The following is a 144,179-nucleotide window of genomic DNA, read 5'->3' as shown; positions in this document are numbered from 1 at the left end:
TGGACCTATCTTTATTTAACCTTTATGAAGGTATGTACTTGTTTTAAAGTCCCGTTTAGGGCAGTGTGTGATCATATTTGAAATTTTGGAATGTTATGTTATAAATTTCATTATTACTATATATATGAAATAAATCAAAACCATTCCTTTTAATTTGATCTGCCTAAATAAAGAATCTTAAGAGTGAAACCTAGCCAGGTGTCTTTTAAGATCCGGCCAAGATGGTAAGACCTAATTAAAAGATTCAGATTCCTTGTTGACCTCGGTGAACATGTTAACACTCTAGGCAGATGTGATTCGTTATAATCGCACACGCCAGTCTTATGCAAGAATCCTTTAAGGATTCCAAAAGCCCAGCTAAACGATTTATAAATCATGGGTTAAATCATCAATAAAGGTGATTAAATTACAAAACATCCATTAGTGATGAAGTGCCTACGGGCCAAATTATTAAACATCCATTAGTGATGAAGTGCCTACGGGCCAAATTATTAAGCATCCATTAGTGATGTAGTGTCTACGGGCCAAATTATTACACATCCATTTGTGATGTCGTGCCCACGGGCCGTAATAAATGTCTTATAAGACAAGGGACAGTGGTAGTCTATGACTCCCTGTCAGAAAGAGATAAAAGAACTACGGTTCAAATCTCCATGCCTTGATTCTCTGAAATCTCGGCTAATATCATAAAAACATCCTCGTGATCAGGCTTTGTGCCGCCAATATTATTGTTATAGCTAAAATAGGATATATTCAAATCCTAAAACTAAGTGAGTAATAAGTTAACCAGATATGGTCCCTGTTACCATGGTTAACGAATTGCCATAAAAGACAATTCTATAATAAACTCCTAAATGAAATCTTTGTTATCTTCTGTGTCAGATACGGGTTACCATGGCAGACCCCAATGGAGAAAACAGCCATACGAATGAAGATGACTATGATAACGCGCAAGTGCATTTAACAGGCGCGCAGTTAAAGGCTCTGATCGACAACGCTGTTCAAGCAGCTTTAGATCGACAATATACCGAGTCTCAAAGCAGAACCATATCAAAACCACCCTCCAAACCAAAGACACACTCCAAACCACTCTCCAAACCCAAGAAAGACGACGATAATCACTCGTCCGATGAGAACACTGTTCGTCGTGAACGAGAATATACTGATGCATCCGGTGCCAGGGGCTGCACCTACAAGTACTTCGTGTCTTGTAAACCCCGGGATTTCACAGGGGAAAAGGGTGCAGTCGATTGTATAACGTGGCTGGATGAGATGGACACGATAGTGGACATCAGTGGGTGTGCGGAAAGGGATGTGGTTAAGTTTGTGTCGCAATCATTTAAGGGCGAGGCCCTAGCTTGGTGGAGAGCGTTGGTTCAAGCATCGGGAAAGTCTGCACTGTACAAGATGACATGGGAGGAATTCATTTCTCTCATTAAAGAGAATTACTGCCCTCAGCATGAGGTGGAGAAGATAGAGTCTGATTTTGTGTCATTGGTAATGACAAACCTGGACTGCCAGGCCTACATGACGAGCTTCAATACGATGTCTCGCTTGGTTCCATACCTTGTAACTCCAGAGTCAAGAAGAATCACTCGTTTCATCGGGGGTTTAGAACCCGCTATAAAGGCAAGTGTAAAGGCCTCTCGGCCAACGACCTTCAGGTCCGTAACTGACCTCTCCTTGTCCCTCACTTTGGACGTGGTCCGACTGAGGACGCTAAGGAACAAGGAGGCAGAAAAGAGGAAGCATGAGGACGACACCTCACGAAGGTCGGGAAAGAAACACCGTGGGAACGGTGATGGCAAGAGAGGGGCGGAATCGAAGAAAGATGGGCAACAATCTGGAGAGAAGCCTAAATGCAAAATCTGCCAGAAATCCCACTTTGGGAAATGTAGGCTTGGGTCAAACTCACAGTCACAGCCGAAGTCGTTTGCCTGTGGACTGTGCAAGTCCAGGGACCACAAGACTGTGGACTGTTAGAAAATAAAGGATGCAACGTGCTATGGTTGCAACGAGAAAGGGCATATCAAGAGCAACTGCCCTAAGAATGCCAGAAAGGCGGAAGAAAACAAGAAGACTAATGCGAGAGTCTTCCGTATGGATGCAAGGGAGGCAGCGCAGGACGACAATGTTATCACAGGTACTTTTCTCGTAAATAATATTTTTGCAAGAGTACTTTTCGATTCTGGCGCTGATAAATCCTTTGTGGACCATAAATTTTGCAAACTATTGAATATGCCTATCAAAACCCTAGACGTGAAATACGAGGTAGAGTTAGCTGACGGCACAATAGAAACCGTCTCCACTATTCTAGAGGGAGGTGAAATATCCATTAAGAACCACTCTTTTCCTCTATCTCTACTTCCCTTCAAACTAGCAGGTTTTGACATTGTTCTGGGCATGGACTGGTTATCCCATAACCAGGCCCAAATCGTTTGCAACAAAAGGCACATAGTGCTAAAGACTCCGAGTGGTGAATCGCTTACCATTCGAGGAGATACGCAGTATGGATGCCCAAGGATGTAACTATGCTCAAGGCTTCTAGATGTTTGAAAAGAGGCTGTGTCATTTACATGGCTCAGGTGATAATTGAAGAACCCAATCCAAAGATAGAGGACCTTCCTGTTATTTCTAAATATCCAGAGGTTTTCCCCGAAGAACTACCTAGTTTACCACCAGATAGACTAGTGGAATTCAGAATAGACATCATTCCTGGAGCAGCTCCCATAGCTAGAGCGCCCTACAGGCTTGCTCCGACTGAAATGAAGGAATTAAGGACCCAGTTGGATGAACTGCTAGCAAAAGGTTTTATCAGACCTAGTTCGTCTCCCTGGGGAGCACCTGTCCTGTTTGTTAAGAAAAAGGACGGATCGATGCGTCTATGCATCGATTATCGCGAGCTGAATAAAGTTACCATCAAGAATAGATATCCTTTGCCAAGGATCGACGATCTGTTCGATCAGCTGCAAGGAGCAAGTTATTTCTCAAAGATCGACTTGAGGTCGGGCAACCATCAATTAAAGTTCAGAGATGAAGACGTGCATAAAACAGCATTTAGGACTCGCTACGGTCACTATGAGTTCCTAGTGATGCCTTTTGGGCTCACAAATGCACCGGCTTCGTTCATGGATCTCATGAATCGCGTCTGCAATCCGTACCTAGACAAATTCGTCATCGTTTTCATCGACGATATCCTTATATATTCGAAGAATCAAGCTGACCACGAGAAACACCTCCGTTGTATTCTCGAGCTGCTACATCGTGAGAAACTGTCACACCCCCAAAATCCCACCTGCGGAGTACTACCGCTTGGAGGCGTGACTGACCAGGATCCAGCCACCAATCATACTGAACAAGCATATAAATAGTTATAAAAGTTTAACCATTCACGATTGGTGTTCCAAAACAAATAAGTTTAAGTTGCAAGCGGAAGCATAAGTTTAAAGTTATAACATAAGTTCCAAAAGTTTCAAGTTTAACATAGTCTTGTAGCAATCCCTGTCCCACAACGATCTTCCTCCATGCAAGCTCCCACTGAGTACCTATGGTCCTGCAAAGCATGTAGTAACGAGTCAACAACTAGTTGAGTGAGTTCACGGGTGGGCGTTCGTTTTAGTTGTTTCGAAAACAGTTTACTTTATCTGGCATCCTGCCGTGGGGGTTACCCCATAGTTTTAAAAACGTGACCAGTTCGTTCCCAGTTACTCCGGCACTCCGGCCGTGGGGGCTACCCCATGTAGTTATCAGGCATTTCGGCCGTGGGGGCTACCCCATGTACATCATCTGGCTCTCCAGCCGTGGGGGCTACCCCATGTGTATACTAGACTCGTTACCGTATCGATTGCTGACTGTAGTCATGTTTATGTGCCCTGAAAACATCAATGTCTATCATCATTGACGTGCCCCAGATCCATTAGTTCACGCCCGTCCTCTGCGGCACGGTGTGAGGCTTGTCAGACCTAAATAGCGCTATCTAACTAATGACCCGCTCGCCATTGGCCCGGCGATTAGTCGATACAAAAAGGAGGGACTTCGTGATAGAGTTTTAGTCTAGTACGTTTATCCGTCCATCCGGACGAGGAATCACATTCCTGAACCACTGACGTCCTACCCAAGGTAGACGAGGAACCACGTTCCTTAACCCCGTTCCCAACCCAGGGAATCCCATGCTTTGTAAAGGGTGTGAACTCACCTTGGTTTGCTCGGCAGTCAAACACAGAAAGTCAATCAAGTCGCAAGTAGTCAATAACGTCCTAACACGGATATCACGTATAATCAGATTCGAACCAAGTAGTGTACAAATGTTCAACACGTTTGGCAAGCACGTTTAGCAGTAACAGTTAACAGTCAATAGAAGCACATACGGTTCACAAGTTCAGCCCAACTACTTAGGCCCAAACACGTAAAAGCAGTTAACACAGAAGCCCATCAGTCTGGCCCATTAACTAAGGCCCAAAAGTGTGGTCTCGAGTCGCAACCGGACTCGCAAGCATGGTCTCGAGTCATGCTGTGTGTTGATCATGGATGGTTGCGAGTCGCAACTGGTGTCGCAACCATGGTTTCGATTCATCATGCTGAGGTCTCGAGTCGCAACGGGACTCGTAACCTGTGGTTTCGGCTTGTCCTGTTATGGTTGCGAGTCGCAACCGCGTGGTCTCGAGTCATCACGCTGTGGTTGCGAGTCGTAACCGGGTGATTGCGAGTCGGTAACAGTCGTTTTCAAGTTCACGTGTTGATGCAGATGGTCAGATTAATGGTACAGTATAATCAGGCCCAAATCCGGAAATAACCAATAGAATTCCACTAACATATTTCCTAATCAGGTTATTAGTCAAAGATGGATCAAAATCACAAGGGTTTTCAATCTTCAACTATCATTCAAAGTGTTCTTCATACATTCAAAGCATATATTCAAGTTCTTCATAACATAAACAACACTTATTCACCCAAAATCATGAACAACTATCAAGATACAATTTACTAGCATGCATCCTACTTGACAACCATATTTATTAGCCGATTTTTCTTAGTATAAATACCCAAACTTTTCGGATCAAACCCAAATGCAACCAATATCATCATTCACCTTTTTGTCATACCATGAACCCATTTTCAACATCAAATATGTATAGTTCCACTCATAACAAGAAACATTCATGAACCGATTTCTTTTCAAAACATTATGTATAACTCATCTTAACATATTGTCACATAATCTCATCTTACAAACATAACATAAACACACTAACATTTAACAAAGCATTAAGAACACTAACCGGTTATGGGTTTCGAGGGTGTGTGAAAGGCTTCCAACCGGGTGTGTGTGTGAGCCGATCCAAGTCCAAAGATCCAAGAATGATGGAGTGTGTTTGTGTTCTAGAGTTTAGGTGAGAGATAGAAGTAGGAGAGTGTGTGGGTGTAATGTTTCAACAAAATGGCAAAGTTAACTAAGGATGGTGTATTTATAGTCAAGTTCCAAATGGTGCACCCTTAGTGGGTTTCGAGTGGGGGTTCACGGCCCAAAGGCCCAACCGGCCAAAGGTTCTCGGCCCAAGGCCCAAAACCGATTACTATACACTCGAGACCTCATGGTCTCGAGTCGGGTTCTCGGTTCACATATAACACACATACACATATATATACAATACACACATAACAAAGCACTTATCACATAAAAAGGTTCACGTTATCATTTTAACTAGTCACATAACGTACAAGCAAGTTACAACGAAAGGTTCTAAATTTCGAGTTGTCACATCATCCCCAAGTTGAAAGAAATTTCGTCCCGAAATTTGATGGCACTCACTGAGGAAGCTAGTCAAGTTGCATGGTTTTCCCGGTTATCCTGGGGTGTCACATCCACCCCCCGTTGATCTGGAATTTCGTCCCGAAATTCCGTAGCTTCAGCCTCAGTAGCGTTTGTACTGTTCTCAAACAGTTGGGGATACTTTTGTTTCATCCGATCTTCGCGCTCCCAGGTAAACTCTGGGCCGCGACGTGAGTTCCAACGAACTCGAACAAGAGGTATTCTAGTGTTCTTGAGGACCTTAACATCCCGGTCCGTGATCTCGACAGGTTCTTCGACGAATTTCAACTGTTCGTCGATCGTGAGTTCCTTCAGAGGAACTACGTGTGTCTCATCTGACAGACACTTCTTCAGATTCGACACATGGAAAACGTTGTGAACTGCACCGAGTTCTGTTGGTAATTTCAGTCGGTAGGCCACCTTGCCTATTTTCTCAAGAATCTCAAAAGGTCCAACGTACCGTGGGTTGAGTTTGCCGCGTTTACCAAAACGAACCACACCCTTCCAGGGTGAAACTTTGAGTAAAACCCGCTCCCCAACCTGGAGCTCGAGTGGTTTCCTGCCCTTATCGGCGTAGGCCTTCTGACGGTCACGAGCGGCCGCCATGCGTTGTCGTATTTGAGCGATCCGCTCAGTAGTGTCTACCACATGTTCTGGACCAGTGATTTGACTATCCCCCACCTCTGCCCAACAGAGGGGTGACCGGCATTTACGTCCGTACAATGCCTCAAACGGAGCAGCTTTAATGCTGGTGTGGTAGCTGTTATTGTACGAGAATTCTACGAGTGGCAGATGCTTTTCCCAGCTGTTGCCAAAGTCGATTACACAAGCGCGAAGCATGTCTTCTAGTGTTTGGATAGTACGCTCGGACTGCCCGTCCGTCTGCGGGTGGTACGCTGTGCTCATATCAAGACGTGAGCCAAAAGACTTGTGCATTGCCTGCCACAGTTCCGAAGTAAAACGTGCATCTCGATCAGAGATAATAGAAGTGGGCACCCCGTGCCTCGAAACAACTTCCTTGAGGTATATTTCTGCTAAAGTGGAGAATTTATCCGTCTCCTTGATTGCCAAAAAGTGTGCGGATTTTGTGAGTCGATCCACGATCACCCATATAGTATCGTTTCCGCGCTGTGATCTAGGTAAGCTAGTAACGAAATCCATGGAAATTTGCTCCCATTTCCATTGTGGTATCTCTGGTTGCTGAAGTAGGCCTGAAGGTTTCTGATATTCCGTCTTGACTCGCGCACAAGTCAAACACTTGCTGACGTAAGTTGCTATGTGGGCCTTCATGCTAGGCCACCAATACGTGGTTTTAATATCGTGGTACATCTTGTCCGAACCAGGGTGTACCGAGTAGCGAGATTTGTGCGCTTCATCCATCACAAGTTCTCGTAATTTGCCATAGAGTGGGACCCAAATGCGTCCTGTTACATAATAAGCACCGTCTTCCTTCTGTTCTAAGCGTTGCCTTGACCCGCGTAGTGCTTCAGCTCTAATGTTTTCTGGCTTCAGTGCTTCTATCTGAGCAGCTCGTATCTGCGAAGGTAGACTAGAATGGATCGTGAGTTGTAAAGCTCTTACACGCTTAGGCGTAGTGTCCTTTCGACTGAGGGCGTCCGCCACTACATTGGCCTTGCCCGGGTGATACCTGATAGAGCACTCGTAATCATTCAGCAGCTCGACCCATCGTCGCTGCCGCATATTCAGTTCCTTCTGCTTGAATATGTGTTCTAAACTTCTGTGGTCGGTGTAGATGGCGCACTTGGTTCCGTACAGGTAATGCCGCCATAGTTTAAGTGCGAAAACAACAGCTCCCAGCTCTAAATCATGTGTCGTGTAGTTCTTCTCGTGAACTTTAAGTTGTCGTGAGGCGTAGGCTATGACTTTATCTCGTTGCATCAATACACAACCAAGACCTTGAATTGATGCATCACAGTAAACCACAAAATCTTCTGTGCCCTCTGGCAATGAAAGGATAGGTGCACTGCAAAGTCTATCCTTTAGATGCTGAAAAGCTAACTCTTGTGCATTTCCCCAACGATAAACAACGCCTTTCTGCGTTAGTAAGGTGAGAGGCTGCGCGATCTTAGAAAAATCCTTAATGAATCTCCTGTAGTAACCTGCCAATCCCAAAAATTGGCGAATTTCCTTTGGTGTGCGAGGCGCAGGCCAGTTCTTAATAGATTCCACTTTGGATGGATCAACGTGAATCCCATCCTTGTTCACCACATGCCCTAGGAAATGGACCTCTCGAAGCCAGAAGTCGCATTTCGAGAACTTTGCGTAAAGCTGTTCCTTCCGGAGGAGTTCCAAAATAAGTCGTAGATGTTGTTCGTGCTCTTCCTTGCTCTTAGAATAGATCAGGATGTCGTCGATGAAGACTATAACAAACTTGTCCAGATACGGTTTGCACACTCGATTCATCAAATCCATAAAAACTGCCGGTGCGTTCGTCAGCCCAAACGGCATGACTAGAAACTCATAGTGCCCATATCGAGTCCTAAAGGCCGTCTTAGAGACATCCTCTTCCCGAACTCTCAGCTGGTGATATCCCGATCTCAGATCGATCTTTGAATAGTAGCTCGACCCCTGCAACTGGTCGAACAAGTCGTCAATACGCGGTAGAGGATAACGATTCTTCACAGTCACCTTGTTGAGTTCGCGATAGTCGATACACATTCTGAAGGTACCATCCTTCTTCTTCACAAATAACACTGGAGCTCCCCAAGGCGATGAGCTAGGACGAATGAAACCCTTATCCAAGAGTTCTTGTAGTTGCGTGGAGAGTTCTTCCAACTCTGATGGCGCTAAACGATAAGGTGCACGGGCTACAGGCGCGGCTCCAGGAGCTAGATCAATCTGAAACTCGACTTGGCGATGGGGCGGAAGACCAGGTAATTCCTCAGGGAATACCTCAGGATAGTCGCGTACAACGGGAAAATCTTCTAACTTCTTCTCCTTTTCTGTGGTATCAGTAACTAGAGCCAAAATCGTTGTGTGGCCCTTTCGTAAGCATTTCTGAGCCTTAAGAAGAGAGATGATGTTCTCAACAGCACTTCTCTTGTCGCCACGTATCATGAGAGGTTCACCACCTAAACCAGGAATACGAACGATCTTTTCGTTGCAAAGAATCTCTGCTCGGTGTTGGGATAACCAATCCATCCCAATGACAACGTCGAAACTACCCAAGACAATAGGAATAAGATCGATGGCGAAGGTCTGGTTAGCGAGAATAAGCTGGCAACCCTTGACTACGTGTGAGGCTTCCAAATTCTTACCATTAGCTAGCTCTACAGTGTGCTTGTCGCTCAGGGGTGTAGGAATACGCTTAAGCATCTTACTGACTTCTAGTGACACATAGCTAGTATCGGCACCCGAATCAAATAAGACTGTAACATAAAAGTCGTCGAGAAGGAACTTACCCGTCACCACGTTGGGATCATTCCTTGCTTCACCTTGGCCAATCACGAACACTCGTCCCCTAGCACCATTGTTGTTGTTGTTCCCATTGTTACCATTCCCCTGATTGTTGTTGTTGTTCTGATTCAGTTGGGGACAATCCTTCTTGAAGTGGCCTTCAGCTCCACACTGAAAGCATCCTTTGTTGTTACCCTGCTGCTGTCGCTGGTTCTGCTGAGGTTGCTGACGATTCTGATTGACGGGGTATGCGCTTCTGCAATCCTTTGCAACATGACCAGGCTTGTTGCATCGATGACAGTTGCCCCTGGTGCATGGCCCACTGTGGTGTAGGCTACAACGATTGCACTTGGGGTGATTCCCCTTGTATCCACCATGACTTTGACCACTAGATGACTGCTGACCGGGGCTCTTGTGATCATCTGTCTTTCTCTGCTGAGACTGAGTTTGCACTGAAGTTGAACCCCTGCTTGAAGTTCCATCCCATTTCCGTTTATCTCCACTAGAAGCACCAGAAGTAGTTGCAGCACCTATACGCTTCGGTAACTTGTTCTGCTCCACCGCTTGATCAGTAAGACGGTGAGCCAACTGTACAACCTGCTGGATAGTAGTCAACCTCGCTGAAGTCACATGACTTTGGATCTCTGGCACCAAGCCCTTGAGATAGAGTTCAATTCGCTTATACGGAGGATCCACCATAGTAGGACACAACAAGGCAAGCTCATGCGATCTCTTAGTGTATGCCTCAATTTCTGATCCTGACATCTTGAGATTGTAAAACTCATCTTCCAGTTTGTGAATGTCGTCACGACTGCAGTATTCCTCCCTGATCATTTCCTTGAAGTTTTCCCATGGGGTGGCGTTGGCAGCAACCAACCCTAACATCTGCACTTGAGCATTCCACCACGTGAGAGCCAAACCCTCGAGAGTACCAGTAGCATACTTCACCCTGCGCGCTTCAGGGCATTCGCACATTTCGAACACAGACTCCAGTTTCTCAAACCAGTGTAGGAGACCTACTGCTCCTTCAGTGCCGCTAAAAGTTGTGGGTCGACAGTCCATAAAGGTCTTAAAAGTGCACACCGGTGCCTGACCTAAGGTAGGTGAAAGAAAAGACAGAGTTTAACACAAAGGTTGGTTCACGAGAGTAGGATCCAAATGATCCTAGAACATTTCGGACTGCAGGATATACTTCCTGCGTGTGCGGCTGCGAGCGCTGCGGCAACTCGCTCGTTGATCAAAGCCGTCAACTGGGCTTGTGTCATGTTAACGCGTCCAGACATGGTTCTTCATAACAAGAGTAATACGTGTGAGAGAGGTTCGCGAAAGCACGATAGTAGGACAGAGTAAGCACGCACGTGTTCAAATAACAGTAGTTATACTAATCAAGCATACCATGAGCAATGTACTACGTAACTAACAAGTAGGCAATATACATACATCATATTACCTAGAACGTCGAGCCTTGCATGAGGAGTGAAGTGTCGTTGTGGACCGTTGAGCACTAATCCGGTTATAGTCTGGTTTTAACGAAAACGTTTCTCCTTTATTAAAACCAAGTTCACTATAACCAATGGCTCTGATACCAATCTGTCACACCCCCAAAATCCCACCTGCGGAGTACTACCGCTTGGAGGCGTGACTGACCAGGATCCAGCCACCAATCATACTGAACAAGCATATAAATAGTTATAAAAGTTTAACCATTCACGATTGGTGTTCCAAAACAAATAAGTTTAAGTTGCAAGCGGAAGCATAAGTTTAAAGTTATAACATAAGTTCCAAAAGTTTCAAGTTTAACATAGTCTTGTAGCAATCCCTGTCCCACAACGATCTTCCTCCATGCAAGCTCCCACTGAGTACCTATGGTCCTGCAAAGCATGTAGTAACGAGTCAACAACTAGTTGAGTGAGTTCACGGGTGGGCGTTCGTTTTAGTTGTTTCGAAAACAGTTTACTTTATCTGGCATCCTGCCGTGGGGGTTACCCCATAGTTTTAAAAACGTGACCAGTTCGTTCCCAGTTACTCCGGCACTCCGGCCGTGGGGGCTACCCCATGTAGTTATCAGGCATTTCGGTCGTGGGGGCTACCCCATGTACATCATCTGGCTCTCCAGCCGTGGGGGCTACCCCATGTGTATACTAGACTCGTTACCGTATCGATTGCTGACTGTAGTCATGTTTATGTGCCCTGAAAACATCAATGTCTATCATCATTGACGTGCCCCAGATCCATTAGTTCACGCCCGTCCTCTGCGGCACGGTGTGAGGCTTGTCAGACCTAAATAGCGCTATCTAACTAATGACCCGCTCGCCATTGGCCCGGCGATTAGTCGATACAAAAAGGAGGGACTTCGTGATAGAGTTTTAGTCTAGTACGTTTATCCGTCCATCCGGACGAGGAATCACATTCCTGAACCACTGACGTCCTACCCAAGGTAGACGAGGAACCACGTTCCTTAACCCCGTTCCCAACCCAGGGAATCCCATGCTTTGTAAAGGGTGTGAACTCACCTTGGTTTGCTCGGCAGTCAAACACAGAAAGTCAATCAAGTCGCAAGTAGTCAATAACGTCCTAACACGGATATCACGTATAATCAGATTCGAACCAAGTAGTGTACAAATGTTCAACACGTTTGGCAAGCACGTTTAGCAGTAACAGTTAACAGTCAATAGAAGCACATACGGTTCACAAGTTCAGCCCAACTACTTAGGCCCAAACACGTAAAAGCAGTTAACACAGAAGCCCATCAGTCTGGCCCATTAACTAAGGCCCAAAAGTGTGGTCTCGAGTCGCAACCGGACTCGCAAGCATGGTCTCGAGTCATGCTGTGTGTTGATCATGGATGGTTGCGAGTCGCAACTGGTGTCGCAACCATGGTTTCGATTCATCATGCTGAGGTCTCGAGTCGCAACGGGACTCGTAACCTGTGGTTTCGGCTTGTCCTGTTATGGTTGCGAGTCGCAACCGCGTGGTCTCGAGTCATCACGCTGTGGTTGCGAGTCGTAACCGGGTGATTGCGAGTCGGTAACAGTCGTTTTCAAGTTCACGTGTTGATGCAGATGGTCAGATTAATGGTACAGTATAATCAGGCCCAAATCCGGAAATAACCAATAGAATTCCACTAACATATTTCCTAATCAGGTTATTAGTCAAAGATGGATCAAAATCACAAGGGTTTTCAATCTTCAACTATCATTCAAAGTGTTCTTCATACATTCAAAGCATATATTCAAGTTCTTCATAACATAAACAACACTTATTCACCCAAAATCATGAACAACTATCAAGATACAATTTACTAGCATGCATCCTACTTGACAACCATATTTATTAGCCGATTTTTCTTAGTATAAATACCCAAACTTTTCGGATCAAACCCAAATGCAACCAATATCATCATTCACCTTTTTGTCATACCATGAACCCATTTTCAACATCAAATATGTATAGTTCCACTCATAACAAGAAACATTCATGAACCGATTTCTTTTCAAAACATTATGTATAACTCATCTTAACATATTGTCACATAATCTCATCTTACAAACATAACATAAACACACTAACATTTAACAAAGCATTAAGAACACTAACCGGTTATGGGTTTCGAGGGTGTGTGAAAGGCTTCCAACCGGGTGTGTGTGTGAGCCGATCCAAGTCCAAAGATCCAAGAATGATGGAGTGTGTTTGTGTTCTAGAGTTTAGGTGAGAGATAGAAGTAGGAGAGTGTGTGGGTGTAATGTTTCAACAAAATGGCAAAGTTAACTAAGGATGGTGTATTTATAGTCAAGTTCCAAATGGTGCACCCTTAGTGGGTTTCGAGTGGGGGTTCACGGCCCAAAGGCCCAACCGGCCAAAGGTTCTCGGCCCAAGGCCCAAAACCGATTACTATACACTCGAGACCTCATGGTCTCGAGTCGGGTTCTCGGTTCACATATAACACACATACACATATATATACAATACACACATAACAAAGCACTTATCACATAAAAAGGTTCACGTTATCATTTTAACTAGTCACATAACGTACAAGCAAGTTACAACGAAAGGTTCTAAATTTCGAGTTGTCACAGAAACTCTATGCCAAATTCTCTAAATGCGAATTCTGGCTACGAGAAGTCCAATTCTTAGGTCACGTTGTAAGCGAGCGTGGTATCCAGGTGGATCCCGCTAAGGTAGAGGCGGTCATGAATTGGCAAGAGCCAAAGACGCCTACCGAAATTCGTAGTTTCCTGGGGTTAGCAGGATACTACAGGAGATTTATTGAAAATTTTTCAAGGATTGCTGCACCCTTAACTTCCTTAACCAAGAAGAAAGAAAAGTTCATTTGGGGCCCGAAGCAGCAAGAGTCCTTCGAAATTCTGAAGCAAAAGCTGAGCAACGCACCTGTGTTGGCACTACCTGAAGGTACAGAAGAATCCGTAGTTTACTGCGATGCATCACATACAGGCATGGGGTGTGTGCTTATGCAGAAAGGCAAGGTTATTGCCTATGCTTCAAGACAGTTAAAGGTGCATGAAAAGAATTACACCACCCATGACTTGGAGTTGGGTGCCGTTGTATTTGCACTAAAATTGTGGAGGCATTACCTATATGGTATCAAGTTCGTGATCTACTCTGATCACTAAAGCCTTCAACATCTGTTTAATCAGAAGGAGTTGAACATGAGGCAACGCCGTTGGATGGAAATCTTGAATGATTATGATTGTGAAATCAGGTACCATCCCGGCAAAGCGAATGTGGTCGCTGACGCCTTAAGCCGGAAGGAAAGGATGAAACCCATCCGAATCAATGCTAAGAGCATTGAAGTCAGGAATAATTTGATTGAAAGAATATTAGCCGCACAACAGGAGGCTGTGTTAGAAGCTAATTATCCTAAGGAGAAGCTAGGAGTAACTGAACAGCAGTTGACTCTTGGCAAGGATGGGATTCTTAGATTGAATGGACGGATATGGGTTCCGATTTATGGGGGACTACGAGATGTTATCCTCCAGGAAGCCCATAGTTCCAAATATTCTGTCCATCCTGGAGCTGATAAGATGTATCAGGACTTAAAGGCAAACTATTGGTGGATAGGCTTGAAAAAGTCTGTAGCCACCCATGTAGCAAAGTGCTTGACTTGTGCTCAAGTCAAGGCCGAGCACCAAAAGCCGTCTGGCTTGCTACAACAGCCTGAACTTTCCGAGTGGAAGTGGGAGTGCGTAACTATGGATTTCATTACCAAGTTACCCAAAACAAGGAAAGGAAACGACACAATATGGGTCATAGTCGATAGGCTGACTAAATCAGCTCATTTCTTACCCATCAAGGAGACTTATAGCTCCGATATGTTAGCCCAGTTGTATGTTGATAAGATTGTAGCCTTACATGGCATACCTGTGTCTATTATCTCCAACAGAGATACTAGATACACGTCACATTTCTGGAAAAGCTTCCAGCAATCTTTGGGCACACGTTTGAACTTCAGTACGGCTTACCATCCACAGACGGACGGGCAAAGTGAGCGTACCATTCAGACGTTAGAAGACATTCTTCGTGCATGTGCGATCGATTTAGGTGGTAACTGGGATAAGAACCTACCCCTAATCGAATTCTCCTACAATAATAGCTACCATACCAGCATAAAGGCTGCGCCTTTCGAGGCATTATACGGTAGGAAGTGTAGATCGCCCGTTTGTTGGGCGGAAGAGGGAGAGGTCCAATTATCAGGACCAGAGATAGTTTTCGAAACAACGGACAAGATTGTCCAGATTCGAGAACGTCTCAAGGCTGCCCGTGATAGGCAGAAAAGTTACGCTGATCCGAAGCGTAAGGATTTTCACTTCGAAGTAGGTGAAAAGGTGTTGCTTAAAGTATCACCCTGGAAGGGGGTGATGCGTTTCGGCAAGAAGGGCAAACTGAGTCCGAGATACATAGGACCTTTTGAGGTCATTGAAAGTGTCGGGTCAGTTGCCTATAAGTTGAACTTGCCAGAAGAGCTCAATGGAATTCACAATGTGTTCCACATCTGCAATCTCAAGAAGTGCTTCGCCGATGAATCATTGGTGATCCCACACACAGATGTGCATATAGATGAGAGCTTGAAGTCTGTAGAGAAGCCTTTGTTGATTGAAGACCGACAGGTGAAAAAGCTTCAAAGAAAGCACGTACCGATTGTAAAGGTCAAATGGGACGCCCGTAGAGGTCCCGAATACACGTGGGAAGTTGAAGCCACGATGAAAGAAAAATACCCTTATTTATTTGAGTAAATATCGGGTCGAGATTTATTTTAAGGGGGTGAGGATGTAACACCTCGAAATTTTGTGTCCAATAATGTGTTAACACGTGACGTTTGTTTACACGTGGCACTTATATTAAATAAAGGACTAAAGTTGACAAACCTTGAAAGTATGTAAATTCGAGGGTTATAAATGTCAAACAAGGGTAAGTATACTGTATAGTAACCCTAAATGTTGCTCGTACCTTCAAACGAATAAATCATGGATTGTACGGAAGCGAAACGCGGAAGAAAGTGAGAGATTACAAGCTGCAGGGGTTAACTGTGTCAACATGTTTAATTATACCTCTGAGTGACCCTTTGACGAACCCAAGGCTTTGTAACAGTATAATACGCTCACTAGAATGCACTATATAAATTTCGTGAAGTTCCGTTTTAAAACGAGAAAGTTATGATCAAATTCGTATGAGAAGGGTTAAAAGCGTCAATAATGTAAATTAAGGTCTTTCGGATAATAAGTAATCTATCCGGGAGCTTAACAATGCGGGTAAATAACGCGAGGTCCTTAATTGTAATTAACCGAGGGCCGAATCGCAAAGTTACCCCTTCAAACCCGAAAGGTCAGGTTATTAATTACCAAGATTTTGGTAATCATTACAAAAAGATTAAAAAAGATTGTTTCTTAACCCCTTACGGACCGTAAAGGTCATGCCTTACGGACCGTAAGGGAGCGCATGATTGATTTTGATCTGCCTCAGGCTTACGGACCGCAAGGCCTAAGCCATACGGTCCGTAAGCGATGCCCAGCGACAGAAAGTTGGCTGTTGGCTGTTCAAAGCGGTAAAAACATTAAGTATGGGTGTCTCAGAGTCATGGCCGCCCCCTACTCGACCCATAGCACCTTAGGACACCTGCCATTGATCCATACTCATTTGTAGAGTGTGTTGTAATGATCTAAAGGCTCCTCTTGCACTATAAATAGACTTCATTGTTCACAACTTAGAACACACCTCAAACACACTTCTCTGATCATTTCTGAAGCTCCTAAGTGTTCTTCTTTTGTTCTAAGTCTTTCATCAAGTCTTTGTAAGTATGCCAAACCTTTTATGGTTTTGTTTTTGCTTAGTTTAGCCTAAAAGTCAATCCGTCGTAACTAACGATTGACTTTGCGATAAATCACAAATGGTCCAGTGAATTGTCGGATCAAAAGTAGTTATGTGTTGGTATTTATGTGGGTAATAAACTCCCAAAAAGGGTTTCCCCTGATCACCACTCTAACTAGTTCAAATGTCGAGTCAAACATATGCTTAAAAAGTCAACAAGAAGTCATTTTGCGATTTCTTGCATAATCTGTAATGTAGATGATATGAAACCTGTTTGAACACTTATAAAACATGATATTAAGTATATAAACTTGTCTAAACTTGTTTGATTCGACCATTTGCTATATTGACCCGGTTCGGAGCCGAATGTCGCAAAAGTTTGACTTTTACTTTGACTTCAGTTCTGACCCGTTAGTGAGGTATAGATATGCCTTAGGACTCTCTTAGGACCAGGTTACATGATGGTATGACCCTCTGTGACCGGTTCCATGTTTGTCCGAGTCTCTTACGCATTTCCGTTAATCGCTTAAAAGTTGACCGTAACGCCCTTTTTAAAATAAAATGAGTATTTCGGACACGTGAACGGACCATAACCTTGCTTACTAAAATCTAAGCATGTCCTTAAAGTTTCACGCCAATCCGAGGTCTAGAAAAGGAGTTATGCCAAAAAGCGCAATTTAAGTAAACTTTTGTAATAAACGAATTAGCATAACGCCTATCTAAACCAAGATTTCGTCACCAAAACTTTTACCCACTGTTATAAAATAATATTTTGGGAATTTTAAAGATTTTTAATTATTTTTAAGCCTGCTCATAACCTGCGGTTATGGCTACGGTTCGGTAAATACCGAATATGCCCTTTTCGGCCAAAACTTGACTTCTACAAGGTCTTTTGACCCGATTCCAGTTGCTACTGATTTTAAATAATAAATAAAATATTTTAGACTTTCTAAACTGTTCGGGAAACTCAGATTTCCTGTAGAACTCGGAAAACTCTTTAAAAATCTTTAAAATGACCGAAAAACCCCTACGGGGCGTAATATTAACTTAAACTCGTTACGGGCATCACGGAAGGTATCCTACTGATACCACAACCTCTTTAAGGCATATTAACTTAGGAAACAAGCGTAGGACTCTCACGGTTACCCGTTGCGCCTATTGCGCGCACGGTTCGGCTTATGTAACTAGTTTACATAAATTAGTCGATACGGGTCAAACTATATTATTTTGACTCCAAAATCTGGAGTGTGAATATTGAACCCATATGAAACAAGTCTCTGATCTTGTTGGGGCAGAATCACATTCCGTTCTCGGTTTTCGCCTTTCACACGATTAAACCATATCTATCTCTTGAAACCAACCGGTCTAGGCTACGGCTAATATAAAGATCCGTTAAGATTCTAATAGGTTATTTAAAACCTTCGTTCCAGAATAGGAGCCCCAGTAAAAGATATCTGTGATTTAATCAATAAAGGACAATACTTGCAAAGGTAAATACTTTTAACTTATTTTCCCTTAAACGGGCTTGGGATACGGTATAATAATTACCGCTTGATTGAGCATCAAATCTTCCATCGCTTAGGTGGTTAATTGAATAATTTGATCGGCTCATTTAAACAGTCTTGTTACTTAAAAGCCTTTGGGGGGTTAATGACCATGTCCCGGATATCCTTGGCATCATTCGAAGAAATGGCCACGACCTCGACATCCCGGTGTAGGCGTACACCCGGAATTATGTCTATATTATTAAAAGACGAAGCCTTTGGTTTACCCACCACGAATTTACGCAATGTGGCGTGTCTATTGATCTTTAACCCGGACAGGATCCGGGCTACTGAACGCAAAGAAGGAACATGTAATTCGTTCACAAGATTATAATTTTAAATAATTTTCCCAAGTTATAAAAGAGTTTGTGCCTTGTGCATTCAAATCAATTTTAATAAACATTTTTCAAAATGTGTCGGTTGAATGTATTAACCAGTGTAAACTGACGTATTTTCCCAAAAAGATTAAGTGCATGTACTACACGTAATCGGCTGGTAATAGCTCCCTAGCATCACGAAAAGTCTCGCAAGCTTGATGCTGTATCTGTTGAACAATACTTTATTATGATTTTGATCCCCTGTGGATACATTCGACTTTTGTAATACACTCGATATTACAATCAAAGGTTGAATTATATTTATCTTTAAGCTTCCGCTGTGCATTCATATAATTGTGTGGTTTGACTATATTGTTGCCAACTACGTCACGGTAATCCCCCACCGGGCCCACCGGTGAGACACGTGGAAATCGGGGTGTGACAGTTTACTAAGGTAACCTATATAAACCGAGTTTTAGCCCTCGACTAAACAATTTTTACGGCGGGGACTCAAATCGAGCCATTTGACTATCGTATTACATCTTTCGACTTCTATACTTGTCCTAAGTAGTTATCTAATCATCAAACTCGTTTCCAAACAAACTTTAAAGGTTGTTTGCTCAGTTTAACTTATAAGGGCGTTTTAGTCCATTTTGGCTCTTCATTAACGATGAGAGATTTTTGTAAGCATGTTTGACCCATAAGCCCTCTTTTCAACTATGATTTTGTTTGAAAAGTCATTAGGCCTTTCAAACGTAATGACCATCGTTGGCAACATTCGGTTTACCTATTAAAGTAACCAAAATCTATTTTAGACTCTGATTAACTCTCATTAGACCTTACGTTTGAATGAGAATTATCCCATTATGCGTACCTGGTTCGGATCATTATATTGACCCACTTAAATACCTTGCCTCAATAGCCGCTAAGTAATAACGATGTAAATATCCACTCGATAATTATTTCTGTAATCATACAACTCAACAAACCATTAGTCGATATTGTCAGAGAGTGATATTTTCACCTTCTGACCCGTTTGGTCTAAATGACCGATTATATTGGCGAGATGAAGCTTATTGTCATCTCGTTGTTGGTGCATATTTGTGACAACAGCTTAGATTTGGTCTTTGGATATCTTGTAATTAGTTAAACGATAAACGGTTAGCGGGTTTAGCTTTGTAATAGTGAGTTTATAGTGTTTGGGCTAAACTAAACCCATTTGGGTCAAGGGGAAACGAATTGGGCTTTGCCCAAATAGTAAACCTTGTGTTATATAAACAAGGTTAGGCTTTAGGGTTTAGGTTGATCAGTTGATCAGTTAATCAGCCAAAACAGTTTGTGAGAGACATAATTTCGTGAGAGCACTAGCTTGGACGAATTTAGGGTTTGTGTTTAGGGTTTGATTGATTGTAATCAATCTTGATAGATAATCAATAAAACCCGGTTTGAAAGTGATTGCTGATTTCTGTTTCTACACTTTTCTGCTAATTCTGATCAAGAGGATTCCGCACTCTTGATTGGAAAGACGATTCTGTGACGATCCATAACATCAAGGGGACCTACAATTGGTATCAGAGCATTAGGCTCTTGATTGCTCGGTTCAGAATTGTTTGCTGCAGAAAAAGAAGGATTTTCGAATTTGGTGAAACCTGAAAATTAGGGTTTTATAATTTTCGAAAATTTTTTTGGTGGTTGATTCTGATTTTCGAAATCTGTTAGTTGTTTTGATATTCTGGTTGTTTGTTTGCTGATTTGCAGGTTTTCGGGATAGTTTCTGGTTGACTGTTTGAAGGATTTTGGCTAAAAAGCCTTGAAGATTCGAAGATTGTTCTTCGTGTTCTTCGCGTTCTTCGTTCGGTTTCTGGTTAAATTTTCGAAAATCACTGATATTTGGCTGTTTTGATTGTGCAGATTTGTGTTGGAGAGGAGATAAGATCTTCAAAATTTCGGAAAGATTGGATTTCCATATTGATTTGGCGAATTTGATTAAATTTGCTGACTGACCAGCGAAATAAATAAACCAGCGAATTTGGGGTTTCATATCTCGATCATCGGCGAAATTAAATCCAAAGGCGACTTTGGTAACCGTGTTAATTTTCCACAGCGAAATTAGCACGGTTTCGGCGACTTTACAAGTCGTCATAATCGCGAACTTGTCAGCAAATTTAACAATATCAGCGAAATTGAACAAAGACTAGTCCAGCAAATTTAAATACTGGCCCAGCGAAATTAAGACATAACCAGCGAAATTAACTGGGTTTTCAGCGAATTTATCAGCAACATTAAAAAGGTGGAATTTACATTAGCAAGCGTCGGAAAGTTTTCGGTGTTTTGCAAATAGAAATTGATCCGTAACTCGTTAGACAGAACCGTTTGCACCGTTGAACTCGTGTGATTTTTAGGACAAAAAAAAAAAAAAAAAAAAAAAACTCTGGAAAATCCCGAATTCGGTTTTTGACATTATATATCATTGGATTCGTCCTTTCGAGACGATTCTAACGGTATAATTTGGTAACCACTGTTTTCGGACGACTTTTGTACGGTTTTATCAGTACGGTTACTGTTAAACGTGTTTAACGATGATTAAAGTGGACAATGTCGAGAAGTGGCCAAAGCTTACAAATGTTAACGAATATGCTGTCTGGAAGGAGGAGTTTGAATTGGTTGTGAAGAGCGAAGATACCAGAATGTGGTATTGTATTATAGATGGATACATGGCTCCTACACGTCGTGTTGAAGGAAGGACAAAAGTGATTTCTTATGACAAGATGGATGAATCTGAGAAACTGATGGTTGATGCTGAGAAGAAAGCTTTAGCAGTGATAAAGATGTCCCTGCCTGAGGGAATTAAACATACCATCAAGCACTATGGGAATTCTTATGATCTGTGGGAAGCTTTACGAAAACGCTATCAGAATTCATCAAGACAGAGTGTAGGAGATCGTGCGTTAGATGAAGAAGCAGTTGTTGTGAAAGAAGAGAAGAAGAAAGCTCTTGAACAGAAGGTTGAGAAGAAGGCTGCAGAAGTTTCAAAGTGCATGGATGGTGTGAATGAACTTACAACAGAGGTGAAGGTAACACCAGAACCTGTAAGTCATACGTGTCATAATTGCACTGAACTACAGGGTGAAGTTGACAGACTATCGGAACAAAACAAAATTTTGTTGGCTGATTTGGAAAACCGAAAAGAGTTAAATGTTCTTTTGATTAAACGAGAGTCAAACTGTTTGGAAAAACTCAAATCAAATGAACAGGAAATTAGCAGTTTAACAAGCAAAGTCAATGAACTGTTACAGGTCATTGATTTGGCTCGTGAAACTGTGAAAGAAACGAATAACGAGCTTTCAGAAAAGTGCACAGAATTGACTGATGCACAAGCCAAAATTGTAGAACTTCAGGGGAAGTTACATAATTTTGGGAATTCTTCGTTAGTCAGAACTCAAATTCAAAAAGGTTTAAAAAGAAGTAATGATAAAACAGGGGTGGGGTTTACAAAAGCTTCATCTTCTGACTACTCATTTTTACCAACTGAAGATGAGCTAACTGATTTTGTAACCACTGCACATGTAGTGGATCCGATAGCTGTGGACTTGCCAAGTAGTCCAGTTTCTTTGAAAGAATCTGTTGGGTCTAACAGTACACCTCATAAAGTGGATGAGGATACTGAAGACAAAAAGACCAACACATTTAAAAAGGGATCAAACAAAGAGAAAATATCATGTTTTAAATGTCACAACAAAGGGCACGTGGCGAGTTGTTGTCCTTTGAAGAAAGGTAAGCAAAAAGTTGACGAAGTTATGGACGGGAACCAGGTTGGGTCAAGCAATAATGTAAAATCAAGTTGTCAGACAAAGAAATCTGAATCCAGTTCAAAGACTTCCAATAAGAAGTTTTCGAAAAAGAGATCGTGCTTCAAATGTCACACCAAAGGACATGTAGCTAGCTGCTGTCCTAACAAAAAGAATGAAGCACAAGTGAATGAGAGGAAGAGAGAGAAGTCACCAGAGAAAAGTGGTGATAAGCTGGAGAGAGAGTCCAACTCTCCAAAGAAATCTGCTCCCAAGCAACCACAGAATGTTGCTGTTGGTGTAGATAAGGCTGGAACAGGAACTCCACAAGTTCCAAGTTTTCAAAGAAATCAACCTAGATTTCAGCCTAGATCTCCACCAGGCAGATATCAGAGACCTAGAAGCAGTTCACCTAAAATGAACAATTTTAATGGAAATACAAATAATTTCAGAAGTCAAGGTCAATATCAAAATCGATACCAGAATAATGGTGGTCGAACTTTCTATAACAATGGCTTTAGAAATTATAACAATCAAGCTTCTTGGAATCAAAATGTAAGGTTTCAAAATCAAAATTTCCAAAGGTCAAATTGTCCAAATGTATAAAGGAACCCTCAGGACCAAAGGCCTAGTGGAAATCAAAATCAAATTCCAACAGGTCTACGATCCAAGACTCCAGTTAGGAGTAATGGATATTGGATGGATGTTCCAGTGGTTGGTGAATTTGGACGACCCAAGACCATTAAGGCTTGGGTCCCCCAATCTAACTAATTTCTTAAGTTAGTGTGTGCAGGAGCTGCTAAGGAGGAGTATCAACTTATGTTGATATTGGCTGCTTCAGGCACATGAAGGGGGGTGTGAGATTGTTTATATATTTTTTTTTAAATGATTTAAATTGAAGTTCAAAGTGCTTAGTCGACACACAAGATAGCCTGGCAGATCTTTATACTAAAGCATTTGACAGGGCTCGCTTTGAACACTTAGTCGAACTCAACGGGATGAGGAATCCTGAATAACTGGTTTTTCATAAGAATTTTTGTAAATAATTTATTGCTTTTCTTAAAAATCAAAAACACAAAAAAATTGAAAAATCAAAAACATAAAAAAAAAATTAGAAAATCAAAAATGAGTTATCACTGTGTGAAAAGGAGAAATGATAGTACATCAGCAAGTTAGACTGTCACACTGAACTTGAAATTAAATTGCTTAAGTGTGATAGCAGCTTCATCATATGATGTACCAGTAGGCAAAAGCATGAAATAATCAACTTACCAATGTGATATAAACTTAAATGAACTGAATATGAGTGGGGAACACATTAGTGGTGTATGGTTTAATGACCTTAATTCTTGCGTTGATAGATTGCCAAAATCTGAAGTTTTGGGTCTTTATACTGTTGTTTCAACTAGGGATATCTTGGCTGTCTGTTTGTTAGAACTAAAATTGTACATGACCCCAGAAAAAATAGTCACTTGGAATTAGCTCATTTCTATTTGAATGTCTGTATATTTCCCGATACACACAATTTTGATCTGATTCTGAAATCTTCTCTGAAAAAAGTCGTGTACCTCCTCTGCTGCATCCAGATATATGCTGACCTGGAGGTGCTAGGCAACGACAGCTTCTGCTGCATCCAGATACATGCTGACCTAGCTGTACGTTGTCGCGTTATAGATCTAATACACCCGAAAGAGGCCCTCTAGTGCCCAGAAGAAACCCAATAAACCTATATCAAACTGAGAAAATCTCATTTGATCTGTATATTATACCATCTCTACTAAGGATCTATTCTGTTCTCTTCTCAACCCATTCCCAGTTAAGATTTCAGAAATCTGGATTGGACTTGTGAAATATGTGGTAGGGAAGATACTTGCATGATAGAGTGTGCTGTTTATATTTCCAGGATTTGATTAGTACTTTATTTGGGTGTTCGTTGTTAAGCAATTAAAACATGATAAAACAGATTTTATGCAGATCTAGACACAGTCATGATATCTTGAAGGATGATATCAGTATACTCACCTACTACGATGAATCTTTGTGCATACCTTGATCGTGGGGGTACATCCTGAAGTGGGACACACTAGTATTTCAGAAAATAAAATTACCTTAACATATCATATGGTAATGGTACTTGAAATGTTCATGCATTTTGTTTAAGTGGACAAACATACTGGTAATCGTCTTGAACTGCTTTTCACGAAAAATTAAATAAAGAATTATATGACTGTGTGAAACAGTTTGATTGTGCTGATATGATCTTCTTACCAGTGATTCTCACAAAAATAGAGTGTTTATTGTTTTTGTTATTTACTTGCTTTCAGAAAATATAAAAATCCAAAAATAGTGTCATTTTCTGTTTAAAATTCTTAACGTACGGAAAACTGTTATTCTTGGAAGAATTGTTACCGATAGGGGGAGACGGTGTTAGAAAGTGAGTTCAAAATTTTCAATCAGACAGGTTGTTCTTGTGTGTTGAACAAAACGTTTTTGCGTGTTGGTGATGAAATTGAAAATACTTAATCTGTAATACAGTTTAACTATCTCTTGAAAAATAATAATTTATTTAACTTTGTTGAAAAATTCTTATGGTTTCTCGAGATGTTTGTTTTATAGTATACAGATTGAAGCAGTTTGTTGCTGAGAAGTTGCAGTGAAGTGTGAAGATGAGAGTTTGATTGGATGCATGGTAGAACCTCCTTTCTATATTGCAGACAAGATTGAAGAGTGTGAAGATTGCTGTGCAAATGCTAAACTGGAGTTTACTCAAATGCTAACGTGTTGAAGATTTGGTGATTGGATGCATCAGCTAAGGAGGAGTCTGTTGATGTCAGAAACTATGTAGCTGACGCTATTCAAAGACCAAAAGAACACAAGATGTTTGAAGACGAAGTTACACTATGAAGCTATTGTCAAGGGGGAGTCTGTTGGTGCATATTCTGTGACAACAGCTTAATAGTAAGGGGACCTACAATTGGTATCAGAGCATTAGGCTCTTGATTGCTCGGTTCAGAATTGTTGCTGCAGAAACAGGGAGTAAAATTTTCGAAATTTTTGAAACCTGATAATTAGGGTTCTTAAAATTTTCGAAAATTTTTGTGTGTTTGATCTTGATTTTCGTATTTTGTTGGCTGATTTGATATTCTGGTTGTTTGTTTGCTGATTTGCAGGTTTTCGGGATAGTTTCTGGTTGACTGTTTGAAGGATTTTGGCTAAAAAGCCTTGAAGATTCGAAGATTGTTCTTCGTGTTCTTCGCGTTCTTCGTTCGGTTTCTGGTTAAATTTTCGAAAATCACTGATATTTGGCTGTTTTGATTGTGCAGATTTGTGTTGGAGAGGAGATAAGATCTTCAAAATTTCGGAAAGATTGGATTTCCATATTGATTTGGCGAATTTGATTAAATTTGCTGACTGACCAGCGAAATAAATAAACCAGCGAATTTGGGGTTTCATATCTCGATCATCGGCGAAATTAAATCCAAAGGCGACTTTGGTAACCGTGTTAATTTTCCACAGCGAAATTAGCACGGTTTCGGCGACTTTACAAGTCGTCATAATCGCGAACTTGTCAGCAAATTTAACAATATCAGCGAAATTGAACAAAGACTAGTCCAGCAAATTTAAATACTGGCCCAGCGAAATTAAGACATAACCAGCGAAATTAACTGGGTTTTCAGCGAATTTATCAGCAACATTAAAAAGGTGGAATTTACATTAGCAAGCGTCGGAAAGTTTTCGGTGTTTTGCAAATAGAAATTGATCCGTAACTCGTTAGACAGAACCGTTTGCACCGTTGAACTCGTGTGATTTTTAGGACAAAAAAAAAAAAAAAAAAAAAAAAAAACTCTGGAAAATCCCGAATTCGGTTTTTGACATTATATATCATTGGATTCGTCCTTTCGAGACGATTCTAACGGTATAATTTGGTAACCACTGTTTTCGGACGACTTTTGTACGGTTTTATCAGTACGGTTACTGTTAAACGTGTTTAACGATGATTAAAGTGGACAATGTCAAGAAGTGGCCAAAGCTTACAAATGTTAACGAATATGCTGTCTGGAAGGAGGAGTTTGAATTGGTTGTGAAGAGCGAAGATACCAGAATGTGGTATTGTATTATAGATGGATACATGGCTCCTACACGTCGTGTTGAAGGAAGGACAAAAGTGATTTCTTATGACAAGATGGATGAATCTGAGAAACTGATGGTTGATGCTGAGAAGAAAGCTTTAGCAGTGATAAAGATGTCCCTGCCTGAGGGAATTAAACATACCATCAAGCACTATGGGAATTCTTATGATCTGTGGGAAGCTTTACGAAAACGCTATCAGAATTCATCAAGACAGAGTGTAGGAGATCGTGCGTTAGATGAAGAAGCAGTTGTTGTGAAAGAAGAGAAGAAGAAAGCTCTTGAACAGAAGGTTGAGAAGAAGGCTGCAGAAGTTTCAAAGTGCATGGATGGTGTGAATGAACTTACAACAGAGGTGAAGGTAACACCAGAACCTGTAAGTCATACGTGTCATAATTGCACTGAACTACAGGGTGAAGTTGACAGACTATCGGAACAAAACAAAATTTTGTTGGCTGATTTGGAAAACCGAAAAGAGTTAAATGTTCTTTTGATTAAACGAGAGTCAAACTGTTTGGAAAAACTCAAATCAAATGAACAGGAAATTAGCAGTTTAACAAGCAAAGTCAATGAACTGTTACAGGTCATTGATTTGGCTCGTGAAACTGTGAAAGAAACGAATAACGAGCTTTCAGAAAAGTGCACAGAATTGACTGATGCACAAGCCAAAATTGTAGAACTTCAGGGGAAGTTACATAATTTTGGGAATTCTTCGTTAGTCAGAACTCAAATTCAAAAAGGTTTAAAAAGAAGTAATGATAAAACAGGGGTGGGGTTTACAAAAGCTTCATCTTCTGACTACTCATTTTTACCAACTGAAGATGAGCTAACTGATTTTGTAACCACTTCACATGTAGTGGATCCGATAGCTGTGGACTTGCCAAGTAGTCCAGTTTCTTTGAAAGAATCTGTTGGGTCTAACAGTACACCTCATAAAGTGGATGAGGATACTGAAGACAAAAAGACCAACACATTTAAAAAGGGATCAAACAAAGAGAAAATATCATGTTTTAAATGTCACAACAAAGGGCACGTGGCGAGTTGTTGTCCTTTGAAGAAAGGTAAGCAAAAAGTTGACGAAGTTATGGACGGGAACCAGGTTGGGTCAAGCAATAATGTAAAATCAAGTTGTCAGACAAAGAAATCTGAATCCAGTTCAAAGACTTCCAATAAGAAGTTTTCGAAAAAGAGATCGTGCTTCAAATGTCACACCAAAGGACATGTAGCTAGCTGCTGTCCTAACAAAAAGAATGAAGCACAAGTGAATGAGAGGAAGAGAGAGAAGTCACCAGAGAAAAGTGGTGATAAGCTGGAGAGAGAGTCCAACTCTCCAAAGAAATCTGCTCCCAAGCAACCACAGAATGTTGCTGTTGGTGTAGATAAGGCTGGAACAGGAACTCCACAAGTTCCAAGTTTTCAAAGAAATCAACCTAGATTTCAGCCTAGATCTCCACCAGGCAGATATCAGAGACCTAGAAGCAGTTCACCTAAAATGAACAATTTTAATGGAAATACAAATAATTTCAGAAGTCAAGGTCAATATCAAAATCGATACCAGAATAATGGTGGTCGAACTTTCTATAACAATGGCTTTAGAAATTATAACAATCAAGCTTCTTGGAATCAAAATGTAAGGTTTCAAAATCAAAATTTCCAAAGGTCAAATTGTCCAAATGTATAAAGGAACCCTCAGGACCAAAGGCCCAGTGGAAATCAAAATCAAATTCCAACAGGTCTACGATCCAAGACTCCAGTTAGGAGTAATGGATATTGGATGGATGTTCCAGTGGTTGGTGAATTTGGACGACCCAAGACCATTAAGGCTTGGGTCCCCCAATCTAACTAATTTCTTAAGTTAGTGTGTGCAGGAGCTGCTAAGGAGGAGTATCAACTTATGTTGATATTGGCTGCTTCAGGCACATGAAGGGGGGTGTGAGATTGTTTATATATTTTTTTTTAAATGATTTAAATTGAAGTTCAAAGTGCTTAGTCGACACACAAGATAGCCTGGCAGATCTTTATACTAAAGCATTTGACAGGGCTCGCTTTGAACACTTAGTCGAACTCAACGGGATGAGGAATCCTGAATAACTGGTTTTTCATAAGAATTTTTGTAAATAATTTATTGCTTTTCTTAAAAATCAAAAACACAAAAAAATTGAAAAATCAAAAACATAAAAAAAAATTAGAAAATCAAAAATGAGTTATCACTGTGTGAAAAGGAGAAATGATAGTACATCAGCAAGTTAGACTGTCACACTGAACTTGAAATTAAATTGCTTAAGTGTGATAGCAGCTTCATCATATGATGTACCAGTAGGCAAAAGCATGAAATAATCAACTTACCAATGTGATATAAACTTAAATGAACTGAATATGAGTGGGGAACACATTAGTGGTGTATGGTTTAATGACCTTAATTCTTGCGTTGATAGATTGCCAAAATCTGAAGTTTTGGGTCTTTATACTGTTGTTTCAACTAGGGATATCTTGGCTGTCTGTTTGTTAGAACTAAAATTGTACATGACCCCAGAAAAAATAGTCACTTGGAATTAGCTCATTTCTATTTGAATGTCTGTATATTTCCCGATACACACAATTTTGATCTGATTCTGAAATCTTCTCTGAAAAAAGTCGTGTACCTCCTCTGCTGCATCCAGATATATGCTGACCTGGAGGTGCTAGGCAACGACAGCTTCTGCTGCATCCAGATACATGCTGACCTAGCTGTACGTTGTCGCGTTATAGATCTAATACACCCGAAAGAGGCCCTCTAGTGCCCAGAAGAAACCCAATAAACCTATATCAAACTGAGAAAATCTCATTTGATCTGTATATTATACCATCTCTACTAAGGATCTATTCTGTTCTCTTCTCAACCCATTCCCAGTTAAGATTTCAGAAATCTGGATTGGACTTGTGAAATATGTGGTAGGGAAGATACTTGCATGATAGAGTGTGCTGTTTATATTTCCAGGATTTGATTAGTACTTTATTTGGGTGTTCGTTGTTAAGCAATTAAAACATGATAAAACAGATTTTATGCAGATCTAGACACAGTCATGATATCTTGAAGGATGATATCAGTATACTCACCTACTACGATGAATCTTTGTGCATACCTTGATCGTGGGGGTACATCCTGAAGTGGGACACACTAGTATTTCAGAAAATAAAATTACCTTAACATATCATATGGTAATGGTACTTGAAATGTTCATGCATTTTGTTTAAGTGGACAAACATACTGGTAATCGTCTTGAACTGCTTTTCACGAAAAATTAAATAAAGAATTATATGACTGTGTGAAACAGTTTGATTGTGCTGATATGATCTTCTTACCAGTGATTCTCACAAAAATAGAGTGTTTATTGTTTTTGTTATTTACTTGCTTTCAGAAAATATAAAAATCCAAAAATAGTGTCATTTTCTGTTTAAAATTCTTAACGTACGGAAAACTGTTATTCTTGGAAGAATTGTTACCGATAGGGGGAGACGGTGTTAGAAAGTGAGTTCAAAATTTTCAATCAGACAGGTTGTTCTTGTGTGTTGAACAAAACGTTTTTGCGTGTTGGTGATGAAATTGAAAATGCTTAATCTGTAATACAGTTTAACTATCTCTTGAAAAATAATAATTTATTTAACTTTGTTGAAAAATTCTTATGGTTTCTCGAGATGTTTGTTTTATAGTATACAGATTGAAGCAGTTTGTTGCTGAGAAGTTGCAGTGAAGTGTGAAGATGAGAGTTTGATTGGATGCATGGTAGAACCTCCTTTCTATATTGCAGACAAGATTGAAGAGTGTGAAGATTGCTGTGCAAATGCTAAACTGGAGTTTACTCAAATGCTAACGTGTTGAAGATTTGGTGATTGGATGCATCAGCTAAGGAGGAGTCTGTTGATGTCAGAAACTATGTAGCTGACGCTATTCAAAGACCAAAAGAACACAAGATGTTTGAAGACGAAGTTACACTATGAAGCTATTGTCAAGGGGGAGTCTGTTGGTGCATATTCTGTGACAACAGCTTAATAGTAAGGGGACCTACAATTGGTATCAGAGCATTAGGCTCTTGATTGCTCGGTTCAGAATTGTTGCTGCAGAAACAGGGAGTAAAATTTTCGAAATTTTTGAAACCTGATAATTAGGGTTCTTAAAATTTTCGAAAATTTTTGTGTGTTTGATCTTGATTTTCGTATTTTGTTGGCTGATTTGATATTCTGGTTGTTTGTTTGCTGATTTGCAGGTTTTCGGGATAGTTTCTGGTTGACTGTTTGAAGGATTTTGGCTAAAAAGCCTTGAAGATTCGAAGATTGTTCTTCGTGTTCTTCGCGTTCTTCGTTCGGTTTCTGGTTAAATTTTCGAAAATCACTGATATTTGGCTGTTTTGATTGTGCAGATTTGTGTTGGAGAGGAGATAAGATCTTCAAAATTTCGGAAAGATTGGATTTCCATATTGATTTGGCGAATTTGATTAAATTTGCTGACTGACCAGCGAAATAAATAAACCAGCGAATTTGGGGTTTCATATCTCGATCATCGGCGAAATTAAATCCAAAGGCGACTTTGGTAACCGTGTTAATTTTCCACAGCGAAATTAGCACGGTTTCGGCGACTTTACAAGTCGTCATAATCGCGAACTTGTCAGCAAATTTAACAATATCAGCGAAATTGAACAAAGACTAGTCCAGCAAATTTAAATACTGGCCCAGCGAAATTAAGACATAACCAGCGAAATTAACTGGGTTTTCAGCGAATTTATCAGCAACATTAAAAAGGTGGAATTTACATTAGCAAGCGTCGGAAAGTTTTCGGTGTTTTGCAAATAGAAATTGATCCGTAACTCGTTAGACAGAACCGTTTGCACCGTTGAACTCGTGTGATTTTTAGGACAAAAAAAAAAAAAAAAAAACTCTGGAAAATCCCGAATTCGGTTTTTGACATTATATATCATTGGATTCGTCCTTTCGAGACGATTCTAACGGTATAATTTGGTAACCACTGTTTTCGGACGACTTTTGTACGGTTTTATCAGTACGGTTACTGTTAAACGTGTTTAACGATGATTAAAGTGGACAATGTCGAGAAGTGGCCAAAGCTTACAAATGTTAACGAATATGCTGTCTGGAAGGAGGAGTTTGAATTGGTTGTGAAGAGCGAAGATACCAGAATGTGGTATTGTATTATAGATGGATACATGGCTCCTACACGTCGTGTTGAAGGAAGGACAAAAGTGATTTCTTATGACAAGATGGATGAATCTGAGAAACTGATGGTTGATGCTGAGAAGAAAGCTTTAGCAGTGATAAAGATGTCCCTGCCTGAGGGAATTAAACATACCATCAAGCACTATGGGAATTCTTATGATCTGTGGGAAGCTTTACGAAAACGCTATCAGAATTCATCAAGACAGAGTGTAGGAGATCGTGCGTTAGATGAAGAAGCAGTTGTTGTGAAAGAAGAGAAGAAGAAAGCTCTTGAACAGAAGGTTGAGAAGAAGGCTGCAGAAGTTTCAAAGTGCATGGATGGTGTGAATGAACTTACAACAGAGGTGAAGGTAACACCAGAACCTGTAAGTCATACGTGTCATAATTGCACTGAACTACAGGGTGAAGTTGACAGACTATCGGAACAAAACAAAATTTTGTTGGCTGATTTGGAAAACCGAAAAGAGTTAAATGTTCTTTTGATTAAACGAGAGTCAAACTGTTTGGAAAAACTCAAATCAAATGAACAGGAAATTAGCAGTTTAACAAGCAAAGTCAATGAACTGTTACAGGTCATTGATTTGGCTCGTGAAACTGTGAAAGAAACGAATAACGAGCTTTCAGAAAAGTGCACAGAATTGACTGATGCACAAGCCAAAATCATAGAACTTCAGGGGAAGTTACATAATTTTGGGAATTCTTCGTTAGTCAGAACTCAAATTCAAAAAGGTTTAAAAAGGAGTAATGATAAAACAGGGGTGGGGTTTACAAAAGCTTCACCTTCTGAAAATGAAGACTACTCATTTTTTCCAACTGAAGATGAGCTAACTGATTTTGTAACCACTGCACATGTAGTGGATCCGATAGCTGTGGACTTGCCAAGTAGTCCAGTTTCTTTGAAAGAATCTGTTGGGTCTAACAGTACACCTCATAAAGTGGATGAGGATACTGAAGACAAAAAGACCAACACATTTAAAAAGGGATCAAACAAAGAGAAAATATCATGTTTTAAATGTCACAACAAAGGGCACGTGGCGAGTTGTTGTCCTTTGAAGAAAGGTAAGCAAAAAGTTGACGAAGTTCTGGACGGGAATCAGGTTGGGTCAAACAATAATGTGAAATCAAGTTGTCAGACAATGAAATCTGAATCTACTTCAAAGACTTCCAATAAGAAGTTTTCGAAAAAGAGATCGTGCTTCAGGTGTCATACCAAGGGACATGTAGCTAGCTGCTGTCCTAACAAAAATAGTGAAGCACAATTGAGTGAAAAACAGAGAGGAAAATTGCCAGAGAAGAGTGGTAATAGTGAGGAGAAAGGGTCAAATTCTCCAAAGCAATCTGCTCCCAAGCAACCACAGAATGTTGCTGTTGGTGTAGATAGGGCTGAAAAAGGAACTCCTCAAGTTCCTCGTTTTCAAAGAAATCAACAAAGATTTCAGCCTAGATCTCCACCAGGCAGATATCAGAGACCTAGAAGCAGTTCACCTAAAATGAACAATTTTAATTCAAATAATTTCAGAGGTCAAAGTCAATATCAAAATCGATACCAGAATAATGGTGGTCGAAATTTTTATAACAATGGCTTTAGAAATTATAACAATAATGCTTCTTGGAATCAAAATCAAAATTTCCAAAGGTCAAATTGTCCAAATGTATATAGAAACCCTCAGGACCAAAGGCCTAGTGGAAATCAAAATCAAATTCCAACAGGTCTACGATCCAAGACTCCAGTTAGAAGTAATGGATATTTGATGGATGTTCCAGTTGTTGGTGAATTTGGACGACCCAAGACCATTAAGGCTTGGGTCCCCCAATCTAACTAATTTCTAAGTTAGTGTGTGCAGGAGCTGCTAAGGAGGATTATCAACTTATGTTGATAGTGGCTGCTCTAGGCACATGGCGGGGGGTGTGAGATTGTTGATATATATTTTTTAAATGATTTAAATTGAAGTTCAAAGTGCTTAGTCGACACAGAGGATAACCTGGTAGATCTTTATACTAAAGCATTTGACAGGGCTCGCTTTGAACATTTAGTCGAACTCAACGGGATGAGGAATCCTGAATAACTGGTTTTTCATAAGAATTTTGTAAATAGTTTACTGCTTTTCTTTAAAAAATCAAAAACACAAAAAAAATTGAAAAATAAAAAACATAAAAAAATAGAAAATCAAAAATGAGATTTCACTGTGTGAAAAAGAAGAAATGATAGTACATCAGCAAGTTAGACTGTCACACTGAAATTGAACATGAATTGCTTAAGTGTGATAGCAGCTTCATTATATGATGTACCAGTAGGCGAAAAGCATGAAATAATCAACTTACCAATGTGATATAAACTTAAATGAACTGAATATGAGTGGGGAACATATCAGTGATGTATGGTTTAATGACCTTAATTCTTGCGTTGATAGATTGCCAAAATCTGAAGTTTTGGGTCTTTATACTGTTATTTCAACTAGGGATATCTTGGCTGTCTGTCTGTTAGAACTAAAATTGTACATGACCCCAGGAAAGATAGTCACTTGGAATTAGCTCATTTCTATTTGAATGTCTGTATATTTCCCGATACACACAATTTTGATCTGATTCTGAAATCTTCTCTGAAAAAAGTCGTGTACCTCCTCTGCCGCATCCAGATATATGCTGACCTGGAGGTGCTAGGCAACGACAGCTTCTGCTGCATCCAGATACATGCTGACCTAGCTGTTCGTTGTCGCGCTATAGATCTAATACACCCGAAAGAGGCCCTCAAGTGCCCAAAAGAAACCCAAGAAACCTATATCAAACTGAGAAAATCTCATTTGATCTGTATATTATACCATCTCTACTAAGATCTATTCTTTTCTCTTCTCAACCTATTCCCAGTTAAGATTTCAGAACTCTGGATTGGACTTGTGAAATATGTGGTAGGGAAGATACTTGCATGATAGAGTGTGCTGTTTATATTTCCAGGATTTGATTAATATTTATTTGGGTGTTCGTTGTTAAGCAATTAAAACATGATAAAACAGATTTTATGCAGATCTAGACACAGTCATGATATCTTGAAGGATGATATCAGTATACTCACCTACTACGATGAATCTTTGTGCATACCTTGATCGTGGGGGTATATCCTGAAGTGGGACACGCTCGTATTTCATAAAATAAAATTACCTTAACGTATCATATGGTAATGGTACTTGAAATGTTCATGCATTTTGTTTAAGTGGACAAACATACTGGTAATCGTCTTGAACTGCTAAAACATTAAATAAAGAATAATCTAATTGTGTGAAACAGTTTGATTGTGCTGATATGATCTTCTTACCAGTGATTCTCACAAAAATAGAGTGTTTGTTGCTTTTGTATTTACTTGCTTTCAGAAAAATATAAAAATCCAAAAATAGTGTCTTTTTCTGTTTGAAATTCTTAACGTACGGAAAACTGTTATTCTTGGAGGAATTGTTACTGATAGGGGGAGACGGTGTTAGTAAGTGAGTTCAAATTTTAACTTCTGCAGGTTCTTGTGTGTTGAGCAAAATGTTTTGCGTGTTGATGACTTTGAAAAAGCTTAATCTGTTACACAGTTTAACTAATCTCTTGAAAGATAATAATTTATTTAACTTATGTTGAAAAATTCTTATGGTTTCTCGAGATGTTGGTTTTATAGTGTTCAGATTGAAGCGGTTTGTTGCTGAGAAGTTGCTGTGAAGTATGAAGATGAGAGTTTGATTGGATGCATGGTAGAACCTCCTTTCTATATTGCAGACAAGATTGAAGAGTTGAAGATTGCTTTGCAAATGCTGAACTGGAGTTTCCTCAAGTGCTAACGTGTTGAAGATTTGGTGATTGGATGCATCAGCTTAGGGGGAGTCATCTGTTGCTGACAGAAGCTGTTGAAGCTGAAGCTATCCAAAGACCAAAGACAGTGCAAGACTACTTGAAGATTGCAAGAAGACTGAAGACAAAGTTTTGACTCAAGACAAAGTTTTTATGAAGCTATTGTCAAGGGGGAGTTTATTGGTGCATATTTGTGACAACAGCTTAGATTTGGTCTTTGGATATCTTGTAATTAGTTAAACGATAAACGGTTAGCGGGTTTAGCTTTGTAATAGTGAGTTTATAGTGTTTGGGCTAAACTAAACCCATTTGGGTCAAGGGGAAACGAATTGGGCTTTGCCCAAATAGTAAACCTTGTGTTATATAAACAAGGTTAGGCTTTAGGGTTTAGGTTGATCAGTTAATCAGTTAATCAGCCAAAACAGTTGTGTGAGAGAGGAATTTCGTGAGAGACATAGTCTTAGACGAATTAGGGTTTGGTTGATTGTAATACGCAAGTTTGATAATCAATAGAAACCCAGTTGAAAGTGAATTCTGTTTCCTACACGTTTTCTGCTGATTCTGATCAAGAGGATTCCGCACTCTTGATTGGAAAGACGATTCTGTGACGATCCATAAGACTCAAGGGGACCTACACTCGTCTACATGACTCGCTCCGGTTTACACCGCACGGTCATTTTAATTATAAATCACCTCTTAACGCTTTTTGGCCTATTAAGGCTTACGAAATAAGTATCTTTCAAAACTAACAATTATTGTCAACGAGTGACCAAATTACAATTTTACCCTTATTGGTTATCATGATTTACCTTATATGGTAACCTTTACAAGTACATGTTTCATTCGTTATAACATGATCGAATTACTGATTTAACTCATTTATAACTATCAATACGGTTTCTTATCCTATTTGGTTATCTCGTTCCGTATGACTACACGCCGGAACACCATATCTCAATTAGGCATTTGTCTTATTCGTAATCAACATGACAAAAGAACATTCTAAAATATATGACTAGTGTAAGCTATACTTACATTGCATCCGAATTATGCTTTTCCTTCATTCTTGATTCGTTTGACCCACTTCCTTCCCCAAGCTTTCACCTAACTTGCCAAGCGTCAAACTATCATTTATAGTTCATAAGATGGTTAGATCAATCATCGTCTAACATGATTATCCCACCTTACGTATTTTCTATCACTTTAACAAATTCAAGTGATTATTAATATCGAGTTAATTTAACTTTCGATTATCAAAGCTAATTATTCGTTCGTTCAGCAAGAACTAAAGGTTTCCATCTATATGTAAACCCGCCTCAACATAACATTAGACATTCATCCGATCACCTAATATAATCAAGTTCTACATATCAACTAGTAGATATGATTTCAAACATCTATTTACTTGAATAAAAATCACCAATTCCATTATAATATACAAAACCCTATTCAAGTCATGTATGAACATATACTCAAACTAATAAATTGTTCAAGTATCTTCCTAATACTACCATTTGTGATGGTTTTAAGCATAATTATATCATATTATCAAAACCCACTTAATAATCTACTTGTAAATCACTTAGATGTAACCTTACATCAAGTACTTCATAATTTCTTCATAACTAACGAAATTAAGCATACATAAACACCTAATTTCATCTTTGGATCATAATCCATCAATTTATTTTCAAGTAACCTACTTGTCTCGAATTTCAACTTCAACCAATCTAGGTTTTGTGACATACCTTGTGATCCCCATGACTTGGTGATCGTTTCTACGCGTCCATGCATCGATTTGAGTCTTGGATTGACCTTCAATTTGGTAGCTTTGATGAAACTAGGGTTTTGCTCCATGGGAGCTCCCTGATGTCGATCAACAGAACACACACGTAGTGTGTGTTTTGTTACAATTTTCTTTTTTTATAATTTAACTTTCATGTTGTCCAACTTTGGCCCCTCATGTTAGGTTAGTTATTAAGTAGGCCACAACCTACTTATTTCTAACAATATTCCCTTTAATTAACTAGTTTAAACATTCCTAGTTAACTTAGTGAGTTCTAGGGATTTATAACCCGTTTATTTTAAGTCCCGTTAACTCGGGCTTTCTATATACTTTGTTTTCCTAAAAAGGATTTTTTCAACTTTCATTTAATATAAGGTTTATTTATTTAGATCCTAATATTTACCGGGATAATTTTTTACTACTAACGGTACTTCACCCGTCTTTTAGTATTAACGGGGTTTAATTACCAAACCCGTTTTCGGGGTGTTACAGGTTGGGTAGATGCGCACATTCAGTTGCAACGGGAGGATTGGCAAAGACTCTAGTAGGAGGGTACATGAAGTTATCCTTGATTTGTTCATACCAATATACCTCACCAGATTCCAAGGGGCGCACACCCATAGCTCCTCCAAAGGTAGTAAAAGCGGCTTGATACAGTTGCTTGACTGCATCAACAAGGAGTGATCAGGCATTACTATCGCAGGATTAAAAAACAAGAAAACACACGACATACCTTTGCCATTAAGCAGTAAAACTGGAACCTCTGTACTGCGCGCAGGCCACCTATCGCTCGTACCAGCAGCGACGAGCATCTGCTCACCAAAGATCCTGTTGGGCGTCGCAGTCAAGCGCACATACCACATCTCCTTCTTAGGCAAGGGGAGATCCTCCTTTGCAATCTCATCAGATTCCCGAAATATCATCGCAATAGGCATGACTTCCTCTCGGATAAAGAAAAACTTCATCTTCCAATCATGGAAACTCTTAGGAGGGTTCAACAAGATTTTCTTCACATTCCGAAGAGCGAAAGAGTAAAAGCCCATGTTTCTGATCAACTGATACATCGATCTAAACTTCTGAATGTCCGGCTCGAGCCCATGGGATCTACAAAGAAAGTCAAAGTGTCGAACCCTAACCATCCCCATGGGACTCATCTGCAAAATGTGGAAACCATAAAAATGCAGAATCGTCGCCAAAAATGGGTGGCCGGCAAACGGAAGTTTCCTTCGAGGAAGAAATCGGCGAAAAGAGTGATATAACTCGAAGGTGCATCGGCGGCCGTCTGCCCTTGTTGAGGGTACTAGGCATCCCACTCTGCCGGAAACTGGAAACCTCTAACAAGTTGTTCAAATAAGCCCTGATCCCACTTAAGGATAGGGACCGGCCCTTTTTCAACATGAGTTTCTTCTTCAGCCATATATACAGAAGTGATAAAAGATGGATGATGTTCTAAACTTCTGGGAAGAACTTGAAGATCAACTCAGAAATCTTGAAGATTAGAGAGAAAATAGACGAAAGTGGAAAGACGGTTGTGTAATCTTCTCTCCTCATCGGATATATATACCCATCGCATTTAATGCGATGGGTAAACGTGCCGAATTCACCACGCGCGGAACCAATCAGCAGCCGCCACGTAAGGCGGGATTCTCGAAGTAACGGTTACCACGCGTACGTGGGCCTTACTCGCCTGACGAAGAGCCGAACCGTCAGTGATAGCATGATGATCGTCGTGTCAGCAGTCAACTCAACCGTCGCGATCAACGAATTTTGCACCAACCTGTCAGAATTTAAATTTCGAGATTTTTCCCGCTCAAAATTACTAAGCTTCATGCAAAAGTTATCAAAGGCCGCACCGCATTCATAAATATTCATAAGGTCGCGCGCCAATACTAAAAAGCAAAGACTAGCAACAAGCAATTCTGGCAGCCGCGCCGTAGTAACTAACAACCACTTACACGCGCGCCGTCCACCAAGAGCTAGCAAGCACTTTTAAAAAGCTAACACACATTCTTTTTTCTAAGTCCAGAGCTCCAACCATTTACTGCGCGCATGTAGCAGCACTGGACTGGTGGGACTTGAAGGGGTATGGTTCCAAAAAGCCGCGCAAACCATTGAGGTCGCGCGCTGGACCATACTCCTTACTCAATAAATTGCTCAATCTACACGACCTCGCACGGGCTGCTAAAGTAAATCATGACCTCGCGCGAGACCGAAGCAAGAGATAACATCAGTTCCACACTTAGTATCCTGAATAAGAGCCTTCAAGTCCTACAACCCTGCGCGGGCTAGTTACTTGCACAACAAGAGTCGTACAGGAGTTACGACGCAAGGCTACTTCAGAAAGTACCAATGGTACAAGTGGCAGAAGAGCGAGCCAATAAGCGTCCACCAGGCTGTGCTCTATCGTGCTCCATGATCGACTGACGTGCAGGGGACAGAGAGTACACAAGGACGCCTACGTGGCACCAATTAGGGGTGGCACCAATTAGGGGCCGGCGACAACTGCCCCATGATCTCAACTCACCTGCTGATTACAGAAGAACAACAACGCCGAAAACTCGGACACATGGCTCCAATCAAGGTGCGCCAGCACCGAAGAGCTTCTAGAAACCACTAATTGTCGATATCGGTGAGACAAGGATATTCCTTGTTGTCGCCTTCCGGCCCAAGGCCCATCATCCCATCTCCTATAACACCTCTCTGGCTATAAATAGAGACCTCCATGCACAGGTTAAACATTCCATTCTCTCTACTCTCACTCTTAACACACTTATTTCCTGAAAACAGTTACTTATTCTGACACCGCAGTCTGGTTAAGCGGGAAACCCCCGTATTCCCCTCTTAATGAGCTAACGGTGTTGCTGTTTTCCAGGAAGATCGGACCACATTGGAGCTCAGGAAAGATTAAGAAGATTAACCCTCATGTTTGAAACATAAACCAAACTAATTAACCATAAAATTAGTTACGTGTTTCTCCAAAATCTGAGTAACTGTATTAAAGGAAGTGTAGAGAGAGAAAGGATAATGAAACTGATGTGTGTAAAATGCAACATATAAATTACATCAAATGAGGCATAAAACTAACCCTATTTTAATACTAATGTTGGAAAAAGTGAGCTTTTGTCTTCCTTTTGTATATTCAGGGTTAAAAGAGCTTAATTGAACAAAAGAAGCAAAAACACAGCAAAATCTAACATAAATACAAGAAAAGAAATAAACGTGGCATGCCCGACCCCTCGACAGCATCTTCCCAAGGAAAAACAAGACATCAGGGGGCTGAACACGCCCCGTGCCCAGCGGACACGGGGGCGTGCCCAAGTGTCTACAAAAAGACAAAAGCATAGAAGCTTCTATCTCCCAACACGGGGGCGTGCCTAGTTGACCACGGCCATGGTCAACGCTAACATTCGCAGAATCCAAGCAAATCTTGATAGTACAGATACGATTCTGCACACGGGGCCGTGCCCAGCGGACACGGGGGCGTGGTCAACTAATGCAGACAAACTGCATTTAATGAAGAAAGAGAAAGCGGGTGGACACGGGGCCGTGCCCAATGGACCCGGGGCCGTGTCCGGGCTTTTGTGCAGGCTATAAATAGGGGTGCTTGGTTCACTTCAAACGCATCCTTTGGCAAACCACCTCTCTCTCACTTCACCCACACTCCACCACTATCACAACACCCTCATCCACCACCATCATCCATCATAGAGTGTGTGTAGTAGTCTAAGGATCCAAGATTATAGTAAGAGTTCTTGACAATCAAAGGCCATGTTTGCCTAAGTCTCTTACATCACTTGGTGAAAACAAGCATTTAGTGTAATACTTTTGTTTTTTAATCTTTTTGCACTTTTTATTTGGTTTTGTATTAATGACTTTAATAACAAGTTTCTTATGTTGAAGGTGAAACTTCCTTATCATTTGTCCGTGGTGTTTTGGCGTTATTTTACTGTCTATATAAAATAAAAGATTTACACCATTCATATCTCCACAGTCTATATGGAGATATGTTGGCTACCTGGTCGGGGGTTAAGGGAATGGTTTGGTAAGGTTCTTGCCTTGTTCAGTGTATAGATCCTGCAAGGACCTATGTCAATCTTACTAGGACCTCCTTCAATACCCACGGGTATTGGATGGCGGGGGTGCGAATGGCTTGATCCCCTCATATGTAAACTACTATTAATATATTAACCCGGCTACTTAGGATTGTATCCCTGCTGACTCAAACCACTTAGTAGAGGGTAACGTCACCTTCAAAAGAGGGGCCTACCACATTACACATTAATAACTTAATTAATTATCTTCCAATATTCCAACCCTTTAGGATTGTATCCTTGATGACTCAAACTACTGGGTTGAGGGTAAATTCACCTTCAAAAGAGGGGCCTATTACTATAACTAAGATAATCTCTTAAAAAGTGTAAAAGTGCGGAAAACATCAAAGGTTACACTAAAGGCGAGTCGGATCCAAGTGATTCATCTTGTCTATCTGTTTTTATTTTCAGCATTTTTAGTTTTTATTTTCATCTTTAAACCTTTTTTCAAAAAATCTTGATTTGATTAGAAGTTGAGGAGAAACCGGTATTAAAATCTCTTGTGTCCTTGGACGACCTCGGTATCTTACCAACGCTATACTATGCTCACGATGGGTGCACTTGCCCATATGTGTGTTTAGTGTTAGTAGAATATCGTGTTTTATAAATTTAAAACTTGACTAAAGTGTTAAAAATGGCTAAAATATAGTTAAAAATCATATAACGCTACACACGCATCAAGTTTTTGGCGCCGTTGCCGGGGACACAGGGATTTTAAGAAAGTTTGGAATCAACGGTCTAATCGTTTTTCTAATTTTTCTATTTTTTAGGATTTTTATAAATTATTCAGCTTCTGCATAGCTCAGCACGGGCTGTGCCCGCTGAACACGCCCCGTGCCCAATCTTTGGTACTAGCAATTCTGTTTTAAGTCAGACAGTAGCTGAACACGGGGCCGTGCCCAACCAACACGCCCCGTGCCCAAGTATCAAATACTGAAAACAGAACCGTAAGATCCCGACGGTTGGTAATTTCTGACACATCCATGAGTGATACCGATTTTTTTACCACCGCTCCTCTTATGGTACGTCAGAAAAATGCTCCGAAAGTCAGAAAAATAATTTAAAGCTCCAAGATTCCTTGTTCCAAAAATCTGCAGAGAAGTCGACACGGGGTCGTGCTCAGTGAGCACGGGGCCGTGTCCGAGTTACTTTTTCATTAAAATGAACTCTTTTCGGTTTATTTTCGTAGAATGTCAAGCCAAAATAGTGGAACCTCTTTAGCACATTCCAGAAACAGTCGAAGGGAACGAAGGCCTTCAATCGAAGCAACTCTTGTACGCTATGCGATGGCATTACGAGAAGCTCTCGACGAAATGACATCTGTAGAAGAGGTCGTGATCGACCGTATAAATTATCTGACGGTGGGGCTGGAAAATAGTTTCCAAGAAATCAACCTCTTGCACCAGAGGTTGAACATTCTTGTAACACCTCCCATGGAACCAATCCTTCCCCAAGAGGATTGGAACCTAGCACTTGGAGTCATTAACCCCACCGGGTGGGATGACATCCCCGCGGAACCTCCTCTTGATAATTTACAAGAAGTTCCGGTGGAAGTTACACCCCCTCAAAAAGATAATGCCAATGAGCCTGCCTTTCTTCTCCCTCGGGAGATAGAAGAATTGCTCAATGACGTGTGAGGGACCATGCCCGGAGGAGAAGTTCTTCAAGCCTCACTCAACCGACGGAATTACCTTTGTCGGAAATTTTGCTCTTAAAATAAATTATAGGCTAGGACTTCTTTGCGGTTTGGGATTTCTTGACTTACTTATCTAAGTTTTAGTTTATGTTTTTTTTATTAGGACCTATTGTAACTCTCTCTATTTAATGAATGATGGTTTTCGAAATTATTTGGTGTTTGGATGATGTTGTAATGGGTAAAACACACTCGGGATGGTGAAGGATACTAAGGGAAGCTTGAACCAATACCCCATGCACAAAAACAGAGCCACCCGACAATTTTTCTTCATTACAGCAAGTTCAGCACGGGTCGTGCCCAGCCAACACGCCCCGTGCTGAAAGATATGCAGAAAATCGCCCAGTTCAGGTAACTGGACACGGGGCGTGCTCACTGAACACGCCCCCATGCCCAGCCTTCTGTTATTTTCTGTTACTCGCAATCTGAACACGGGGCCGTGCCCGGTCACCACGGCCCGTGTCCAGACGACCAATAATATAAATTTTTGTTTTTACACACCTTTTTACACATTCAATCAACCTAAAAACTTATTTTTGGGACACATTGAGGACAATGTGTAATTTAAGTGTGGGGGGATGCTAAAACCTTGAATTTTGCAAGTCCTAATTACAAGTCTTACACAAAACTCTATTGGAACCGCTAAACACCCCAAATTTTTTTCAAAAAACTTTTCGTATTTTTACTTGTCTTGGTTTAAATCGGGAATAACAAGTTCTAAAAGGGTTATATTTTTACGAATTTACAACCGATAGCGTCGTAATAAAAAGAACCAACACAAGAAAATTACAAAACGGCATGACAAATCTAGTTAAAATTTGATTATATATACTTGATCACATTAAAAACCCATTCCTACAAAAAGTGAGTTTTGAGCCTTTAATTGAGCATATAAATACACATCTTTTAAACTAAATGCTCATCTTTCATTTCTTGTGTGAATAGCCGCTTGGTTTCTTACGACTCCAGAACTTACCATGACGATACTGTAGGATCGTGTAGCGACCCGAACGAGTCGTTCAGAGAAGTTTTCATCAATTACAGGTGCGGAAAACAAGTAATCAACGTAGGAACAGCTGTCAAATCACTTTAAACACCTGTTTCTATTGATATTTAACAGTTTACAGTCCAATCTCGATCCGGCAGCACTTCGGTACGAGTTTCAATCAAACGTTACAAATGAATCGCTCATAGGACTATTTATAGTGCATGTAGGTTCGCTCTTAAGAACAAGTCCGTATAAGCGGACCTCTAATGTTCATATAAGCGAACCACATTGTTGACATAAAAGCGGACCTGTTCAAGTCCCTATAAGCGAACCTGAAATAAAACACCTATACAATTTCCTATTTTCTCGTAATTCGTGCCCTGATCTAACATTCTAAGTATATGACTCGATCCAAGACGAAGTCAATAGATGAAATGCACCAACAGACTCCCCCTCAGATGTTGACGGAGTCATCCATCGAGTCTCCACACTGTTGTGTCTTCACATCTTCAGTCTTGATCAGTCACTGGGCTTCTCTCTCTTTATCTTCATCTCTTTCTCTTTTATCATCAACAGACTCCCTCACTTTGATGTTGACATCTTTTGAGTTTATCAAATCCAACATGTGCTCCCCCTCAAATGTTGACTTTCCTGCATAAACACTCTACGACAAACATAAGTTTTATAATAAACGTTTAAGCATAAGATCATCACTTTTCACAAACCAATCAATCAATCAGATACTGATGAACCACTTGGAATTGTGACGTTTTTTTATCAAAACAAAAACAAACACCCAAACCAATTGTTCATCATGTTTAGCACTTCGAATTTTGAAAATCAGCTTTTCAATATCAGTCGTCGAAAATATTTTTGACTTTTCAAAAATTTATGCTGAAACACTCCAAAACTCTTTTTGGATTTTCTGAAAGGAAATACATGTAGAAATGAACTATTTACAAACAATATTTTTGTGAGATTGTGCAAGAGGATCATATCAGTATATGAGACATATCACCAACACCGTTAAGCTTTAAACATTCTTAGTTCTAAACAATTTACCTAGATTGTCAGTATGTCTGTCCACTTAAATTTTCACACAAACTTCAACTGATCTGAGATACGATATTAATGTCTTAGAAACTTAAACTTAATTGTGTATCACTCCACTCGAATATACTCCTGTATCCAGATCCCAAATATTCAGTCTTACAGGTGAGTATACCACAGATGATATTTGTAAAGGGGTAGATGCGACACTGTGAGAGCTCAGGTCGATACTTCTGTATACGCAGAGAGATGACGGCTTCGACTTTAAAGTGTGTCCCCTTTAGAGGATCTTTTGATTACAACAGCATCGACTATCAATTTTATTGTTTCATCAGCTTGCTGAGGGCGATGCTATGTTTCAAGCATTTTGCAGAAAGCATTATCCGGGGACTAGGTCAGAACTTCCATTCAGCAGAAGTCCCGGGATAATACCCCAGATATCACTGAGTATAAAGACCTAGTATCTCAGAATACGGGACCTTTCAAACAAGATTTCGGGGGTTACCCATATATTCAAGAATAATTACCCACGAATCAAGCAAGTTTGATTTAGGTTTATATCTCGTTTCAATTTACTAAATGTGCGAAAATCTACTGACACATCCGCAGTAAGATCGTTTATCACTTTTTAAACTTTCCAATTCTTTAGCATGTTGTGATAGTCCACTGATGTACTATCATTTCCTTTTTTTCACAACAAAACTCATTTTTGATTTTATCATGTTTTTGGCTTTTTCAAATTTTCTAATGTTTTTGGATTTTCTGAAATTTTCTTACTCCCCCTAAAATGCAAACACATTAACGGAAATTGAAAACAAACTGTACAGAAACATGACAACTGATATCAAATTTCCTCAACTCGCCATTCGCTTGGTATAAACAATCAGAACTCCCCTATCAACAAACTATTTTCCCATTTAGATTTCAAAACACTTAAGTTTGTTTTAATCAAAATGGTTTTTCCGAAAAATAAGTTTGATTGATTTTACCACTTGTAGGTTTATCAAACAAATGTTCGGGGTTATGGTTCATCATCTTGTCTTCCAACCATATGTAGGAAAATACAAGTACAAATTAATGTCCTTGATATACCATGTGCAGTTCAGAAACCTCTGTATCACTTGTAAAACATAAACTCGTCAAATACCATTTGTAGGAAATGCACAAACAAACCTCTTTACCATTTGTATGATTGACGTTACCGAATATGAATTCGAGAAAGATGCCGATTCATGCTCCACACTTACCAACCTGGGAGCTCCGGCAAGTCCTGAGACTTATTGTTCATAATATGTACCATCCCAGTAACAAACCAGGGATGGTTCAACCTTTTCTTTCGTTGTTTTCTTCCCATAAAATTCCTTAACCCCTTTAACTTTTCGATCAATCATCTTGCCAAAGATGTGTTTTACCTTGGGGTTAAAGGCCTTCTCAGCATCAAACTCTTGTTCATCATTATAAAATTGGTTAGAAATTTCAATTTTACCAATTTTCTTTTTCTAATTTTCAGCCCGAAGTAATGGAAACTCCTCTTCATTAACAATCGGAACTGAGTTTTCATCTATTATAACAGCTTCACATTTTGAAATGACTTGTGGCTCAACTGACTTTGTGGAATCAGTTTCATCGCCTGAAGATAGCTCCTCTGATTTTGACCCATCAGAATCATCGCTAGAACTTTCACCAACCTTCTTAACAATCCATTTCTGGTTGTCAGATTTTGCTCTTTTCTTGTAAAACTTGTTTGAACTCTCACCAATTTCAAAAATAGAATTTTTAAACAGTTTGGTTCTATCAATTGGTGGTTCAAACTCAACCACTTGTTCTTTAAGTTTACGAGATACTCCCTGTTTTGATTTTATTGCTTTAGAACAATCTTTGGCAATATGTCCAACATTGTTGCACTTGAAACAGGTTCTCGAGACTCTCTTCTGCTCAGCTATCTTCTTCAACTCAACTTGCTTCTTCGTCAGAAACTCACTGTTTGATTCTTTCCAGAAGTTTGTCTTTTCTTCTTCATCAGTTGATGTACCTGAAACAAATGACATTTTGGATTTAAAATCATGAACATATTTTTCATTTTTCTGTTTTTCTGTAGGAGTAAATCCTAAACCTTTCTTTTTGAAATTACCGTTATGGTTTGATTTCTTTTGGAAACCTGAACCAGAACTGTAATTCTTTTTCTTGTTTAATCTCTGTTGAACTCTTGAGGTGTAATATCTTGGTTTTTCATTAAGACATAAGACTTTTATTTCAGAAATATTAATTTCTGTGAGTACGAAAACCTTGTTTATCAATTCAGTTTTGACACCTCTTATTGGAAATTCTTCATCAGAATATAATTTGTCAGAATCTTTCAAAGTGTAAGCAACTTTAAACAATCCATCATCCAAATTAGATTTTGGCAATAGAAAATTTCTATCATAAACTAATTTGTCCTGTTTTTCTGTTTGACACTGTGTACTTGACCCAGACTTTGACTCTTCAACATCATCAGTTTCTAACACATGATCCACGACTTTTTCATCAATTGAGACGGTTGATCAGTGTCAGATGATGTAAACACAATATCAATACTTTCTGGAAGATTTACTGACGACTCTGACTCCCACTGTAAATTCGTTGCCTTTTTTACTCTTTCATCGTTAGGATATCTAGGCAAATATCCATTTTCCAGCGGGGGTGGACACTTGTTATAACTGACACCTTTCTTCTTACCAGATGATGTCTTTTCAGTGTCTTTTTTCTTATCATTCTTCTTTTTGTCAGCAGTCTTTTCATCAGCAACTTTTCCAGATGCTTTCTCTTCAGTTACCTCATCATCTTCCCATACCTTCATACTTTCAACTATCGGATAAATCCTGTCAATAACATAGGAAGTACATGAGTAACTTTTTAATAAACGATTTACTCGTTCAGTTTCAATTCTTTGCAACTCAAGCTTTTGTTCCAAAGCAGCACATTTTTCAATGTAATTGTTTATAACTTTTTGCTTTGTCATAAAAGCTCCCTGAAGTGTCTTCATTGTTGTGGCTTGTTCTTCACTCGTTTGATTGTATTGATTCATCGTTTTGTTCAGCACATCATGTGACAACCCTCACTAAACCAGGTATCCGTACGACTTAATTAACTATTAATTGCTGCTTAATTACTGTGCTTAAACTGAAATTACTGATGAACTGCTACTTGACTGTTGATACTTGTACATATCTGCATCATACTTTGATTTCCGTCACTACATTATTTACTTACTGAACTTTAGTGACAAACATGATGCACAAAAGCACAGTAGCATTTGAACGGATAACCTATTGAACATGCTGATAAAGCCAGCATCAGGCAGACACTGCCTCTAAGGGCCTGTCTGAGCCAGAAATATTTTGCTACACCCATAGTGAGTGTAGGGATACAAGGGTTGTAGAACTGCGTCTCTAGGAATAAGATATAGTGATTGGATGTGCCTAAAACGTACTCTAAGCACAAAACACAACACTTTATTTAACATACCAGCTTCTGGCTAACTAATAAAGTGCCAAAACATGAGGAAATATTCCTGACACTTTGCGGAAGGAGTTGTGTCACTAAAAGTATTATTTACGACACTTAAAAGCTTACTTAAGCACTTTAACGGATTACTATCCAAACGAACAACCGGACTATACCCGGAGCATAAAAATATTGACAGAAATATTAATGGTCTTTTTCTGAGCCAGTTAGGGTCCCTGAATACCCTAACACCCGCGTTAAAGCACAACATGTGACTAAACGAGTTAACCCTAAATCTAACTTGGTTTAAAGTAACTAAACACTAACTACCTACTTGAAATTGAACTAGAACCCCCCCCCCCTTGGGCCGATCGGTCACATTGTGACCAAGTGTAGTACCATTTTGATTATTTTAATTGCTTGTGCTTAAAATCTAGGGGCAAGGGTTATGGAACTTGATTTTTGCCTATAAGTACCTAGCTTAAACCAAACATAACCATCCATCACCACAACTCACACTCACACTCCCTCTCCTCTCTCTTTCACTCTCGGTCGAACCCCCTTGGGTCACCACCACCATTTTCGGCTCTTGATCATTCCATTCCAACATCACACAAGTGTTCAAGGTCACGTATTAGGAGTCTTGGAGCAAACGGAAGTGGAAGGACCTCGTTATCTTGCTTTTATCCACCACCTTTTCGCCTAGAATCTTCCCTAGCCCCGAGCTAGAGGTATAACACTTAAAACTCATACTCGAACATATCTAAGGTGGTTAATAAGATTTGTAACGGTTAAAATGCGGAAACTCATCTTTTGAAGCTTTAAAGTCTACTAAAACATGAAGATTGATGGTTAAAAGCATAATAGTTGTGTAAAAGTTGTAGTATTTGAAAGTGGTGATTATTTAGGCCCGATCTACGTTGTGGTAGCTCGGATCATCGTTTAACCCGACTTTGTTAAGATCATAGATCTTGACATAAGCTTGTTTCTATCGGTACAAGGGTTAAAAGGTGAAACTCTACCACACGAGGAACATGAACTTGTGTAAAAGTATTTTTACTTGTAAAATAGTGTTTAAAACTAGCGGATCTACGTATGTACAAGTGGTATTTCCGTAGAACCAAGTGTTGAGAAAATCATGTTTTCTAAAAGTCGGATGACACACTAACGAGTATGATTTTTACAAACCACAAGTGTATAAACACTTGTGAGATGAAAGGTTTCGACAAAATAACAATCTTTGTGAAAGATGACGGGAAGTTGTAAAGATAGATTTATTCTAAAAACGAGGTTTTTACAAGATTAAGCTACTTTATATAAAGATCCACCAAATATAACGGGACCTACACTATAGTTTTCAGAAAAACTACAAGTTCATGTGAACATGCGATCTACATACTTGTCGACTAGTTTGATGTGTCGGAAATTATTTGATTGAATCAAGAAGTTGTTGAAGTGATTTTTTAAAAGAAAATGATACGCTTGAAAGCGTGGCCACCTCCAGTTACAGGGGAAACTCTGGCGAAATTTTTCTAAAACCTAACACTTAGAATTATTTACAAGTGTTAGAACTATTTTTGATATATTTTCAAAATATATTTCGCCATGACTTTATTTACTAAAATAATCGGAGGTGGGATTTTCACAAAACCAAACGTGATAATATATACTTAGTAAATATATTTTCACCACATTGTTTATGATTATTTTGTGAAAATACATAAATATTATTTTTAGAGTAAAAATAATATTTCGAACGATAACAGATCCAAAATAATACAAACGCTTACACGACAAACATATATGTTACACCGGTAATTATTATTACCACTTAATCGTTAAAACGTAACTTACGCATTATACGGAAACATTCATGAACGCGTATTTTGTCAACGTATTATTTTGGAAGTATTATGTGAAGTGAAAATATAATATTTTTGAGAAAAATATTTATATTTTGGAAGTAGAAGTAAAAATATATTAAGTGGGACTTAATGATATAATACAAATACACATGTATTAAATCCCCCATCCTTGGGAAGGAGATTAAACTACCAAGTACATGCAAGATATAAACACGAAATAGTTGTCTAACTATTCCTCGAAAACCTAAACTATAAAGCTAAGGCACGGCCATCCGTCTAATAGAATTAGCACATGTAGGTCGTTGCACAGCTGCCTGACATTCGGAGTATTTGGTAGAGACGCACTGACTGTGAGTTCATGTCCCCCTTTTCTCTTAACTGTTTTCAGTTTTCTAAACTGCGGGGGTGAAATACATGTTACTTTGATTACGAATACTTTATACATGGTATGGTTAGCGTAAGGAGGTTTACTACTTAGATCATGTGAGTGGGTAGGCGGAAACTTGAGGCCATTAATCCTCAGGGTAGGACCGAGGGACAGGAGCGGTAGATCTATCTGGGTGTAGCGAGCCCAACCCCAGGCCCAGCATAACGGACCTCGGGGTGACTTTGTGCCCAACGCATAAATCCGCTAGGTTTGAGTCTTCCTACTTGCACTTCACACATATCAATGGCCTTGCAAACCATTGGTGATCTCTTCTTTTTCCTTATTTGCTACATACCAGGGTTTTGATAAAGACAAAGGTTTATTTACTCACTTACACATGAACTCGCTCAACATTATTGTTGATTTTTCAACTTACACGTATTTTAGGGAATTAAAAGATCTGGCACGGTATGGCACGTTTTCCCGCTGCACTAGTTTCCAAGGTCATCCGGCGTTTGGGGAATGTGACTCTTTCCTGGACAAGTCACAGTCCTTAAACCATGTTTATGTTATGTTTGAGTTTGTAATGTTTGTTGAACAAGGTTATGGTTGTTAGGGTGTTTTCCCGTTAAAACAATGTTATGGTATTTTGGTTTTAAATGGATGATCTTGCATGTTTTTAATTCATATAGCTTTGTTATGATTAAGCTATGGTATTAAGAAGTCACACCAAATTAACCACGCTTCCGCAAAGCCAGGGTGTGACAGCTTGGTATCAGAGCTCTGATCATAGCGAACTAGGATTCCTAGTCGGGTCTAGACTATGATCACTAGGGCTCTCACGAAAACATTTTTACTACATACCACTTAAGTCCAGATCCGAAACGTTTTTATAAAACAAATGTTGAGCACATTTTATTTATTATTTTTAGGCTCAGTCTGGGAGACTGAGGCTCGGTCTGAGAGGCCGAGGCTCGATCTAATGGATCGAGGTAGTTGTCTAGTGGGACTAGGGAGTCAGTCTGGGAGGCTGGGAAAAGTTTGCTAGTGGGACTAGGGAGTCAGTCTGGGAGGCTGGGAGAATTGACTAGTGGGACTAGGGAGTCAGTCTGGGAGGCTGGGAGAATTGGCTAGTGGGACTAGGAAGAGCAGTCTGGGAGGCTGGGAGGCTAGTGGGACTAGGAGGATTATGTGACTTTTACTTGATAACTTATGTGATTACCTGATTTACTGATTATTTGTGCATATTTGTGATTATGTTACAGACACATGGACTCACCAGGCACAGGTGACTCGGACACCACCGGACCTTTACCTATAGTATCTGACGACCTTATATCCTCAGAGCACGAGGTGCATACTTCCGATTACACCAGCACTGATGACGATGACTTTCAGCCCTTCGCACTACCCGATGGTGCTGATGAGCCTATAGATGGCCCTCCTGCTGAGTACCTCCCTCTGGTAGTGATTCCGGCTCCTATACCGTTAGCCGTCTATCCCGCATATGACTTACTTCTCGACGCCGAGGCTGACGGCGATGTTGATCTATTTGAGGACGAGCCTATTGAGGATGAGATTCCGGACGCAGCCCTTCTTCCCGCTGGCGATCTTCTGATGATCGCTGGTGCTCCTGCTGAGGACTCACCCGCACATTCACCGGTCCCAGACTCCTTTGAGTCTGTGGCATCCGCACCTTCTCACGAGGTGAGCGCACAGCACTTTGCACACGATTCGGATCCTGACCAGGCATCCTCTGCTGCACCTATTCCGAGCTTTGCATTTGAGCATGACGACATAGAGGATTCTGATCCCATCTTTCCTTCGGGATTCGACCGGGATCATGATATTGAGTATATCCCGATGGACCAGCCCATGAAGGATCCCGCTGATCCAGTTGACCCTATTGATCCCGAGTTCGACTTTGATATGGCTTTTGATGACCCGGAGCCTGCCTTGGCCCCTACGCAGGCAGCCGCTCTAGACCCCATGCATGAGCATGACCTCGTACATGCTGACGTCCCTGTTGAGCCCATTATAGCTGACCCACCTGTTGGTGATGTTCCTTTGTTAGTAGGTGATCATGTTATTGCCGATGATCCTGTTGTTGATCCACCTTTTGTTGCTGATATACCTGTTGACCATCCTGTTGAGCACATTGCACCAGTTGATCCTTTTGTTGCTCCCCCATTTGATCACGTTCCACTTGAGCCTGAGCACGTACTGTTTGCAGATCACATGAATCCACCGGATGAGCATGCTCAGCACGGTTGGATACCTGCGGATGAGGATGTTCCACCTTTGCCCCCTTAGATCCCTGTTACACGACATATTGATTTTTCATTTCAGGTTCCCCAGTTTGTACCTCCAGCGAGGCCTGGAGAGGGCTCTTCAGCCCACCCTTTTGGGCACGTACCGATGTCTATTCCTTTCATGCCCCAGATGTCATCTGTTCCACCTTCTATTTCACCATTTCATGTGGCACCATTTGACCCCACTAGTGAGCCTTTGCTTTGGGCGACACGACCAGTCATGCCACCTACTGATCCATACCATCCATTTCATGTGGGACACACTATAGAGGACGTCTTGATGTCCTTCGTTCATCAGCATGAGTCACACACGCAGCGCCTCCAGGAGCTTGAGAGAGCTCAGCTGCCACCGTGTCCATGCCATGGTCAGACACCCTCTCCTCTTCAGCCATGTCGATCATTACCCCCAGATTATGCTGCCCGACTCTTCACACTGGAGCAGCAGATTGCTTCTATTATTCGTACTCAGCGGGCTATGGAGGAGGACTGGCTCCAGCTACGCCGCTTGCTTTACACTCACTTTCCCCCTCCTCCACCGCCATCCGCATAGAGCTCATCAGTGCTGTATAGGTAGACGTTGGTGAGAAGACAGCGATTGTTGACTGCACAGCATTTTGGAGACCACATGATGATACTGACTTTTGTTGACATTTATCTGATATACTTGATGTATTTGACACTGACATGATATAGCTTTTGGACAGGGGTGATGTAGCCCCTATTTGATGGATGATTGTATGACACAGTGATGTACTGATACACTTACTACGTTGTGGTCTCGATATATATGGCAATCGCAGTTTCTCATCATATCTGATTCACTTGATTACTTATTTATATTTTTTTTGTGACATGGGATGTTGTGACATGGGATGTTGTGTGTATAATACTTGTGACATGGGATGTTGTGTGATTAGTATTTGTGATATATTGATAACATGAGATGTTATGTGCTATTACTATTACTATATACGTACACTTTACTATGGCCTGACTGACGTATACATCTTTAGAAGATGCCGCCACGACGTCAACACCAGCCAATGCCTACTACTCAGGACGAGCTACAGCAAGTCATTGCTGCCGCCATTGCTCAATATGCTGCCTCTCAAGGAGGGATGAGTGGAAGCAACTCTGGCAACACCGGCAACAACAACAATCCACCTCATGGGTGCACCTACAAGCAGTTCTTAGACTACAAGCCCGTAAACTTCGATGGCACAGGAGGTGCTGTCTCCTTCGTCCGCTGGGCTGAGAAAATCGAATCCGTACTTCGCTTGAGCAAATGCGCGCTGGATCAACAAGTCACTTATATCTCAGGGCTATTTTTGGATGGAGCCCTATCCTGGTGGAATCTACAAGTCCAGACCCTTGGCGAAGCTGCTGCTTAAGCACTGACCTGGACCGAGCTGAAAGAACTCATGCGCAAAAAGTAGTGTTCTCGCGCTGAGATCCAGAGATTGGAGACCGAGTTCTGGCACCTGAAAATGGAAGGTTCGAAGATAGCTGAGTACGTTCAGAGGTTCCACGACTTGTCGCATGTGGTACCCTACATGGTCACACCTGAGTTCAAGAGAATTGAACGTTTCATTTAGGGATTAGCTCCTCAAATCATAAGCATGGTGACCTCCTCCAAACCTGCGACTATCACTGAAGCCATTGATTTGAGCGTGGCTCTCACAGAGGAGGCAATTCGTTTGAACAAGTTTGATGAAGCGGAGCCAAAGAAGAAGGAGACTCATGTGGAGTCGTCAGGTGGTAACAAGCGAAAGTTTTCGAACTTCAAGCAGGGCATCGGGATGGTGGTTAAGAAAGGGGAATCAAATGCGCCAGCACAAGATACAGCTGGTAGTAGGAAGAAAGGAAAGAGATACATGGGCGCCTAGCCCAAGTGTAATAACTGCCAGCGCCATCATTCTGGCCGATGTGGGTTGAAGGTTTGTGAAACATGTGGGAAGACTGGCCACCTGAAGGAGACTTGTTGGGCCACTGCTGGCCAGGGAGGCCAGAGAGGATTTGGGAACAGAAACACCAACCGGGGCGGAACTGGAAATCGCCCCCAAGGGAACAATGGAGGTGATGAGAACCGTGTCAATCATGCTAACCAAGCGGGCGCCATGAATCGTAATCAGAGAAACAACCAAGCAGGAAACAATGGTGGGAACGGGCAGAGGCCCAGATGTTTCAACTGCGGTGATATTGGGCATTATAAGAGGAATTGCCCGGAATTGAACCAAGCCCGCGGAAGGGTTTTCAACATAGAAGCAAGGGAAGCGCGCCAGGATCCCAATGTTGTCACTGGTACGTTCCCTGTAAACCAACACTATGCATCCGTTTTATTTGATACTGGCGCCGATTATAGCTTCGTATCATTAGAATTTAAGAATATGCTTGGTTTAGCCGCTAGTAAGTTAGATATTCCGTACTCGATCGAATTAGCGAATGGGAAGTTAGTAGAAGCTAATGAGGTGATTCGAGGTTGCGTAATCGAGTTGGGAGAGCGCGAGTTCGCTCTAGATCTACTACCAGTCCAGTTGGGAAGCTTCGACGTGGTAGTAGGGATGGATTGGTTATCAGGCAACAAGGCAGAGATAGTTTGTCATGAAAAGGTCATTCGTATCCCAACCGATGATGGTGAGACCATTGTTGTTCATGGAGAGAAGCGTGAGACGCCGTTGAGGATTATTAGCTGCCTAAAAGCAAGGAAGTGTTTGCAGAAAGGATGTGTTGCTTTTCTGGCACACATTGTGGATAAAAAGGCTGCTGAGCCAAAGATCGAAGACATCCCTGTCGTGAGAGAATATCCAGAAGTCTTTCCAGAAGACTTGCCTGGATTGCCGCCTCCAAGGCAAGTGGAGTTCCGCATTGACTTAGTTCCAGGCGCCGCGCCTGTGGCTAAGGCACCATACAGACTTGCTCCGTCTGAGATGCAGGAACTGTCGACACAACTTCAAGAGTTGTTAGACAAGGGATTTATCCGACCGAGCTTCTCGCCTTGGGGAGCTCCAGTTCTGTTTGTCAAAAAGAAGGACGGTAGTTTCCGTATGTGCATTGACTACAGAGAGTTGAACAAGCTGACGATCAAGAATAGGTATCCTCTGCCAAGGATCGATGATCTATTCGACCAGCTTCAAGGGTCAAGCTTTTACTCCAAGATCGATCTTCGATCTGGATACCATCAGCTGGGGATACAGGAGGAGAGTATCCCAAAGACAGCCTTCAGAACTCGATATGGACACTACGAGTTTCTCGTTATGCCGTTTGGGTTGACAAACGCACCTGCAGTATTCATGGATTTGATGAATCGAGTTTGTAAGCCGTACTTGGATAAGTTCGTGATTGTATTCATCGATGATATTTTGATTTATTCAAAAACGAAGGCTGAGCACGAGCAGCATCTTAGAGCCATCCTGGAGCTGCTGAAGAAGGAACAGTTGTACGCCAAGTTCTCTAAGTGTGAGTTTTGGCTACGAGAGGTGCAATTCCTTGGGCACGTGGTAAACGGAGATGGAATCCACGTGGATCCCACCAAGATCGAGGCGATCAAGGATTGGGAAACGCCAAAAACGCCAACCGAGATTCGGCAATTCCTGGGTTTGGCTGGTTATTATCGAAGGTTCATCGAGAACTTTTCAAAGATCGCTCAACCATTAACGCTCCTCACGCAGAAGGATAAGAAGTTTGATTGGGGAATCAAACAGGAGGAAGTATTTCGGATATTGAAAGATAAGCTTTGTAACGCGCCAATCTTAGCTCTACCAGAAGGTACCGATGATTTTGTGGTATACTGCGACGCATCGCGTCAAGGATTGGGTTGTGTTTTGATGCAACGCCAAAAGGTTATTGCTTACGCATCGCGACAGCTGAAAGTGCACGAAAAGAACTATACCACGCACGATTTGGAGCTTGGCGCAGTGGTTTTCGCTTTGAAGATCTGGAGACACTACCTTTATGGTACGAAGTGTACAATCTTCACAGATCACAAGAGCCTCCAGCACATATTCAACTAGAAGGAGTTGAACATGAGGCAAAGACGATGGGTCGAGTTGTTGAACGACTACGACTGTGAGATAAAGTATCATCCAGGGAAGGCGAATGTGGTCGCCGATGCCCTAAGTCGAAAAAAGAGGATCAAGCCCATAAGGGTTAGGGCTTTGGAAATGATTATTCAAACCGATCTTTCCTCGCGCATTCGTTCAGCGCAGAGAGAAGCTCTCAAGGAAAGAAACATTGAAGAAGAGTATCTCCATGGGATGGAGAAGTTATTGGTGCCAAACAAGGAAGGAACGTTGTGTTTTGAGAAAAGGATTTGGGTTCCTATGTTTGGAGGTTTAAGGAAGGTTATTTTCGATGAAGCTCACAAGTCGCGGTACTCTATCCACCCTGGAGCGGATAAGATGTACCAAGATCTTAAAGATTATTATTGGTGGCCTAGGATGAAAGGCGATGTTGTTGTTTATGTGAGCAAATGTTTAACATGCGCCAAGGTTAAGGCAGAATACCAGAAGCCCTCAGGACTTCTACAACAACCAGAGATTCCCAAGTGGAAGTGGGAACAAATATCCATGGATTTTGTTACAAAATTGCCAAGAACGCCAAGAGGCCATGACACTATCTGGGTGATAGTGGATCGATTAACGAAGTCAGCACACTTCTTACCTATCCGCGAGAAGGATAATACGAGCAAGCTAGCTGAAATCTACATGAGAGAGATTGTTACACGCCATGGAGTACCTCTCTCGATCATCTCCGATAGAGATGGGAGGTTCGTATCAAGGATTTGGCAATCCTTCCAGGAAGCCTTTGGCTCAAGGTTGAATATGAGCACCGCGTTTCACCCGCAGACCGACGGTCAAAGCGAGCGGACGATTCAGACGTTAGAAGACATGCTGAGAGCATGTGTGATGGATTTGGGCGGTAGCTGGGATAAGCATTTACCCCTGGTTGAGTTTTCATACAACAACAGCTACCACACCAGTATCGGTGCCGCGCCATTCGAGGCTTTATATGGGCGCAAGTGCAGATCACCGCTCTGTTGGTCTGACGCCGGTGATAGACAGTTGGTTGGTCCTGAAGTAGTCCAGGAAACCACCGACAAGATCGCACAAATCCGAGACCGCATCAGCGCGGCTCGTGACCGGCAGAAAGCCTACGCAGATCGAAGCAGGAAACCTCAAGAGTTCGAGGTTGGAAATATGGTTTTGTTGAAGGTATCACCCTGGAAGGGGATGGCACGCTTTGGGAAGCGTGGGAAGTTGAATCCGCGCTACATTGGTCCTTTCAGAATTTTGGAAAGAATTGGGACCGTAGCATACAAGTTGGACCTACCTGCCGAACTGAATGGTGTTCACAATACATTTCATGTATCCAATCTAAAGAGAAGTCCAACACAAGATACCGTTGCCATTCCTACCGACGAAATTCATGTTGACGACACGCTCCACTTCGTTGAAGAACCTGTTGAGGTCACGGATTGGAAAGTAAACAAGACCCGTCGGAGCAGTGTCAAGCTCGTCAAAGTTCGTTGGAATGCTAGACATGGTCCTTAATTCACCTGGGAGCGTGAGGACCGAATGAAAGAGAAGTACCCCCACTTATTTCCTAAGAACCCTGCTTCTACAAGCAGAGCTTAAAATTTCGGGACGAAATTTCTTTAACGGGGGGAGAATGTGACAACCCTAACTAAACCAGGTATCCGTACGACTTAATTAACTATTAATTGCTGCTTAATTAATGTGCTTAAACTGAAATTACTGATGAACTGCTACTTGATTGTTGATACTTGTACATATCTGCATCATACTTTGATTTCCGTCACTACATTATTTACTTACTGAACTTTAGTGACAAACATGATGCACAAAAGCACAGTAGCATTTGAACGGATAACCTATTGAACATGCTGATAAAGCCAGCATCAGGCAGACACTGCCTCTAAGGGCCTGTCTGAGCCAGAAATATTTTGCTACACCCATAGTGAGTGTAGGGATACAAGGGTTGTAGAACTGCGTCTCTAGGAATAAGATATAATGATTGGATGTGCCTAAAACGTACTCTAAGCACAAAACACAGCACTTTATTTAACATACTAGCTTCTGGCTAACTAATAAAGTGCCAAAACATGAGGAAATATTCCTGACACTTTGCGAAAGGAGTTGTGTCACTAAAAGTATTATTTACGACACTTAAAAGCTTACTTAAGCACTTTAACGGATTACTATCCAAACGAACAACCGGACTATACCCGGAGCATAAAAATATTGACAGAAATATTAATGGTCTTTTTCTAAGCCAGTTAGGGTCCCTGAATACCCTAACACCCGCGTTAAAGCACAACATGTGACTAACCGAGTTAACCCTAAATCTAACTTGGTTTAAAGTAATTAAACACTAACTACCTACTTGAAATTGAACTAGAACCCCCCCCCTTGGGCCGATCGGTCACATTGTGACCAAGTGTAGTACCATTTTGATTATTTTAATTGCTTGTGCTTAAAATCTAGGGGACATATTAACCAAGGGTTATGGAACTTGATTTTTGCCTATAAGTACCTAGCTTAAACCAAACATAACCATCCATCACCACAACTCACACTCACACTCCCTCTCCTCTCTCTTTCACTCTCGGCCGAACCCCCTTGGGTCACCACCACCATTTTCGGCTCTTGATCATTCCATTCCAACATCACACAAGTGTTCAAGGTCACGTATTAGGAGTCTTGGAGCAAACGGAAGTGGAAGGACCTCGTTATCTTGCTTTTATCCACCACCTTTTCGCCTAGAATCTTCCCTAGCCCCGAGCTAGAGGTATAACACTTAAAACTCATACTCGAACATATCTAAGGTGGTTAATAAGATTTGTAACGGTTAAAATGCGGAAACTCATCTTTTGAAGCTTTAAAGTCTACTAAAACATGAAGATTGATGGTTAAAAGCATAATAGTTGTGTAAAAGTTGTAGTATTTGAAAGTGGTGATTATTTAGGCCCGATCTACGTTGTGGTAGCTCGGATCATCGTTTAACCCGACTTTGTTAAGATCATAGATCTTGACATAAGCTTGTTTCTATCGGTACAAGGGTTAAAAGGTGAAACTCTACCACACGAGGAACATGAACTTGTGTAAAAGTATTTTTACTTGTAAAATAGTGTTTAAAACTAGCGGATCTACGTATGTACAAGTGGTATTTCCGTAGAACCAAGTGTTGAGAAAATCATGTTTTCTAAAAGTCGGATGACACACTAACGAGTATGATTTTTACAAACCACAAGTGTATAAACACTTGTGAGATGAAAGGTTTCGACAAAATAACAATCTTTGTGAAAGATGACGGGAAGTTGTAAAGATAGATTTATTCTAAAAACGAGGTTTTTACAAGATTAAGCTACTTTATATAAAGATCCACCAAATATAACGGGACCTACACTATAGTTTTCAGAAAAACTACAAGTTCATGTGAACATGCGATCTACATACTTGTCGACTAGTTTGATGTGTCGGAAATTATTTGATTGAATCAAGAAGTTGTTGAAGTGATTTTGTAAAAGAAAATGATACGCTTGAAAGCGTGGCCACCTCCAGTTACAGGGGAAACTCTGGCGAAATTTTTCTAAAACCTAACACTTAGAATTATTTACAAGTGTTAGAACTATTTTTGATATATTTTCAAAATATATTTCGCCATGACTTTATTTACTAAAATAATCGGAGGTGGGATTTTCACAAAACCAAACGTGATAATATATACTTAGTAAATATATTTTCACCACATTGTTTATGATTATTTTGTGAAAATACATAAATATTATTTTTAGAGTAAAAATAATATTTCGAACGATAACAGATCCAAAATAATACAAACGCTTACACGACAAACATATATGTTACACCGGTAATTATTATTACCACTTAATCGTTAAAACGTAACTTACGCATTATACGGAAACATTCATGAACGCGTATTTTGTCAACGTATTATTTTGGAAGTATTATGTGAAGTGAAAATATAATATTTTTGAGAAAAATATTTATATTTTGGAAGTAGAAGTAAAAATATATTAAGTGGGACTTAATGATATAATACAAATACACATGTATTAAATCCCCCATCCTTGGGAAGGAGATTAAACTACCAAGTACATGCAAGATATAAACACGAAATAGTTGTCTAACTATTCCTCGAAAACCTAAACTATAAAGCTAAGGCACGGCCATCCGTCTAATAGAATTAGCACATGTAGGTCGTTCCACAGCTGCCTGACATTCGGAGTATTTGGTAGAGACGCACTGACTGTGAGTTCATGTGCCCCTTTTCTCTTAACTGTTTTCAGTTTTCTAAACTGCGGGGGTGAAATACATGTTACTTTGATTACGAATACTTTATACATGGTATGGTTAGCGTAAGGAGGTTTACTACTTAGATCATGTGAGTGGGTAGGCGGAAACTTGAGGCCATTAATCCTCAGGGTAGGACCGAGGGACAGGAGCGGTAGATCTATCTGGGTGTAGCGAGCCCAACCCCAGGCCCAGCATAACGGACCTCGGGGTGACTTTGTGCCCAACGCATAAATCCGCTAGGTTTGAGTCTTCCTACTTGCACTTCACACATATCAATGGCCTTGCAAACCATTGGTGATCTCTTCTTTTTCCTTATTTGCTACATACCAGGGTTTTGATAAAGACAAAGGTTTATTTACTCACTTACACATGAACTCGCTTAACATTATTGTTGATTTTTCAACTTACATGTATTTCAGGGAATTAAAAGATCTGGCACGGTATGGCACGTTTTCCCGCTGCACTAGTTTCCAAGGTCATCCGGTGTTTGGGGAATGTGACTCTTTCCTGGACAAGTCACAGTCCTTAAACCATGTTTATGTTATGTTTGAGTTTGTAATGTTTGTTGAACAAGGTTATGGTTGTTAGGGTGTTTTCCCGTTAAAACAATGTTATGGTATTTTGGTTTTAAATGGATGATCTTGCATGTTTTTAATTCATATAGCTTTGTTATGATTAAGCTATGGTATTAAGAAGTCACACCAAATTAACCACGCTTCCGCAAAGCCAGGGTGTGACACATCATAAGACTCTTTCAGACTATTCTAGTTGTAGTTCAATGTGTTGTTCTGCTTCTTTCCAACTTCATAATTTTCACACTTCACCGGAATCTTTTTCGCATCAACTTCTTCTTCAACCTTGAATTTAGGAACTTCTTTCACCTTTTGTCTTCTTACCACCGGCACCTCTTCATCATCACTGCTCACCGGTGTCTTGATCTTTTTCTTTTTCTTCTTGGCTTTTTCATCTTCACTATCACTTTCAGCAAGCAGCTTCATATCTTCTTTATATTTTCTTGCCCAATATTCCGTATCATCATCACTATCATCTACAACTTTTGCCGTAAAAGCAGTGTAAGCTGTAGTTTGATCAGGAATATAATCATCTCAAGTGAAATTTGCCCAGCTAAAACCCTCTGGTAATCTCTCATCATCTTGATCAATTATCAAAGCACTACCATCCCTCCTTTTTCCACAATCATAACTACTCACACAAGCCCTCTTTCCAGTGTCTTCAATTACATCTCTTCCATGTGCAGTTTGAGCTTGATGTTTTTGTTGTTGAGATGATTGTTGACCAACTTGGTGATATATGGCTTTCCGATAGTAATCATTGTTGTTGTTGAACGGATTTTTAGCTCCACTTGCTTCTCGGTTAGTGCACTCTCTCTTGAAGTGTCCTTTTTCCCTGCATCGAAAACAAGTGACTTTAGATTTGTCAAAACCTAAAGTAGAAACATTCGCATCACGAAGATCATCTCTCCCCGTGATTTGTTTGAATTTCTCAACTCTCCGTAAAACACTAGCCAGACACCATTTTATGTCCATCAGCTCCATCTCTTCAGCATCTATCTGGTCGTAGTCTTCCTTGGTTAACATTGGATTGCCAATACGACCTGCAACAAAACAAGTATAAGATTCCAAAACCATTCCTAATAAAGACATTTGGTTTTTAGCAACTTCCTCAGAATAATCTTGATCATTTTCAAGATTTAACACAATGTTACACTGTAATTTTCTCCCGTTTTTAGTTGCAGAAATGTTTGGATCAAAAGATGAAAATGACGTGAAACTGGTTTTGCTGTTTGACCCAGATGATGGACTTCCAGATGAATTTTTGGCACTATAGGCAGTCTCAACCTTCGGAGATAGATTTGAAGATTTCTTCTCATTTACCCCAGCCTTATAATATAACCCTATGTCCTGTTCACCATCGAAATCTTTCATTCTGATAACTTTCCGTTGTTCCATCTCCTGAGCTTCAATTTTTTCAATGAACTTACTGAGCGTCAGATTGCTAAAACCCTTCTTATTTCTAAGCATCATAAGGTATGTGCCCCAAGTCTCATAGGGCAACGCATCAGCAAGTTTTTCGATCAACTCATCAGTGCTTTTCTCAATACTCAATCTCTTCATGTTAGCAAGCAAGTTACAGTATCGTTCAATAATCTCTCGTGTACTCTCATTCTTTAATCCACGGAAAAGATCAAATTCTTTCTTTAGAAGCGACTTCTTGCTTTTAACCATCTCTTCACTACCCTGAAACTTTGACCGCAAAGCTCTCCAAATTGAATATGATGTTTCATTGTGTTGCAAAAGAACCATGATATCCTCTTTCACTGCTTGTTGAAGTAGACTTAGCATCATTTTCTCATCTTTGTACTTCTTCCTTGCATCAGCAGTTAGACTTTTTATCGGAATGGGTTCTTCATCATCATCCAATGGTCGAACATACTTTGTCTCGACGCATTCCCAAGCGTCAAGATAGTTAGCTTGCACCTAATTCTCAAACCGACCTTCCCAACCCTTAAATTCTTCTATGTTCATTAGCCTCGGTGGTTTTTGCATTGTGCCCGTTTCGTTTTCGAGCATCGTATTTTGTGCGAAAGTGATTGGGGTTACCGGGGTAGCAAACGCGTTGAAAAATTCCTCGTCCATTTTCAAAATTTCCGAAAATTTGTTCACAGCGGCCTTAAAAACGAATTGGATTGTTTGTGGTTATCACAAAAGCGGATCTCTTGTTTAACTAATAAACGAACCAAAAATGTTCACTGGAGCGGATCTAAGAGATGACAAACAAGCGGACCAAATTGTGTATGTAAAAGCGAACCAAACTGCTAAGTAGACACAAGAGCGGACCAGCTGAAACCATTGGAGCGAATCTATATGACAATGTATCTAAAAGCGGATCTTTGTGGTCACACGAGCGCACCAGACCTTCAAGTGTATACAAAAACAAACCAAATTTGAACTTTTGAGCGAATCTCTTTGAAATGTGGAGCGAACCTGTTGAATAATGTAACTACGAGCGGACCTGTAGTGTGCACATGAGCGGATCTATAACCTGACCAGAAAAGTGGATCTTATTCGGACATCCATTTGACCCAATTTTAATTCAAATTTTGCGACCAAATTTTCAAGGGTTTGCCTCTGTACTGTTGCGCACAATCCTTGAAATTTTGAGTTGATTCTGACCGTCGAAAGTGTCTGTAATGAAGAATGAAAGTGTAGATGAAAGAAAACTAGATGAAATTCAGCTATATCCTGCAGAACTCCTCCTCCTGAAGCTCTGATACCACTTGTAGGATCGTGTAGCGACCCGAACGAGTCGTTCAGAGAAGTTTTCGTCAATTACAGGTGTGGAAAACAAGTAATCAACGTAGGAACAGCTGTCAAATCACTTTAAACACCTGTTTCTATTGATATTTAACAGTTTACAGTCCAATCTCGATCCGGCAGCACTTCGGTACGAGTTTCAATCAAACGTTACAAATGAATCGCTCATAGGACTATTTATAGTGCATGTAGGTTCGCTCTTAAGAACAAGTCCGTATAAGCGGACCTCTAATGTTCATATAAGCGAACCACATTGTTGACATAAAAGCGGACCTGTTCAAGTCCCTATAAGCGAACCTGATATAAAACACCTATACAATTTCCTATTTTCTCGTAATTCGTGCCCTGATCTAACATTCTAAGTATATGACTCGATCCAAGACGAAGTCAACAGATGAAATGCACCAACAGATACATTCCCGGTCCTTACCAACTTAAACCCAAGTAAGTAAATGATGGAGGCATTAGGACTAACTTTTTCTTTCAACACCATTATTTTTCTTTTTTTTTTTTACCATCTACCCAAAATCCCCCTAGTTAACCCCTTTGAGCCTAAACCTTTTCATTTCTAAACCCACAAAACAAACACCTTTTACCCACCAAAACCCTTTTTATTTTAAACCCTTTATTTTAGTAAAAAGCTTGGTTTCCATGTGACATTCCTTATCAAAAAAAAAAATCTATGAAGCCTAGCAATAAACAAACAAGTTCATCAAAAAGGAACTTTGTTTGAAAATGCTTCGTTTAAATAAAAAGTCACAAAAACAAAAAGTTTTACGAAAACCGACGCTTTTTTACGCCTTTCGCCCTTTTCTACTAACCACTAACCCAAAACCATCTACCTTTAACTCAAGCCTAACCCTTCCCAAAAAGTCCTCTTCATATTTACAAAGGTTTATAGTTAAAAAGGAGGAGGATTGATTGCTTGGCAAGTATATGGTAGAAGTAAGTTCCATGCCGGTCTCGAGTGTTTCACAAAAATACATCTTCGGCCGAGTGTTGAGTGACCTCCTGTGAGGTATGTGAACTTGTATGTAAATGAAATTTTAAAAAGGCATGTTATGCCCAAATAAGTAATTTCTCTCATTTAATGTTTTAAATAAATCATAACGAATAGCATTGTAAATAACATAAAAATAAAGCCTAATAAAGATCTTGAAATCCCGACACTCAAGACAAGCCCTAAACTTTCTCTTCTACCCATTCCATTTGGGAGTGTAAGCCACATTATAAAGAGTTTTGCTTGAGGACAAGCAAAGATTCAAGCGTGGGGGTGTTTGATGTGTGTAAAATGCAACATATAAATTACATCAAATGAGGCATAAAACTAACCCTTTTTAGTACTAATGTTGGAAAAAGTGTGCTTTTGTCTTCCTTTTGTATTTTCAGGGTTAAAAGAGCTTAATTATTAAAAGAAGAAAAAACACAGCAAAATCTAACATAAATACAAGAAAAGCAATAAATGAGGCATGCCTATAAAGGAAAAAAAAAAGGAATGAAAAAAATATAGATTTGATTTCAAACTCTCTTTATCTTGGTATAAAACGGTTAGGAATTGGTCAAATGATCGTTCTTTTAGCCCTATAAGCTTGAGTTGGGAGTAGGTGGACTGTAGATTCTAGCGTGAGACCCTAGGTAGACTGACCGCACTTAAACTAAATTTACATGATAAGGGATTAGGATTGAATTCGGGTTTAAAGGGATAAGTATATTCGCAATCGTGGCTAACGCAAATCTTGGTTTTAATTAATTATACCTATATTTTTGACCCGAGTAATTGTTTGTTTCTGATTCCGTTGCATAATTCTTTTTCGAGGACGAAAAAAAAGTAAGTGTGGGGATGTTTGATGTACTGAAAAGTACATATGTTTATAGTGTATATTTTGGTCAGTTTTCAGTCGTTTTGAGTCTGTTTTAGGTTAGAACTATGATACTGCTGACGTTAAGCTTTGATTTCAGGTCCCGTAGCTTAAAGTGTTGAAAAACAAGTAAAAACGAGCAGTTCGGAAGAAAAACGGGATTCGTACGCGCGTCGGAGAAGCTGGAAATCGGAAAAGAATAAAAAAAATCAAGAAATTGAGTTTGTAGCCGCCGCGTGACGCCTAGCCACCCTCGCGTCACACGAGGGTCCTTATTTGACTGATTTTGACTTCTGGGTTTAGGGTTTGACTTGAATTACCAAGAAACTGAACTGAAAAACCCTAATTACGAATTTGTGTGACTTTGGAGCTTTCTGGGAGCATTCTTGGGAGACAATTGGAGATCCGAAGGCAAGGGAATCATTGGTACGAGTCGAGATTGAAGAATCGAAGAATCAATCGGGTTTTCTAATCCCTTGTTTTATCGATTACTTTTGTTGAACTTTGTTACAATGAATTCTTGTTTGAACAACTTTGACTTGTTTTCTTTATTTGACATGCTTGGCTAATTTCATAAACCACCTAGACTATGATGAATGGATTAGTATAAAGATTTTACCTTTTTCGTTATTTGCACGATTGTTATGGGTGATTGTGTTTAGTAAGAGGTTTGATTTAATGATTTGATGCGTATGCGTGCTTTGATTTGGTTTATTATTGTTATTTGCTTCATATGATTCTTAGTGACGGTCTATATCACAACATAGAGTCATATTAGAGTTTAGGGTTTCGGTGAGTGTCTATATCACGTTAGAAAACCTTCACTCTTTAGGGAGAATTGGCCAATAAACCCTAGAAGTAACTAATAATAATCTGCTAGGTCTTAGTGCTCTACTAGTCCTAATAACTGGGAAGTGAGGGGCTATTGGTAGGTCTTACCCGGCAAATTGCTTTAGATAGGCCTTGGGAAAGGTTATGTCTTGGTTTACCTGTCGGTCTTATTAGTCTATCAAGTCAAATCTATTATTTCAAACTACCCTAGATCTACAACTTGGGAAAGAATAGGTCAACATTAGGGTACTTACACAATAATTAGACAACCTGGGAAGGAATCTAATAACCGGTAAAATTAACAGCCTAGGTAGCTCCACAGGTTTCTCCTTGAGAAGGGTCGAGGGGCCTCGTTGGTTCTTAATAGGTTTAGTATTTAAAGATCCCGGTTCCATAACTCGTGTATTTAACTTAATTGGTAATCTCTTAAAAACAATCCAGGATTCTTGTCTAGGTGGTCGTGTTCTCATATAAGAAAAGTCCTTAGTCTTTATTCGTTTCTGGTTTAATTCTAGTTAATTTATTAGTTTAAAATAGATTTCATTAGTTTTCAGTAACCCCCCCCCCCTCCCCAAACAATTAAAACAAGTAGAGTCGTGTCTGTCAGCGTCTGTCAGAGTCTAGTTTGCGTGATACATAGAGTCTTGCGGTTCGATACTCGGACTTGCTTAGGTTATACTACATTGACCGGTACACTTGCCGGTTGTGTGGTTTAGGTCTAGAGAGTCTGTTTTATAAATTTAAAGCTTTGTAGTGTCTAGCTTAGAGAGTCTAACTTAGTTAATTTTCATAGTCTGTTTAGCACACATCAATCAACAACAAGAAGCATAAAAATGGTATTCCGGGGCTGAATGTTGGGGGTGTTTGGGTTACCGATCCAAAGAAGGTTAAGAAAGAGTTTTTTGGTTTTTTCAGGAACCATTTCTCAGAAAAAATTCGGGACAAACCTTTTTTGTCTTGCTTGGGGGTTAAAAGGTTGTCGGCTGAGGTTGCTAATAGTGTTTCAGAGCGGTTCTCGGATAAGGAAATAAAAGATGCAGTGTTTGAATGTGGGTCAGATAAAGCTCCAGGTTCTGATGGTTTTAATTTTAAATTTATGAAACATTTTTGGTCGTTATTTCAGGAAGATTTTAAAGATTTGATGGATCATTTTTTTGAATCGGGGTCTATTGTCACACCCCGATTTCCACGTGTCTCACCGGTGGGCCCGGTGGGGGATTACCGTGACGTAGTTGGCAACAATATAGTTAAACCACACAATATATGAATGCACAGCGGAAGCATAAAGATAAATATATTTCAACGTTAAGTGTAATATCAAAGTATCACCATTGTTGAAATAAAAATCCACTGGGGATCAATAATAATAACAAAATATTGTTCAACAGACTTCAGGCATCTTAAGCTTGCGAGACTTCTAATGATGCTAAGGAGAAATCCCAGCCAATTACGCATAGTACCTGCATTTAGTCTTTTGGGGAAATACGTCAGTTTACACTGGTAAATACATTCAACTGACACTTTTGTAAAATGTTTAATAAAATTGGTTTAAATGCTCAAGGCACAAACTCTTTATAACTTGGGATAATTTATAATCAAATCTTGTAAAGAATTACATGTTTACTATGCGTTCGGTCGCCCGGGTCGTGTCGGGTTAAAGTTTAATAGACACACCACATAGTATAAAACCGTGGTGGGTAAACCAACGACTATACCTTTATAGTCATGGACATAATGCCGAGTGTACGCCTACACTCGGATGTCAAGGTCGTGGCCATTTCGTAAAATGTTGCCGAGGATATCCGGGACATGGTCATTAAGCCCCCAAAGGCGTTAAGCCAAACAAAACAAATTTTTAAATGGGTCACATTGATAATACCCAACTACTAATGAGTTGGGGACAACTGCCCGACCAAGCGGTATTTTAAATACCGTAACCCAAGCCCGTATAACGGAAAATAAGTTAAAAGTATTTACCTTTGCAAGTATAAATCCTTAATTGAAATAAATTGCAGATAGCTTTTACTGGTCTCCTATTCTGGAACGGAGGTTTAAAAATAACCTATTAGAATCCTAACGGGTCTTTAATTTAGCCGTAGCTTAGACCGGTCAGTTTCAAAGGATAGATACGGTTTAATCGCGTGAAAGGCGAAAGCCGGGAATGGAATGTGATTTTGACCCAACAAGTTTGAAGACTTGTTTTATATGGGTATAATAATCACACTTTGGATTGTGGGGTCAAAACAATATGGTTTGACCCGTTTCGGCTAATTTATGTAAACTAGTTACATAAGCCGAACCGTGCGTGCAAAAGGCGCAACGGGTGACCGTAAGAGTCCTACATTGTTTTCCTAAGTCAACATGCTTTAAAGAGGTTGTGGTATCAGTAGGATACCTTCCATAATGCCCGTAACGAGTTTAAGTTCATATTATGCCCTGTAGGGGTATTTCGGTCTTTTTAAAGATCACAAAAGAGGTTTATGAGTTCTACATGAAATCTGAGTTTCCCGAACAGTTTATAAAGTCCAAAATACTTTATTTATTATTTAAAATCAGTAGCAACTGGAATCGGGTCAAAAAACCTTGTAGAACCCAAGTTATGGCCAAAAAGGGCATATTCGGTATTTACCGAACCGATGACATAACCGCAGGTTATGAGCAGGTCAAAAATAATTAAAAATCTTTAAAAATCCCAAAATATTATTTTACATTAGTGTGTAAAAGGTTTGGTGGCGAAATCTAGGTTTAGATAGGCGTTATGCTAATTGCGCCGTTAATTACTAAAGTTTTCTTTAATTGCGCTATTTAGCAGAACTCCTATTCTAGACCTCGGATTGACGTGAAACTTTAGGGACATGCTTAGAATTCAGTAACCAAGGTTATGGTCCTTTCACATGTCCAAAGTTCTCGTTTTACTTTAGAAAGGGCGTTACGGTCAACTTTTAAGCGTTTAACGGAAATGTGTAAAAGACTCGGACAAACAACGAACCGGTCACAGAGGGTTATACCATCATGTAACCTGGTCCTAAGAGAGTCCTAAGGCATATCTAAATCAAACTTTAACGGGTCAGAACTGAAGTCAATGCAAAAGTCAAACTTTTGCGACTTTCGGCTCCGAACCGGGTCTAAACAGAAAATGGTCGGATCAAACAAGCTTAGACTAGTTTATATACTTATCGTCATGTTTTATGAGTGTTCAAACAGGTTACATATCATCTACATTACAGATTATGAAAGAAATCGCAAAAATGATATTTCTGTTGACTTTTTCTAAGCACGTTTGACTCGACATTCGAACTAGTTAGAGTGGGAATCAGAGGGTGCCCTTTTAGGGGTTTAATGCCCACATGATTACCATCATAAAACTATCTTTGATTCGACAAACCACTGGACCATTCGTGATTTATCGCAAAGTCAATCGTTAATTACGACGGATTGACTTTTAAACTAAACTAAGCAAAAACTAAGCCATAAAAGGGTTGGCATACTTACAGAAGCTTGGTGCACGACTTAGAATGTTAGAAGAGTGCTTGAGAGCTCCAGAGATGGACTAGAATGCAGATTTGAGGTGTGATTCAATTGTGCACAATGCATTGGCTTTTATAGTGAATTTCCAAGCACAAGATCATTACAACTCAACCTACAAGGGAGCATGGATGATCAGCAGGTGGCCCTGGGTGCTAGGGGGCATGTAGAGGGCGCACATGCTTTAATTAATGCAGCAATGATCGTTCACAAGCTCAAACAATGCATCTGTCCAAAGTTTCTGCATCTGGGTGGTTCACGCGGCCCGCATGAAAGATCATGCAACTTGTACGCGGGCCGCCTGAATCCTTAAGTCAGAACGCGTATCTGAAGGGGGCTCGCGGCCCGCATAAACTTGCTGGCTTCCTTTACGCGGCCCACCTGAGGGCTGATTACCAAGATTTTCAAATCTTTTGTAATCATTAACCTGACCTTTCGGTTTCGAAGGGGTAACTTTGCGATTTGGCCCTCGATTATTTACCATTAAGAGCCTCGGGACTTTTACCTGCGTTGTTAAGCCCCCGGTTAGTTTAATTACTATCCGAAAAGCCTTAACTTTCAAGATTGACGCTTTTAACCCTTCGCATACGAATTTGATCATAACTTTCTCGTTTTAAAACGGAACTTCACGGAATTTATGTCGTATATTCTAGTGAGCGTATTTTACTGTTACAAAGCCTCAGGTTCGTCAAAGGGTCACTCAGAGGTATATATTAAACATGTTGACACAATTAACCCCTGTAGCTTGTAAATTGTAATCTCTCACTTTCTTCCGCGTTTCGCTCCGTACGATCCATGATTTATTCGTTTGAAGGTACGAGCATCTTTTAGGGTTACTATACAGTATATTTACCCTTTGTTGACATTTATAAACCTCGAATTTACATACTTTCAAGGTTTGTCAACTTTAGTCCTTTATTTAATAATTAATGCCACGTGTAAACTCATGACACGTGTTAACACATTATTGGGCACAAAATTTCGAGGTGTTACATCTATCGACAATGGGTGTAGTACGTCATTTATTAACTCTGGTTCCTAAGGTTATCGATCCGATTTGGCTTAAGGATTGCAGACCGATTAACTTAATTGGAGTGATCAATAAAGTTATTTAGAAGATCCTTGCGAATAGGCTGAAAGGGGTTATTGGAAAAGTGATTTCGGAGTCTCAATCAGCCTTGTTAGGGATAGATACATTCTGGATAACCCTATGATTCTGAGTGAGGTTTGGTCTTGGCTTGAGAAAGTGGGTAAGAAAGCGATTATTTTTAAAATTGATTTCGAAAAAGCGTATGACAACGTCAACTGGGGTTTTCTGCTTGAGATGATGTCGCAGATGGGATTCTCTTCTCTTTGGTGCAAATGGGTTAGAGGGGTTCTTATGTCGGCTAGATCTTCGGTCCTGGTCAACGGATCTCCAACGTTCGTTTTTCGGTGTCAAAAGGGTATTCTCCATGGGGATCCCCTTTCTCCCTTTCAGTTCCTTATTGTTATGGAATCTTTCTCTTGTTTGATTGCTAAAGCTTGTAACTCGGGGAGATTTAAGGGGGTAAAGTTACCCAACAGGGGCCCGGTTATTTCTCACCTCCTCTATGCGAATGACGCTCTGATTGTTGGGGAATGGTCGGAGGAAAATATTATAATGGTGGCGAGAATTCTTTGGGTTTTTATGCTTGCTCAGGTTTAAAGATTAACTTTCATAAATCTAACTTATTCGGAGTTGGAGTTGGGGAGTCTGAGGTTTCACATTTAGCTTCGGTTTTGGGTTGCAATAAAGGGACTTCTCCTTTTAATTATTTGTGAATTCCTTTAGGTGCCAACATGAATCATATTATTAATTGGGACCCTATAATGAAGATTTTCTCTAATCACTAGGCTTCTTGGAAGGCAAATTCTCTGTCTATCGGTGGTCGGGTGGTTTTAATCAAAGCGGTTTTAGAAAGTTTACCCGTTTATTTTCTCTCAGTCTTTTAAGTGCCAGCTAAAGTGATTGAGAAGTTGGAGTCTCTTATGAGAAATTTCTTGTGGGGCGGGTCGAATGAGTCTAGAAAGATGCATTGGGTTGCTTGGGACACGGTCACTTGTCCTATTAAAAATGGGGGTTTGGGTATTTATAAGCTCAAGTTGGTGAATGAAGCTCTTCTTGCTAAGTGGGTTTGGAGGTTTAGATTGGAAGAAGAAAGCTTATGGAGAAAAGTTGTATCATCTTGCCATGGTAGGAAGAGAAAATGCTCTTGCCTTCCTTCCAACCCGGCCTTATCAGGTATTTGGAAAAATATAATGTGTATGGAGTCCAAAGTGATGGTTGATGGTAAGAGAATCCACTCCCTAATTGAAGGAGTTTTAGGGGATGGGTGTAGTATAAGATTTTGGGTTGATCACTAGTATGGAGACTCTCCGCTTATGCTAAAATGGCCTAAGTTGTTTGCTCTCGAGAAGTTTAAGTCCTGCTGGGTTTGCGACCGGTTGCCGGGGGAGGGAGAGGAAGACATCAAGAATTGGATCTGGGTTAGGCCGCCGTCAACAGTGGAAGAAATCGTGGAGTTGGAGGCTTGCTCGAGTGATCTAAAGGGTATATTCACAACTCTGGATAAGGATAATTGGATTTGGAAATCAGATGCCTCAGGGGTGTTTTCCACTAGGTCATTTAAAAAGATTGGTTCGGTTTCTTCGAATGAAGTTGAGGTCTTTTCGGCTAAAGCTTGTAGTTGGATGCCTCAGGGGTGTTTTCCACTGGGTCATTACATGGGGCGTTTTTTTGCGATTTTTTTGAAAAAAATTTCCCTTGGCGTGTTTTAAACGACACCCTCAACATATGTGTTTGGCCAATAGCATTTAAGATTCCCTTTTTTAATCCAATAGGTTTTTTTGTTGATTTTTTTACTTTTATTTAATTATTTATACCCTTTAACATAATACCCACATCCCCACTACACCCATTTTAGAAAAACGCCCAATAATGTCCCTTGCTAACTGTACTGCCACATGTCGGAAAACGCCCAAGGGTAGGGGCATTGCTCACCCAAACCACTACACATGGTCTTACAAGATTATACCGTATGTTTTCGCGTTAGTTAGAGTGTAGGGAGTGGTTAGACACTTGAAAGTGGTAAACTTCAAAATCAACCAATGAGAGTGTGTCATGTCATTCAACCTTAATTGTTTAAGCTATGCTCAAAAGTGTTGGTAATGTTTAGACACTTCATGAATTGGTAAACTATTTAAAAAAAACATATAAATAAAAAGCTGCCAATCATTCTCTCACAAACAATTTCCTCGCAGCGGCAAAGCTTCACCGATCATCAACCATCACCGCGCGACAAAGGGGGTTGGTGGCGGTGTGCCCGAGCGGCAAAGCGAGTTTGCCGCACCCTTTGTCGCCCACATCGTACACCCTTACGAGCTTAAAAAAACTACATCCTCTCTTGACTGCCATCTGTCCATTTGACTTTTCTTTGGCATGCCTAGAACCTAAACTTCTTAGGTCATGTGTAGTCATAACGCCCTTTTGGGGGCGTTATGCGACACGTGTCGTGCCACGTCAGCTAGGGGCTTTATGGGGCGTTATGCAATTTGAGGCCGTAGTCATAAAGCCCCTACCCATCATTACCTATTTAATAATTTTAAGTTTTATTAATTAATATAAAAAACTCTTCTATTTTTTTATTGGCCAAATGAATTAACCAAACAAAAATAACGCCGCGAAAAATCTGGCGCCCTCCCCCCATTTTTGAAACATAGCGCCCGAAGTTTTGGTGTGGCCGGCGTTTTGGCGGCGCTATGGGGGGTTATACCGCCCCACTACGTATGCTCTTAAACTATTGCTTTGACATCAACTTGCCACACCAGAGCATGACGTGAGTTGGATTTATACAAAACATAATTAGAACATATCTTGACATTAACACAATAGAAGTCTTACGCTAAGACTTATTTTTAGGCACATTTTATAGCTCTTTAACATTCAATTTTAACCTCATAAGTGCAATAGCTGTTTTTTTGAAGAGGAATCTACTTTGTAGTGTCTTTAACGTTCTGTAGGTGCGGAGCAGTTTTAAAGGGTGACAATGAATTTTCAAGAAAGAATTAAATTATATATTACTGATAAAAATATATCCTTATCTCATTGATATATCCTTTTCTCATTATACTAATATACTCTTATCATATTATTGATAATAACTATAGTAGGATGCGCTCGCGCTTCGCGGCAGGTTTTCAAACAGTATCGGTACGGTTTGTTACCGGTATGGTATTGACAGACACTCGATATAACTTACAATGCTAAGGAATACTTTATTGCGAATACAACTCCATGTTCAACGATTTTTATACCTTCACATCGAAAAAAAGATAAAAAGCGAATAAACTATTGGTACCAATGTTGTTTGGCTGGTATATGTTTGGTTTGTAACGATAAAATATAAATTTACTATATTTGACCCGTTCGAATATAATTTTTATCGATTCGCAATAACTATTTAGTTTAGCCAAAAGATATAAAAAAAATATATGTACAAAAGGGATATAATAAAAGAATTAAAATTCTAACTTAAAGGGAAAACTAAAATATAGTTCGGGTATTTATTTTTTGTCAAATACTTCTTTTTTATTAGATATCGTATAAAGAAAAAATAACTTTACCCATACATCTGTTTTTAATATTTTTTTTAACAAATGTCTTAAATTGTATCTACAAAAATGTGAAGGGTAAAAGTGTAAAGAAAAGAAAGCCTTCGAATTCAAAGTCACAAAGTTTGATGGCAAAACCAAAAAGTCAAAAAAATAATTGGTGCTAACAATTTCATAAATATATGTATAGCAGTATATGCTTATTCCATTCATGTATTAAACGTAAACTAGATATTTTTTTTTTTATTTCAGTGTTCCTAATTTTGTATGTACGTGTAATAGTTTATTAATAATGTCGATAATAATTATTATTAGTTAGTGTACTAATTAGTACTAAAAAGTTATGTTTTAAATAAAAATATGCATAGCACGGTTGAATAAACCTGTATATTATAGTAATATAATAAAATATAATGTAATATTGTAGCATACACAGTCATTAAGATGTGTAATTAGAAAATGAACATTGACGTGATAGTTATAAAAAATTTAAATTAATTTTTAAAACATTATTTTTTTTCAGTTGTGTATTAACTTTGTATTTTTAATGCCACCTATTTTGTTATTATTTAACATATTGTATATTTATTTTTTAACATCGAAACACATTAAATATTTGAATTTTGGTTAGAAAGCAGTAATAAAAAAAATATCTCATTAGTATTCGTTTTTTAATATTTTAACCAACATTAATTTCAACTTGGGGAAACTTTTAAGTAAAAAATATAAGTTTACTTATGAATTATAAAATATTTTCATATTAATTTTAGTTGGTTAATGATATAAAGGCTATAGGGTGTGGTCATGATCCTTATGACCATCATGACCTTCCATGTTAGTGCCATGTAACCCACCTCTAATCCACCATCCAAAACCACTATCCTAAGGGTGTGGTCATGACCCAAACCACTAGCCCCTTATTTATTTTAATTTATCTTTGTTTAAAGAGAAAAAAGGAAATGATTTGTTGAAAAATGGAAAGGAGAACCATGGTTGCCATGGTTTAATCCATGCAAAGGAAAGGGAATCAATCAAGGGGGTGGTGTAGCCTTCTATTCATGTTCTTAGGTGGCAAATCATATTCAAAAATAACTATCCATAATAAAGTAGGAGCGATGAAAAAAAAGATAGATACAGATAATATTAAATCCTAAATATTCCGCCTTTCCCTCTTATTAGATAATATTATTAAATTATAATTTCCTACTTATCTTTTATTTATTTAATGTTTCTTTTATTTTTTTGTTTATTAAATTTCTATTTAATATTTCATTGATTCTATACAGAAGTTTCTAACCTAATACTAAAAAATAAGACAAAATAAAAGAGTGAATTTCAAGGATTGTTCTTTATCTTTATACTATTTTCAGGTGATTTCCTTTATGTTCAAAATTGACAAGTTTTGTCTTGTATGTTTTCATATCATACATGTTTTGTCCTTTAGGCCCAACTCAGTTAGTTTTTTCAGTTAAATTTGGTCATATGCTTTGCACACGAGGGCATTTTTTGTCAATTCAAAGGTAAGTTCAACGGCAGATTTACAGCTCAAAGCTTCTGTAACATTTGAATTGACAAAAATGTCCTCGTGTGCAAAGCACATGACCAAATTTAACTGAGAAAATTAACTGTGTTAGACCTAAAGGACAAAACGTGTATGATATGAAAACATAAAGGACAAAACTCGTCAGTTTTGAACATAAAGGATAGCGCCTGAAATGGGTATAAAGATAGAGGACAATCGTTGAAATTCACTCATAAAATTTTATAACCCATATAATACACAAGTTTTTAAGTTAATAATAAATATAAGCCAAAGTACCCAGTATATCCCACCAATAGCAGAGCTAGTGGTAGGGTCAGGGGAGGGTGAGATGTTGGCAAACGTTACCTCTATCCCTTGGGGGTAGAGAGGCTGTTTCCAGAAAGACAAATATAAGCCAAAGTAAATGCTATAATACGTAAACAATACGTCAAAGATCATTTTGTTTTTCAAAATATGTGTTACCTGGTTACATTATGTTTATTCAACCCGTGTATTACACATGTTTTTTCGACCCGCACTATTAACGAGCTTTTTAGAGATGTGACTTTGTATTACTTAGTATATAAAATAATATTTATTTAACCTGTGTAATACACGATCTTTTAATCTAGCATGCAACTATACTCACTGCATGTTTACGTAAAAGCTAGCTAATAAACATAATTAAGTGAAGAATCTCTTTGATGGTGGTGGTAAAAGCCACTGATTTAGTATCATAAATAATGGCTCTTATGATATTTCTTTTAGCATAAGAAAACTTTCTTCACGGAATCATTATATATTGTGTATTCTTCTAATAAGTGAAAAGCAACTTATTGAATAATACCTTCACCTCATTGGTTAATTGTACTTTCTTATGTTGCATGTCTCCAATTTCATTGTAATTTCACACTTCTTTAAGAATTCTATGTTCTGCAAGTTTGACTTTCAAGTCAAATTAAATATATAATTCTTAAGTAACAGCTCATATGTTTTTGTCTTAAAAAAGATTATAAAATCCATTGACATGAAAATGATTATAAATAGTTATTTAGTTATAAGTCGAGTTCATTAGCTTTTTTTAAGATTGAATATGCACTTTTCTTTCTCTATATTCACATGAAAATTTTGTTGAAAATGGAGTTGTATTTCAAATAATGTATTTTTTTTAGCGCTGATATAATATTGATATCTTGATGAAACTGGTAACATCCTCTTGAAGGACACTTACTTTTGTAGATGTAAACACAAAATTTTGGATCGATTATGAGATAAACAAATACAAACACAATTTTTGAATTGACTAACAAGATCTAATAGCCATATATATTTCTTCATCGATTGTGGGAGTGTTTTCCAAAATCAAACAGATCCAAGACTAAATTTACACATAGGATTGTAGGTTGATTTAGTTGTAGAACATCCTTAGGCTTTGCACGAGAGTTGGTTCTAGTTAATGGATTTTGGTAATGATAAAATGGGGTTGATAAATTTAGCAAGGAGTGTAAGTGTATCACAGATGGTGGAGGTGGTGTTTTCATCCTTACAAATCAATGGTGGCGTGGGAATGGCAAAAGAAAACCCGAGCACGACGGGTATACCTGAAACCCAAAACATTTAGGCCGGGTATATCCAAAACACGACTGGTAATTACCCGGCATATACCTGACGAGCATGGAATACAATTTTACAACCACATACAGGACTACTACCAATACTGACCCATTGCCATCCAAAATGGTGCTTGCAAATAGAATGAAGAGAGAGGCAAAGAAGGGAGAGCGAATCTTGGGGGTGTGGTTAAATATATAAAAATATGGTTAGAGACAACATTCGTAACTTTTAGACAATAATAGACGCCAAAGAAAAAAAGAACGACAAACTTTCTTGGAGTGTGATGATGAGTCTACTATTCATGTTGCTCCCATGCGGCGGGGAAGTGCTTCCCACGTCTAAGTACCTATACCAATAAATCGCGATTAGATTTGGGTTGTAGAAGGAGAGAAAGTACACACATATATATTGTTTTCTTATGTACATATAAAATGTTACTAATATGGTTTTGTATTCATTGCTTTCATTTTGTGGATTTAGTAATCAAGGGACTGGTACCTGTGTTATTTTATCAAATTTAGTAAGTTTGTGGTCCCATCCATGGGAGCACTGGAGAGAATGAGCAAATGACACGGTTGTTTGAGCAATTTCAGGTGTGTGTACATAGACAATCCTTATTTAACTGGTTGGAACATTTTGTATGTTTATTAAAAGTTTTTTTTCTTCGTAGATGTATTTTAAGTGGGAGGATAAAAACAATGCACAAATTCAAGGTGCTGGGAGAAGTGCATTGCTGTTAAATTCCCCAATTTGTTGATGGCGGTACAAAATGATGCTAAAGCTACACCGACAGAAAAAGGTAAAATGTGGGAGACGATATGACCGATCTTATTGACTTTAAACCACCTTGGATAAGATCTGAGATATGGAAACAAATGCTTGACCACTGGAACACACCTAAGTGGAAAGCAAAGTCTTTATGAAACAAAGAAATTAGAAGTAAGGCAATCAGAGGCAAACAGACACTAGGATCTCAATCCTATGTGACCATGAAAAGAAAATAGGAAAAACTGTAAAATTCCCTGTTTTAGTATATATATATATATATATATATATGTATATATATATATATATCATGTCAGTGTTATCATTTTAATTAACTTCTAAATTCCACATGTATAGGTTAAGATACTTGTGCGTGAACTGTCAGCTCATGAAGCGTGGAAGCAATCACACTGCAGGAATGGAAGTCGGCCATTGGATAAAGATCTAAGTTGTAGCAGTTCACTACTTTTGGACGTTCATTCGGAAGGGGACGCTCAAAAAGAAAATCTTGTATGGATTCATGATAGGGCAGAGGACACTAGGGTAAGTTGATTGAGTAGTAAATCTAAACAACATATTTCATAATAAAAAAACATAAGTTTATTACAATGACATTTGAATAATATAATTATGTGTTTGTCCCATTAGGTTAAATATGATGGTTTTCTTGTGGAGAAGTACGGGAAAGAACGCCGTAAACATTCAAAATTTGACAAAGACTTGTGGTCACGAGCTGGGGGCAAGAGTAAAAGGAAAGTGTATGGGTTAGGCAAAGTCAATGACCCGTGTGTACATAGCAGAGAAGACCCTGAGGTATGTTTAATCTTTTTAGACTAATATTTTTTTAAAATATAAATAAAATTGTTTACTCTTTGGCATAAGTGGAATCACATACATTAGTAATTTTTTTGTGCATTTGTATTGTTTCCCAAAGTTATTCTATTTGTTTGGTTTGTGATGTTTGTTTTTTATTGTTAGGTTTGATGCTCTTTATTTAGTGAGAATGTTAAGGAAGATCATATTGATTTGATTACACCTTCTCTACGGGTTGTTTCATACAATAATTTGTTTTTGAAATTAGGTATAATTTCCTTCTTAATATGTAAAAATACTGGAACATGCTATTTAGCTTCTAGAACTTGAATTGTAGCTCACAATTGTATTTTGTTTGCTGTGCAACCAACTTAACCCGTTATTAGTTTTCGTTAATTCTGACTTCTTAATTCTACTCATTGGTTGTTCTGTAGGTTGAAAAGTTGAACTTAGTTATCAAGGAGCTTGTTAAGGAAAATGAAGAAGAAAAAGAAATGTTAAATGGAATTATCGTGGGATTGTTAGCTGAAAAAAAGATAAAGCGGATAAAGATGTTATGCTCGATAGGATGTTATTAATTTAAGCAATGTTAATAGCTATAGTTCGATGACAAGATATAAACACTTGGTTTTGAATTTTTTGATGTTCATCATATTAGGATAATTTTATTTATCTTATGTTTTAATTGGTATTTTTGTTAGAATGTTTATATGCTTTAGAAGCATAGGTATTTTATATAATTTTGGAATTTTGTAATTTTATTAAACTTTTTTATATAATTTTGTAGTTTTATTGATATGCAATATTGATGAAAATAGCAGGGAGAAATCTGAATCAAAAACCAATATTCCAAAGCGGACCAACATACAAAATAAAAGGTTGTCACAACTTGGTAGCACATTTAGCAGATTTTCAATGAAAGTGGTGGATAACTTGTATTAAATTGTATCTAAACGGTGGCTAAATGGTATTAAACGGTGTCAAAAACGGTGGCTAGATGGTGGCTGTGACTAAATGGTATCAAAACGTGAAAAAACGTTCGGCTAAATGGTGGCAATATCGGTGGCTAAATGGTATCAAAATTGTGGCAAAAACTTATCATACCTCGGTAGCAAACAAGGCAGAACGTAGCAACCATGAAGCAGGATGTCATGATTTTTCCGTGTCGTCTGAACAATGTCTGCGGGATGTCATGATTTTTTGTTGGATCATTTGAACTTCATTTGGATCGCCTTGAAATTCGCTCTGATACCACTTTCTTGGATATTGGAATAGAAACTACACAATCTCAATCTTTAGTATACATAATCGAATAAGGATACCGACTATGTATAATAATTGTCGATACCTTGGTAAATAGAACAAGACCCGACAGGAGGTTCATATACATATGCTTATGACATTAAATTTACCGTTTTTTTTTTTTTTTTTTTTTTTTTTTACTTTTCAAAAAAAACGGTAAATTTAATGAGTGTGTGAGATTCCTAAATCTAGTGGTGTGATGCTGGTAGGCGGGTTCTTTTGAGCTTTGAGTAAGAAACCCTAAGGGCAATTTCGTAATTTGGGTTTGACATTAAATAAAAGTTCCATAAAAATTGATAAGGACAAGAGTCGAAATCAAGACCTTATGTTTAGAAACAGCGCAAGAAACCAGTAAACTAACTGCCTGAGGTTCTTTGTTATGGGTTCCTTCAAATTTTTATTTATGGGTTCACTTTATATTTATATATAGATTTTCTACTAATTATTCGAAACCGAATGGTTCCTGAGAAGCCGTACTATTCAACGTAAGTCCGCCCCTGCTACCATACCCATCTTTCACAACTAATCCTAGGTACTAAACAAATACATAATACATGTTACAAATACAAACATATGATATGTATGAATATAAATACAAATAAATATAGAATTAAATTTATATCTCCAACATTAACATTTTAATAACTAACACTTTCATCTTATTTTTTTTATTACCTTACTTAAATTTTATCAGTGTAGTTAAATTGTCCACTCCGCCGTATTATACGGGTTCCGTCTAGAAATATAAAATGAATTAGCTTTATACAATACTTCCACTTTTACTTTGACTAGTTGATCTTTGTGTGAGTGATGTTCATACAAAATCTTCTATTTTTCATATATATATATATATATATATATATATATAGGGAGCCGCTGGAATGAAAACCACCCCGAGTTGTAAAACCACGAGAACTACACCCCATGGGTCGCCGTTCGCCATGATTTTTTTTACAACTAGATGTGTGTATTATAAACACAGCCGTAAAAAAAATTTAAATGGCGCGCCCGAGGGGGTAGTTTTTTACACCACAAGTTTGGTGAAAAAAAAAAGAAAAAAGAAAAAAATTAAAAACACCAAACTTGTGGTGTAAAAAACTACCCCCTCGGGCGCGCCGTTTAAAATTTTTTTTTACGGCTGTGTTTATAATACACATATCTAGTTGTAAAAAAAAATCATGGCGAACGGCGACCCGTGGGGTGTAGTTCTCGCGGTTCTTACAACTCGGGGTGGTTTTCATTCTAGCAGCCCCCTATGTATATATATATATATATATATATATATATATATATATATATATATATATATATATATATATATATATATATGTGTGTGTGTGTGTTATGGAACTGGTTACATTTTGTAAGTTATAATATCAAATGAATTAGCTTTATCACTCCACCACCAAATGTCCCTAGTCCTTTCCACTGAGTAATATTAGGGGTTCCGTCTAGTAATATAAATGAATTAGCTTTATACAATGTACTTTTACTTTTACTTTGACTAGTTGATCTTTGTGCGAGTGATGTTCATACAAAATCTTCTATTTTTCAATAATATATATATGTTATGGGACTGCTTACATTTTGTGAGTTATAATATCAAATGAATTAGCTTTATCACCTCCACCACCAAATGATTCCCTAGTCCTTTCCACTAGCTGAGTAATATTTACTAATTTTGTTTGGATATTTTATGTAAAAGATTGCTCTTGGAGTCGACAGAGATTAGTGAAATACACCTGTCTTGTAGTCTACATATCTATTAGTTTATGTTGCGCAGTGCACACAGACTTCATCCAATTAGCTGACCTTTAGCAGTTGAAAAGATGGATTTCATTTTCATTGATCTAGCTTGAATTGTGTACTCACATACTAGTCAAAGGTTCATGCAAGGCTCGGTTAGTCAGTTTTATCTTAACTGATATAACTTTTATGTTACGTAAAGACATAATTATTATGTTAGACTTAATATACCAGTTGGAAGGTTTTTTTTTATTTTAACGGCAAATTTGAAAGTTATAATCCCTACACATTCTTAAGTTTGAGGGTTGTTCGGTAAATAGTTAATAGATAGTTTATATTGTAATTAGAATAGTATACAAGTGCGAGGACTGAAAGTGAAGAAAGCAAAGATTATTATAACCTACATACCTAATGGATCGACACATCCATTACAGACGCGGCCATTCATGTAGGCGGCAACACCATGAGATCATCAGACTTGATGTTTCAAGAGGAGATACGTCTTTTCGCTCGCATCTATTCAATTAGTATAAATAGGCTTGTAGTTTTCAGTTGTATTACATCTCTGTACACATTTAGAATCACATGTAAAGATATTTTGTATTGAAGTTCGATTCATGTCTAGAGATCAAAGATCCATTGGGGCCAACAATTGGTATCAGATGCGCCAGGCTCTAGGCACGGGAATCGCAAGGCATCGAATCGCAGAGTTATTCGCGATCAGGTTTCATCATTCTATTTTTCAATTCGCAAGCTTTTAGTTTTATGGGTTCAAGGTTATCGAACCAGGGTTAGGAATCTAGGGTTTTGATTCCAGGGTTTAGTACGAATTAGTTTTTTCGGTTATTACGCGTTGTGGTTATACGCGGGTTAAAGATTTGAGGGTTTGTTGAATTCAAGGGAATTGAATTTACCGGTACAGTTGGTTAGTACAGTTGGTTAGTATTGGTGGTCAGGAAATTTTAGAAACAAGAAAGTAAGGGTTGTGAGAATTCGAAGTTAGCAATGAGACTAAAGGTTCGCGAGTGTATCGAACCAAGTATAGGAGCAAAGAATAGGGTTGTTTTTGTTTCGTTTAGAGTGCCAGGAAGAATCAAAATTTAATTCGGTGGTTATACACGATCAATTCTATTCGCGGGTGAAGGTGTGAAGGGCAAAAGTTCAGAAAAAAATCGAGCGAGTCGATCCGGAAAAAGAAGCCGGTGAAAAAGGAATCGTTCGAGTAATTCAAAGTGTGTTGTTAAGATCAAGTGATTCGACGAAAAGCAATGATCGCTATTTAGAAAGAAACGTGTGATTTTGTCCGTGATGAACCGAAAGAGCCTAGGGTTCAAATCCAATTTGTTCTTCAACTCGTGATCAATCAGAAACCAAATCGATTCAGAAGAAAATTGATTCAGATGATTCAATTCAGTCAACATCAAATCAGTATTGATGGAGAAGGAAAATCGATTCGGTATAACATCGATTTAGAACCATAGCCACGAAGAAAGAACGCATTAAAGAATCCAAAAAAAAATTGATTCAGGTTAAATCAATTCAGAGCAAGAAGAAAATCAAATCGATTCAGTCTCGGTGCAAGATACTCAAAAAATCGATTCAGAATCAGAAGTCATGAGCCACAAATCGATTTCAGAAACAAAAATCAAGTGAAGCGATAGAAGGGTTGTGAAGAAACAAAGTGCTATGGAAAGGAAGTAATGCAGTGAATGCCGGAAACAATAAAATAATTTGCAGTGAGTGCAGAATAAAAGTGCAGTGAATGCAGAGAAAAATGAAGCAGTGAATTTTGGGAAATACATGCAGTGAATGCAGAATTTGATATAGTAAGTGCAATAAAACAATCCAGTTAGTGGATCAGGTAAAAAATGAAGAATATGTAAGAAAAGCAATAAATGATGAAGAACCGTTGTGACAGACAACCATGAAGAAGATAATTCAAGAAGTATACAAATATCCTGTGACTAGGTCACAAAAAAATTGTTGTGGGATACAACCGCGAGAGAAATATGAGTGAGTCTGTTTATCAAAAATCTATGCGAGATGGATTCCGAGGTGATTGTTGGCATAATGAGATCGAAATTAAAAAGAAAAGAATGGAGCCAAGGGAAAAATCAAGATAAAATTATTTGAGTTTGAAGTTATTTAGTATTTATTAGTTTATTATTTAAATTGTTTAAGTTTATTAGTTTGTTAAATTTAATTACAATAATAATAATAGGATGTGATTTAGTATAGTTAGTATAAACAGATAATTAGGGTGATCATATATTATGTATGAATTAAAAGCCACTTTATATAAATTGTAACTTACTGAAGACAACACAATGCTTCCTTTTAACACTGTCAATGCTGAAAGTGCATCTTTTCATTTAACAAAATATTTAATCTTTTTTTTTTTTGTAATCTTTTTGTTACTTATTTAAGGGTCTTTTTCTTATTCAGTATCTATGGTATTGTGGTAAAAGGCTTAGGTTTTTTTGATGGAGATCCAAGTTCGATCTTTACTTGTGTCACTTTAGGTGGATTAAGACAATAAAGGATTTGAGCTAAATCTGGTGTGAGGTTGTCAGTTCGAATCCCGAGCCCACCTGAGTTTTCGTCCTACCGTATGTTACACTAAAATAAAACTTATTTAACAGTCATTTAGTAGTGACTTTCTGTAACAACTGTCACTAAAACTCGTAATTAGGATAATAATTATCCAATAAGAAAACCCTAATTAAGACACCCAAGTGATTTGGCATAAACCCTGAAATTTCCGGAACAATCGGAATCAGGATCAGGGCCCCTAAAACTCGAAGGGGGCAAACCCTAATTGATAATTATCTAAATTTAAACGTTGCTATGACCTGATTGGTTAATTTGTTGAATCATCAAGGCTAGAACCGAACTCAGCTAGGCTAGGAAATAGGCTGCACCCTTTACGGACCGTAAGGGTTGGTCCTTACGGACCGTAAGCATACCGGTCAGCCTTACGGACCGTAAGGGTTAAGGGATACGGTCCGTAAGGGAAACAAAATTCTGGCTATAAATAGCCGACCTTGGCACTTAAACTGGGATGTTAAAACGTTACACAAATCGGCTGTGTACGTCGAGATATCACTGTTATACTACAATAAACACACACACGATCACGAAGTGCTGCCGCAATCAGGGTAATAACTCGTTCGCTATTACGATTCAACGTCCGATCGATTATAACTATCCAACGATAGTCCGGGTGCTGCTCAATTGAGCTTGTACTTTGATTATTCGTCGTGATTTCGACTTGAATATTAGAGTGCTGTTCGAATTCGGACTATGCTCTGTTATTCGTTGTGAATCCGATTGAATTATCGAGTATTGCACTGATTAATCGTTGTGAGGGTTTAATCACGTGAATTGACGTAACTGCTGTATTAGTTACTAACCTGACTGTGTGTGCATTGTGTTAAACTAGGTTTAATCAAGGCTAATCAGTAGGCTTATCTATTGCTCGTTAATCTGTAATGTGAGTCATTCTTCTTTTTAAACTGTTTTCTCACAGTTTGTGAGTAAGTATTACAAAACTAAACTCCAAGTTATTTTCAAAGTTATAATTACATGGATTAAGTCTTTGTAATCACCATATTACAGCCGGTATGTGGGGTTTTGTATACATTACTTATTTCCCGTCACACTTGGACAAAAGGGTGGCCAAGGGGTGATCTGACCACAGTCACAGACACCATTGGACAAATGGGCTAGCCAATGGATGGTCGAGTGACAAATACTGTGGGTAGTTGGTTTGATATCAGAAACATTGTAATCGCTCTTAATACTGTGAATTATAACAAATCTGTTTTTATAAAACCTGAATGAACTCACTCAGTATTTCCCGCTGACAAAACCTTTTTCAAACATGTTTCATGTGATCTGTGTGATCCAGGAAAAGTGCAGTAAAGCACTACAAGCTCAGGGAAGTGGCTCATTGCGAATAAATAAATAAAACATGTTTTGGAAAATAATGATTTCTGTGTGAAATCAACTGATTGTAAATTATGGGATTTTATCCCTAAAAAACTTTGTGTGATATATTAAACGAGCATTTTACGGTGAAAAGATCCTGTAATAAAAGACTTCCGCTGTCACATAAATCAGACACCACGGGATTTCTGTCCCGCGGCCCCAGGAACGGGTCAAACCGGGCCGGGGGCCGTGACACTTTCCATAACCAGTAACAGATGACAACAAAGTGCTTCCTAACAGGACAGTGGCGGAACTAGAACATTAACTCAGGGGTATCCAGAAAAAAAATTCACCGTGCAATCGTACAATGTCAAAAAAGGCAATAAATAAATACAGTAAAACAAATACTTAATAGATTTGTCTTTTTTTTTCATAGTTTGAAATTGTTCCATCACATCGTCGTCTTTTACTTCACGTAAAAAATCCTTTTCGACCACACAAACTATAGCATTGTTCAAAAATTTCGGGCCCATTCGATTACGTAAATCCGTCTTGACAAGCTTCAATTTCGAAAAACATCTTTCAACGGTTGCAATTGCAATCGGTAAAAGCAAAGCTAGCTTCACTATCTGATAAACTGAATGACAAGAACTATGCATTCCGGTTTCAACCATAACATGCGCAAGTCACTTATTTCATTCAAGTTTGCAAATATATCATCATCGCTTATAGTGTGACGAAATGGGCAATTGAGATTTGGGCTTATTATTTCAATTGATTGGTATCCTCGTAGTTATGTCGTGCCGTGCATTAAAACTTCAGGGCCATTGAGCAATTATTTACAATTTTTTATTATTTTGAGCTAACATATTGGGCAATTGGGGCTTATCATTTATAATCTTCAATTGATTTGGGCTAACATATTAGGCAACTGGGATTTGGGCTTACACACTTTTTTAGGGGTGTACTCGTAGTTATTCAGGGGTATCCTTAATATAAAAACCAAAAAAAAGTTTTTTACACTACTTATAAAAAGTTAAGCCGTAGCCCGTTATACGGCTCGGTATTCATAACAACGATCCAGAAAATGCATCTTTTGAATTAATGAAATATCAATCTTTTTTTTTCATCTTGTTGCTACATTATTCTCTTTTTTAACAGTTTTTCATCAACAGTATATATGATTTTTTTCCCATTATTATATAGAGAAAAATGCCCGGATAGTCCTTGTGGTTTGCCATTTTTTCACCTATAGTCCCCAACTTTCTAAAATTACATGAATAGTCCCCAAGTTTCGCAATTTCGTTCCCGGATAGTCCCTGACGCAAATGAGGGTTAGTCTTTAGTGTTAAATAGATGTGAAATTACTAAAATGCCCTTGCTATTAAACATAAAAATTTAAACAATAAAAAGAAATTTACTTATATTGTGGGGTCCACCTATATTATAAAAACAATATAACAAAAAACAACAATCCCTTGATCTTCTTCTCCGACATACGACCGGCGACCAACCCTAACCTCACCGTCCCTTCCTTCTTCACCATTCACCAACCCAACCCAAACCTCCCTTCCTTTCTACTCCTGAAATATCGAGGAAAACCACCGCCATATCCACATTCAATCACCACCACCATCAACCCCCACACCCCCACTTCACCGTAACCACCACTGCCACAACCATCCCCACCACCACCATCATCACCGCTGAAGATCGAGTAAAACACGGTCTTATCGAAACGATAAGCTAAACAATTCTGCTTAAAGAAACCAGATTAACAAGAGTTTTATCATCATGATCTGGCAACTGAATGTTGAATACAAATAATTTGAGTCTGCGTTCACCAAACACAGCCTCTCTGAAAGTACTTTCAGTATCCGGTGACGTCATACAACATATCCCGTGAACCTTATTTCCATGAAACACTTGATATGAAGCAATCATATTGGAAATAGCTTGGTCATAGAACAGAAGCTGCGAACCAGTTCCTGATCGACAATAATAAGCAAGTGTTACTATTAATTTTCTGATAATAATGACAATTTGAAGATGAAGTAAAGTGAAGATAACCTGCAAGGAGATATGGAAGTGAAGGAGACGGTGGAGAAAACAGGGAGCTGAGATTTCACCGAGGTACTGTTCGGATTCCATTTTTATTTGAACGGCGAGAGGTTGCTGAAAGCAGCGACAGCGGCGACGGAGATGATGATGGACAAAGCGGCGCGACGACGGAGATGATGATGGACAATGGCGGCGACCGACGGTTTGTGCAACGGTGAGATGGTTGTTCACACTAGGTTTAAATTGATGCTTTTGTCACTAATTAGGTTTAAATTTCTTCGTATGAATATTCTAATGCCTGTAGTTTGTATTGATGATATAGATCAACATCTTCATACACAACATGGTGGGTTGGGAAGAAACAGAGAGGGATAGGGGTGGGGGTGGGGTAGAATGGTGGGTGAGTTTTTATATTTTAATAAAATGGTGGGCCCTATTTAATTTTAGATGGAATATAGTGGTGGGACCCACTTATATTTATAAATGACCTATTAATGCTTTACTTTTTTAATAAAGGGTTTGTCATTTCACACCCACTTAACTGAGAAAACTAACTGATGTTAGGCCTAGGGACTATCCGAGAACAAAAATTGAAAACTTGGGGACTATTCAGGTAAATTTAGAAAGTTGGGGACTATAGGTGAGAAAAGGCAAAACCACAGGGACTATCCGGGCATTTTAATTCATTTTCCTTTATTTTTCTTTTAAATTGTTATATTATTGTTTTATATTGTAATCCCATTTTTATCCTTGAAATAACTTACGTTCGTTTACTTTATAAAGTTCTGGTATTGCATAGGTAAGGAATGAACCGTGTCGATACCGACCGAACAACGTCGATACCGGTATTCGGTTTTTATTGTTTTCAATGATATAAAATACGTGTCAATATCCTTTTGGTCATATCACAAGTTCGGTACCGTTATCGGTATTCAGTTTTATTGTTTTCGATTAATGTAAAACACGTATCGATATCCATTTCGTCAAATAATGACTTTATTTTTTATCTCTCTTTTGGTTGTTATAGTGAGTCTTAGTACCGTAACAAACCGAACAAATACCGACTGGATTCACACCATTCACGTTATCATTGCGTCTACGTTTTCAATTAAATTTTGTTAAAAGTCGCGTCTCCCCGCGGAGCACGGGTGCGACCAAGTAGTTAGTATCAATTATAACATGATAAATTTATACCATGTAATTAATTAATTATAGCACATTAATAAGTAATATCAATATGATAAACTATGAATATAAATCACTCGACTAATGTGCTTTAATAAATAATAAGGTTTTAAGTGGGCTTCTTTGTATTTTGAATCAGCAAGTTTTTTTTAACAGCAAACAAACTTACAAATACACACTCCCTATATAATTCACATCGGTGTCTACGATGAGATTGGAACACTCAACTCATAGAGAGCACTACTATGTACACACACCTTACACTACTAGAAAATCTGAAACTTTTTACACCCGTTTTCCTAGGAAATGCGTAATAAAACTGGTTTTTCTACGAATTTATGACAAACACATGATGTAGGAAAACAGCTCGTAGGAAACCCGTTTTCAACGCATTTCCTACGCAACTTTCTACACATTTTCTACGAAACTACTACGTCACAAGTTGCTACGAATCTCCTACAATATATTTAATTATTATCTTTTAGGATTTATTTTTTTGGCTACACATTTCTGACAAAAAAAAAAAAAACAAAAAAATTAACAAATCTTAATAAAACATTATTTGTGACCCATTTCCTACAAATAAATTAGAAGTGTTGTTACAAATTTTCTAGGAAACTGAGTATTTTTTGTTACCCACTTCCTACAAATAAATTAGAAGTGTTGTTACAAATTTATGAGGAAACTGAGTATTTTTTGTGACCCACTTCCTACAAATAAATTAGAAGTGTTGTTACAAATTTCCGAGGAAACTAAGTATTTTTTGTGACCCATTTTCTACAAATAAATTAGAAGTGTTGTTACAAATTTCCTACGAAAACTGAGTATGTTTTGTGACAAATTTCTGACAAAAATAAGAAAAAAGGTCTACTATTTTTGACCATTTTCCGACAAAAGCAATTTATGTTGTGACACATTTCTAACCACCTAATTTATTAAATAAAAAAAACTGCAAAAAATAAATAATATTTCTGCATTTTTATGGCGAAAAATTCCAGAAATAATCTGCAATACCAAAAACCTGTTTTACAAAATTCACCAAAGTTACAATGACATAAATTCAAAAATCAGCTAATACAATTCAACGTAAATCCAAAAAAATATAAAAAACTAGAACTAATTAGAGGGAGGATGCCAATTCTTCATAAACTCTTGAAGTTGTTTTTGAAGTTCTTCCCTTGCTTTCCTTTCTTCGTCAAGACGAGTTGCAAGTAGATCCCTTTCTTCTTCAAGACGAGATACAAGTAAGAACCAGTGGTTCACCCACTCAACCAACTCAGAGAAAACGCCACCCAATACACCGTCGTCTGGACCCACCATGCTTTGCTTGCCTGAGATAATATTAATGCAAAGAAATAATTAAACTTAAAACAAACATGAAACTATAATAATTAAATATTAACGGCAACCATGAAGCATATGAAGCAACTACTACAATTTTCCCTTTGTTCCTTCTCAAATGTGGAACTAAAAGATATGTCATATACACATAGCCCTAGAAGTTTATGTCCTACAAAGATATGATGCAGCACATGAAGTTTATTTAAATCTTTTAAACTTTTTTACTTATACAAGGTCAACAACTACATTGACATTTTAATTCTAGTAAACAATATATAGTTCTTTTCTGCCTCTAAAGTATGTTGTTATGTTATTACTTCAAAATTTCATTATCAACTTCAAAGTTCTCTAGTGCTTACCATGCCTGATGTGATGCTAGTAATATCAGTGATTTCTTCTAGCATGCTCATTGGAGTCACCCCAGCACAATTCACCAAATGATTCACTATAATTAGCATAAAACAATTATATGATTTTGATGCACAATTAGCAACTGAATATCAATTATCAATCTCACATATTATCAGTCGCTTATAGTCATTAATATTGGAAACTTCAGCCGCAACGGCGATCGCTTGCGGTGCACCGAGTAATCGAGCGGTTTCGGAAACTTCACGGAGACTCTTCTCTCTTCGAGCTGCCAGAACTAAAGATGCACCTCTTGTGGCGTAGGAAACTGTATTGATACAAGGATTTAATCATTTTGTCATAAATGCGTAGGAATTGTATTGATACAAGGATTTAATCATGTGTCACAATTTGCAATGGATTTAAGCATTTTGTCATAAATCCGTAAGCAATTGTATTGATACATGGATAGTTTCCTACGCCTTTGTGACAATTTGCAATGGATTTAATCATTTTGTCATAAATGCGTAGGAAACTGTATTGATACAAGGATATTTATCGGAAATGTGTCACAAGTTGTGACGCAATCCTGACGGATGGTTTATGAATCTATATTTTGTCATAAATTCGTAGGAAATTGTATTGATACTTGGATTGTTTCCTACGCCTTTATGACAATTTGCAATGGATTTAAGCATTTTGTCATAAATGCGTAGGAAATTGTATTGATACAAAGATATTTATCGGAAATGTGTCACAAGTTGTGACGCAATCCTGACGGATGGTTTATGAATCTATATTTTGTCATAAATTCATAGGAAATTGTATTGATACATGGATTGTTTCATACGCCTTTATGAAAATTTGCAATGGATTTAAGCATTTTGTCACAAAACCATAGATAAATGTTTTGATACAAGGATATTTGTCAGAAATGTGTCACAAGTTGTGACGCAATCCCGATGGATGGTTTATTTTAATTAATAAATAAATATCACTACTAGAAAAGAGGGTTTTTGTCATGAAACATTTGGTCACAAAACAGTAGCAATTTCCCTATTGTCACCATTTTGCCACCAAAATGCGGTGACAAAAACACCCGTGTCAATTGCCCTAATGTCACCAAATAGCCACCGTTTTTATATTTGGCCACCTTATTTTTGCCACCACAAAATTGGTCAAAATTATTTGCCACCGCTTCTTGTTTACTACGGTCCACCTTGTTTGCGACCGATTTGCCACCATTTTTTGCTACCGATTTGCCACCATTTTTTGCTACCGATTTGCCACCATTTTCTGCTACCGATTTGCCACCATTTTCATGAAAAACGCATTTAGCGAGCTTGTGAATTATTTGCTACCATTTTGTGATTGCTTGAATATTGGTTTTTTATTCAGCTTGATTTTTCATTTTTCCCTGCTTTTTTCATAAAAATTACATATAAATAAAATTATAAAATTTTAAAAAAGTCTAATAAGATCACGAAAACCCAAAATTATATAAAATGTGTATCAAAAGCATATAAAACATTCTAATAGAAATACCAGCTAAAACATCAAATAACTAAAAATAACTAAAAAAATACTAATACGATAAACATCGAAACATTCAAAATCAAATGTTTGTAGCCTATCTTCAAATTGTACTTGTTAACATAGCTTCAATATGTAACATCGTATCGAGCATAGCATCTTTATCCACCTTATCTTTTTCTTTTTCAGCCAACAACCCTGCAATAATTCCATTTAGCCTTTCTTTTTCTTCATCCTTTTCCTTAGTGAGCTCCTTGATAACTAAGTTCAACTTTTCAATCTACAAAACAAACAATGAATTTAATCAAGAATTCAGAATTAACGAAAACTAATAACGGGTCAAGTTGGTTGCAATGATAACAAAATATTCAACTAGTTTAATACCCGTCCAGTTGACGGGTAGCGTAATGTTATGATATGACATGACAACAATACCACTTAAAAAACTGAACATAGCCGATAAAAAATAAATTTACAAGGTCAAAGCCTCAAGGAAACGATTCATAGAGAAGTTCGTGTATACCGTAGTCCGTATACGTTAGTAACTACATGAATCTAGAATGATAATGTTGTTGGCATAGTCACAATGTGGGAACCATGACCCACCCAAAGAACACCACGCATTTCCTCTTGTAAAGAACCTGCATGACAAGAGATGTTAATATGCATTACAAATTACAAAGGATTATAAATAAGGTAGTGTTTCAAACCTCCTAAATGGCTTATCTTTTTGAAAAAAAAAATCATTTGTGGATATATATTACGCTTAGGGGTGTTAAATTGGTCGTGTTCCTGCATAGGGGTGCTAAACGGGTCGGGTTCGCGGGTTCAACCCGACCCGAACCCGAAAATTTTAGACGAACCCGAACCCGATCCGAACCCGAAAATCTTGTCATACATATGAACCCAAACACGATCCGAATATTAGCGGGTTGACCCGAACCTGACCCGTTCAACCCGAATTTTGAATTTTTAAACTTTTTCTTGGCAAATTATTATGTTAGAATTAAAATTTTACTACAAAAAAACACAAATATAGATAAATACACATTTAATTATAAAACATTATGTCAATCTCTCTTTTTAAGTTATAATGTATATATATTAATAAATGAGATGATTTGGGCTATGTGTCCTTGAATGGTGGAGCTATTTTGATGATGTGGCATCCATTGGTTGTGTAGAAGGTGATTTTGGGAGGGAAACAATTCTAAATACTCCTTTTTTTCTTTTGCACGTGGGATCCGTTTCTTTTTCGGGTCAGAATCTGGATTTGAGTCACCCGAATATATAGTCTCTTTTCCTTTGCGAATCCTAACTCTAATTTCCTCCTCCAACAATTGATGCCACTGCTCTGCCGACATCATCTCCTATTTCATATTCTTCATCAAGAAATTTGAGGATTCTTCTTCGTGACACCATCTCTATTGAAACCCTAACTTCACCTTCTTCATCAAGAAATTTTTGGTTCATTGTTTTGCATGTTGCTTGCTATGTTATAGAATTGATGAGTAGATCAATCACTATTTGTAATTGAAACCCTAACTATCAAAAAGCGATTATGATTCCATCAATCTTGCCTAAGATCTGGTGTGTTCTTCGATCTAAACAGGTATCTACTTAATTGTTCTCTCTTGGTTTCTTAAACGTTGGTTGTTCTTTCTCATTAGTTTCTTCATATATGCAGAGGTTAGGTTTGCTACATGTTGATAATTATCAGATCAATGTTGTTTCTATAATTTCTAGTAAAACCCTATCAGTTGTTTGTTGTACGAAATTCATCTCATACACCTTATTCCATTCAATTTATTTGAATCTCAGTATATAAATGATCTTAAATTTTTAGATGATCGAAAAGTAATATCCAATTCTTATGTGATGAGATTTAAGCTAAACCCTAATTAAAACATTAATTGCGGTTTTTTGATTTCTTAGTTTGATGTGTAATAAGAGGTTAAACGACATTTGTTTGAATTGTAAATAACTAAACAAAAAGGGTGATTTTGCTTGCATCATCAACTATTATGTGGTTAATTACATTCTTATAAAAAATCACAGATATATCTTTAAAGGCTGATGAAAGAGATGTTTATGAGTTCTTCTCAAAGGCTGGCAAGGTTGGTTCTATATACCTATTTTCTTATTTGTAATGCATTTTAAACTTGATTTCATAGAGTAGTTAGTTGATTTGTCAAAAACATTTGAAACTGAAATGTGATTTTCTTCATTTTGTTGATTTATGTAAAAAAGGATTCATGATGTCATGTCACCGGTTCATGTTTTTGTATGAATGTTACTGATAGGTTTGAGTATAGTTTCAGGTTTGAGATGTATGTCTTATTGTGGATCGTAACTCAAGATGATGTATGTTTTTCTACTATAGAAAAAATGATTAATATCTAAAATTTGGACCTTGCAGAGTATTTAAAGTTGCACAGAGTTTGAACGAACAACTGGAGATTGCAGGTCGAATGATGAAGGTACAATTCTAATAGTTCATTAAGTCAAATGATGAGCTCTTATTTTGGCATGAGATTGTTTTACTATTGGTATAATAGTTGCATATACCCCTTGGATGTATGTTTTGGAATCCATATAATATGTTCTTTTCGCTACATCATTTGTTTTGAGATATTGAGACATGGTTCTAACTTTAAAGGTAGCTGGAGTATCGCAATGCACTTTTTTTTATCTAGGTGTAGTTTTGTTTTGATATCCTGAAATTGATTTTCTATTAATAATTTAATATAACTATTACGCAGGTGTGCCATTTACGATCAACCTGGAATGCAAGAAGTAGGTGTTAATCCTGGTGATTTTGATGATGATGGTGGTGGCGGCTGCTTGGTTAGTAACTAACTAACTAACCTAAATAGTGGATTTTTTTATATATATGATTAGAAAACAACACCGAACAGCTGCAATATTGCAACCTATATTTCGATTTTATTTGATGATAGATTAAACATGTGATATTTTATCATGCAAGATCTCAAAGATAAGTTGCCTTATTTCAGTTTCTTTATGTGAACATCATAGGCTTAAAATGTGTCCAAAAACATTTTTTTACTCTAATTTTTTAAAATTCCCGATAGCCTGGTACCTAGGATTCAGCTGGTTTCAAAACCTCATTTTAGTTTTTTTTAATTCTTCGCTTTTTTTATTCGCTTTTTATTCACAACCTCAGTTTTAGAAATCCTAAATTCCGATGCTTTCATCCTCTTCCCTCTGAACAATCAAAGCTTTCTAAACCATTGTTATTCTCAGAGATTGAGGAGTATTAGCAACAATCATGTATCTATTCTCTTTATTAAAACCCTAATTGCTTTCGGTTGTTTTTCTTTCTAATTACTTCGGTCGTTTTTTCTCTGTAGGAAGAGAGATGTGATCTTCAACATCGTAGAGAGATGTAATCTTCATCATTTGTCATGGTTGGAGGACGCCGCTACCAACGATGGGATCATCATCATCATCAATGATGTTATAGATTCAGCGACCTAAAATCAGAGTTTCCACGATTGCGATTTAGATTCAAATCGACTCTATCTAACATCGATTTTTATGATGGTTTGATGTTATAACTCTTCTTGGTACTTTTTGTTGAAGGCTTCTCATATCTTAAGCATCGTACTTCAGGTCAAATGCATTGCTTACAGTTCATCAATGTTTCATATGCGTTTGTTTTGATGTTCATTTCTAATTTGGCTATTGTTTTTATTGATTTTATTTGATGTTGTTGTCGTTCATTTCTAATTTGGTTAATAATTTTATTAAATGTCACTAAATGCTTTTGTTTATATGCCTTTGATTAATTGGATTGATTTGTAGGTATAGAAATGGGGCAAATGAATCCAATAAGGGAAATTAAGGTTCAAAAATTGGTTCTTAACATCCTTGACGATGAAAGTGGTGACCGTCTCACTCCTGATGCTAAGGTCAATCCTCTATATTTATCTCTCTGTGTAATATTGTATTCATATTCAATTAGGAGTGAACTTTTACTGATTTAATTTTTATTGTTTTTAGATTAGGTTTTGGAACAACTTAGTGGTCAATCTCGTGTGTCATCTAAGGGTAAGTTATATATACTTTTACACATGATTTTTTGTGTTTTCGATATCCACTTTGAGTACATCAATGGAAACTGGAGTGAAATTTTTAATTGTATGGTTTTTGTTCATAGTTACTAAATTCGAAGTATATTTATGCGATAAGAGGATTAAAGGGTTTTGTTTAATTGAGGTATTTGTTTCTTTTATATTGTTATATTATTGTTATAGTCCACCTGACCTGCAACTCTTTGTTCTTTTTGAATGTTTAATCATCCCATGCAATATTCATGCATTGGCTTGATCATATATTTTACCGGACTTTGTGGTTTAAGTAGCACGAAACTTGCTCAAATGTTTTTTATTGCTCCGCCTCTACATAATTTTAAGAGTTCGTCCCTGTGGTTTGTCAAAAATTGTTGATTCTGCAGATTTTGGATGCTGATTCTGCTTAAATTAGCTGATAAATGCAGATTCTGGATGTTGATTCTGCATAAATGTGCTAAAAAATGCATATTATGAATGCTGATTCTGCATAAATGTGCTGAAAATGCAGATTTGGATGTTGATTCTGCATAAAACTGTTGATAAATACAGATTCTGCATAAATGTGCTGAAAAATGCAAATTTACGATGCTAATTATGCAAATCTTGCATAAATTTCCTGATAAATGCAGAGTATGGATGTTGATTCTGCATAAATGCGTTGTTTCTGCATATTTTGGATGCTAATCTATATCTATATCTATATAATATAATAAATGAGATGGATTTGGGCCACATGGCATGTTGTGGTGGAGGTAGAGGGTGATTTTGGGAGGGAAGCAATATTACATAACCTACATGTATTTATATTATTTATACACTTTGTGATAGTGTAGATTAAATTTTCCGACCCGCGAAGTTCGCGGGTGATAACCTAGTTGTGCATAAAATATACACCCAAATTGATTTATGACATAAAACATATTATAAAAATATAATATAATATAAACTAGCCAACGCTGCCACCGCATCATTCTCAACAAAAAATTCAACATCGCTCGCGAATATATCACTGATTATGGAAACAAAAAAAAAAAAGAAAAAAACATAAGACAGTGTCTACGTATTCACTTTAAGATTATGGATCACATGTAGGGATCAAGTGGCAAAAATGATATCAACACAAAAAAGCATCTATTGCCAGAACCACCTACAGGTGGTAATTTCGACTCATTGACTTATTTATTGGAGCGTGTATCATGGTCAAAGAAATATAAAGTTAGTTCAAAGGGGAAGGTGTATCAAGCAAGTTAAACCGTAGAAATCTGACCTCAACCAATCCAAAATCCGTTGCTGGTCGGTTGGATGGTTGACTCCCGACACAGCTAAGCAAATTGCACGAACAACAGACCAACTACAACCTGATTTTGAAAGAGCTTCTGCCATAACTTGTTCTAGTGTCTCCCTTGCAGCAGTTTCTGTGTACCGAACAAAAGTACACTAATTACTATTATATTATTTGACCTATTAACTGCAGATAAGATAAAATAGACAATATACATAAAAAAAGATTGTCTGCCACCCATTCGAGCATCCACAAGCAGGGAAGTTGGAAAACAAGTCTGCGTGGAAGCTGCTCAATCTCCTCCCTGCACTCATAGTAGCCCGTTTGAGGGCATCATTCCCACCTCTCAGCTCTCCTTAAAAACACCCAAGAACCACAATTGATGCTCTTATATTTGCACCTTTAGGAAACGCCATTTATATAAATATAAAAAATAACTAAATTATATGTATAATAATAATTATAAGTAATATAAACTAATTAATAAATACTAAACAAGCCGAGCTCGAGCTTGAAAAATTACCTTCGAGCCGAGCTCGAGCTTTAGAAATAAAGCTCGAATCGAGCCGAGCTTGAGCTCGAGCTTTCATATGTTAAACGAGCTCGAGCTCGGGCTCGGCTCGTTTGCACCCCCACTAGTAAGTAACTAACAAACTAACCGACTAACTTGACTGTTTTATGTTAATGCAAAGCTGGGAAAGGAATGATATGGGGATGGCACATCACTTTACAGTTTTTGCAAGTAACAGGATACATTTTTTTAAAAACTTTTAAGTTTTATTTTTAGTTAAGAATTTTTTAATCAATAGTTGCAAACCATTTGCATTGTTTATTATTATCTTCGTATCTTGTTAGACATGTTGCAAACCAGTTGCAAACCATTGAATCTGAATTATCACTTTATCAGACTTTTGGAGGTATTTGCAAAAACAGCCCCAAACTATATAAACATGTTTTGCAACTATAGTCAAGACATAAAACATATAGACATAAGTACATGAAGAAAATCACCTACAAAGCCCGTACATTACACTATCTGCTAGGCAAAGATGAAGAACACTTTAGATATTTAACTAATGGTCGAACTCGCAATCAATACATTACACTATGTGCTAATCAACATTAATTATGTGACAATGAGATTAGCATTTGTACTTATAAAACCTTAGTAAGGGATTGTGATCTTATCATCCTCAAATGGCACTCTATATACATGATCTCACTCAATATAACACACACATATACATAAACACACACACGCACACAAAACCTGAAGATACCTTTTCTACCAGAGGAGGTGTAGTCTGTACTATTTCAGCTTCCTCTACTTTAAGTGGCTCATCAATCTTATTAGAATCAGTTGAAAAATACCTTCTTCTTCCAGTTGATCCCAATGTATTCCTTCAATATCACATACATATCCAAATATACAAAACAAAATCATCATAACAGTAACTAAACCCTAATTCTCCAAATTAAAGCATCCTATAAACAACAATAACCATAAATCCCCCAATAATAACTTATTTTCCTCTAATTACAAACAAACACACATCTGATTCGATTAAATTAGGGTTTTGAATTAATTTTTGAACCATTTTGGGCGATTTAGGTTCATTTTTTGACAGATTTTAGTGGAAAACGGGGGGATTGAGAGTGAGAAACTTACGATAATCTGGATGGTGATAATCTGGAGTGGATTAAGCGAGACATGATGTGTGATTGGTTATTGAATGAGGGAAACGAAGAGAACAGAGTCAGTTATTCGAAGAGGCAAAATGAAAAAAATGAAGTGAGCTTTGATGAAGGTTCTGTGTGGTGGTAAAAGTAAAAAAGGATTAACAATATCATTGGTTGGAACCCTAATTGAATTTTGAAGCACGCAATCCACTAAAAAATAACCCGTCTATTTGAATTTTCATGTTGGCACCGATAACATGGTCACAATTAACAAATACCTTTTTATTTTTTATGTTTTTGCGTATTTTTCTCACAAATTGCTACCGAAAATAAAAAGGTGGCAAAAATTGCAACCACTTTGCTACCATATCATGATAAATACACTTATTTTTATTTCCGTGGCAAATCGGTGGCTAAATTTGTTATCATTTTTTTCGGTAGCAAATTTTGGTCACAATTGCCCAATTTTCTAGTAGTGTATTTTTCTCACATTTGTGTAGGAAATGCTATCATTTTCCCTTATTTGTTTTGCATATATTAATATTTATTCGGTAGACAATTATAATTAACCTTTTGTAGATTATTTGTGAGAGATTTGTGACGCAACTGTCAATTAAATAGGGTTTTTTTTGGAAACTTGTCACAAGTTGTGACGGAATTCCGACGGATGGTTTAAGTTAATTAAAAAAATAAATATTTCGTCATAAATTTAGGAAACGATATTATTTCTGACAGATTTGTGACGCAACTGTCAATTAATTAGCGTTTTCGTATTTTTCATCACAAATGTGTAGGAAACGAAATTATTTTCCCTTTTTTATTTGGCTTATATAAATATTTATTCGGTAAAGAATAATAATTAACCTTTGTAGGTTATTTCTGACAGATTTATGACGCAACTGTCAATTAATTAGGGTTTTCTTGTTTTTCGTCGTGGATGCATCACATTTTTGTAACAAAATCATGAAATTTTTTTTTGTAGGAAATTCATCATAAAGGTGTTGTAATCTGTGACGAAAAAAATTGTGTAGGAAATTTCTGTAGGAAATTGTCCCCTTTTCTAGTAGTGTTATCTATCTTATTACTGAGAAAAATTTTTGAAAACGTAAAACTGATAATGATTCTATTTAAACTATATATGGAAGAATGATCAAATTGCTTAAAATCAAATAGTAGTTTATCACACGGGTTGAATAAATGTAATTTTATATATCAAATAATAAAAATTACATATAACCAAAAGTAAGAGTCAATTACAAAGATAGTCGTTGTGGTTTACCAAAACTAACACCTTTGGGTACTAACATTTTTTTTAACATGTTCGGGGCTTATGGTTAGAAAGATTTTTTAACAATAGATAAACCCGTGTAATACATAAGGTTTTTAAAGACATAAAGTTTTTTTATTATCTACACTATATAAAATTAAATTTATTCAACCCGTACAATACAGAAAGCTTTTTTAATATAACCTTTTTATTATTTAGTATATAAAATTACATTTCTTCCACCCGTGAATACACAAGGTTTTTTTTTTTAAATATAACTTTTTTATTGTTTGTTATGTAAAATTACTTTTATTCAACCCGCACAATATATGAGATTCTTAAAGATATATTTTTTTATTATTTAATATATAAAATTATATTTAGTGTCAACTTCCGTTAAATTTTCTATTAAGTTTTGCTTAAATAACCAAAATGCCATAACATTTGATTTTAGGAATAATTTTGTAATTTATATAAACTGAACTGGAATTATATATTAAAAACTGCATTTTGTGAATTTCCAATTCTTTCATCATTACCGGAGTTCGATCCATAACCATAGAAATTATATATTAAAAAATGTATTTTGTAAATTCCCAATTCCTTCAACTTCGTTGTCATTATCTATAATTTTAATTTTATAATCATCTTATAATTGATATTAATTATCTATAAAAAATAGATGACTCCTTTTATTGGTTTCTTTTATTATATAGTATAGATATAATTAAAGAGTAAATTACTGTTTTGGCACCTGTGGTTTAGCCAATTTAACTCATTTAGCATAAAAAGTATTTTTTTTAACATATCAGACCCCGAGTTTGCATTTTATAACGGTTATCGCCTCTAACAATTGTTACTTTTTTACAGTTAAGTGTAAGGGCTATTTTTTATAATTACAAAGTTTTGTTAATATTTAAAAGATTATTAATGCAATTACTCAAGTTTTTTATTATTTCGTTATTTTCAAGATTATTATCTAAAAATATGTTTTATATATACACATAAATATCTATTTTCATTAAACACTTTTTTATAAACGTCGTTTTTAAAATCATTTGTTTTTAACCTTTTTTTAAGTCGTCCATTGTTTTTTTGTAAAATTAGTCATTTTTAAACTGTTTGTTTATTAAAATCATTCTTTTAAAGTTGTTTGTCTTTTCAAGATTTTTTAAACGATTCATTTCATACCATTCTTTTAAAATCATTTTTCTTACTTTTTTAAATGTAGATTAAAAGAAAGACTTTTATAAAAAAACAAAACCTTAAAAAATAAGTTAACAATTGTAAGGTACTAAAAAACGCACAAATTTAATAAACAAAAGATTAAACAATAACAAATTCTGAATAAACAAACGGTCCAAAGAAATGAAAGATTTGAAAAAGAAACAAACCATTTTTTTAAAAAGTTTAAAAAATGAACGATCTTTTGCAAAAAAAATTATTAGAATGTTTTTTTTTAAAACTTACATTTCTTTTATTTTTTATACACGTCGTTATGTAAAATTTAAAAAATGAACGACTTACAAAAGTGAGTTGTTTAGAAATATTTAAAAAATAAATGATTTAAAAAAATGCTATCAAACAAAGTGTTTAAAAAAATTTAAAAGACAAACAACTTTTGAAAATATCGATTTTAACCAACAAATGTTTGAAAAAGGAACAATTTTAAAAACGATAGATGGTTCAAACAAAATGTAAAAAATCAAATTATTTTTTAAAACAAATTTTATAAAAACAAACGGTTAATGAAAATACATATTTATTTATATATTAAACATATTTTGTTAACTAATAACCGTGAAAATAACGAAATAATAAAAAAACATGAGTGATTGCATTAATAATCTCTTAAATATCAAAAGAAATTTGTAATTATCGAAAACAACCACTAAAGTATATAATGACCTAATTACCCTTACAATTAACTGCAAAAAAGTTAGTGTTAGAGACCAAAACCGTTATATAATGCAACCTCGGGGTCTAATATATTAAAAGATTGCTTTTTAAGCTGAAATAGCTAAACTGGCTAAATCACAGGGGCCAAAACAGTAATTTATAATTAAATGTTGGTATTACATAAATTCAAAAGCATGATTTTATGGGATCGCTTTTGAAACTCATAAATTCCATTTGGAAATTACACCACTCTTTCCCGGTAGTTTCCTCCATTAGTAATGTCTATAAAAGCTTCCTTGAATCTCTCAGATTCCATATATCAAACCTTCTCCCAGTCCCAGAAGAAAAAAAGGATGACTGATACAGAAGTTGATATTCCTGTTGCCGAACAAGTTATCACTGTCAACCCACAGCCCGCAAAAACCAAACTTCGCGCATTCTTCGAATGGGCAGTAGGCATACTTCCAATTATACATGGTGGTCTAATGGCGCCTTTCTGCCGCATCTGGGCTAACTATTACCGACAAGTCCCCGCTAGGGAAGGTGTCATCATGCCACATTCTGCACTTAGCTTTATCGTTCATGCTCTCCTTGCTTTTGTACAAATCAAGTCTCAGGGCGTAACTGGATTCCCTTTCAAAACTCACCCTCAGCCCATCATGTGCTCAGTTACCAGTCTCATGATGTACGGCTTGGCATCTGCAGCGGAACTTGTCATTTCAGCTGCATTTGATCATACTTCCATTTACGCTATTATTGCTCACTTGGGAAAAGTGGCTTCCTTGTGCATTATGGTGGTATCTTTAGCATCTTTGTTCTATTTGTAAATTGTGATGCTTTTTGTATGTATTATCAAGTGATTTATCACATAACTACTGCATGCATGTAATATGCAAGATGTAAACCTCTTCTGTAGTTCTGTATTCCTATAAACAAAAAGTGTTTTCTTTTCCCTTCGCGTGTTGATTTAGTGATTTAGACATGAAACTAGTGTATATGCCCTATGATGATGTCTCAGATTTTGTTTGTTGTCCCAGAATAGTAGTTTTTAAAGTGCATAGCATAGCACATGTATATATTGTTGTTCCTTGTACAGTCAATTGAGGGATTTATCACTTATGGATTATGTGTGTGATGTTTATTTTTGTCACTAAGGTATAAGAACTTTGATTGGGGGACTTGTATAATCCCCATTCAGTCATTCACCTTGATAGTTTTTGTAAACCATGAATCCCCTTATATATGATCTTGGCATTAGACGTACGGATGTGGGCTCGGGAAAGGACTCGGGAAGCTGACGTGGTGGGGGACCCCATCGGGTAACAATCCCCCCCCCCCCACCCCGTCCATGCTTCAGTGCAATCAGGGAAAGTTCCCCGTCCAATTTTTTTGACCGTTTGAATTATGATCGTTAAAAATAGTCGGAATTTAAAATAAATAATCTTTTATTATAATCCTATTTACACTCTATTTTCATCTTTAAAAGTCACAATACATTTTTAATATCTTTCAAATCAATCTCAAATCCATTTTCAACATAAAAAAATCATGGATCCGAGCCAAACACACTGCTAATCCCTCGACCCAACCCCCACTCGTATACAACGCGACACCGATGGATCCATTTTCGTTTGGTTGTTTTAGTCAATCTCAAAACCCTTGGCAACGCAATACCAACAACACCAATATGCTATGCAAATGCTATCACAAGGTGTACAAATGCCGTCGTTCCAACCGTTGACTCAAACCGCACCCGAGCACGATTTCGTTTCTTTAGTCGCATATGACGATGTTATACACGAAACATAACCACAAACCACGACGACTAAGAAAGGGGAAAACGAGCTTTAAGAGATCAAGAAAAGGGAAGCGGGAAGGCGGAAAGCATTCCTTGGACCCCGGACGAGTTGGAAGCGCTTGCACGAGCTTAGGTTAAAGCTTCTACCGATCCAATTTGTGAAGGCTTTTATAACCAAGTTGTAAAGAATTTTTCAAATTGATGCAATGCGCACCATATCGATTTGTCCATCCCGTTAGTTCAAAATTTAGAGAGATGAACTGAAAAATTGTTTTGTTTGCGGGTATATATCAACATGCTCGGAACAATCGAAAAAGTGGTGAAGATGATGCAAGTGATTTGACATTGGCTGTTGAGAGATGCAACAAAAAACATGGGCCGTGGAATTACTTGGGGCCGTATGAAATATTGAGAAAATGTGAGAAATGGAAGGTCGTGCCTAATGAGGTTTCAGAAGCGAAAAGATCTAAAAGAAGTGTGTCGGGGAGTTATTGTGCGGGTGGTTCGGATGCACATTGTGTTATCAATATAAACGATAACCCCGAGCTCGAAGATGAAGCTCCAACTCCTGAACCAGAGCAGCCGGCTGGAAGGGATCATGCTAAAAGTGATGCATCTAAACTTGATACAATTCTTCAAAAGTTCAACTATTTTATGGGAGTGCAAGAGGAGAGGTACAAAAAGAAAGAGAAGGAAAAAGAAGAAGCGACGGCGAGGGAAATGGAAAGGCTTGAGTTTGATAAGAGGCGACTCAAATTTGATCTATAATATTAAGAAGCCTAAGAGTTCCGACTCATGAAAACCGACATTGAAAGCGTACCCGAAAGAGATCGTGCGGTGCTCTCAAGAATGAAGGACAAAATCACGAAGAAATGGCTAGAGGAAGTGAAAGTGAGCTTTGGTTTTTTTAAATACTTCTTATTAAAATTATGTTTTTTTTAATTGTGTCTTTTTCTTCTAGGCTTTGTAATTTTATTTTTAGTTAAAGAAAACTTTTTATATTTTTAAGAATTTTGGTATTAAAAAATAAAAATAAAAAAAATGGAAAGGGGAAAGGGGAAAGGGGAAGAAGGGGAAACCACACCCCACTCTTCTTCGGGAAAATGGTAAGGTGAAAGGAAGGATGATTTAGCGTCTATATAGACTTGAGGGAAGGCGGAACCACACTCCATAGTCTTAAGCCACCAGGCCAATCACCATGAATTCAGTTGTTTGGACGGACCTATCTACCATCTTAAGAACGTATAAGGTTGCGTAATTGCGTTCGATTTTGTGGATCGCCTTACTGCTTGACTTGTTGGTTATTGAGATGATGGTTCTTGTTTGTGTATCATGGACATTAAATTAGGAACGTGAGTGATTTGGTTATGCTATTGAACTATATATGTTATAACTCCTGGTAGTGTACTATAATAATTAATAACAACTTACCACCACTAATTTACAATTATTTTATGCTTGTTTAGAAGTCAAACCTGGGGAATTAATTATGTTGTATATTCTCTTTATCATGTGCACGTATGCACACTTTAGACTTGTTCAACTTACCACCACTATAAACACTTTATCTGGGCTATGTGGGGTGTTTGTAGGTTTGCTTTTTCACTACTTTAGATTTTCTTGAAGGACTTTGTTATAACATGATCCCCACATTCCAATTGGTTGTAATTGTAAACAGTGGCCCTTGGAAGTACTTCAGTTCCTGCCATAGTTTTTGTTGTTCTGAGGTTATACTTATTGCATACCAAATATTTCATGCCTTGATGTGAACATGTAGTACCAGGTTACATGCATGAGATTATGTACATTGCCTTAAGGCTCGATTTGTGGGCTATACATGGGGTCTGTGTTCTATATTTAATTCCCATTGTGATATTCATGCAACATTTTTTAGAACAGATAGCTCACACACCTTCTAAACCTACTACTTTTAATTCTACACCATTCGTCCATCACATGACTTCACCCTCGTCATTTGTGGAGGGACACATTTTTTCCAACACCTTGGTACGACTACCACTACAAGAACGGGGCACCTTTAGCGGCGACATCTGTCGCCGGTATTGATGACATTTGTCGCCGCTATTGACTTTTAGCGACGACATGTCGCCGGTATTGAGTCGCCAGTATTGCTCGGACGCTATTGCCTTGTTGTCGCCGCTATTGACGTTTGGCCAGTCGCCGCTAATGGTGTCGCCGCTAAAAGTATATTATTCTTGTAGTGTACGCCAAAGGCTCTTTGGTACTTAAGCAACAAATTAAAAGCAAGAAGATTTGCAACTTATAGAAACATTTTGCAAAACTCTCACCATAGTGAGTTAGATGGCTATAGTGTTTGCAGATAAGTAGTTGTCCTTTAATGTAGGGATGATTTGCACCTAGCTAGAATGGAGGTGTAGCTAAAAAACGGTGGTCAAGATGAACTCTATGAAGAACAATCTTCTTCACTAGATGAATGATGATTTATATATGCAAGTAATATTCAAGAACACCTAAAAAAAGACTTTTCAAAGATCCTTATATATCAATTAGGGTTTTAACAAGCTTTTAACAAGTCTGTGTTCTTATTCTTCTACCCACTCCAGTTGTATGTATGTATGCATATATGCATATTTTGGTTTTCTAAACTCACCAAGAATAAGGTTGGTATGCCATGTGGATGCTAAGTCGTAATGTAATCCATAAAGCACTGTACAAGGATGAAGATTTAACCCTAATTCAAGATTTAACCCTAATTCAACCTTATCATTTGACCAAACAATTTGAAGTCTTCTAGTCTTGACTCGGTTTATTGTGTAATCACATTAAATGTATATTCGATAAAGTTTCTTAATTAGTATCATTATATGTTAATAGCCACATTATTATATGTTGTGTTTTGGACACATAAATCGGACATATTCATGCTAGATGAATTTAGAGGAGCGATGTTAGATACTATGGGCATTTTGGTTCATAAAGAAAGAAAAAGTATCTTGAGCACTTTGGTTCATAAAGAAAGAAAAAGTACCTTGACGCACATGCTAAGTGTCCATGCGCAGGGTAAAAGGTTAAAAGCTTTTAGATGATCATGTTCATACTACATGGATTTGATGTTAGATCCTGTGTCCAAAAAGAAATAAAAAGTATCTAGAGCCCTGTGCGAAGACTCGGTAGGCCCTGTGCGAACAGAAAAAAATGAACCTTTAAATTTAAATTTATGTATAAAAAACCCAAAAAGTGAACCTTGTATATCTTATCTATACAACCTAATAAAAGCCTTAATTAGGGGACACATGTCCACCTACTAGGGCCTCCATACCTCTTTTTCCCGCCAAAATACACATCTCCTCATATTCTTGCAATGACCCGACACGGGATCCACCTACCCATTCGGGTCCTTAATATTCGTTCCATATTTAACACACTAAACCGTCCATCATTCCCATTTTTGTTTCTTCTCTTATACTATTTGTGAATTTAGGGTTTTTTAACCTTCCTATCTATCGATCGACTGTCGATTATTCATCAGATCTAACCACGATTCTTGAAACATCGACGGTATGTACAGCTTCTCATCAGATCTAATTTTTTTATCTGTAATTTGTTATCATTTCTGATTTTAGGGTTTTTTTTTTCCTTTTTGTACTTTGAATGTTCATAAGGTGTTATATCGATTCTTCGGACATACAAGGTATATATGTTCTTCCTGTAATACGTAATCTTTTAATCTGTTATCTTTTTTATCTATTGACTAGTCATAGTCTTTTGTTATTGCCTTCCTTTTTTTCGATTCTTCATCAGGTGTTATAGATCTTCTTCAAACAAACAGGTTACTGCTTCAGAAATTTTTTGATTTTATGAATTTGTTTTTGATTATAGTCTTTTTAATTTTAAAATTTTTGAATATGTAATCATGAGATTTTTTTTTTTTTTTGTAACTGTTGTGTGTAGGTTTTGAATATGTCAGGAAGTTCATCAAGGTAATATTTATATATTCTACAATACAATATGTTTTGTACTACTCTTTATAATTATTGTGTTATATATGTAACTGTATGTATACAAATTTTTTAAATTGGAAATTATATATATTTATTTGATTGTTATGATTTGATAAGTATTTTATATGTCTAACAGGTGTATTAGTAATTATTAATGTACATTTTTTAATTAGGTTATCCTACATATCATCTCTATGAATTAATTTTATAGTTTTTTTTACATGGTTGTTGATTTTTAAAATTTTTTAGGTTTATTGAAAGATTTAACTTTGTGTTTATAATCTGTATAATATGTATGTGTATCTTGTTTTGTTAGATATGTTTATGTTTATCTGAATGTTTATGTTTATCTGAACGTAATATAATTTTTATAATTCAAATCAGTAGCAGGGAGCCATCTTTCTGTAGGCAATTGAGTAGAGCCGATGAATTTATTATGGTAATTCATAATTTCTAACATATTTCATATTTATATATATTTTTCCTTTTCATTATATTCCTTTGTTTATTATATTTTTTAATTAAAATTTATTTTCAATTGTTTTATTTATAAGGCTCTTCCCTCTCACGCGACGACTAAATTATGGGGTGTCTGTATGGCTCCTACTAATGTTCATATAGAAACAGACGACGGCCGTAAATTTACTGTTTACATAAGTGAAGCAAAAGGAATCTTTTTCCTTTTTCATGGTTGGGTGATGTCATTACACATTTAGGAATTAAAGCTGGCACTTTTGTAATCTTCACTCCTTTGGATTCTACAACATTCAAGATAACATACTGTGTAAATGGTTTGAGTTCTATTTGCTTCTGGTCATCCATTGTAGCTACGCCTTCTCAATTTACTGGAAGAATATTTTATAATATATCTATATTTTGCTTATTTTTTCGTTATATTTACATTTTTTCATAATTGCTTACAAGTCTTATGTTTATTTAAAATTTGTGTTTTCATTTATACAGGTGATACCTGATTCTGTCCTTTCAAAGTCTCATGATTATACGGTTGCTGATATAATTTCAACTATGTATTTAGGCAATAAAGAGTTTCATGTTAAGGTTCAAAGTTGTAATGGTAAAGTCTGCTTTACAGCGGGTATTGATGTGATAGTTACTCAATATCAATTGGAGGTCGGTTCTTATTTTTTATTTACAAAATGGTTTGGTCATTCTTTCCATTTAAGAGTATTTGATAAAAATGGTATTGAAATGAACTTTGATCATGTACATGTCGATGATGTAAGTATTTTTTTTTGTTTATTATTTATATTTAAAATATAAATATAATAATAGAATATTTGAATGATTAAATCTAACAAATTTTATATGTAAGTTTCAGGTTGATATTGCACCTATTGATTCTCTTCAAGATCTGCCTCCCACTGCTGTTGCTGAACAAGCCACTGGACATATTATTCGTTTTGTTCGAATGGCTGCTGACTATTTTGTAAGTTGTAATATCTTTTTAGTTACTACTAAATATTAAATATATACTTTTTTTTTTTACATAATACATAACTTATATAAGATATAAGATTGATGTTCTTATTAATTTAAATTTTTAAATAAAATACAGCGGCTTCCTGATGATGTTTCCATAAAGGCTAAACTTGATTTGGGTGTTAAAAGTATCACAATCAGACTTTTGCATCTTAATCCTCAGAAGGAATTTCCTAATGGTACTATACGTCAAGCGAGACTCGAAGGTTATTGTTATGCATTAAGTAGTTGGTCGAGATTAATGAACATTGCTGGCATTAAGGTGGGTGACACGGTTTATTTTTGTTTTGACGAAACTGAACAAGTTTTGAGTGTAGAAAGGGTTGTTTCTCCTTTGAACCATATTTAGTACTCCTTTGACATTATGGGTTTGTTTTTTTTTTTTTGGTTTTTATATGATACGTATATTAATTACTTATGTCTATACAATTTTATCACAAACTTTATAGTTTTAAACTTTTAGTTATTACAATTTATATTATCTGACCTATGTTTGGACTATTAGTTTGTGTTCCCATTATTGAATTGCCCGTTATCCTAATATCAAGTTATATTAAATTTTTACTGGGTATGATTAGAATAGAAAAACAATGTTTAAAAAGATTGATCCAAATAAACCATAAAGAAATAAATTTTACAATATTAATCCATATTACATATAGAAAACATTTGTTAATAACTGATGTTAACATCATAGTTATCATAGTTAGTAAATATAAATAAACATATTAAGATATTTTACCATGTCTGTTTATTACTCTTTATTATAAACCTAAATATTTTTAGTTAGATTATACATTAATTAATAAAAATGTAAATCGGAAAAGTGATTCATATATCTGTCTTCTTCATACTGTTTGCTTTTATCTATATAAGCTTAATATAAAATATAAAATGTTTACCTCATTTTACAATTTCAACGTTAAAAAATTAATAATTTTGACTGAATTTGTATTGTATGCACCATAAATTATTTGAACATATTCTTTTTAATACAAGATTTGTTTGAGTTGTTGTTTTTTTTTGATATTTTTAATTTTAATTTTAGCCTGTATCTGTTTTTCATTGAAGATCTGTTGCATGGTTGATAATTAACATTACTGTTGATTTTCAGTATAGAATCTGATGTCTAATTCGCATTCAAACATGTTTTTGTAGGTTTATATATTCCTGTGCCGTCTACATTGATGTATACATTAAGGTATATGCTTTTTTACTAACGTATTGTATTATAATATCCCTGTGACTTATTCAGTAAGGTATATTTCCAATTCAAACCTGTTTTGTTAAGAAGAAACGTTCAGTTGAATAAAAACTCAGTCAATGTGATTTGCTTGGAACATAGAGGCGTCGTTGATATTGCCAAGGAGTCTCAGGAAATGTTAAGTTATATAATTTTCTTAGGTGCTGTTTGTTTTTTCAGAGGTAAAACGTCTGCAGTCTGCGGACCACATCTGCAGACATCTGTAGCAGAAGAGGTGGACCAAACCTCTGCAGTCTGCAAGAAGAAGACTGTTTGTTTTTTAACTTCTGCAAGTTGCTGAACATAATAGGCACAAATAATCAAAAAAAAAATCTTGTAATGAACATCAAGCAATCCTCATAATCATTATATTAAAACATCTGGTAAACAAATTCACATCCCTAATGATGCAACACTCCTCATAATCAATCCAACTGATTAACATAACCACAGTAAACTAACGAAAATCACAAGTAATCTCATAATCCTTCTATGTTCAGTTTCTGTAACTCATTCAACCACAGCTAATTAACTACTTCCTGGTCCAATTTAAAACTCATAATTATATCAAACCTCCACCACATCTTATGCTTCCAATCATATAATCAATCCAAATAACAACTAAAAATAACCACAACAACTACACAACTAATCAAAACAACATAACTAAAGTAACAACTCACCCTTCCATTGGACGAAGCATTACACCGAACAACAAAGGATCGAGAACGAATTGAAGAAAACAGATGGTTGAGCGAACGATGAAGATGAAGTTATTGTTCGATCGGTGCAGATGGATGAGATGCGGACGCCGGAGAAGGTCGCCGGAGTTGCCATGGATGCCGGAAAAATGTAATTGTAACTTAGTTTGTTGTAAAGAGAGAGGATTGAAGTAGAGAGAGATGGAGTGAGACTATGGAAAAGTTGGGGTTCTAGAAATTGTTCTAGTAGCTTCTGAAAAGAAAATGTTTTGAGTGAAGATGGAGAAAAGTGAAAACAGAGGTTAGTTATATAACAAGGGGGTGAAGGAAGAGGATGGTTCAAGAGAACACGAGGGTTGTCTAGTGTGTACGGCGGTGACAGTGGAAGGAGGAGGAGAGGGGTGGAGGAGAGGTGCTAGGGTTTTGGTATGTCTGTGTTTTGTGAGAAGAGGAGAAGAGGTTTGAAGTGTTTAGAAGTGGAAGGTCCACATCTGCTTGGGGAAGAGGACGCGCAGACCTTTTTAAGTGAAATCTCTTCTGAAAAACAAACACTCTGTAAAACAAAAGGTCTGCGCGTGGTCTGCGCCGCGCAGACAAAAGAGGCCAGGAAGCTCTTTTTGGAAAAAACAAACAGCACCTTACACTCCTTAGCAATGTCAACGACTCCTAAAAAAAGTTCCTTCGAATCTCTCAGACTGATAGCTTCATCGACAGATTGTTTCTTTTTCTCATCACAGATTTCGTATATATTCCTTTCAATACTTAACCGCCCTGTTTTCATTATATATGGAAAATTGTTTATAATTTAATGTTTCAAACGTTAACTTGAGAAGCGTTCTCTTTTTTTTTGTTCATCATCAGACATCCAAATACAAGCATCGGTAAGTATATTGCACCTCTCTTTCACATTTGTATATTTTATTATATATAACCACAATTATAGTTTTTGCTTTTTATGTTCTATTTAAATGATTCGATTATACATTAATAACAAAAACTTTAAATCGGAAAAGTGATTCATATAAATGTCTAATTCATACTGTTCACTCATATCTATATATATCTATATATCTATATCTATATATCTATATATCTATATATATCTATATATACTGAATACAATAAGTAAAATAGGTTTATTTATTTTTAGAAGCAATATGTAATTTTTAGGAATGGTGATTACTATATTATTTACTTATATAACAACCGTAAATTTTGTTTTTGTTACTAATGATACACGTAAAATACTCATTTATTTTTGGAAAGAAGTTTCAAATTGATTTTATCAATAATAATTCGTTATTGTATTATTTTAAAGAATATTCAAAGTCATACTATTCATATTCAGTTTTTTAGTATTTTTTTGGTATTGATTTAGAAGATGTTGTTGATTGGATCTTGATTGCTGTTTGCTGATGCTGATTTTGATTCTTGATGCTTGATTATTCAAAATTTATCATTTTTATTATAATAATTGATTGTTTCCTTATATACCTTTTCATTTTGGTACTATAAATATTATTTCAAAACTTCATCCATTTCCGCATTGTGTCATTCATATTACTGCATTATTTGGTTACGTTCTAATTTTTCATCATACAATTTTTATAGAACCATATTATAAACTTCTTTGACTTCTTTGATTTAAAAGATTTCTTATAAACTATTTCTGTTTTTCCAAAATTGTTATGCATTTTGTTTATTTTACTTAGATTCATATTCTTTAGTTATCTTGATTCGTATATTGAAATACGTTTTATTTCGTCTGATAGATATAATGGAGAACCATAACATTACTATGTTCAGAGCTGTTGATGCCTTTCAAGAGCGGTTTTCTGTCAAGGTTAGGGTGATCAGGGTTTGGGAACACCCTGAAAGGAGGAATCCCAGTCAGTTATACTCATTTGACATGATTCTAATGGACGAAGAGGTATATTTATTTTATTTTTATCAAATTTTAAATATATATATGATTTTTTTTTAAATTTATACTTTATTAAGTTTACTTTTCATACGTTATACAGGGGACAAAGATGGAGGCAACATGCTTGAATAGAGTTTTACCACAATTTCGCCCGTCATTAGTTGAAAAGAAATGTTTGATTATCAGGAATCCAACTATAGGTTTTAATAACTCTACGTACAGGTATGTTGACAATCAAGGCTATGTTTCCAGGGGACAACCGAAGTTATTCCATGTGAGGATATTGGTGGATCACCGTATGGTTTTGATTTCTTGAGTTTTGCGGACCTCTTGAACAGTAATGGTATTTCAAACTCTACAGTTGGTATGTATGTTATAGTATTTTTTAAAAAGATGTTACTATTTTTTTAATTAATATTTTTTATTTTCATTGTGTGGCATCTTCTTATTGATCTATTTTTTATTGTTGTAGATGTTATTGGTTATTTGGTTCGATCATTTCCTAAAGAGACTGTAACTAACAAATTAACTGGAAAGCAGGCTGTTAAGGTTACTATAGAGATATCTGATCTGGAGTAAGCAATTAACCATTATCTTAAAATCCAGTATACATATTATTGTTACAATTAATATGTTTGTATATTTTTACCATACTTATATAATGAAACTTATCCAACTTTATTTATACCATTTTTTATGAATTTGATTAATTACTTAGGGGTCGGACGGTATTTCTTACTCTGTGGGATCAATACTGTGATAAAGTTTTGTCGTTTTTTGAGAGTATCAAGGGAAAAAATATTCATGCAATCATTATATTGCAGTTTGGCAAGGTCAAGTGGTGGAATGGTTTGTTTTCTTTCTTTAATAACTTTTTTTTTATTAAAATCTTTCTTATTTTATATATTTATTATTTCTAACATTCAACTGTTTATTTATAGGGGTTGCGTATGTTAACAATTCATACACCGTTAGTCGTCTTTTTTGCAATCATGATTGTCCTGAAGTCGATGAGTTCAGAAACCGGTATGAAAAAAAAAATTGTACACATTATTTCTTATCTATCTTATATATTTAATTATTATCCATATTATGATGAATGTATAACTTATAAAAATATACATTTTTATTTTTTCTATTCAACAGTTTGTTTGAAAATTCTATTGAAGTCAGTGAATCCACGAGCCTTGGTTCCATGGCCAAATCTGTTGAAGAGGAAATCTTGCAAAGCAAAGACTTTATGAATATTTGTGATGTCTTTTCGCTTAAGACGGTATCATTTTTTGATAATTTAAAACTTTCCAGTAAAACTTTACTTTATATTTTTTTATGTTGTCATATACATATGCAGGTTTGCAAGGTCATTATTCTGGGTAATATACTGGGTGTTTACAAAGATGAATGATGGTTATATGAGGGTTGTAATAGATGTAACAAGAAGATCAACAAAGTTGTTAATCTGAGTGAGGACACCCAGGAATCAGGTTCAGCTGTTACAAAGGAGGTTCTTACCTGTGTATCTGATCGTTGTGCTTTTAAAACTATAACTTCTTCACTCAAGTAAGACAATAGACCTTTTGAACCCTCAAATTTTTTAAGTATAACATTTGTTTTGGTTTTAAAATATGTACTTATGCTATCAATAGGTTTAAGATTCAACTTAGAGTTCAAGACCCATCAGCTTCTGTTACACTTACTTTGTTTGATCGTGAAGCACGGAAGTTGTTAGGAAAGTCTGTTGATGATATTCTTACTGCTAACCCTGAATTTGTAAGTTTTATTTTTTGTATTAAAATTGGTTATGTTTTGTATGTACAAAAAATTTCATCATAAATGATAAAATATTTTACTATTTTTCAGCGTTCTGATTCCATGAAGATTCCTGCTGAAGTTGACACATTGGTTGGCCAGACTGCTGCTTTTAAAATTGATGTTACTGGCTACGTCTTGAAGTATAACATCCATAAGTACGGTATACTGAAGCTGACTGTGGATCCTAACATTATATCTGTTCTTCAAGAGAAGCAATCCTCTTCACAGATAACTGTATGTTATATAAATTTTTTTACCTTATTGATTTACGTTTAAAATATTTTACTTTCCTGTAGTTTATATTTTTTTATATGAACAAAATATGCAGTCTTCTCAAAATATGTCTCTCAATGTTGATGCTTCAGAATTTGAATCTCAGACATCTGATGGTTTCAAGGTATTCGTGTCAAATTTTGTTTTCTTCCTCTTTGTTTTATTATATATATGTTCAAATATGATATGCAATTGTAACCTGTTACATTTGTCTTTTGTTAGAACTCTGCTTCCAAAAGAATCGAAAACACTACTCCTGTGTCTAACATGGCGAGCACCGTTTCACCTGTTTCATTGGATCTCACTGATACTCCTGATTCCATGTTAGCTAAGGATGAAGTGAAGCGAAACTTGGTTCAAGTCTACGATGTTGAAGAAGATTCTCACACATCTGCAACGAAGATCCAAAAGACTGGAGAGGTTCAGGATTTCAACAGTGCGGAGAAGAGGAAACTCTTAATTCCTAAAGTTGAGAAATAGTTTTCAAGTTTTCATAACATTAAGATATTTGGTGACTTTTGAGAATTTGGTTTTTGTTGATGTCGTCTAAAACAATTGATTGTTTGAATTCGTGGTTTGGATTTATGGTTTTTATTTGATGGTACGGACAATACATGTTTTGAATTTCCAAAGTTGTGATATTTGGTTTCGAGTAATAATTTTTATTTTAATGTACCTGTTTTTTTTATTTCCTTAACACTATTTCTTCCGGACAATACATGTTTTGAATTTCGAAAGTTGTGATATTTGGTATCGAGTAATAATTGTCATTTTAATGTACCTGTTTTTTTTCTAATAATTATTGTTTATGTCTTTTTTTTTTACATTTCAGTTAACACTAATTAATAGTATATGCGTATTTTGTATGTGGTTTTTATTATAACAAATCATTTGTCTTTGAACATTTATTATGATAACAACTATCGAAATTTTACAATCTGTAGAAAAAACAAATAAGATTTTTTTAAGTATTTTTTTTACATGACTTTATGGTGTCCGCTATTAGTTACTAAAAAATATTTTGTTTAAATATGGTCATGTGTGCTAATTATAGAAAGCATACCTATCGGATATGTGATTTTGCTACATTCCATATGTATTTATGATCCAACTAATAAGTTATTTAAAAAACGGCTAATTACCTATAATGTAGATTTCTTAAATTTAGGGTACACCATAATGCATTATTTCTTAATTACTATCAATTAAATTTATATCCATATTTAAGGTTATTTCCTTTTCACTACTTGAATACACTCTCATGTATTCTTATTTATATGTACCTCATTTCTTCTCACAACAAAGAACATCATCATCGAATTTGACAAAGTATGAAATAGTGTTCTATTATGCTTACCGGTTTCATGTGATATAAGGTACGTGTTCTATCCTCATTATACATTTTCTTTATCTATCTATACTACTTTAATAAACATATGTGAAGGACAAGATGGTAATTGAACAAGGTGTTGAAAAAACACTTAATGCACAATGTACAACTGTTAAGGCACAAGAAAACACAAACCCTTTTACCCTTTACAAGGGTATACATCTGCCGTCCAATTGTTAAACTTTCTCACACGGATCAAGATCGGGACCGTCCATTTGACTTCACACGGATCACCATATGCTTTCTCTCTCAATGCTCACACATCTCACAAAACAACATCAGATCTTCTCTCTCTCTTCTCTCTCTCTTCTCTCTCTTCTCGGCGATCTAGGGTTTCATGAGATCTATCACCAGATCCGTTTGAATCTATCACCAGATCCGTTTGATGAGCAGATCAAGGGTTTCATGAGATGTTCTGGCAAGGGATCCACAGATTTGAACAAGGGATCCGTTTTATCTGGCAAGGGATCCACAGATTTGAACAAGGGATCCGTTTGATGTTCTGATAAGTTGCTTTATCTTTAATCTTGATGTAGATTTGTTAGTAGATATCTTACCATGTTCTTTTGTGATTCTTACTTTTCAGGTGAAGCGGTTGACGGATGTTCGAAGGACGAAATCTGAGGTTTACGAAGGATTTTCTCATGTGTTTTGTGATGAATCGACTCAGGTTAGGTTCTAAATGTTGATTTATCTTTAATCTTGATGTAGATTTGTTAGTAGATGCGGTTATTTCAAATTAGGTTGAAAGTTTTGTGATATTTGAATTTGTATTTTTGGTGATGATAGTTAGCTTAATTTCAGATATGACATAGTGAAAGGATAAATTGTTTTTGTAGTTTTGATTTTACTTTGTTCTGTTATATTTTGATCTTTTCCTTCATTTTTGGGACTGATAAGTGTCATGGTTGTGTGATAATTATGATATTTAGGTCATTTAGATATGGAATAGTGAAAAGATAGATTGTAATGTATTTTTGATTTTAGTTTGTTCTGTGGGATGCTCGATGAGCAGATCTAGGGTTTCATGAGATGTATCACAAGCTTTATCTGGCAAGGGATCCACAGATTTGAACAAGGGATCCGTTTGATGTTCTGATAAGTTGCAATGAGTGTTATATATCTTACCATGTTCTTTTGTGATTCTTATCTTTAATCTTGATGTAGATTTGTTAGTAGATGCGCTTATTTCAAATTAGGTTGAAAGTTTTGTTATATTTGAATTTGTATTTTTGGTGATGATAGTTAGCTTAATTTCAGATATGACATAGTGAAAGGATAAATTGTTTTTGTAGTTTTGATTTTACTTTGTTCTGTTATATTTTGATCTTTTCCTTCATTTTTGGGACTGATAAGTATCATGGTTTTGTGATAATTATGATATTTAGGTCATTTAGATATGGAATAGTGAAAAGATAGATTGTAATGTATTTTTGATTTTAGTTTGTTCTGTGGGATGCTCGATGAGCAGATCTAGGGTTTCATGAGATGTATCACAAGCTTTATCTGGCAAGGGATCCACAGATTTGAACAAGGGATCCGTTTGATGTTCTGATAAGTTGCAATGAGTGTTATATATCTTACCATGTTCTTTTGTGATTCTTACTTTTCAGGTGAAGCGGTTGACGGATGTTCGAAGGACGAAATCTGAGGTTTACGAAGGATTTTCGCATGTGTTTTGTGATGAATCGACTCAGGTATGTCACTCGCAACTCGCAAGGAAACCTTTTTTTAGGATCTGAATTTAATTAGTTATACCTTTGGTTAACGACTGTCACGATCACTATTATTACAGAACAAGCTCACTCCGATCTTCTGGCTGCCGGAGAAAGTGTATCTGCTTGGAGAGTCTCGGAATTGGCTTTGGCGACGCTGAACGCTGCTTCATTCGAATCGATGGGGGCTTCATATGCAGAATGTTCCCTCACTTAGTGGTCTCATGCTCACTCAAGCAGAGGTAAAGTAAAGTTTATCATCATTCATCAATTTTCTTTTCTTTTTTTTTATAAGCTAACTATCATCACCAAAAATACAAATTCAAATATCACAAAACTTTCAACCTAATTTGAAATAAGCGCATCTACTAACAAATCTACATCAAGATTAAAGATAAGAATCACAAAAGAACATGGTAAGATATATAACACTCATTGCAACTTATCAGAACATCAAACGGATCCCTTGTTCAAATCTGTGGATCCCTTGCCAAATAAAGGTTTTTATATTTGCAACTTGACAAAATGTGATTTATATTAAATTTATTTTAAGTTAATAGTGTACTGGTTATAACTAATATCAAATCTTTACTAATACTTGATTTCTTTTTATGATGGTTGACTTTGCGAGAACTAACGGAGCATTAGTGTCAAGAATGGGCTGAGATTCGAATTCAGTCGGTTTTTCGCTCTTTTTTTGGTAATTTCTAAGCCTTGAATATTAATTTTTAACATGCTATGCTACTGAGAGAATATAAACTTGACTATATTTTGTGTTTTTTAACTGATCTTAACCCATTTGACTTATGCTACAGACAAAAAGGGATCAAGATCGGGACCGTCCATTTGACTTCACACGGATCACCATATGCTTTCTCTCTCAATGCTCACACATCTCACAAAAAGGGATGCCAAAAGCAGGGAAGTACAATCTACAGGAAAAAGCAACACTTTACTTTTGTGTGAAAGACAGCTTGCTTGCTGCAGTCTCTATAATATATCAACACTCTTCCATACACTGTTTGAAAGACAGCACTGCTTGCTTCAGTCTCTATAAATAATCCAGAGATATCTACACTCTACTCACACTTTACAAACTCTCAACTACACTCAACTGAAATTGTAAGTTTATCTCAGTTGAATAATCCTACTTTCAAAACATCAACTTAACAACTTCTATTTACTTCGATTTCAGAATATATCAACTCTTTGCATTCGGATTTTGCGTTGTTTCTCGGCTCTCACATCAAGGTTTTAAAATTTTTGTCGGCTTTTCACATCTCCCTCTTGCATTGTTGTAAGTTCTTTCAAATATGACATAGTGAAAGGATAAATTGTTTTTGTAGTTTTGATTTTACTTTGTTTCTGTTATATTTTGATCTTTTCCTTCATTTTTGGGACTGATAAGTGTCATGGTTGTGTGATAATTATGATATTTAGGTCATTTTTTGGGGATGATAAGTGTTGTAGTTCAATGAAAATTATGATAGTTAGGTCAATTTTAGATATGGAATAGTGAAAAGATAGATTGTTATGTACTTTTTATTTTAGTTTGTTCTGTGGGATGTTTTGATATATTTTTTCATTTTTCGGGATAGTGAAAGGATAAATTGTTTTTGTAGTTTTGATTTTACTTTGTTTTGTTATATTTTGATCTTTTCCTTCATTTTTGGGACTGATATGTGTCATGGTTTTGTGATAATTATGATATTTAGGTCATTTTTGGGGATGATAAGTGTTGTAGTTCAATGAAAATTATGATAGTTAGGTCAATTTTAGATATGGAATAGTGAAAAGATAGATTGTTATGTACTTTTTATTTTAGTTTGTTCTGTGGGATGTTTTGATATATTTTTTCATTTTTTGGGATAGTGAAAGGATAAATTGTTTTTGTAGTTTTGATTTTACTTTGTTCTGTTATATTTTGATCTTTTCCTTCATTTTTGGGACTGATAAGTGTCATGGTTTTGTGAAAATCTGAGGTTTACGAAGGATTTTCGCATGTGTTTTGTGATGAATCGACTCAGGTTAGGTTCTAAATGTTGATTTATCTTTAATCTTGATGTGGATTTGTTAGTAGATGCGGTTATTTCCTACATCCGATGTTTTAGTTAGGATTTACCTTTTTAATTTTTTTAATGTTTACTTGTTTGTTTATATGTCAAATGCAGATTAGTAAGACAAAGGTGTTTCTAAGGGCCGGACAGATGGCAGAGTTTGATGGTTGTCGGACTAAGGTCCTAAGTTATACGACCTAGATGGCTTGGATGTTTCCCAAGTGTTCTATGATGCATAAGCTGAGCCTGTGAGGGTATGATGCATAAGCTGAGCCTGTGAGGCTATGATGCATAAGCTGAGCCTGTCGTCTCTATGATGCATAAGCTGAGCTTGTGTTCTTAATATGTCTGAACTGAAACTGTTAAGGCTATGATGCATAAGCTGAGCCTGTGAGGTTACATATGTGTTTCTTGTGCTTAAAACAGCTGTACATCATGCTTTAAAGGTTGTTTAAGTTTAGTGGAAAAATACTCTTGTACATCATGCTTTAAAGCGGGGTTACATAACACAATAGACTGTGATGATGATTGTATTTTGAGGGTACATAGAAGATCCGAGTAGCATCTTGGCGGGGCAATATCCAGGTTGCATAGTTCTCACTTTGCAACCGTGTGTTGCAGCCATGGCTTTACCCGTAGTTGTGTTCATCTCTCAATTACATGTCTGAGTCTTCCAGTTGTAAAAGTATTATCACAGATTCACAGATCTAAAAGTACATGTCTGATCCGTGTGATAAAGTTAAAAAAATGGTAATTGAACAAGGTGTTGAAAAAACACTTAATGCACAATGTACAACTGTTAAGGCACAAGAAAACACAAACCCTTTTACCCTTTACAAGGGTATACATCTGCCGTCCAATTGTTAAACTTTCTCACACGGATCAAGATCGGGACCGTCCATTTGACTTCACACGGATCACCATATGCTTTCTCTCTCAATGCTCACACATCTCACAAAACAACATCAGATCTTCTCTCTCTCTTCTCTCTCTTCTCGGCGATCTAGGGTTTCATGAGATCTATCACCAGATCCGTTTGAATCTATCACCAGATCCGTTTGATGAGCAGATCAAGGGTTTTATGAGATGTTCTGGCAAGGGATCCACAGATTTGAACAAGGGATCCGTTTTATCTGGCAAGGGATCCACAGATTTGAACAAGGGATCCGTTTGATGTTCTGATAAGTTGCTTTATCTTTAATCTTGATGTAGATTTGTTAGTAGATATCTTACCATGTTCTTTTGTGATTCTTACTTTTCAGGTGAAGCGGTTGACGGATGTTCGAAGGACGAAATCTGAGGTTTACGAAGGATTTTCTCATGTGTTTTGTGATGAATCGACTCAGGTTAGGTTCTAAATGTTGATTTATCTTTAATCTTGATGTAGATTTGTTAGTAGATGCGGTTATTTCAAATTAGGTTGAAAGTTTTGTGATATTTGAATTTGTATTTTTGGTGATGATAGTTAGCTTAATTTCAGATATGACATAGTGAAAGGATAAATTGTTTTTGTAGTTTTGATTTTACTTTGTTCTGTTATATTTTGATCTTTTCCTTCATTTTTGGGACTGATAAGTGTCATGGTTGTGTGATAATTATGATATTTAGGTCATGCTTTAAAGGTTGTTTAAGTTTAGTGGAAAAATACTCTTGTACATCATGCTTTAAAGCGAGGTTACATAACACAATAGACTGTGATGATGATTGTATTTTGAGGGTACATAGAAGATCCGAGTAGCATCTTGGCGGGGCAATATCCAGGTTGCATAGTTCTCACTTTGCAACCGTGTGTTGCAGCCATGGCTTTACCCGTAGTTGTGTTCATCTCTCAATTACATGTCTGAGTCTTCCAGTTGAGTGTAGTTGAGAGTTTGTAAAGTGTGAGTAGAGTGTAGATATCCCTGAATTATTTATAGAGACTGAAGCAAGCATGCTGTCTTTCAAGCATGCTGTCTTTCAAACAGTGTATGGAAGAGTGTTGATATATTATAGAGACTGCAGCAAGCAAGCTGTCTTTCACACAAAAGTAAAGTGTTGCTTTTTCCTGTAGATTGTACTTCCCTGCTTTTGGCATCCCTTTTTGTGAGATGTGATGTTGTTTTGTGAGATGTGTGAGCATTGAGAGAAAGCTGAACTGAAAGTGTTTGAGGCTGTAAAGTGTGAGTAGAGTGTAGATATCCCTGAATTATTTATAGAGACTTAAAGGTTGTTTAAGTTTCGTGGCAAATTACTCTTGTTGTGTACTCCGGATTTTGTGTTCTTAATCTGTCTGAACTGAAAGTGTTTGAGGCTGTGATGCGAAAGCTGAGCTTGTGTTCTTAATCTGTCTGAACTAAAAGTGTTGAGTCTATGATGCATAAGCTGACCTTGTGTTCTTAATCTGTCTGAACTAAAAGTGTTTTGAGGCTGTGATGCAAAAACTGAGCCTGTGTAATCTATCCAACAACTCAAGCAAATGTTTTCTTTGCATTTTAGGGGGAACATGGGTGCTTCTCTCCCAGGGCATACAAAACATAGGTTATTGGCGGCAGCTCGCCATATTTAACATATAAAAAAACTTTATATGTTAAATTTGGCGGACTGCCGCCAATGACCTGTGTCTTGTATGCCCTGTGGAGAGATCCACCGATTCGAGGCAAACGGCTCACTTATAAAAAGAGTTAATGCCTGATTTGCCAAATGATATCCTTAATAAACATATGTGAAGGACAAGATGGTAATTGAACAAGGTGTTGAAAAAACACTTAATGCACAATGTACAACTCTTAAGGAACAAGAAAACACAAACCCTTTTACCCTTTACAAGGTTATACATCTTCCGTCCAAATGTTCTTAATCTGTCTGAACTGAAAGTGTTTGAGGCTGTGATGCGAAAGCTGAGCTTGTGTTCTTAATCTGTCTGAACTAAAAGTGTTGAGTCTATGATGCATAAGCTGACCTTGTGTTCTTAATCTGTCTGAACTAAAAGTGTTTTGAGGCTGTGATGCAAAAACTGAGCCTGTGTAATCTATCTGAACTGAAAGTGTTTTGAGGCTGTGATGCAAAAACTGAGCCTGTGTAATCTATCCAACAACTCAAGCAAATGTTTTCTTTGCATTTTAGGGGGAACATGGGTGCATCTCTCCACAGGGCATACAAGACACAGGTTATTGGCGGCAGCCCGCCATATTTAACATATAAAAAAACTTTATATGTTAAATTTGGCGGGCTTCCGCCAATGACCTGTGTCTTGTATGCCCTGTGGAGAGATGCACCCATCTTCCCCCTAAAAAACATAGAAAACATTTGCTTGAGTTGTTGGACCGAGCGAACCTTGCATAATGCGTCAAGGGAAACTATTGGTCGAGCGAGACATTTGTTCAGGTATCCTTATTTCATGATAAAATGATTATGAATAGCTGTGCATAAACTAATCGCAAGTTTGTTTGGTATATGCAGGGTAAAAGGGAACAGCAGTGTTCAGCACTGTGTCATTCTTGCTTGGTGCCATCACCTCAGTTGTCTCTGGCTTACCATCCGTGTACTTTACTAAAATTTGATCAGTGCAGTGAGCATGCGAGCGCAACAAGTGCAGCCGCAGCGGCGCGGTGAGGGCAGCCGCAACGAGCGCAGCGGCATGGTTAATAAAAAAATAAAAAAACTGCCACCTCTAAGTAGATATGTATCAGAACGTACAAATTCATATTTATTGTTTTGTTTATGCGTTTAATCGTTTGATTAACGACTCGATTGATTTGTTTGTAACCATTTGTCTGGAAACGAACTTATTTATCTTACTTTAATTTTTGTATTAAGCATCATCTATCGCGCCTTTGCTGACTGACTTTTATAGATCACTACTTTAGGGAGAATGAACAATTATCCAAATATGGAGATACTAAATCTGCTCGAGGTATGATGCTGGTTGAACTTAAGAAACTAATTGAAGGAAATCCTTTATTTTGTGACAAATTTCAGTTCCAAACCTTAGGAATTCAAGATTAAGGACTCTTACAAACCTAAGACTGTTTGGGAAATTTTTGACTATGTTTTGTACATCTTACAATATAGTAGTTAATGTTAGTTATTTGTGAATTTGTATCACAATTTGAACCAACAAAAGCCTAGGTAGTCCGTCTATTTCAGGTAACATAACTAGAATCAAACAATTTTCTTTGTTTTCTCCTGAGTCGCACAATAACCACCAAACGCCATCACGAAACCACCAATCGCTGCAAATCGCTGATTCTCGCCGCTGAAGAAGGCCTCAACCGACCATCACATTCTGCTACACTACCACCATCGTCGTCACAAGCCACATTGGAAACTACATCCCCGTAGATAGCCCTAAACTCACCAACCTAAGTGATACCACTCCCGCCGCATCGCGCGGGTAAGTGACTAGTGTTTATATATATATATATTATTTATTATATATATTATATATAAACTTATGTCCAACAATATATGACAACTAATTACAGTTTGCATTTTAGAAAATGTCTCATATTCGTAAAGGTTCATCCGCATCAGATAAAGATTTACGTAACATAAATGTTACTTCAGGAACTCCTTTGTCTGATATATCTAACTGTATGTTCTATAATTTTTTTTTTTGAGATATTATTAATTCAATTATCGTTTCAGTTCATTTCATTGTTTTACTAATTCATATATCATCTCAGTTGATACATGCAGCAACATTGACAAACTTGAAGCTGTCCAAAGAACAAAAGCTAGAAGAATATATTCCAACAATAAAAGATTCAATACAACCTCATCGCAGACTCAATCCACACTAAATTATTCAACTCATAATAATAAAGAAAATGTAACTTCAACCACATCTACCGTGTATAACAGATCATTATGTAAGCCTGGTATAAACATCAATTTTTCCTCTGGTATATCATATTCGGAAACTCATAATACGAATCTTCCTTTTTCAACAAATCCTTCACATGATATTTCCAATGGTATTTTCAAATCTATACTTCTTACTTTATTACAAAATTTATATTTATATAAATTTAACTAATGTATATGTCATTTGAGTTTCTATACGTGATGTAGACAAGGATGAGGCTGCAAACAGAAGGAAGGCTAGACGTATATACTTGAATAGCAAAAGATTGAATAAAAATTCAACACAGACTCAATCGTCACTAACTTCTTATACGCCAAATAAAGAGAATATTAGTCCGAACACTACTTTTACGTTGAATAAATCATCTTTTAGCATCCTCTCAAGTATCAATGTCTCTTCCGGTTCATCTAAATTCAATTCAGGTAAGGCGCGAGTAATGTTGTTTTTAACATATTATGTAATAAAGTGTTTTTTCTTATATCATCAAGTGTTTTATAAACCATAACAACTTTATATCTCTCAAATTTTACTAATTCATGTCATTTATGTACATTAATTTTATTTTAGTTACCAATATTATTATCAAGCTTTTTAATATATAGTTAACGAAATTATATATTTTTTTAAGTATGTTTTTTATTATATGATTTTATATCATTTGTTATAATAATTTTTATAGGAAACAGTGCATCTTCCAGTGGTATTCCAAGAAACATTACAAGCAACTCAGCATCAGTCATGATACCTTCTTCATCGTCTACAATTCCACCAAATACTGTTATAGCATCAGACGAACCTTCACCACTGATAAGAATGTCATCAGGAAAGCGGAAATTAGTAAGAAAACGACGAAACTTAACACCTATACCTATTATTGATTTGACAACAGATGATGATAACGAGGTTGCTGATATCATTGATCAACATTTAAAAGGTGTTTCAAAAGGTATAGTTAATCCTCTTTTATTTAATACTTCTTCAATTATTTATTTTCATATTGTTTTTTAACAACATAGATTTATTATTTTTAATAACATTAATCTTTTAACTGAAATAAACAAATGTACAGACTACTTGGATCATGGTGACCAGATTATCGTGTGTCAAACGTGTAGCGCAAAGCTATGGAAAGCAGAGGCGGATAGGGGAGAACAGAAGCGAAATAAACCTAACTATTTCCTTTGCTGTTCATACGGCAAAGTTTTGTTACCTGATTTTAAGCAGCCTCCTGAAATTTTGAAAGATCTATATGTTGGCGTCAGTGCGAAGAGCAAATTGTTTTTAAAAAACATTCGTCGTTATAATTCTATGTTCTCATTTACATCTATGGGAGGAAGGATTGACAAAACTATCAACCGTGGAAATGCACCTTATGTCTTTCGATTAAGTGGTCAAAATTATCATACTATTGGGAGTCTATTACCTGATGATGGAAAGGAGCCAAAATTCAGCCAGTTGTATATATACGACACAGATAATGAAATATTTAATCAACAAAATGCAGTTGGGTATGTATTAATTTCATAGTGTTTATAATTACCTATAATTGTCGATTTATTTTATATGATATTAATGTTAGTAATACATATATAATCGCTATTAATCCATACATTTTGTTACTTTTATAGGGGCTCAAACACTTCTTTTACAATAACTGAGTCAGCTTTTGATGTTCAGATCATTGAGGAACTTACACTTATGTTAGACACTAACAACGCTTTGGTTAAAATTTATCGACAAGCTAGAAATTCTTTAAACGAAAACCCTTACATCGACTTGAAGCTTTGTCTAATTGGTAAAAGATCCAAAGATGGTAGGACATATAACCTTCCTGAAGCTTCTGAAGTTGCTGCATTAGTTATTGGAGATCTGACTCAAGCTGTTGAGAATCGTGATATAGTAGTGAAAACAAGATCTGGTCGGATTGAGCGCATAAGTGAATTACATCCTTCTTATCTTTCTCTACAATACCCTCTTTTATTTCCATACGGAGAAGATATGTACAGGGTTGACATTCTTCATAGAGGTCTCAATCTAGACACGAACAGCAAACGTCCAATGTGTACTATGCGTGAGTTCTTTGCTTATAGACTACAAGATCGTGTCGATAAGTTTTCTTTGATTCATAATGCAAAAAGACTTTTCCAACAATTTGTTGTTGATGCTTACACTATGATTGAGAGTGAAAGGTTGTTTTACATACGACGACAACAAACTCATTTGAGGTCAGAAACTGTTCAGAATATTCAGAATGCAAGTAATGCTGGAAAAAAAAAAGATATGTCAAAAATTGGAACACGTATCTTTATTCCATCTTCCTTCACTGGCGGTTCTCGATATATGATGCAAAATTACTTAGATGCAATGTCTTTGTGCAAATGGTTTGGGTATCCAGATTTTTTCATCACTATTACGTGTAATCCAAAATGGCCGGATGTGCAAAGGTTTTTAAAAGATACAACGATAAGGCCTGAAGATAGACCAGACATTTTGTGTCGAATTTTCAAGATAAAACTAGATGCCATAACAAAAGAATTGAAAGAAGGCAAGTTGCTCGGTAGAGTTAATTCTGGTATGTTTATTTATACGATAACATCTAAAGGCTACTATTTTTAAATAACGTTACGTTTTTTTTGTTAGTATTATTATTATTAATCTATATTTAATGTTGATAATATAAGTTACTTTTTTGTTCTAATTTATTATATGTTTGTTGTTGTACTCTGTAGTTGTCTATACTGTTGAGTTTCAAAAACACGGACTTCCTCATGCACACATATGTGTATTCATGCATTCTGACAGCAAGATTCTATCTGTTGACCAACTAGATCCAATCATTTCTGCCGAAATTCCAGACATAGCCGAGGATCCAGAGTTATATAAACTTGTGGCAGACTACATGATTCATGGTCCATGTGGTCCTCTCAATATGAATTGTCCTTGCATGATCGATCGTAAGTGTTCCAAGAAGTTTCCTAAGAAATTTGTTAATGAAACATGTTTGGATAAAAAAAGGATTTCCAGTTTATCGTCGAAGGGATTCTGGCCTATCTGTTGTTAAATCACGTGTGAACGTAGACAATAGATATGTTGTTCCATATAGTAAAGTTTTGTTAAAAAGATACCAGGCGCATATTAACGTTGAATGGTGCAATCAAGTTGGTTCTATCAAATATTTGTTCAAGTACATTAACAAAGGCCCAGATAGAACTACTCTTAGAGTTGTTGAAAGTGGAAATCAGGATGATCAGGAACCTGTAGTCGATGAGATAGAAAAGTATTACGATTGCCGGTATATTTCTGCATGCGAATCTGTTTGGAGGATCTTTTCATATGATATTCATTATCGATATCCCGCAGTTATTCGATTGCCGTTCCATTTACCTGGTCAGCAAAACGTAGTATATGGCGCAGACGATGACATTGACGAGGTTCTTAACAAACCATCTGTTGCTTCTACTATGTTCTTATCTTGGATGAAGTGTAACGAAAAATTACCCGAGGCACGTAATCTTACTTATGTTGAGTTTCCATCAAAGTATGTTTTTAAATTAAGAACTCGCAGTTGGGATATAAGGAAACGACATCCTTCAATCGGTAGGATTCATTCGGTGTTTCCTTCAGCTGGTGAAGCATACTACCTCAGAATATTATTGAACAAAGTAAAGGGACCAAAATCTTTTGAGGATATTCGTACTGTAAATGGTACTTTGTATCCAACTTTCAGGGACGCATGCTATGCGTTAGGGCTTTTGGACGATGATAACGAGTACATTGAAGCTATCAAAGAAGCTAATTTGTATGGAAGTGCTACTTATCTACGGACGTTATTTGGAACAATGCTGATGTTTGGTAGTTTGTCTAGACCTGATTTTGTATGGGAGAAAACATGGACGTATTTATCGGATGACATTTTATATAGACAAGAAAAACATTTGAATGTTGATGGTATGTCTTTTTTTTAATTTTTGCATGTTATCTAATATTCAATTAATATATTTATTAAATTAAATTTTTTTTGTTGATAATTTTTTTATTTGAATGAAATAAAAAAAACTTTATTTGTACAAAATTTTTTTTGTTATTTACCCTTCAAGTTCATTTATGTATATTTACCAAAATATACTTTAATATTCGACAGTACGAATTATTGTATTATTAAATACATCTTCAATTTTGTTTGCAGGTTTAAATTATTCTGACGAAGAAATAAAGAATTTGGCGTTGTTAGAGATTGAGAAGTTCTTACTTCGTAATAATTCATCTCTGAGGAACTATTCAAATATGCCTTATCCTGATGATGAGTCTATTTCTTCGTCTAACAATCGATTGATCAACGAGGAGTTATCTTATTTCCAAAATACCATGGAAGATGAGTTGAATAATATGTTACTACTTTTAACAGATGAGCAACGTAATGTTTTTGATCAGATTATGGAATCTGTTAGAACAAACAAAGGTGGTGTCTTTTTTGTTTACGGATATGGTGGCACCGGTAAGACCTTTCTTTGGAAGACATTGTCGGCAGCAATTCGAAGTAAGTCTGAAATTGTTTTAAATGTTGCTTCAAGCGGTATAGCTTCTTTGCTACTTTCTGGAGGTCGAACAGCCCATTCTCGATTTTCCATCCCTCTGAATCTAAATGAGGATTCTCTTTGCCGCATGAAGCCTGGATCTGAACTTGCGTGTCTTTTAAAAAAAACACAACTTATTATATGGGATGAGGCTCCTATGATTCATAAACATGCCTTTGAAGCATTGGATAGAACCTTAAAAGATATATTGATGCCTGATTGTTCAAATAGCGAAGCTTTACCATTTGGAGGAAAGGTAATTGTATTTGGTGGTGACTTTAGACAGATTCGTCCTGTTGTTCCTAATGGCTCTAGACAGGATATCGTGAATGCTTCCCTGAGTTCGTCATATATATGGAATAAATGCAAGTTACTAAGGCTAACAAAAAACATGAGGCTTACTGTTGGCATGAATCATGGTGATATTGACAAGACAAAAGAGTTTGCTAAATGGCTTTTGGATATTGGCGAGGGAAAACTTGGTGGTCGCAACGACGGAGAAGCTCTTATTGATATACCTCAAGAACTGTTGATTACTGAGTCCACTAACCCTATTGGTAATCTGATCAACTTTGTGTATCCGTCGATACTTGAATCGTTCAATGATCCAAATTATTTTCAGGAAAGAGCCATACTTGCTCCTAAGAACGACGTTGTTCACGAGATAAATGATACCTTATTAGCAATGTTTCCTGGTGATCATAAAGAGTATCTAAGTTCAGATTCCATCTGCCAATCTGAGAATGTAACTGACCATATTCGACACAATGTTTACCCCCCCGATGTTCTAAATGGTCTTAAGGTTTCAGGAATGCCGAATCATAAATTGGTTTTAAAAGTTGGTGTTCCTATCATGCTGTTACGTAACCTTGATCAGAAAAACGGTCTGTGCAATGGTACAAGATTACAAGTCGTAAAACTTGGTGATCGGATTATTGAAGCCAAAGTGATTTCTGGTAATAATATTGGTACTAGAACTTTTATACCAAGGATCAATCTTTCCCCCTCTGACAAACGAATACCTTTCAAGCTTCAAAGAAGGCAATTCCCGATAGCTGTGTGTTTTGCAATGACGATAAATAAAAGTCAGGGACAGTCGTTATCTAAGGTTGGTTTGTTTCTAAAGCAGCCTGTTTTCACTCACGGACAACTATATGTTGCAGTTTCAAGAGTCAAAAGCATGGATGGTTTAAGGATGTTAATATTAGATGTTGAGGGAAACGTTACTAATAAGACTACAAATGTTGTATACAAAGAGATATTCTCAAATTTATAGTTTTGATTCGAAGTTTCATTATTTTAATATTAATATCCAACTGTCATATTATTTATTCCTTTACTCCGAGATTTATATTTCCATTTTACTTTATATTTTTTTATACATTTCATTTGTAATATATATCACATACAACTTATAAAAATAATCTTAACCACATATAAACAAACACAAGTTAGTTTGTAAATAGATATATTTAAACATTGAAAACCAACAAGTACTTATGTATGATACCAACTGTTAATTACATTCAAATGTATGGTACTTTGTTAGATTATATAATAGTAGTTGTCTTTAACCATAAACTACCTACTAACAAAATAAAACATCATAACCATAGAAACTTTGTCCAAAAAAGAGTAAACCAAATAACATGATCACAAAACAGTTATCATTTGTTCAACACAAACACCTTCATGATTAGATTACCTGTTAACATGCATTAACCCCATCCACATTTGATAAGATCAGGAGATTTGATGAACTTACAAATGTGAAATGCAGTCTATCACCCAAACAAAGTCCATTCTCCTTCATGAACATCGGCCAACCTTCGATTGCATACCTTACAGCATTTCCATTCTTTTGGCGCCTAACATTCATTTTGATTGTTTTTCCCTTCATGTTCCTCACGTTTAACTTATGAGATTTATTTCGGAATCCGGCTGCTCTTACAACATTAGCAGGCATTCTCTGCATGCAAATCCGTATTTAAGAACTCATTCAGCCATATTCATGTTAAAATATTTCACTCTATGATTTTTATGTCAAAAATACATACCATGCGGTTTTCTCCTTTCATTGTGAAATCATACTTTCCAATTTTCTCAACAGTAATTGTTTTTGCAACAACTTTTCCTTCAACCTCCGCTATCTTTAATCCATGATCACCCCTCTTTCTTTTTTCCTTTACCTTTTTTTTGAACACATACATTATATTTAGAATAAAATCTAAGTTAATAATAAATGTTGATCACTACATATTGTTTATTTATGATAAACGTACCATCCGTTTCCGAGTTATCTCTCCATCTGTTGAGACCTTTTCCATTTCAAATTCTGTCCTGCATACAAGCTCCTTACTGACCTCCGCACAACAATGTGCCTCTACATGTTTACCTTTCTTCGTAACCTATTAAGATAAAACAAAAAAACCTATTAAGACAATATGCATCTACATGTTTTCCTCTACATGTTGAGACCTTTTCCATTTCAAATTCTACCTTTGAGTTTTCTTTTCCAGCAATGTTCTTAATCACTTCCTGTTTTTTACTAATTTCATGAATCTGTGTATCATATTTAATAAAATTACAACATCTGATTGTAATGTGTTTTAATCTACATAAATATAAGGTTATTACCTCAGAAATCATCTCATCTGTGGAGTCATCATCATCATCACCGAAGCTCTGTTATACAATAAGATATTAGCAAAAGAGACGTAATTATTACTAAACTGTTATACTTTAAGTTGATAATACTTACAAAGTTGACGGTTTTGTAGTATGTGTCTTTAGCTATCTCCATCAGAGACTCATCATCACTTTCTTCTTTTTTATTCAAAACAACTTCAACTCCTCGACGATAAATCTTTATCTCAAATTTTTTGCTTTCCGTATTCGTCAACAACATTATATCATCATCTTCTATCCCAAGATCATCAAATAGTTTCGGACAACCTTTCGTAAAAACATAATTATCATTTATTTTCTCCGTCTCAACTTTCCAAATCTGACCTGCTGCACATATGTTATAATAATCGTTGACTGGCGTGTGAGAGTAACATTTTGTAACATAAGCTTCGGGAATCACCTGAAAAGTTTAGTAGCATTTTACTCTCAAATATATATGTATATCATTTATTTTACAACTATAAAGAAAAACAGATTAATATATAAATGTATACTTACTATTATCTTTAAAATGCCGTAACGGTTTACTGTTACGAAAGATTCACCACATATGTTGTTGACGAAACAATCAATGTGAATATCTTTATCTTTCAATATCCTTAAGCGCAACAATGTCTGTTTTTTCAACTGAAGATCCCTTACGACATTTTTCCAACCATCAGTTATAACCGATTCCCCGCTTATACTTCTCAAATAAGCTGTCCAACTTCTTTCACTTTGATGATGTATCATTACTTTAGTTCTTTGCCAATAATCACCGTATACACTCTTAACAAACTCAATTGGCAGTACCTGTTGTTAAATTTATATTAAAGATATTATCTAACACAAATTAGAGATATTTTATTTTCTAACAATTGTAACATACCAGTTTCATCGAGTAATCATCATCCAACACAGTTATGCATGAGGAACTCATCTTTATATACCTGTAAACAATGATGTATATATTTGTTTGCAATATACAATAATACAATAATACAATATACATATAAACAATAACAAAGCAACTGTTATCTCATCATCTAACCATAATTTTTTTCACAATGACATTCACAAACTATATCAACCAAATAAGTATAGTAACTTAAATTTTATACATTCAAAGACAAACAATTAAATGTAATCCGTTTTAGATAACATAAGGTACACAATAAATAACATTGTTATTCAAGTTTTGTAATGTTATAACCTAATCAATGATCCAAAATACAATGTCAATCAAGAATTTTTAATTTTCACAATAAGATGCACTAAATATATCAACCAAATCATGTTATTAACATAAATTATATATTTTTAAACACATTCAATACGATCTAATTTATTTTAGATACACATAAGATACACAACATTTAATTTCATAAAACTGAAAAACCTGATTTCATGTGTAAACCGTAAACAATCGCCGGAAATACTTCGGTGAAGTCACTTAACCCGGAAATTGGCGTTCAACTCAGATGATAATAAGTGTGTGAATCAAAGAGGAGATTTCCGATAAAATGATCGGAAATAATGGAGGTAAACTTACTTTACCAAATTTCTTCTTCACCGTCGGTTTATGTTTCTTGAGCCAAGTGATTGTTCATTGAAGGTGATGGAGTGTTGCAGCAGCTTTAGTCTTTGATATGATATGTGATGATTATAATTTATATTTTATTTTTAATTTAAGTATCGATTTTTATTTTTAACATATATCCGTTATTTATGTAATAATATTAAAACTAATGTTTTTTATTTTACCCATTATGTATTTGAATATCATACAAAAATATATATTCACTAATTAGTACTAATATTTCGGAAAACCTTTTATTATGTTAAATTTTTATTACTAGCAATATTTTGTAAATCTTTTGCTATTTTTAAAACACATTTACAATAATTACATTAATTTATATATTTTTGTACAATATTGAGTTTATTAATTATTTACATAAATAGTTATAAGAATTGTTGATTCTATAGTTTCTTAAATTTTATTTCCAATTTTCTCATATAAATACATGCTGATATTTTTTTCTTTCATTCTATGTGTTGCTATTAGTATTCGATTGTTAGTATTCTTCCTCAACTGTCGTGTTCGGGTGAATATGTATCGTCATGGTCCGTATTTCATCATAACTCTACTTGATCCACTATCCCTTCAACAGGTACATAACTTTCATTATTGTTTTTATAAACTATTTATTAGTATTGTTTGATGTTTGATATTTATTCTAAAGAAATTTTTCATATATTTTTTTTTTGGTTTTCAGGCTATACCTATATGTATGAGTAGATTTATATGGACGAATAAGTTACAATCCTCAACTGTTAGCCTTAAATTTGATGAAAAGCATTCATGGCGTGTTCGCATCCAATTAATAGAAGATGTATTCTACTTCACTAATGGATGGTCTGAGGTTTTAAATTACTTTGGCCATGGATATTTCTTTATTATTTTCAACTATCTTGGTGATCGTACTTTTAAGTTCAAGCTTTTCTGTCATGATCCAAATCAAGAGTGGGGGAAACCGTTTTGTAAAATTATTCAAAATCCTTTACAAACTCCAATGGTACGTACTTTTATTATAGATTTATATTGTTTTTTTTTCTCGATTTATGTAAAACATAATACTCATACATTTTATAATAATTAATTTCTTTACAGGTTATACCAGATACTTTTCTTTCAGAACATTTTGATTATCGTTTACCGGATAACAAGGTTATACTTAACGTATCCGAGATTCATAAATGGGAAGTCCGTATTAGAAAGATTGGTCGAAATTATTGTTTTGCTGATGGTTGGTTTAAATTTATTGAAGATCTCAGGTTAAATCCGGGCGATATTTTGTGTTTTAAAATAAACGACGTGAAAGATTTTAATATTACCATATTCAATAAGCACGGTCGTCAAGTTTTGTTAAACAACACTCCTTTGATTGAGCAAGAATATGAACATATTACCAATGTTGAAGGTTATCGACAAGTTAGTGACGATCCTAACTATCCTTTTTTTGCAATGACAGTATCTACTGAATTGGTATTCTACTATGCTTTTTTATGTTTAATTTTTTTTTTATTTTTAGTTTTTTTCATTTAATAACATTAACATATTTGTAATGTGCTTACAAAATGTAGATCCTTCCCAAATTGATTACTGACATAAGTGGTTTAAATGAGTTTTCTGAAGTACACATCAAAGTTATTAAAGGAAATACTTGGGTTAAGAATCTTCGTACACACAATATTGATGGTCAAATAAGGTTTGTCAATCAATTTATTATCTTATTTATTATATATTATTATTTAACTTTCACTGTATTTGTATATGAATTAGTAACATTTTTTTTCATATTTTATCTAACATAGGTACGGTGTTGTTGGGTGGCATGATATAATTGAAGCTGAACATATTTCCTTAGGTGACGATTGTTTCTTCAACTGGTCGAAAGCGAATTCCAAGTTATTGGTTACGAAACTCAAGCAAGCATAAGTGCTATAGTAATAGGCTTTCACTTTTTATTTAAAATCCGAAAAAACAATTACCGTACAATAACTTTTCGATCACCCTTTATATACGTTTCCGGTACAATGCGTTTGTTATTTTATTTATTTTAAATTCAGATTGCCATTATAACCAGAAAATCAAATCGTATCAACTTCAAATTTCAATAGTACGTTCATGCATACAGTTTCTTTATGATCAGTATAATCGTATTATTTTCAAAAAAAAAAAAAAAAACATATCATTTCTCAACACCGCGAAATTCGCGGGTATTAGCACTAGTTTTACTATATAATAAAATAAATCACCTTAGGGACACTTGTCATCATATTAAGCCATCTCTTATAGATAATTAATATTTTAATTTAATCTCTTCTAATTAATTATAGATAACTCTCCTAGTAAATATTATTTAATTTAATATCTTATATTATAGATAACTCTCCTACTAAATATTATTAGTTTAATGTCTTATGGATAATTATTATTTAGTTTAATCCCCTCCTCATTTATAATATTATTTATTTGAATTAATTATATTTAAATGTTCTGTTTAGTTTGGTATCAAATAAATTTTACGAAACTTAAAATAAAATTAACTAATATTATTTATCATTTATACATTTACGGAGTTTTAAATAAAAGGGTTAAATTTATTGAGACTTCGTTAAGAAATGTATAAATGATAAATAATATTAGTTAGTTTTATTTTAAGTTTCGTAAAATTTATTTAATACCAAACTAAACAGAACGTTCAAATATAATTAATTCAAATAAATAATATTATAAATGAGGAGGAGATTAAACTAAATAATAATTATCCATAAGATATTAAACTAATAATATTTAGTAGGAGAGTTATCTATAATATAATATAAGATATTAAATTAAATAATATTTAGTAGGAGGGTTATCTATAATTAATTAGAATAGATTAAATTAAAATAATAATTATCTATAAGAGATGGCCTAATATGATAACACGTGTCCCTAAAGTGGTTTCTTTTATTATATAGTAAGATAAGATTTATTCAACCCGTACAATATGGTTCTTATAAATATAACTTTTTATTATTTAATATATAAAATTATATTAATTTAACCCGTACAAAAAATGAGGTTTAAAAATATATTATTTTATTATTTAGTATATAAAATTTATTTGTTTAATCCCATGTAATACACAGGGTTATAACCTTGTAAGCTTATATATATAAATGTGCCTTAATTAAACTGACTTTTATTTTACCACTTTTTATCTTGGTTTTATATTTATTTTTATGAGTAAGTGGCTCCATTCATTTGTAAGAAAATAAAACTTTTATTTTTTATTTTTATTAAGATTATATCTACTGGGCTCCATTCTATTAAAAAAAAATTAGTGCACCCATTAAATAAACATTGGGCACAATGTTAGGTCCAAAATATAGCACCATATGCTTCTTAAAAATTGAAACAGCCGAAAAGAAAGAGAAAATAAACAGCTTTATGAGGTTCAAGCTCGTGTCTGCCATGAGGTGGAGCACACTCTCACGCGCCAAATGTTTGAAGGTCACAATGCTGTGGGTTGTGTTTGAACGTTTGGGTTACTATCTAGTTCTGGACTTTTCGGGGACGGAGTCAGTGTCAGTGAAAAGGTGTACGTGCCTAGTCGTGCAAACAACGAACGCACTACTGGTCGAGATTTGGCGCCGCTCTCCTGATGAGTCCAAGGCAAGACGAAACCAGTAACCCACACAAAGAAGCGAGATGGATTGGCTTGTCCCCGGGGACTTGGGGACGCCACGTGAGGGTCGAAAAGTAACCCCGTGACAACTTGGTATCAGAGCAGAACGATTCTCAGATACGTTGGAACGTGACTCTTAACCAAATGAGCTTAACATTTAGAGTATGGTTGTGACATTGTCTCTAGCAGCATATGTAGCAAGGACATAACATGTAGCAAAGGAGATGTTGCTGGGTAAGAGACTCTTGATTGGGCTTTGGTGAAAGTTGTTGAGCTAGGTGATCGTGTGATCGCAGTTAATGTTTGTTGAAACTTAAGTTGTATTTAAATTTTATTGATTTTTTTCAAAGTAAAGAATTTAAGTTTGTTAGTATATTCGTTTGATTGTGACTTTGACGCCGTATGCTATCCCAAGTATTGGTTGGACGGGTCCATTCGTGGTCTTTATCATTGCGTCTTGTTTCGTGACTCGAACACCGAGTCTTATTGCTTCATCCATTGAGACGAAGTTATAGCTTGCTACTGTGTCAACTAGTGCCTTAACGGGTCTCCCGTTTACCACCATGTTAACGAGTTGAAGTCCTTCCGACTTCTATTCTAGTTTTGCGGTTGTGGATCTTTTCTTTCCTTGCATGGACCCCAAACATGCTTTTGGTTGTGCCTTGTTAGCATCGTTCATTTTTGCTTCCAACTCAGCGAAGTTTTTGTGAAGGTTTTGGATCTTGTCGTCTACCTCTCTCTGCAACGCCGCGATCTCCTCTTGGATTATGGCTTGCATCTCGAGGCGTGTGACGTCGATAGCGGTTTTGAGATCTTTTTTGAGTCATTTTAGCTCATCTCGCAATGTTCCCAAAGCGTCTAGCTTTCCAAGAAACGATTGACAAAAGTTCCAAGTTGTGTGACCGAAGCTTCGACATTAGTCTTCATTTTGTCTAAGGATCCGACCAAATCCATAGACATGCCTTCAACTTCTTGTTGATTCTGGTTATGATTGTGTGTCTCTTCTTTGCTAGAGACGATTTTCTTGCTCGTATATCCTTTCTTGCTTTTATTGTTTGCCATCCCAGTGAACCGACGCGGCTCTGATACCACTTGTCACGGAGTTATTTTCTTACTCTCGTGCGGCACTTAGATTTGATCTAAGTTAATCCTTTTGGTTGTGTTGGGTTATGTTTACGCAGCGGAAGTCTTTTGTGAGAATCACAAGGAAGAGTTTTGTGGTGTAATACTACAAGTAAGATGGTGTTTTGATTACTTGAACAAAGTTACAAGTACAAGTGTTTACAAGAAGTTGAGTTATGAATGAGTTATGAGAGGTTATGTGGGGTTATGTGGGGTGAGTACAAATGTGGCCTCACATCCCTATTTATACTAGTTGAAAGCTAATCCGGATAGTTCTATATCTAGATCAATCCCTTACAACATTTTACATAATATTATCTAGATATTTCTTCATAAATACCATAATTCAGATGAATTTCTAGAGTCTTCTAGGCTGAATTTGAAGGCCGTTTTGACCAGCCCTTTCCAGCATTTTCTAGAGCTTTCTTGGTTTGATGTTGGTCTTTATTATGCTCCCATGGTGTTGGAACGATGTGGGTTGTTCCGGATCCTTCCGGGCGGTTCTGGACGTGACTAGATGCCCCTGAAAGTTCTAGAAAGCTGAAATTTTGTGCTGAATTTTGGCGGGACGTGACATAACGCCCTATGCCCCTGACGTGACGTGCCACTTGTCGAATAACGCCCCAAAGAATCTTTATGACTACACATTGCCTTAATATTATTTTACGTAAAGACATAATTATTATGTTGGAATTATTGAACCAGCTTGATGGTTTTTATTCAAGAGGTGAAGTGTATCAAAATGTGACAACTACTGCGCGTCAAAGATCTCCTGTGTCCCGATCAGAATACAACTTAAGATCGGATATAATACGAGGTGATTGTCGGGCGTCAAAGATCTCGGGGGTCCATATCAGAATTACGAGTCCAGATCGGATATACGAGGTGATTGTTGGCATAATCTGATCGAAATTCAAAAGGTGGACAAACAATTACAATATTTCAAAGGGAAAAGTCAAGATAAAATTAGTTGACTTTGAAGTTATTTCGTATTTATTAGATTATTATTTAAATTGTTTAAGTTTATTAGTTTTTTAAATTTTAGTTCTAATAATAGGATATGATTTAGTAAATAGTTATTCTAATAATAGGATATGATTTAGTAAATAATTAAGATCGATAGATTATTATGGTGACACCGTAACGAATTAAGAGTTATTAGTAACCTAGAGATGAAAACAAAATGCTTCTGTAACGAATTAAGAGTTATTAGTAACCTAGAGATGAAAACAAAATGCTTCTTTAACCCTCTCAATGCCGAAAATGCATCTTTTGAATTTTTTAAAAGTGTTCCAATTAGGTCACTTAAGTTTCAAAAATGTTCCAATCAGGCCACTCAATATTCATTTTTCATTAAAATTAAGGGGTTTTTCATTAATTTCATCGGTAACCGTGGTTATGTGGATTTTTGTTTATTTTTTCCCTTTTATTTGATGCTAACGTCGAGTGATGACGTGTATTTTAACTTTTTTTTTAATTTTTAATGAAATTAAAGTGTTTTTAGTTTTTATAAATATAATATATATTAAAATAATCAGACCCCAGCATCTTATGCTCTATTTTTTTTCTTCACACATGTAAAAAAGGACATGGCTTGATTTGAATTTTAAGTTATTTAATTGGGACAAAAATGATACGGATGACCTAATTAGAACACTTTTAAAACTTGATTACTATTCTGTGACATTTCCCTGTTGGGCTAAAACACAGTTATGTATGTATATCTGTGGATTTTTAACAGAAAAGATAGACCATATTATTATTTTAAGAAAACACAAGACTTACTAGCCACGAGCTAGAAAGTCATTACATACATCCATTGGTTGCCACCTAATTTTGTATTACATAGGCTCCTATATTGTTTCAGTTTTCTACAACAATAATCCATTTTGGCTCTGTATTTCAGCCACAATAATGAGTATTCTTTAATGTCTTGAAAAATCCTAATGCTTGAGTTGTATTTTTCTTTAAAGATCCTATCATTCCTTTGTATCCATGTCGTCCAAATAGTCGCCATAACCACAGATAGGACCGCCTTCTTAAGTTTTTTTTGTTAAGTTCGCTCCACCAGCTACAATGAGCAAGTCATTTATTGTGGAGCATGATGCGAGTTCTGTGATTTTCAGCCACGCTCCCACCAGGCACTATATCGCTTTAACCGTTACACAAGAGACCAATAAATGGTCCGTTGTTTCCTGCATGTAACCACACATAGGACAACTTGAGTTCTGTATATAGCTGTGATTAGGATTTACAATGAGGAGGTATATATTTGTTAGCATATGGGCTCATTTGTATTAGATTTATCTCTTAGCTTAATTATTTAGCTAGTTAACTTATATTGTTTTCCTATAAATTGTTTTTTTTTTCCTTGCGTACGTAACCCTTTTTCTACTCTTTATTAATAAACATATTTGTTAAATTGACATGATGTCAGAGTCGTGTTTGATCCATGCTTATTGATCTTATCATAGGTATCAGTTTTGTGGATTCAACATAAGTTTATTAGGGGTACCCTATTAAAATTCTAGATAGCCAAAATAGGGATCGCGGCCTTTCACGGAATTGTAATTCGCAAGTAAGGTTCGATGGATTCCATTATTGTTGTCTCTTTATTGTTGAATTAGATTTCAAAAATCACGGCTGGCTTTATTCATTTGGAAAAGAAATATTATGAGTTTGCTGAAGAATTATTTGGGAGAGAGACATTGTGAAGACTTATTTACTTTATTACTTTTATCTTTTTGGAGGGTTGCATTTGAGGACTCATTAAGAACTAAAGTGAAAGAATGATTTAATCTCATTCCATCGTGATCATTTTTTTTTTTTTTTTTGATAAGTTTGTAAATGACTTATTAAGTTAGCACCTAATAAGTTAATAAGTTATTTCTAAAAGACAGGATTTGAGGCTTTTTTAAATGACTTATTAACTTATTGGTTCGAATAAGTTAATAAGTCATCCATCACTTGGAGCCTAGTGGTGGTAGGCTTAGGTTTCTAATAGAGATCCAAGTTCGATTCCTACTTGTGTCAATTTGCGGTGGATATAGGCAAAGAAGGAATTGAATTAGTCTTTGTGTAAGGTTGTCATCTTGATTCCCAAGTCCACCCGGGTTTTTGTCCTACCTTGTGTTACGATAGAGAGTTCTGCTCTTATTGTGGCACAACCACTCTCAAGTGGCAACCGGCGTTATGGTTTTTCAGGGAAACGCCCAAAAAAACCAAATTTTGAAGCCAATGTAAGCCCGGTTAAGACAACATAGTCTGGGCGGAGTTGGGCAATATGAGGATCTCTGATTTGGGGAGTGTGGTAATTTATACATAAAGGTCACCGTTTCAAAAAAAAAGTTAGCGGCTGTTTGGCCGCTTCTGAATGATTAAATGCTGAATTAGTAAGAGGTCTGAACCATTAAGTGCTAAACCAGTAAGTAGTCTGA

General features: G+C 36.7%; 4 protein-coding genes and 1 long non-coding RNA gene across 5 annotated transcripts; 3 read left to right on the top strand and 2 right to left on the bottom strand.

The window, feature by feature from the left end:
* Window positions 1-91,520: 91,520 nt before the first annotated feature.
* LOC110901925 lies at window positions 91,521-95,145 on the bottom strand. The gene is made up of 6 exons (XM_022148682.2): window positions 95,011-95,145; window positions 93,787-93,952; window positions 93,685-93,687; window positions 92,309-92,467; window positions 92,151-92,236; window positions 91,521-91,676 (listed from the first exon to the last, which is right to left on the bottom strand). Exons 1-6 carry the CDS (start codon window positions 95,143-95,145, stop codon window positions 91,593-91,595), a joined length of 633 nt encoding a protein of 210 aa, XP_022004374.1. The 3' UTR covers window positions 91,521-91,592.
* A 3,568-nt stretch (window positions 95,146-98,713) lies between these two features.
* On the bottom strand, window positions 98,714-100,882 carry LOC110899691. The gene is made up of 3 exons (XR_002570468.2): window positions 100,721-100,882; window positions 100,332-100,452; window positions 98,714-99,184 (listed from the first exon to the last, which is right to left on the bottom strand). It is a non-coding gene; the product is annotated as an uncharacterized LOC110899691 (long non-coding RNA).
* Window positions 100,883-110,818: 9,936 nt separating this feature from the next.
* On the top strand, window positions 110,819-111,528 carry LOC118485484. Its single transcript, XM_035981631.1, has 3 exons — window positions 110,819-110,917; window positions 111,018-111,125; window positions 111,255-111,528. The coding sequence occupies exons 1-3, from the start codon at window positions 110,888-110,890 to the stop codon at window positions 111,525-111,527; spliced, it is 411 nt and encodes a 136-aa protein (XP_035837524.1). The 5' UTR covers window positions 110,819-110,887; the 3' UTR covers window position 111,528.
* Window positions 111,529-114,899: 3,371 nt separating this feature from the next.
* LOC118485891 (replication protein A 70 kDa DNA-binding subunit A-like) lies at window positions 114,900-117,611 on the top strand. Its single transcript, XM_035982402.1, has 13 exons — window positions 114,900-115,052; window positions 115,147-115,268; window positions 115,385-115,410; window positions 115,519-115,621; window positions 115,765-115,895; window positions 115,988-116,072; window positions 116,193-116,350; window positions 116,398-116,419; window positions 116,475-116,606; window positions 116,693-116,816; window positions 116,907-117,092; window positions 117,187-117,255; window positions 117,354-117,611. The coding sequence occupies exons 1-13, from the start codon at window positions 114,900-114,902 to the stop codon at window positions 117,609-117,611; spliced, it is 1,569 nt and encodes a 522-aa protein (XP_035838295.1).
* A 9,160-nt stretch (window positions 117,612-126,771) lies between these two features.
* LOC110901926 lies at window positions 126,772-132,989 on the top strand. The gene is made up of 9 exons (XM_022148683.1): window positions 126,772-126,865; window positions 126,958-127,248; window positions 127,346-127,561; window positions 127,819-128,085; window positions 128,209-128,647; window positions 128,768-129,711; window positions 129,869-130,093; window positions 130,155-131,087; window positions 131,326-132,989. Exons 1-9 carry the CDS (start codon window positions 126,772-126,774, stop codon window positions 132,987-132,989), a joined length of 5,073 nt encoding a protein of 1,690 aa, XP_022004375.1.
* Window positions 132,990-144,179: the final 11,190 nt, after the last annotated feature.

This window comes from Helianthus annuus, chromosome 13, assembly GCF_002127325.2.
Source record: "Helianthus annuus cultivar XRQ/B chromosome 13, HanXRQr2.0-SUNRISE, whole genome shotgun sequence".
NCBI classification, from domain to species: domain Eukaryota; kingdom Viridiplantae; phylum Streptophyta; class Magnoliopsida; order Asterales; family Asteraceae; genus Helianthus; species Helianthus annuus.
This window is presented reverse-complemented; position numbering and strand designations above follow the sequence as displayed.

What these genes read in the sequence shown, in the direction of transcription:
- LOC110901925 (XM_022148682.2), bottom strand. Translation starts at nt 95,145, where the DNA reads ATGAACCAAAAATTTCTTGATGAAGAAGGTGAAGTTAGGGTTTCAATA. An exon ending in CTATAAGCGACTGATAATAT is followed by an intron (nt 92,237 to 92,308) that starts GTGAGATTGATA and finishes TGCTAATTATAG; the next exon opens with TGAATCATTTGGTGAATTGT. An exon ending in CTAGCATCACATCAGGCATG is followed by an intron (nt 91,677 to 92,150) that starts GTAAGCACTAGA and finishes CTCGTCTTGAAG; the next exon opens with AAGAAAGGGATCTACTTGCA.
- LOC118485484 (XM_035981631.1), top strand. Translation starts at nt 110,888, where the DNA reads ATGAACTTTGATCATGTACATGTCGATGAT. An exon ending in ATCATGTACATGTCGATGAT is followed by an intron (nt 110,918 to 111,017) that starts GTAAGTATTTTT and finishes TGTAAGTTTCAG; the next exon opens with GTTGATATTGCACCTATTGA. An exon ending in GAATGGCTGCTGACTATTTT is followed by an intron (nt 111,126 to 111,254) that starts GTAAGTTGTAAT and finishes AATAAAATACAG; the next exon opens with CGGCTTCCTGATGATGTTTC.
- LOC118485891 (XM_035982402.1), top strand. Translation starts at nt 114,900, where the DNA reads ATGGAGAACCATAACATTACTATGTTCAGAGCTGTTGATGCCTTTCAA. An exon ending in TATTTCAAACTCTACAGTTG is followed by an intron (nt 115,411 to 115,518) that starts GTATGTATGTTA and finishes TTATTGTTGTAG; the next exon opens with ATGTTATTGGTTATTTGGTT. An exon ending in TTGCAAGGTCATTATTCTGG is followed by an intron (nt 116,420 to 116,474) that starts GTAATATACTGG and finishes GGGTTGTAATAG; the next exon opens with ATGTAACAAGAAGATCAACA.
- LOC110901926 (XM_022148683.1), top strand. Translation starts at nt 126,772, where the DNA reads ATGTCTCATATTCGTAAAGGTTCATCCGCATCAGATAAAGATTTACGT. An exon ending in TTTAAAAGGTGTTTCAAAAG is followed by an intron (nt 128,086 to 128,208) that starts GTATAGTTAATC and finishes ACAAATGTACAG; the next exon opens with ACTACTTGGATCATGGTGAC. An exon ending in AAAACATTTGAATGTTGATG is followed by an intron (nt 131,088 to 131,325) that starts GTATGTCTTTTT and finishes TTTTGTTTGCAG; the next exon opens with GTTTAAATTATTCTGACGAA.